Source organism: Chiloscyllium plagiosum, unplaced genomic scaffold, assembly GCF_037043375.1.
Source record: "Chiloscyllium plagiosum isolate Xiang-an unplaced genomic scaffold, Cpla_swu_hap1 HiC_scaffold_24, whole genome shotgun sequence".
Classification (NCBI taxonomy): Eukaryota; Metazoa; Chordata; class Chondrichthyes; order Orectolobiformes; family Hemiscylliidae; genus Chiloscyllium; species Chiloscyllium plagiosum.
Genome location: NW_028270162.1, coordinates 9822922 through 9967100, shown reverse-complemented (window position 1 = coordinate 9967100; position 144179 = coordinate 9822922). Strand labels below are relative to the sequence as shown.

At 42.0% G+C, this 144179-nt stretch overlaps 2 protein-coding genes and 2 long non-coding RNA genes across 17 annotated transcripts; 2 read left to right on the top strand and 2 right to left on the bottom strand.

Moving 5' to 3' along the window:
* Positions 1 to 23645: 23645 nt before the first annotated feature.
* tbx1 (T-box transcription factor 1) lies at positions 23646 to 52617 on the top strand. Of its 10 annotated transcripts, XM_087999888.1 has the most exons (10): positions 23646 to 23823; positions 24271 to 24345; positions 36689 to 36805; positions 37875 to 38223; positions 42735 to 42836; positions 45284 to 45455; positions 45562 to 45717; positions 47750 to 47817; positions 48004 to 48119; positions 51272 to 52617. In XM_087999888.1, the coding sequence occupies exons 3-10, from the start codon at positions 36772 to 36774 to the stop codon at positions 51634 to 51636; spliced, it is 1362 nt and encodes a 453-aa protein (XP_087856014.1). In that variant the 5' UTR covers positions 23646 to 23823; positions 24271 to 24345; positions 36689 to 36771; the 3' UTR covers positions 51637 to 52617. The 10 variants fall into 10 exon arrangements, with proteins under 10 accessions (XP_087856014.1, XP_087856017.1, XP_087856013.1 ...); XM_087999891.1 differs by lacking the exons at positions 23646 to 23823; positions 24271 to 24345 and adding an exon at positions 29671 to 29689; XM_087999887.1 differs by lacking the exons at positions 23646 to 23823; positions 24271 to 24345 and adding an exon at positions 31206 to 31352.
* Positions 52618 to 56778: 4161 nt separating this feature from the next.
* Positions 56779 to 87198, bottom strand: LOC148145355 (uncharacterized). The gene is made up of 4 exons (XR_015761234.1): positions 86737 to 87198; positions 72792 to 72898; positions 60725 to 61714; positions 56779 to 57230 (listed from the first exon to the last, which is right to left on the bottom strand). It is a non-coding gene; the product is annotated as an uncharacterized LOC148145355 (long non-coding RNA).
* On the top strand, positions 77378 to 143864 carry LOC148145354 (uncharacterized). The gene is made up of 4 exons (XR_015761235.1): positions 77378 to 77784; positions 85150 to 85264; positions 87142 to 87205; positions 142581 to 143864. It is a non-coding gene; the product is annotated as an uncharacterized LOC148145354 (long non-coding RNA).
* Positions 87665 to 131921, bottom strand: gnb1l (guanine nucleotide binding protein (G protein), beta polypeptide 1-like). Of its 5 annotated transcripts, none has more exons than XM_043715391.2 (7): positions 129838 to 130412; positions 120094 to 120226; positions 112562 to 112687; positions 102271 to 102433; positions 100773 to 100871; positions 98602 to 98817; positions 87670 to 92890 (listed from the first exon to the last, which is right to left on the bottom strand). In XM_043715391.2, exons 1-7 carry the CDS (start codon positions 129842 to 129844, stop codon positions 92624 to 92626), a joined length of 1011 nt encoding a protein of 336 aa, XP_043571326.1. In that variant the 5' UTR covers positions 129845 to 130412; the 3' UTR covers positions 87670 to 92623. The 5 variants fall into 5 exon arrangements, with proteins under 5 accessions (XP_043571331.1, XP_043571326.1, XP_087856019.1 ...); XM_087999893.1 differs by lacking the exon at positions 129838 to 130412 and adding an exon at positions 129519 to 129659; XM_043715394.2 differs by lacking the exon at positions 129838 to 130412 and adding an exon at positions 130425 to 130535 and having other exon boundaries at positions 87671 to 92890.
* Positions 143865 to 144179: the final 315 nt, after the last annotated feature.

Below are 144179 nucleotides of genomic sequence, written 5' to 3'. Positions count from 1 at the left end.
AGAGTGATATGGGCCAAGTGTTGGCAAATGGGATTAGATTAATTTAGGATTTCTGGTTGGCATAGATGAGTTGGGCTGAAGGGTTTGTTTCTGAGCTGTACATCTCTATGACTCTATGACTTTGACCAAGTAGCAGTTGAATTCAAGAAAGAAACTTATTCACAAATTATCCAAAATTAAACATCTTATTCATTTTAACAAAAGCAAAGTTTTGTGGATGTTGGAAATCTGAAACAAACACAGAAAATGCTGAAGAAATTTAGTTCTGAAGATAAGTCATACTGGATTCAATACATTAACTCTTTTTCTCTCTCCATAGATGCTGCCAGACCTGCTGAGTTCCTCTAACAATATTTTTCTTTGTTTTATTTATTTTGCATGATTACTATTTTTAAGCAACTGTTATGATCACCATTAGAATTTATTAATGGACAAGTCAGATCTCAGATTGAAATTGGATTGATAAATCATTTTTTGTGATAATGAGTTAGTCTTTCACTGAAACACAATGATGCAGATTCAAGCTTAATAATAATAACATTTTATTACATGAAAGAAATGAAGATAAAAGTGAATAAATCAAAGATTTCAAGATGTGCAGTAAAAATGCAATCCAATTAATGTCAAAAACACTCCTTTGCATACACACTCCAAGGGTATTTTCCTTCTCTTTCACATCTATGAAACTTACTTTAACCGTGGCATCAATTCCCTATCTTGAGGGTTTGATAACCTCTTCCTGAAAATTTCATATGACTGACCTCAGACTTTCTCAGCTTCAAATAACTTCTTCAGGGTTGTCAGCAAACACATCTAATCTGGAACTTTTAAAATAAACTCTTCTCATTGCAGGAGCCTAATTCTTAATAGTCCTAAACTAGCTCTCTTTCTCTGGGACAACTGTTTTAAATGTCCAAATTCAGCCAAGACTTCTACAAATTGTCCAAATTGAAAGTAAAAGGTGTTGCTTTTCCAAGTTATGACCAATCCCAAAAAAATTTCCAAAACTTCTGTTTGAAAATCTAATGCTTTACCTTGTTTATTGTTTTTCTTTTTCTTTGTAAATTCTCCCAATATTAACAAATTCCCAGTAGCCTCCACCAATTATCTCTTTCAGACATTTTCAAAGAAATCACCATGGATACAGAATACTTAAAAGTTAATGAGTAAAACTGCTTCAGACGCACAGAATACCTACATGCCACTAGTCCAAAATTCAAGAAGTTAAACTTAAGTGATATGTATAAATATCACACACTTTGCATCACACACCAAGCATCTTGTCCTGTTGTGTGCAATTGCAGAGTATTAAACCCTGCTTTGACGTTGTATTTACTGAATCATTTCGATAATTATTTTTATCTTTTCGTGGTTAGTTTTCTCTGTATGAGATAGTGATGAGTCCAGACTTTTGAGGGAGAAAATAAGGCAGCAATGTTTGGACAGTGAAGCCTGAGGAGCAGTTTCAATGCTTTCATGCCCATCTTTAGCCTTGCTGCGAAATAGGATGACAAGGATAAAGGCGGGCGGTGACCACACTGAGAAAGATCGTTCTAAGGGTTTGCCAATTCTTTCGTTCCTGTGTGAAATATGAAATATTAAGCTATTGCGGTAGCGTTGACAACAACAGAAAATGGGCTCTCTTTGAAAGCAGTATCGGTGACTGGCTTTCGAATTAAAGTTGGGTGTTCATGGAAACACCTCCTATACACTGTGCTAATCCAAGAAGCTTCCTGACAATGTTTGCCTTTTTTTAAAATGCAGACACTATTTTCGTTGAGATTTGGCCTTCAAACGGGTATAGCAGATTCTTCTAAGTCCAGTTAGACACTTGCTAAGCGCTTTGTGTCATCCTGCATCTTTGCATTCAGCAGCGAGTGAGATACTGTATACACATATTGTTCTGCTCAGTCCAGCATGATCGCAGCTGTGAGCTCTCAAGCACTTGAGGCTGGGCCAGTGGAAAATGTGAAAACTGAGATTGATAGATTTACCCGAGGCAAAACTATGAAGGGCAATGGAATCAAAACAACCAGACGAAGATAAGGGACAGGTCATCAATGATCCAACTGTACTGTTGGAGGGCTGTATGGTCTCCCTTTGTTCCGGAAGTAAACCTTTGTTGAGCCAACGCGTCTCCCAAAAACAAGTCAGCAGGATGAGCTGCGATTTTCCTTTCCCAATAAATGGTGAAGTCAATGGAATGCGTGTCAGCAAATATGTGACACAAACTGAAATGTATATCAGCCGCATCGAATGGTCTATTCCTGCTCCTATTTTCTGTCTTAAAGATACCCTTTAATATAGCATACATCCATATAGTGGAGGTGGTACTGGATTTGGATTGGGTTTGGGCGAAGTCAGAAGTCACACGACGCCAGGTTATAGTCCAACAGATTTATTTGTGATTTCAAATAAATCTGTTGGACTAATACCTCCTGATGAAAGGCTTATGCCTGAAACGTCGACTCTCCTGTTCCTCGGATGCTGCCTGACCTGCTTTGCTTTCCCAGCACCACGCTCTCGACTCTGATCTCCGGCATCTGCAGCCCTCACTTTCTCCTATAACCTGGTATTGTGTGCTACTGACTACATTCATAGTCGCAGTGATGGGTAAATCAAATAGAAAGAAGTGTCATAAAAGGTAAAACTAAGAGATGAGAATAAGATATTTTGACGTGCTGGAATCGATGTTTTTCACTTGTCAATGGATGACTCGGCAACTTACATCCAAATGAACGAAATTAATAATATTCCACGAGCAGAGGCAGAGATGTTATTTTCAGCCCATATTGGGATTGAAAGCTGTGCCTTCTCTCTCCATGCCATACCTTCCCCACAGCATGGCCCAGAGCTGCCTCTGCGGGAGACCAGGCACTTTTCCGTCGTTACAGCCTCCGTGAAGCGATCAGCTGAAATTGGACATTGTGTGGGTGGGAGCCGGTGAGTGACTGATCCATAATGGAGGCCAGAGACACATTGTTGTTCAACCTCCGAGCTGAGATCTTCATGGAACCATGACCGAGTTTCTTGTTTATATTATAGACGCTCATTTCATTGCGTTTATCGACGCTTTTGCATGAAGTTCATTAAGATTTCTCGATTTTCTTTCAGTGTTACTTTAGGGTAAACCTTGAGCATGAATTGGTTCCGGCGGCTGATATAGGAGACAGGACGAAGACAGCTGGAAAGTCTCAGTAATGGCTCAATGAGCTGCATGCATACCTCTGAGTTAGTAATTTACCAGTTCGAGTGTCTCTCGCGGGTCCTCAGTGCATAGTTAAAACTGAAATACGACGCTGGAGTAACTGACCTGACAGAATCTATGGAGATAGTACCAGGTTTTGGTTTAATCATTGGTGGGATGTGCGGACCGCTGGCTGAGTCAGTATTTATTGTCCATCTCTTATTTGTCCAGGAGGCAGCTGAGAGTCAACCTCAATGCTATGGGTCTGGAGTCACATGCAGACCACACCAGACCAGGTATGGATGTCAGATTTCCTTCCCTAAAGGGCATTAGAGAACCAAATAGGCTTTAATAATAAAAAAACAAAGAATGCTGGAAGAATCTGTGAAATCACTTTTCGAGAGTCACACTGGATTCGAAACGTTGACTCGGCTTTTCCTTTCTACAGATGGTGCCAAACCTGCTGGATCTCCCCAGTACTTATTTCTTTCAGATTTCCAGTGTTTTTCATCGACTTTCCCAACTGGCGGTAACTACATAGTCACCGCGCGGCTTTTATTTAGAGAAACTGCATTTCTAATACCATGGCGGAATTTGAACTCACGCCCCCAGAATATTACCGAGGGTTTAGTAGCCTACAGATATTATCACGATGCCCCCACCAACTCTAATGACTGAAGAAATCGTATCGGGTTCGAAAGGCGTAGCTCTGTCTCTCTCTCTCTCTCTCTTTCCACACACCTAACATGTTACTCCAATATTCTCTGTTTTGATTTCAGGTTGCCAGTGTCCGCAGTATTTTGTTTTCAATGTAAACTGACATTTCAATCCCAGTGCAGCCTGGGGGAGTGTTGTTCCATCACAGCTAAAGTCTGCTCGCTCACATGCAGGTTAAATTATTCGATATAATTATTTCAAAGCGATGCAAGTCAAGTTTTGTTTCCATCAAGCAATGTCGCTATAGCAGGTTATCTTTGCCTCCGTGGAGTCTTGCTGCGCACAGATTTATTTTTTGCAGAATTTCCCACTTGAGATCAGCAACTGCACTTCAGAAATACTTAATTTTGTCTAAAGGAGTTGGGCTGTTCTGAGCTGTGAAAAACCTGAAGAAATGCCTTAGTTTAGAGACAAAGACTTGCAGCAGTTTAACTTGAATGGTTCCCGAGAGGTCCTGCTCGATGTATCACCAGCTAATCGCAACTCAACTCCTCGGGCAGCCAGCCTCATTGGCTCCGGTCTGTGTTCTGTTGCCCGAGGTGGCTTTAGGTGATATTTTTTGTCTGGAAGAATCCTGAAATCAGAGGGATTCCTCTCATTTGGGATACAGACCTCGTGCTATTGAAAATAGGCTGAAAAATGTGCGGTAAGCATGGAAATCTATAATACCCTAATTGGAAGAGCTTAAATTATAGCAATAGCTATTCAAACTTCAACTCATCCTCCTTTAAAAAAAATGTTATAATTCTGGACGGGTATATGAATAGGAAGGGTTTAGAGGGATATGGGCCAGGTGCTGGCAGGTGGGATTAGATTGGGTTGGGATATCTGGTCGGCACGGACGAGTTGGACCGAAGGGTCTGTTTCCATTCTGTTCATCTCTATGACCCTATGACTCTAATTGCAGATATTTGCGGACAGTTGAAAACGTCGATCTGAAAACCTATGAGCTCTGAGGATTTAATGGTCTTTTGTACAATGGGACGTGTTGGGATTTTCTGCAGCGAGTTCCTATCCCTGAGGACATGGACCACAATCTGCTCGACAGTTACAATGAAGGATGGAGGACTGGCGCGGCCTCAGACATTTCTTCTCGGCTCATCAGTATAATGTTGGTCTCAGTTAAGCCAATGGCGTACAATCTGTGCCTGATGAGATCCAATGGGAAAGTACCTTTTAGATCGATGAAAGGACACAGGTTGAAATCTTTGATAATGGAAGGTAGGAAGCAGTCCCAGATAGGGTGAGGAAACTGATAGGGGTGAAGGAAATCTTCAAAAACGTCATATCGGGGAAAACGTACTCTCCAATTTCCAGATCAGCGACAGAATACAACATATGAATTGAAGGCGGCGAAGTATAGCACTTGGGGCGAATGGGATCAAAGGCTATGGGGAGAAAGCAGGATTAGGCTGTTGGGTTGGACATAGTTCAGCCATGATCGTGATGAATGGCGGAACAGACTCGAGGGGCCGAATGGCCTCCTATTGATCCTGTCTTCTATGTTTCTCCGTGAGGTTTGATGATCCATACCTTGTTGCAAATGTTCATTAACCTGTACATTGGCGACGTGGGCATGATATTGGCTCACTTTTCAGTTCAAAGCTCAACTCATTTTGAAAGCAAGCGGCTGCAGAGCATGCGTTCCCTGTTTCACGCCAGCGCACTGGGAGTCAATCGCCATCACTTTACACTCTGGAGGTTTAGATGCCCCGTGCCCTGTTCCGCTCCCTGTTTAATATCCTGCGCTCATGTCGCACGTGAGCTATTCCCATGAGGGTCATTGTCTCTTACACAAAATGTTGCCCAATTCACAGAATTGGTACGGTGCATTCGGCCCATCGTTACTGCGCCGAGGTGACTCCCATCATGAGGCTCCCCGTGTCATATTTATTTCCAGCCTTGTCACACTCTCCCTGTTACATCACACTGAGCTGTTAAATCCCTGAGGGCTGCTCTGATTTTAGAGGGAAAGAGAGATCACTGGTGGTTGTTTAACCTGAGGGTCACCCTGCCTCAGCCAAGGGGCCAGCGAGAGGAGAAATCCTTCATGATAACCTCAGAGGTTACTCTGCTATTAAGGCACCTATGTTAAAAGTTACAGATGTTGTGGTGCAATGGTAGGATCCTAATTATTGACCAGGGTTCCCAGCTTCTCAAATCCCACCTGCTCCAGAGGTGTGGAATATTATCTCTGTACAGGTTGAACGATATTTCGATTGAGGGACCAGGATTTTGTTAAAAGTTATAAATGTGTAGCTGGGAACACAACTGCAGTAAACAGCCTGAAGGTTAGAAACAAAACCAGAAATTGCTGGAAAAGCTCTGCAGGTCTGGCAGCATCTGTGGAGAGAAATCAGAGTTAACATTCCTGAGGAATGGTCACTAGAACGGAAAGGATACCTCTGAATTCTGTTTGTGTTTCTGATTTACAGCATCCGCAGTTTCTTGCAGTTTTTGCTTAGCCAAAGGTTAGTCTGTGATAATAATCGAGACGCAGGAACGGTATTTTATTGTGAATATTAATTAATAACTGCAATAGATTGCCGTTTTCCTGAGGGACAGTCTCCTTCCTTTGTTTCTGAACTTTAGTCTGTTTTGGTATTAGGTTATGACCTTTCTGACAATGTGGTTGTTATTGGGAAACGAGTATTCTCTCAATGTGACCCCGTGCTAACGGCTCTCAAGCTCCAAGCTGAGCTGCTGCTCTGCTAATACCTTCACGTTGGAGTTTATCTGGATCAGACTGGGAAAGGCTGCCATCTAATGAACGGCCCCGTCTGATTTTACACAGGTAATCAACCCGCTGGATGTTCAGAATCAGACTGGGGGAAGGGCAGGGAAATCTCTCGCTTTGGTCATTCACAATCTGAGCTATTGGGAAGTTGCATGCTCAGTGCACTCGAGTGCAAATCCATACTAATGTCACTGTCTCCCAGTAAGAACCGTGACTAGGGTCGATTGTGGGACTGAGACCAAAAACCTGGGAAAGTCTTGATTGAAAGCAAGTCGCTCACCTCAGCGAGTATGGGAAAGTAACTCTCTGGGCAGGGTACAGGGGAAAGAAACGTTTTCCCCTTGGTGGAAGGATTAATGACCAGAGGGAATAGATTTAAGACTAGGGGTAGGGGGATTGGAGGTGATGCAAGGAATTTTGAATTCACCCAGATGTTATAGTGGGCATTTGGAACTCGCTGCTTCTAAAGGTGATACATGCCTCATAACATTGAGGATACATTTAGATGTGCATTCGCTATGCAAAGGCAAACAAAGCAGTGGGCCAAATTCTGGAACATGCAATTACAATAGTTAGGTGCTTGTTTTGACTGGTGCCGGCTCGGTGGACAGAAGGGCCATTTTTTTCTGTGTTGTAGACCTCTGCGATTATATAGAGTTTTTCTTGTATGTGTTCAAGTCCCGTGCGTGGGCAGTGGGTGTGAAAGCAGCACAATTCTAACATAAAATATAAAAGCAGATAAAGTCGATCGGGACAATATGGGGATTATCCTAGGTAATTCTTATGTTGCAGACTTGCAAATGGCATTGATGGAGGCTTAGATATTAGATAGACCACGACGTGACAATCAAACCAAAACATAGAAACTTCTAAAAATAAGCATTACATTTCACCTTCCGACGGAAGATTTCGGGAGATTTCATTATCAGAACCCACTGTAAGTTACACATTGCCTGAGTCTTTTGATATTTAGCGGAATTTTAATGGTTTGTCTCAAGTGGATCTGTACCTTGTGTAAACAAAGTATAAATCGATCTTGAGAAGCACAAATTCACACTCAACTCCTTCAGACTCGGCTGCCTCAGATCTCGGTGTCACAAATCTGGAAGATTATCAACAACTCCCTAAGAACCGCTGACAACTTTACAGAATGTCAGAACTGGAAACCTTCCCAGGTGTTTGTGTCCAACCGCCCAACTCACAGCGCCCCCAATAATATTCGAACTATTTCTGTAATGGAATTTTCCCCAGAAATGTGTCAGAATTGTACAATTCCCTTTACGAAAACACTTATGATCTCCGTTTGATTGTACAGAATGTGAGAATTACTGAGAAAAGATACGCTGTATTTTGTCAAAGTCCTGTGCCTTGTACCTTGCTCTCATTAGGAAAATTTACAAGAAATACCAAAGTAGAGGGAAAATAAAATCTATACTATTTGAGGGGAGAATGCTAATGGTTGGCAAGTGGAACGTGATTGATCGAGACTTTTCTATGGGGAATGCACCAGTTTGATAACGACTGACAGCTAACTGCCAAGCTTTGTTTAAATTAAAAATGAAATCAAGCTGTCAGTCATCATTATCCTGGTAGATTCTCCTGGACAATGCTGCTAACAATCAGGGTCCATTTGGCACTTCCCTCACATATTATGAACATTGTTTACCCCTTTATATGGGTCCCACAAACTGCCCTATTGAGAACAAAACGTTGACAAAAAGTGCTTGTTTTCAGTAATGTTTGTAAAATACAAGTGCACTATCCATCTTAAAAACAAAAATTGCTGGAAAGCTCAGCAGGTCTAGCAGCATCTATAGAGAGCAATCAGAGTTAACGTCTGGGGCCTCGTGACCCTTCTTTGGAATTCAGAACCACTTCTTAATATCAAGGTATGAAAAGTTACCAGTGATAGTACAGCCCAAGGTGTCCTCAGTGTCAAAAAACACAACCACCTGATGAAGAGGCAGCACCTCTTGGCAGTGCTTCCAAATAAACCTGTTGGACTATAACCTGGTGTTGTGTGATTTTTCGCCAAAGAGAAGGAAGCCTCGAGTCTGATCAGCGATAACGGTGAGTGAGGGCCGAACTGGCAAAGGGGTCTCAGTCAATAAGGTTCAACACACAAAGTGCAATCTGACCAGCCACCTTCCGGGATTGTGCGGGCAATTGATGGTCCAAGAAAATCAAGTGTAAACTTCTATCAGAATCCAATCACCGAGTCCTCTACTGACTGAGTGTCCTCTATAAACCTGTATATCTCCACACAGGCAACCGTTGCATTGGAGGTCACTGGTCACTTGTGTTGGGATATGGGTTTCTTTGGGCAGAAAGTCTGTAATGAACAGTCCTCTTCAGTATACTCTCCGCTCACTCCACTCCGGGAAAAAAACCAGAAAACAGTAACTTCAAGGTACTGTCACATTCTCCGAGGATTGTCAGTTTCATGGTCAAAGAGAAAAAATATATTTTGCAACTTGGAATGTTAGAACATGCGCCCATAGTCTCAAGAGTGGCGGCCTAGGAGGAGGAACTGCACTGTTATAATGCTACCTGCCAAGACTCCAAATTGACGTCGCTACAACCACGTGATGAAGAAGCAACGCTCCGAAATCTAGTGCCTCCAAATAAACCTGTTGGACTATAACCTGTTGGTGCTATGTGGTTTTTAACTTTGTACACCCCAGTGCAACACCGACTGCTCCGCAACATGGCTACCATCCGACCCATCTTCCTGAGGAGAGACTGTTGAAGGAAAATGCTGGTGATGACTGACATTGACCGTTGTGTCCACGTGTTTTTTTTGTTCAACCAACGTAGGATCTTGATGCGCTGCCAGAACACTTCAAATACACAACGAAAGATTTATGATAGTTTCACACAAGCTTCTGTGCGTGAACCCTGGGGACATCAAGGATAATGTCTGTTCTGACATCGATGAAAGCCTCACTGCTAAACCAAACGAAGTCCCTCTTCTGAGGGACTTCAGTGCCAGAATTGGCCCTGACTCCTAACAAATGGAGTGTGGCCATTGGGAAAACAGGATGGGAGAAGTAGTTTCGGGCCCAATGACTTCTTCAGAACCGGTTCTGAACTGAACTCTGTTTCTCTCTCCACGGATGACACTAGACCTGCTGAGTTTCTCCAGCAATTTCCGTTTGTGTTTCAGATTTCCAGCATCTATAGTTCTTTGTTTTATTGATATGATGGAGGGTTAGTTTATGTAAAGTGCCCTATATTTGTCGTCTTTCTGCATACTTGTTTCTGAACACGCCTGCTAAACATCATTCTACAGCTGTATCCAGAACAGAATTTATATCGCAGATCTAGACACTGTATATCCTGAAAGCTGAAACACAAATGTCCTTTAAGTTCGCCACCACACAGAGAGGATCATGGGGGCTTGAACCCGACCCATAGTTTCTCACCGTTTACAGGCCATAAGTAAAACCTAATCATTCATTTTTCCTCTTAAAGCAATAAGCATATGCGCGTGCAAATGTGGTAGTAAAATATAAGCGATTGTTATCGGATAAAGTCCTGGAAATTCGGCAAACGTTTTAACAAGTTCAAGGGACAATGTATCTGACTGCATCGAGTTGTTTGGAGGTTTTACCAAGCCGCTATCTGCCTCCGTAACTGTAAGGATTTTATTTCCTAGTAACTTATATTTGTGTATTATATATATATATATATATTTCTGTTTTGTGATTTAAAATAAAATGTTCTCAGGTCTGTGTAAACCTGTGATATGCTGAATAATGGGTGTGATTTTTGCTGAGAATTTGGGAGGCTTTTGGATCGTGTAACCCTTTCTCCCAACTCCACAGTAAATGCTGGATAGTAATCCGGTAGTAAGAATCACAAATCACACGGTACCAGGTTATAGTCCAACAGGTTTATTTGAAATCACAAGCTTTCTGGCGCGAAAGCTCTGATTTCAAATATATCTGTTGGACTTTAAGCTGGTGTGATGTGACTTTGTCTACCCGAGTCCAACACCTGCACCTCCACATCCGGGCTGCTGTTGTGAGAAAACTACTAAAAATGGTGAGTGGGGTTGGTTGGCAGATTACAAATGATGGGGCTGTTGTTATTTTAATCTGAAATAATTGGATATTTTCTTGAATCTGTAATCGTTCAACTATGAAAGACTGCATAAGTGAGATAATAAACACTGCTCATATGACCCGATCAACTGTGTACGTTCACAAAGTATCATGAGTGAAAGTCGATGATGGAAATTGAATATTATTTGAATCAATTATTCCAAAACCGATTAAAGACTGTAAAACTGAAGGTTAAATGTGCGAATTTTACGATAAGTGTCGAGGCAATAATATTGACTGGTTTTAAACTATGTTCCTGAAAGATGACAGAGAGTTGAATTCAATGTGCAGTTTATTTTCCTACAGTAAAGTCACACTCTCTGGGGTCCTGGAATTATAGCCGTCCCTGAACCTGTGCAGTGAGAAATGTTTGGCGAATTCCAGAAACACTCGGGCAGAATGTGTCGAAGGGTCAGGAAGGACTTTTGCTCATGTCTGCGATTTTAGGTTGGTCCTTGAGTACACGAGGCAGTATCTCCCGTCCTATCAGCGCGTAACTTTATTTTCGGTTAGTTTATGGCAGTGTTCGAGCTGCAGCGGGGAATAGAGAAGGAAGGAGACATCAAAACTAATTCGATTCAGTTTGAGATTGTGCCTGCAATTATGATTTGGAGATGTTGGTGTTGGACTGGGGTGTACAAAGTTTAAAATCACACAAAACCAAGTTATAATCCAACAGGTTTAGTTGGAAGCACTAGCTTCCAATTTGCAATTAAATTGGGGAACAGGAGGAGACGCGTGTACTGAAAATGTCAATGTCAGTAGCGCAGATATAAACTTCAATCCACGATGAATCATTATTGAAACTAAAATCAGACTTAATGTTTGCAGTTCAGTACTCTCTGATTTTTCCTCTCCAGAAATGCCGCCAGACCTGCTGAGTTTCTCCAGCAATTTCTGTTTTCGCTTCAGATTTCCAGCATCCGTTTTGCACTAATAATGACTGAGTTTGTTTCTATTTGCTGCTACACTTGTTGAGAATTTCTCCCAACATCTAAGTGTCCTGGTTATTTCCTCGCCAAAAGAACGAAACGGAATTGTGATCACTTCCAGGAAGAAGTTTTAAATAGTTACTTATTTCGGACAGACTTCACTGCACCCTCTAAGTGCATCTGAGTTGGCTTAATTCCGCGCTGTTCGCTGCTGTTTCAGAGTCTACAGCACAGTCCTGTCACAACGGATGACCCCACGGGGAACAATCTTTTCCATTGTCCCCGCATCCCGACATGTTCTTCAAATGATGGCACATAGTATTTCACAGTGACTGAATAAAAACGATGCCATCTTAACCGGTGCCTCCGGTTAATGGGGATTCATCGAATGGGCCCGATTTTGACTCAGCCTCGGTAAAGCACTATACCGAGTGAGTTCAATATGGGGCCTATTTAAATGAATTCTATCAGCGGGAGATGGGATTACAGCATCGCTTGGGCATTCCCGCACCCCCGTGTTAACTTCTGGATTCCGATATTCCGTCCATTTTCCGTGAAAGTTGACCATCCATTGGACAAGGCCGCATGATGTAACTCCAACTGGATTGGGGAATAGTGAGCACCGGGGCAAAACAAAAACCCACAAAGATCCCAGATGTCATAGGATGAGGCTAATTGTGTCAATGATAAATCGTCAATCACAACTATCTGATCACTGAATCAAGACCCCCTGATGTGGTGGCTTCCGGGTCCTCTAGAGAGAACTCCCAATCCCTCTGCTGCTAACATTCCAAACTTCAAGATGTGCATGTTTGGAACATGGAGGTTAAAAGCTAAATATTCTACGGGGAGGGGCAGATTGTTATTCAATTTGGGGAAACTCTGTGGTAGGTATTTGGTGCGGGCCAGTGATAGTGTGAACTCCGCAACTCCGAGTTGAAGTCATCCCCTGCCTCAGAGGTGTGTCTGAACAAGTTTCTTGAAGAAACCTCAGAGCGGACTGCAGACGTTAGCTCTGCTTCTCTCTCCGCAGATGCTGCCAGACCTGCTGAGTTTCATCAGCAACATCTTCTGCGTTTGATAATTGCACTGTGCGAATCGAGTTCCAGTCTTACAGTTCTGAGGAAGGGTCGCCGGACCGGAAATGTTAAGTTTGATTTCTCTCCACAGATGCTGCCAGATCTACTGAGCTTTTGGACCAATTCCTGTTTTTGTTTCCAGTGTCACAGGCTGTTTTCTAATTGTATAGCTGTGTGCCCTTTGTTTAGTGACAGCCAAAGGGACAATGCCCCATCAGTTTTCTAAAGGCCACAATTCTAGTCTAGCTAATTGTTCGCACCCTGATATTCAATGAGATACAGAATCTCTACAATAAGGTTAACGTGCCGCTAGCTTTTAAAAAATATTTGAAACGCTTAGACCTCCAAACCATTGGTGCCGCACAGCGTGACATGAGGACTTTCGTCCCATCGCGCCTGTGCCTAAGAGTTTTCATACGTGTGCCACTCCCCTGATGTTTCCCCATTGCCCCGTAAACTCATCGGGTTGAAAATCGCCATTGGAGCTGGGAGCAGAGAGCTGAAGACCATGCAGTTAAAGGAACGCATTGTTTCTTTTGAAAACTATCACATGGGAATCCTGGCAGCTTCGACTAAAAACGAGGAAGCAGCAATTCACTGCCTTGTTCTCCTACAAAATGCACCCATCGTTTTAAGGTCGTTTTAATCCTGTTATTTACATTAAGCCGTCGTTACACCCATCCATAACAGCTACAATATTGAGCCACCTTGTTACTGAACTGTTTTTGAACACGAGATCAATTCAGCCAAATATCCTGTCCTATTATACAGCGGGACAATCCGTTGTCTCCTCAGTGAGGCGGGTGAGAGAGGGAAGGGGAAGTTATCACTCAGACCTCCTTTGTTAACAAGCCCTGCCTGCTCCAGCATGTCACTTTAAAAGACTACAACCCGATGAGTGTTAAGAAAGGGGGTGTTTTGGATGTTCACGTTAGATTTTTGCTTTTTTTTGCAACCTGTATACAAATTGACCGTCACAAAGCAGCGGTTATTTTGTGTTTAATAAACTCTGGCCTGTTTATTTGGCACTTACCAGGAAAAAACTGCTTTACTGTCACAATGGGGCTGTGTGTGTGTGTGTGAGAGAGAGGATGTGATTGTGGGTGTGAGGGTGTGCGTGTAATTGCGGGTGGGAGGGTGTGTGAGAGAGAGAAAAATCGTGTGTGTGCCCGTGAATGTGTGTGTGTGTTTCTGTGTCTGTGTGTGTGTGTGCCCGTGAGTGTGTGTGTGTGTTTCTGTGTCCGTGGTGTGTATGTGCGCCCGTGAGTGTGTGTGTGTGTATGTGTGTGTGTTTCTGTGTCAGTGTGTGTGTGTCCGTGTATGTGTGCCCGTGAGTGTGTGTGTGTGCCCGTGAGTGTGTGTGTTTCCGTGTCCGTGGTGTGTGTGTCCGTGTATGTGTGCCCGTGAGTGTGTGTGTGTGTGTGTGTGTTTCTGTGCCCGTGTGTGTACAGGGGTCGGGGGTAGAGGTTGGGTGGACTGGGGGAAGGGGAGACCTGTCCCCTCAATGTGGAGGGAAAGGGACCAAACCAAAACGGCGTTGCTGGTAAGCGGCTTGTGTTTGTTTTTAATAAAGCAGGGGATGGAGAGGTCGAAAGATTGCGTTGAATCTGAAAGAAACAGTCAGTTACACGGGACTTCCAAGGTCAATCAGAGATCGTATTATTTTGAAAAAGAAGCTAAAATACGGGCAATCAGATTTTGTTTTCATTGCTGGAAAAGATTCGGGAGAACGAGATTCCACTGTCCATTCGCTAATGTGACTAGTACTAAATTTAAGGAGCACAGCGGGTCTCTGGGCATGTGTAATATTCCGTTTTCTTTAGAATGGTGAAAAATAAATAAACTTTCAGTCCATGCAGGGTTAGGTAACTTGATATATGTAGAGAGAATCCAGCTGCACTCGGCTGGTTGTGTAATCGATCCTTTGAGGAACAACACATTAGACTAACCATGAAGTCTATGCTATACTTGCTGTCAATGGAAGAAATTGAAACAATGAAAAATATATAAGGAAGGGCCTTTTTTATTGATTACACATTTACCTATACTGATAGCATAACTCGGCTTAATGAACCCCTTTAGAGAGAAGGAGTCGATTGTAGGCAATGATGACTGCGCATTACTACAAAGCATCAAACCTGGATGTAGAAAGAGAAGTCTTTTTCTTAGAGTTAATGTTCCTGAACTCTGGTAACCGACAGGAGCTCCTTAGAACTATGGACTCTTAAATTCATACACTTGCGAGGCTTTCAAAAGACGCAAAACAAAACTTTACATTCCGCACGTACACGTTGTGATCTGTGCACTTTGAAGATGAAGGTTATTTGTGAAGGAACACCTGAGTTTCACTGATAAGCCGCGTTTGAACTTTCAGCCGGACTGAATACCGAGACATGCAATTCCCCCTGTCTACACGCAATTAGGAGCGTTACTGTAAATCTACTGAGGGGCACCATTATCCTTCTCTATCACAGCCTGCTCGAGAGCAGCTTCCCATTAGAATCTGGTGAGCTGCTTCAATTTCACTGTCTTTTAAATCCAAAAAAAAATTGTCTATTTGCTCCAAATAAATTCCATTTCCCTTCAGCCTTCTAAATGACTTAAGTAAATCACAGGGCTAATGTTAAAAAAAACAGACACAGTATTCCAATTCTGGGAATGATCGATTGCAAGGTTTTTGTTTAACCGCGCTTATTGTGACTGGTAAGTTCGTATCCTTTCAGATATTCTCACTGAAATGAAACGCAGAACTATGAATGCTGAAGTTTTGAAGCAATAAGAGAAATTGCTGGCAAAACTCTGCAGGTCTGGTGGCATCTATGGAGCGAAAGCACGGTTAACGTTTCCGGTCTCGTGACTCATATTCTCACCTCGTTTCTCTATCTATCGGGATCTTTGCCCCTTCAAGTGTTTATCTAATTCCTCTTCAATGACCGATTACTCGGCGTCAATAGCCAATTGGGTTAATACATTCCCAATCCATATGCACGGGGAACATGCCTCTTTCCAACATATTAAAGGGGGAGACGACAGTTTCAGTGCTCAGGAGCTGGACTCAAGATATTTCTGCAATCAGTCCAGTATTTGCCTGTGCTTTGTATGGACGTATGAAATAGTATTGAGGCATTTCAGAATGCTGTACAGAGGGATATTTAATTTGTTGCAGTCTCTGTAATATTCCATTTCAAATGGTTTGTCCTTTGTACGGTTGCCATGAAAAAAATATTATCAATATTAATACTATATTGTGGCATCTAAGAATGGAGCATGTGAGACAAATTGAATTTTATTGCACTTTCTGTAAATTTCAAGTCAAAATATTTTGTAACCTACAAATTATAGGGATAACGGATTTTTCGAGAAGGGAAGGCAAATGCTGTACATATACACTCATTAGTAACAAGGTACACTCTCATCATTCATCAGTTACCGTAATCAAATTTGCATTTTTGTTCTAAATATTTGAATTCAGGGGCAAACAATGTGTGGGAAATTAACCCTCTCAGTAAAGGGATGACATTGGTGAGGGTGTGACGATTACTTCTGAGTAACAAATGCAACAGTTGAAATTAATTTGTGGAAACTTACTCCTCGTTAAAAGCACAAGATATGAAACTGACGAAAACTTCGCAGCCTATCAGTTAATTTTATTGACATGTACAACTCACATTGCAACGCAACTAATTGGGATTGTTTTAACTGCTTTAATTATTTTAATTCGGGGGAAATGGACGGTCAAATTCAGGCCACAAGAAGAGGCATTATGTCCTTGCAGGAGCAAGCCACCTGGTTTAATCCCTTTCCAGGGAGGCAATAAGGGATGGGTAATAAACTAGCTAACTGTGTGCAACATCTTATAAGTGAATGAAGAGGCAGGCAAGCAGGGATATCGGTCTCTTTCTCCAAGAGGAGAATGGGTCCGGGATTCTGAATCTTTTTTGTAGACGGTGTTTGTACTTTCTGAGCAGCCGCTTACTCTAAAGTTTCTCTCTATCACAATGTTGGGGAAGCAGTCACGACCTCAAACAAATTAGCTATTTGGGTATTTCATCCAAAAACACCTATCCTTAGATTAGGCTCGTTGGTTACAATTTTTTAAACATCTATAACATGTAAACTGAAATATTTCTAGGACTACAAAACTCAATGTCCACCAGTTAGTTTCCACACACAAAAGAACCCTCTTAATTTGATTTATGATATAATTACACTCCTGTGTCATTCTCTGTTTTAATCTTTTTTTTATTTTTGTGAGTATTGGTTCATTGTGAAAGTATTCGGTAAACATTCAGGATGAGAACCAACTGGGAGGGGACATCCTCGAATTATTGTGTGCAGCTCAGACAGGACTCTCTCAGTGATGATAGAGTTCATGCTAAAACTCTATAAATAAAATGGGGACATTATGCGCAGCTGAGACACTCCCGTCTCTCATAGAAATCCTGAGCCAGACACAAACTCAGCTTCACCGGGGCTGGGGAAGGGGGGGGGGGGGGGGGGTCTTATTTTGGGCGTGAGAGCGTTCAGTTGCCCCAATTCTCACCGCTGTACTTTGGGGATTTTTTTCCAGGAGTGTGTCTATTATAGACAGATAGAGAGAGGGAGGGAGAGAAAAATATTGGAATATGCCTTTATTTTTCCAAGTCTTATTTCTATTTGCATCTCATGTTTCTCTTTCGGTCTTTGATAAGATGGGTTGCAGTTGTTTTTGCTGATGTCCTTTTGGAAGTTAGGCCTCACAAGATATTGCACAGGATGTTAAACAATTAAGGAATTGAGTTGTAGACGCTATTACGGCCAAGAAGCTTTTAAAACTGATTTCATAAATAAGTGTTATTGTCTAATATAATGTAAAGCTGTTTGGGACGCCCTGGTTCATGTAAGGTGCTATATATTGTAAATGTAGTTTCTTCAAATGTTATCTATATTCCAAGGGCTGCGCCCATTTCCGTGGTTTTAACGGACTATTTCTCACGAAATAATTGAGATGCCAGTCCCATGGGGACTGATTGACGTAAAAATCTACATCATTCTCTGCAAGAGGGGTGAGTGTCTGGATGCGTCTGGGGAGGGCTGAAGGTCTGATTCTGTAACTGGACATCACCAGCTAGGATGTTGGAGTCGCAGTGTATGGGAGATCACAGGGTGTGGGGGTCACAGGATCTGGGGTCACAGGTTCTGGGGTCACAGGGTGTGGGGGTCAAGGTGTGGGGGTCACAGAGTGTGGGAATCAAGGAGTGGGGGTCGCAGAGTCTGGGGCTCAAGGAGTGGGAGTCGCAGGGTGTGAGGATCACAGGGTGTAGGGTAACAGGTTGTCAGGGTCAGAGGGTGTAGGGGACACTGAGTGTGGAGTCACAGAATGTGGGGATCAAGGTGTGGGGGTCACAGGGTGCGGGGTCACAGGGTGTGGGGTCATGGAGGGTGTTGGTTACAGGGTGTGGGGTCACGGAAGGTGTTGGTCACAGGGTGTGGGGTCACAGGGGGTGTTGGTCAAGGTGTAGGGTCACAAAGTTTGGTGCTCACAGGTGTGGGGCCAAAGTGTGGGGATCACAGGATGTGGAGTCACAGGAGGTGAGGGTCATAGGGTATGTGGTTCAAGGTGTGGGGATCTCAGGATGTGAGGGTCACAGGTTGTTGGTACATTCTCAAATATCAACGTTCCTCCAATCAACACTCCAATATTTGGCGCTAGTATTAAGTTTAGTGCTTTGTTGCACTCGCCCCGTTGAATCTCTCCACTTTATTCCAGAATCCCGTGCAGAGGACGGGATCCGGGAAAACAGAACCGTGAGTCTGCTCGCATGGCCAGAGATTCAGATACTTTCGATGAAACTGTGAGAAGATTCCAAATCATGAAACATGCCCACCTCCCTCCCCGCGCAGAAGGAAAATATCAGCCTTTTTTTTGTCAATTCCAGTTGTAATGGGGTATGCTATCAAGTATTTCTACCGACAGACTGAAACCATGTTGATTCCTGCAGTAATGTCAACCTCTTGCAGGAATAAATTGGGACCAGGGATTTTAAAAAAATTGAGAATCTGGTTCATCATCATCGGTCAATGAAAAATGAAGAAGTGTTGGTAAAGGGATGTGGCTTTGTATTTACACGGCCATTATTCTAATCACTCTTGCACTTTAGAAAATGAGGCAGTCAAATTGTGCACAGCAAGCTACCACAGACAACCCCGTTACAAGCACTGCTCAGTTTAGTCTTCCAATTGATTCAATTGAATATTTTATGTTCACTTGAAAATATACAAAAGGTTTAAATATATAATTTCCACCTGAAGACTGCCTTGAACAGTGCTGCAGCAGCCCCTCACGACTGCAGCTGAGTGTTAGCCTGGAAAATCTCTAATACTGGAGATCACAGCCGGTCAGGTAGCATCCATAGAGAGAGAACAAGCTAATGTTTCAAGTTTGGATGACTTCATTAGTGCTGCCGTGACGTGTGGAGGGGGAAATGTTATACTTGGTGGGGGTGGAGTGCTGGGGGAGAAAGGGTGCAGATGGTGCAGATTAAGTGATAGGAATGTGAAACTGGCAGGACAGTGCTGTGTCTAACTGGCAGACTGGGAAGAACAGACCGCTTCTGTTTTGTTTTCCTCTCTCTTTCGTGGGATTTAAAATGGACTCAGAAAATTCAGGGGAAAACAAATCTCCATTGCTCAGAATTTGGAACTTGGAAGCGCAATTCCTCTCTTTTCGCGGAGTACAAATCCCCTCCCCCCGCCTTTTCCCCTCCTCCCAATGCCATACATCAGGAAGAGACCCAGTTCCTCTTTGAACCATCCAATCAAGTCGGTTGTTATTGAAGTTGGGATCAGTTCATTCCGTACATTTGCAAAGCAATGACGAATTCCCCAATATCGTCTCACCCAAACACCCAGAGGCATCTTCTTGTTCCATAACCAGACTTGACAGTTGTTCAAACGTGGGGAATAATGACAGTGTTAATCAGCAAAACGACAGAAAGAGCGAGCCAAGTGACACAAGTGAGCCCTTCCCTCCAAGAACAATTGTAAACTCACAAATCAAAACGTAATACAGCAAGGGCGGGCGCAACCTGTTGTAATTAGAACAATGCTTTAGAAAGTAGGGTACACCCTATAAGACATTGTTATTGTCATGAGATCCACTGTGTATTGATATAGAGATTTCTGCGAAGGGGAATATTTTTTGGCTCCGCATGCAGATATGGGTATAAACTTAATGGTGCCGTTCATATATCTTAATTATCTCCAATCTTTGATTTTCTTTCTGTTTGTTGATCAAATTTGCTTCCTCGGAAATTCTCCATTTATGCAACTAAGTTTATGAGAGACTTGCTGTATTTCCTCTTGATCAGGAGGGCAATAAAATGGGCATTGGTGCACCCAGTCTATTTGGTTCCCCCAACTTTGCACATGTTGTGTGTCCATAACACATACACACAAACACACACGCACACGCCCGCAAGGCGCTGCTGTACAGTTCGGAAATTGAAAGTTCCCAACATTTGTGCATATCAACTGATACAAACGTGGAAGTTGTGAATTGATCGATGTTTATTATTATCCCGAACGCCGGTTCCCGCTACTGCATCAACAAACCCAGGCGATGAGAGACACAACAGGCGTGGAGTGATCAGTCTGTCAAAGGTTAGCGATCAGTATCCGGGTCCAGTGAATTGTGAAATGTTGATGATTGGAGACTCGAGAGAAGTGATGACAATAACAGCATTTTAATAAGCTGTTCCGTATATTTCTACATTGCTCAAGAAGCGCACGCTGTAGAGAAAGGGACTCGCATTCATTCTTCAAATCCTATTCTTTTGCTTTAGATACCTGGTTTTGACTTGTTTGATCCTTCGTTTTTACTAACGCTTGTAATTTTAAGTATGCATACTTTAGGACATTGATCACAATGAGTGATCCACAGCAACAAATTCCAAATGCATTTATCATCTCTGCAGGCAGTTTGTGTCAGGGGGGCTTCAATGCCCGTCTGATGTACAACGTGGGGTTAATGTCAACCTCTTGCAGGAATAAATTGGGACCAGGGATTTTAAAAAAATTGAGAATCTGGTTCATCATCATCGGTCAATGAAAAATGAAGAAGTGTTGGTAAAGGGATGTGGCTTTGTATTTACACGGCCATTATTCTAATCACTCTTGCACTTTAGAAAATGAGGCAGTCAAATTGTGCACAGCAAGCTACCACAGACAACCCCGTGACAAGCACTGCTCAGTTTAGTCTTCCAATTGATTCAATTGAATATTTTATGTTCACTTGAAAATATACAAAAGGTTTAAATATATAATTTCCACCTGAAGACTGCCTTGAACAGTGCTGCAGCATCCCCTCACGACTGCAGCTGAGTGTTAGCCAGGAAAATCGATGAAATGAGATGAACCCACAAACTTCTGACTCATTGTTGTGATGGTCCGACTTTATTTTTAAACAATTTCAACAATGGGCCAATTAGAATTGTTTTTTTCCTCCCAATTAAGGCAGTGTTTCTTCTATTGGCCTGAGGAGCAGTGCTGATTGTGAGGTAGTGTGGTCTACAAACAGAAACGTTCATTTCAATGTTCCTTCTTCACCCACCTCCCCCTAACCAACACTGAAACCCTGGAAAATCCACGATCAAACATGAGGGGTTGTCATTAATTGGATATTTTCCGTAAATACTTCCCAACAGAAAGCAACGATCATCATATTTTCTTTAAAAAACCTCAAGGCACATACGATCGACCATCTATAAAATTCAAACTAAACTAGCTAGGAGGAGTTGAAGCGTGGAAGGCCGATGTACTCGGTGGACTAAATCAAATCAGCCGTTTACCGTTGGATGTTCCAAGGTCTTTAAGCTTCTAATTCCCCGTTAGTCCTTTGATGACAGTGGTGGAAATAAAAGTTACCCATTGAGCTCGTTTCAATCAAGTCGGAAGGAGAAAAATTGGGATGGGGTTAGGGGCAAGGTCCATTCAACTCCAGATTACTCAACACATCAGTTTGAAACATCTTTACCTTTCTGTTCAAATGATTGGGTAAGGTCTTTTCCCCAGGGCAGGGGAGTCCAAAAGTGGAGAGCATAGGTTTAAGATGAGAGGGGAAAGATTTAAAAGGGACCTAAGGGCAACTTGTTTATGCAGACGGTGGTGCATGTATGGAATGAACTGCCACAGGAAGTGATGGAGACTGGTGCCATTAGATTTAAAAGGCATCTGGATGGGTATGTGAATAGGGCTTAAAGGGATAGGGACCAAATGCTGGCAAATGAGACTAGGTTAATTTAGGATTTCTGGTCGGCATGGGCGAGTTGGACGTGAGTGTCTATTTCCGTTCTGTACATCTCTAATACTCTATGATTCCCATGGTCTTGCTGATCCTCGTGTTGTATCCTCCTGCAGCCTTGCAAATCTCAGGGGTGTCCGTTTGCTCCCGTTCCGAATTCCTTGCTCCTTCCCCGTTTCTCTCACATCTCTGTTGACTGCCGCACGTCTCCAGATTGCTCTTTATAAATATTCCCCCTCTCTCCTACCGTCAGACTAGTCTTAACATCTGAAGAATGATCACTGGACCCGAAATGTTAATTCAGCTTTCTCTGCACAGATGCTGCCAGACCTGCTGAGTTCTTGCAGCGATTTCTGTTTTTGTTTCAGCCTTAAAATCTAGCTCTTGGAGTAACTTTTTAGGCACCTCTCCTAGTGCCTCCTCTGATGATGTACCGTGGGAGGTTGGAATGAGTTAATATTTCTATACATTCAAGGTGTATTTGTCAGTAAAAATGTGCCTATGTATGTTTAAATATATACTAGTGTTTACTGCCACTCTATTAAGCATGCCAAACTCTTGATACATTCCTGTTAGCTCTGTTAGAACGTTAGAAGGAATCTCTTACTCAGAATTGCAATAATAAGCGACTAATTGATACAATTCTTTACAGAAAAGTAAGGAACTGATTAAGATACGTGTGTTCTCTTAAAAGCGGCACAGTGGTTCAGTCGTTAGCACTGCTACCTCACAGCGCCAGGGACCCGTGTTCGATTCCGCCCTCGGGTAACTGTCTGTGTGGAGTTTGCACATTTTCCCTGTGTCTGCGTGGGTTTCCTCCGGGTACCCCTACACCCCCCCCCCCCCCCCGTCCACATTTTTGGACGGGGAGGCGGGTGAATTGCACAGGGTGTTCAGGGATGTGTAGGTTAGGTGCATTAGTCAGGGCTAAATGTGGAGTAATGGGTTTGGGTGGGATGCTCTTCGGAGGGTTCGTATGGCCTTGCTGGCCGTACTGTTTACACACTGTGGTGTCTGTTCAAATGTCCCATGGGCCCTTATTACATAATTAACAAATATGGTTTCAAAAGCATTCCTGCGATTAGTTATTTACTGGTGTTATCTTTTCCAGTTACACAATTCAGGTGGGTCCCGATACTTTCAGTACCTTGGGGCTTAGGACTTCGGTGAATCTGAATTGAATGCAAAGTCAATCAGTGTCTTTCATTCCCGAGTATAGACTGCCATGCAGAACTGGAGATGAGTCGGTTACATTACTGAATGTAACACACGCATCTTTCCCTCTCCTCGCCTCAAATTCAGTAGCGTGAGCGGCTTGGCCGATTTGAATCAGGAGCGTAGCTCGAAATAAGGATGTGTTCTAACATTTACCGCTCATAAATACAGCACATGCAGAAGCGGTTGCGAAATGTCTGAATGCTTTTGAAAGAGTGTCAGTGTATCGAAGTCTGCAAATCCCAGCCAGGATCATCTTTCCTGGTGCCTTCACTCTCCTGGTGCCTAGTCTCTGTGACAGGGAGTCAAACTGAATTATTTAAGGGCGAGGTGGGGTGGTGGTGGGGGTTGCAGAATTTGTAAAACAAATCCAAAGTACTGACCACCTGCCTCCAATCCCATATACAGTATTGAAAGAATAGCCCTCGAAGAGCTCAGAAACAGTTAACATCATGCTGACAAAACGAAAATTACATTAGCAACTGGGGAAAATTGATAGAAGCGAGGCCACTCTAAATATCAATAAAGCGCGTCGATTTTTAACGCAATAATAATTGGACCAACTCACAGGTCAGTAGCAATTCCTTTTATTCGGTTTGGGGGAAAAAAGGTCTCAGGTGTAGCATAATATCCGAACTCATGGTTAAAAAGTTTGAAATGAAATTTTTGTATCGATATTTTAAGAAGTTCAAAACTACATGGTTATTCGAATGTAACCGGCCTCCAACATTCCAATATAACATAGCTGCGTTAGATTTGAATCGAATATGGCAAGCTATTAACGTTTCAGATCCGTTTTACTTAACTGTTGTTGGCTTTATTTAACTAAAATTCCAGTATGGACTGGTGGTTTATTACTTCATGTCATTTCGCTAAATCGGATAAACAGTTACATAATTCGATTTAAATCGATTTTCACTCCAGCCAATTTGTGCGTTCGGTTATATTTTTACACATTGTTAACGGGTATCACCGAAAATAAAAATAAACAGATTCCACTTGATTTTGCTCTTGCAGGGAACCCCGAGAAAGGTTAAATTATCCCGCTGGATTTAATCCCTGCGCTAACATGGGAGCGAGAGGAATTTCAGAGTAAGTGCGCGAACCGCAGTGGAATTTCGTACGGAGAGTGAATGATCGTCCTTGGCTCGCTAACGCTGTGGGTGAAATTGAAATCTAGTGCCTGTAAGGTGTAGTAAGGTATTCAACAAAAATTCTGCGAATTAAAGTCATACAGAGTTGAATCGATCAAGTTACATTCACTCCATCCACCTGATGGATAATAAAGGAGGATAACTATTGTCTCCTAAATACTGTGCATTGGCACATCTGTCTGATAGGTAGGCAGAAATAATATTGGTACACATTTTGGAAAGGTTTCCGCATAGTTGTAGATTGTTTAAGTGAAGTTAAGGTTAGCTCTTCCAACTCTGGGGGGATCTGCAAATTAAGAGCGTAAACAGCGCAAATAAAAGTGGGAATGATCATAAAATGTGACAACAGGGTTGTCACATTTGGTTACCACAGGACAGCGACATAGTGTGCGAATTACCCTATCCATTAAAATATTTATCCGAGAAGTTCTTTAAAACCGTGCAGTTTTAACCCTCTAAAATTATCCCCGGGATAAATGAACCAGACCACTAGGCTTTCTTACTGAACAGGGGCCGTGCCTTCCTCAGAAACATAAATGGCCTTCAACATTCTCTACGGGTTAAATCAGAATCGGCAATAATCAAATGGGACATCGAATCCTTGAGGTTTATTGGAGGCGCAATTTAAGTGTAAGCATAAATCGGCTAAATATTTAGGAAATGCTTTCAAAAAAAAATAACATTGCGCCATGAAATGGTGTTTGAGTACACACCTCTCATCTCGCATACCTTGCCTTTCATTTTTAGCTGGATAAATATGACTCTAATTTAAAACGAAAGGAGAGATACCGAGTCAAGTGTGTGTGCAGAGTCATAGAGATCTACAGCACAAAAAAATACGTTTTTCTACCCATTGAGTACGCGCCGGTCAATAACAATCCGCTAACTATTCTAATCCCATTTTCCAGCACTTGGCCCCATTGATTTTGGAGGAGCCGGTGTTGGACTGAGGTGGACAAAGTTAAAAATGACACAGCACCAGGTTATAGTCCAACAGGTTTATTTGGAAGCACTAGCTTTCGAAGGGCTGCTTATGTGATGTATTTTTTAACATCTATATCTTGGCGTCGCAAGTGCGTATCTAAATACTTCTTCAATGTTATGAGTGTTTCTGCCTTGATCACTCTTACAGGCAGTGACTTCCAAATTTCCACCAGCCTCTGTGTGAAAAAGAATTTCCTCACATCCCCTCTATATCTTCTGCCTCTTAGTTTAAATGTGCGGACGGTCCCTACCTGTTACTGTGTTGTCCTCATTTATGAATGTTACATTTGGGGAGAACCTTCCATTTCACACTATGTATAACTTTTACTGGACTGTAAATTCCCACGGGTTGCGAATAATGGGAAGCTGAGTGCCTTTCTCAAAGTGAATTAAGAGTCTTTCTCATTAGATAAAAGAAATCTGTGTCTGGAAACCGTATGGAGTGTTTGGACCGCTTCAGCGATTGTCTTTATTTTAGAGTGGGAGATGAATTAGGAGACTTTTTTTAAAAAGTTAGAAAGTAGAGAAATTAATTTGATTGGAGTCAAAGTGGCTCGAAGATACACTAAAATTCTGCGATTTTAATAGAAATATTCAAACGGGTACATCTGAGAATACAATTTTGTTTTCACCAATCATGTTCATGGTTATTACTTGTAATTTTGTGCAGAATTAAGTCTCCCCATCTTATCTGCATGCGTTCGCAAAATCAAAATGCAAAGTTATTTCGTGAACTCTATGGTTAAAACTCGACATATTTTAGAATTGCAACCTGTTTATTCCAAGGTAACTAATCAATGTTTACAAAATGTCAACAACCATTGTTGCTCTGGAGTATTCTAGTAAAATATATGTCATCAACATCATATTCACAAGCTTACAATACTTATACATGACTGTCCGTTCAGGTCTATTCTCATCGATAGCTTTCATAGAAAATAATGATCATTAATCTATCATATTCATGTTTGGTATTATATGTTACACTCTTTGCAAAGGAAGTGAACATCAACTATAATCAGAGTTGTGGGCCATTGGAGTTTGGTCATATTTGGCCCATTTATGGTCCATACTAGGACCATTTCGTCATATTTAGCAGTTGGATAAGGGCAAAGGTGCCCAACGCAATATAGTATCAGTAAATATGGCAATACTCCTTAAACGGACTCCTTAAAATATATAGCAGAGAATGTAACAACGTCGGTTTGGAAACGGGGAGATATTTACTGCTTTGGGCTTGTGTTCTCTTGATTTATAAATAAGTACTTGCTGACAGATAACACATTCCATATTGGGGGTGATGGGGTATGTTCCAACAGCCATTTGTCTCAAGTGTGCTTAAGGAAGCTACTGGAAATCCTAAACTCTAAACGACCACCAATAATCTTTTTCTAGTGGTCGTTTAAATATCCAGGTGACTTGATGCTGAAAGACACTTTGAACAGCCTTCAAGGTTCCCCCACTTCCCCCAGAAGTTCACTCACAAAGAGTCCGCCACTCTTTTGTCTTCTGAAAACATCCTAAAGCGGGTCCGTGAGACAGGGTAACTCCGGGCGAGGAAAGATTTATCTCAGGAACGATTCCCCCCACCCTATTGTCTGCATGGTGCTGCTTTACCCACGGTGTTGCCTTTGGAAAGCCACCATTGCTCTCTGAGTTAATGCGATTGGGTTAAATTTTAAACAAAAACAGAAATTTAACCGAAGGCATAAATTGCTGGCGAATCTCCGGCAACACCTGTGGGGAGAGGCACCAGCTCACTGCTTCAGAACTCTGAGAGTAACCGGATCTGAAATGTTAACTCTGCTTTCTCTCCTCAGACCTGTTGAGTTGTTCCAGTAATTTGTTATTCGTTTCAGAAATCCAGCATCCGACCTTCTTCGATTCATTTTGGAATTAAACTTTACTCCGTTTCACCTCTTTGTCCACTGTCTCCCCTCTCTCCCCCCGTTCAAAATATCGTGTCGACAAAGCAGTACTAAGCAATTCGCTGACTTTATTCACCTGTCTCATTCATCTTCCCAGCACCCAACTCTCTGATTTATCTTCCTTATATCAAACATGGAGTTAAATTGAGTTTATTTTGGGTCAGGCGGCCTTTCAGGTAATGCTCTTTATCTGGTTAAACTATCAGTATCCTCAGGAAACCCGAGGGGTCATGCATCATTCTTGATAGTGGACACGTGAATGGCTAAAGAACAGTTTGAAGTGGTGCTGTTGATTAGCCTATTAAAATGTTAAGGCACAACAAACACTTAATAAAAGGCACATTAACTGCAGCAAATCGCGTGTATCTACACACCTGCTTCACGAGGAAGTGCAGCTCCCCGGCACAAAAAAAGGATATTTTTTTAACCCTGGCATCTCTAACAGACACACAATGGGAGGGAAAACAAAGGTGGAGCGGGGTGCCTCGGTTGATTTTCTCAAGAAATTCCTAACAAGGAATTATTGTGTCCCTTACAGGTTATCTCCTCTGATTCTCATGTCCTGACGGCGAAAAAGGTATATCAAATCCTATCAAACGGTTTTAATCTATGATTTGCAAAGCACTGAGCTCAGCGAATCTGTAGTTGGCACTAGGCTATAGCATACTTAATGTTAATAGAATTATTGTATGATAGACAAAATGGTCCCGGGGGGATGTATTCTATTGTTATAGTCGTGCAAGTAATATATAAATACTCAACAGGAGTTCCCACATTTTGTGATAATATTTCAGCCCCCCGGGTTTTGACACGTTCTACAGGGAATGCTTTTGTTTACAGGTGCGTCTTGCTGTTTGGCGAATGCCATGTGTTTTCCTCTTTACGATATTAAAAGGTTCCGAGCCCGAGGTCAAGGCAGAAGCAATTCATAGAATCCCTATAGTGTGGAAGCAGGCCACTCGGCCCATCCCTGTATTTTCCATAGCTAACCCCGGGCATTACAGGTAATCGAGCATGGCCAATCCACCTAACGTGCAAACCTTTGGAATGCGTGAGGAAACCCACCGGGAGAATGTGCACACTCCACGCAGTCACCCGAGGGTGGAATCGAACCCGGCTCCGTGAGGGAGCAGTGCTGTCACCCACTGAGCCGCCCTGCCACCCACTCCCATAGCAGGATTTCCAAATAGACAGCCCTTGGGGCTGCTGTACTGAATTCATCGTTGAATTTACTGAGCCGTAGGCGGCTCCAACTTCAAGATTGCACCTTGAATACCCCAGATCCTGATTTCCAGCCACACTTGCTGACTGAGTGTTGGAATCCACGACTCCTCGTTGTGTGTTCCTGAGGTCTTGCCTAATACAGTCAGCGACTCTTGATACTTTATGGGACCCCCATTTTAGCAGAACACCGGCTTAAAATTGACACCGCATTAACCGACTTCACCGCCGTTTCTGGCGGCGGCTAAACTCAGAAAAATCGACGAGATTTGAGAAAGCAGGCGCGTATCTGGTTCGTTAAGTCAGTTTTGAAATTAAAATGAAACGATAGAGGGGAAAGCCACCGCGTTGAACTGAGCAGTTTATCAGCTCCTTAAGAATGAATTAAAACGAGAACTAAGAAGGAGTGAGGACCCAAACTGGCAATGAAACCTTTTGACCATGTTCTCCCCATTCTCTGGGAGATGACCACAGCAAACCTGCATTTTGCCACTTACTGTTTATACCTTGACTCCCAGACACACAAGCAGAGATCGTGAACTAATCAGAATACAAACTCTGAAGCCTTTCCTTGTTAAATACTTGGTCTAGTTTAATATTCACAGCATTGGGTGCGCTCGAGTTTCCTCACAGCGTCCGCTAAAGGAGGTTTGATGCTAGTGAGGTAAATCAACATTGCGCGCTTCTGATCTCTCCTTTGCCATTCCTAGCTGATGACTTTCATCACAAAAACTCGATCTGTTCTTGTTCGGCTCAGAATTTAACGCCTTCATGAAAAAAGAGCAACATTTTAAAATAAAGATTCCCCTGTTTCTCAGCTATTTTAAAATACCCTATAGCGCCGAGGCCAATAAAGATTTATATGCCCGTTAAATACCTTCGCTTGCAATTGGAGCTGGTCCGATTTCACAGAGCGGTTCATAAAGTGATGTGTAAATGATCTGGTCGAATGATTCGTTTGCATCGATAGGTATTAATGCATCTTGAGGTTTTTTTTTCCTCCCTTAATGGGAGGGAGTCTGCACCTTCCTTTAAAAGGTAAACACGTCAGCTGCAGGAGCTGTCAGCGTTGTCTATCGCGCCGTTCCTCCATGTGTAAGAGGTCGCCGGCGGCCACCTAACATCTGCCGTAATACATTCAACGTCAGGGTAAATGATTTACATTTAGCACCTTGGGACGTTTAACGCTGTTCAATGCGCAATATAAATGCAAGTTGTTGTTGTGTTCTGGTCGGGCTAGAAGTGCATTTCACAAACCGGCCCAAGCGCCTAAACTCAAGTCTCCAGTGTGACGGCGGGCTGTGGTGCGGGGCGGTTAGTGGTATTAGATCCAAAAATCAATGCCATAATATCGGCATGGACCATCTATAGAGGACAATTCGTGACATACCGTGGCGCCGACCAATGCTTTAAAATCCTTTCTGGCTTAAGGTGTATCTGGTACAAACTTTGCCATCTGCAGGATCAGTCGCAATCCGCTGCGTGGACACTATCCATTCATTGTGTAAAAAATGTCAGAAGACGAGGTGTCCCTGGAAAACCTCCTCAGCTCACTTGTAGACCCGGTTTCCCTTATTGGGGCTAGGCTAACTGCAACCCCAGATGGGTAGCGTGTGAATATTTAGACCGACTGCCCAATGTGAGAAGAGATTTGTTTTCTATAGGGGGAGAAAAGCGTGTTGGTATCATTTGACGTTTTATTGTTCATTAAATTTCTTGTTTAAAACAAAAACCCACCTATACAATGGTTTTTCTTCAACTTAAAGAATATGAGTTGGATATGGAAATTTCGCTCTTTCTCTCTCTCTCTCTAAGTATCAGGAGAGGTGGTGTGACTGCGTTCGGACAATCATTGCCACGTTTCTGAGATCTATGTGTGAGCAAAAGCGGGTTAGTGCCGTTAATCTCATCTCTGTTCTCCTTTATACACGCGTCTCTAAAAACAAAGCAAAATATGTAGGCGGTCTCGCCTTTTGCTGCTTCTTTGACAGAAGTAAAAACGCGGAATTTGTAGTTTTCAATACTTGTCAGGACGATTCATATTTCACCCCTGTCAGTTCTCGCCTATTTCAACATTTAAAAAGAGAGAACGAGCCTGGGTGGGGGTGGGGTCGGACTGGGGTGGGGTTAGAAATAACAATTAAAGCCTAAAATGTTACAGAGATTGGACCCAACCTGAGTGATGAACACATGGAGTCAAAGCAAGGAAGAGAGAGAGAGAGAAAGAGCGACTGGGACCATATTTATCTTTATAAATGCTTAACATGTGCTCCACTGCTAAGGGATTCAACAATGTATAATTCTCAGTGACCAGGGCAAAACGGAGATTGCAAGTTACAATTCCTTCTAGGTCAGCGATCAATGATGTCATTCCTTTCGGAGAAAACCGAGTAAGTAATATTGATTCAACTTTAGATGAGAATTCTGAGCTCCCTCTGCACACGGTCGTGAATTGCAAGTGTGAGTGGGTGGAAGTAAGGGGGAGGGAGGGGGGTGGAGGAGGTGGAGGAGGAGGTTACGAGGGGGGAGATTGGTCCAGTCGAGTTCTGAAAGTTCAGCTGTAAGACCTTCAACGGGGAGAATGGAAGTTTGCGCTGGATCGGAAAATTGATGAAAGAAAATTGAAGCGGCGCGGCGCAGGAGAGAGAGAAAGAGAGAGAGGCAGAGAGAGAGAGACTGTGGCCGAGAGACAGAGAGAGAGAGAGAGAGAGACATGGAGCATCTGTCAGCTCCGCGCTGAAGGGGCAAGGTAAAGGATTCCATCGCAAAACTTACAGAAAGGACGCGGTTCCTTCAAAGATTTAACCCCGACGTAAGTGCCACCATTCTCGCAAACTGCACCCCTTCCTTATTTGCTAAGGCTGTGGCGAATTTTCGAAGCATTGGGGACGCTTTGAAGTTGCTTGAATCGGTTACTTGGGAAATCGCGGGCTGTTTGCGATGCGGGACGGTGACAATCTGAAGTGGGCACTGTTAGGGTGGGAAAGATTAGGGTGGGGGGGGGGGTAGGGAAGGGGGAGCTGGGAAAAGACGATTCGAATGGTGCTCCACACCGGCTAAGAATTCCCCCCGGTTTTCCAGTTGCTTCTGTTTAAGACGAAGTCAGAAGTCAGCCAACATCAGGTTATAGTCCAACAGATTTGTTTCAAATAACCTGATGCCGTCTGACTTCTGACCTTGTCCACCCAGCCCAACACCAGCACCTCCACACCATGTTTAAAACGAAAGCCAGGGGTTAGTTCCGAATGTAATTCATTCTCTGGTTAAGCTGTATGTTTCGCTGGGCTCTGCAGCTTGTTGCCGGAGCTGCATGTACAGCCCTGAGAGGTGCCTATGCACATTCGCGAGGAACAGGCAGAATCGGAGAGTTCGGCATGTTGTGCAGAGACTTGTCTGAGAGTTTGCAAACCTTTCTTTTAATTTAAAAAAAAATCCCTGCTCGTCCTTCCGCAACGTCAGCGAAGTACAGTGGAGCCCAGAAATGTGGGCTGTCAGTAAGTTGACGGTTTTGATGGAACTCGTTTAAAAAGCCGATGTAAAACCAGACCAGTCGAATCCCTGGTTTTTCTAGTTTTAACACAGCTCCTGCCTAAGGAAGAGAAGTCGAGGCTATGACTGAGAGCACGAACGTTCTGCATTTATAAATCTGAGTAGGTAATAGATAGGATGCTAGTGTCCATATTATAACCCCCCCCCCCCCCCCCCCCCCCCCGCCACCTCCTTCCCTCCCTTCCCCCCTCTCTGCAAAGCCCTGCTGTTCTACTTTCTGATCAATGAATGTTACAGAGGCCTGTTCACGTTTAAACCAATGTTTGGAGGGTTCCCAGTTTCAAAATGACAGTAAAACAAAAACACAGGCTCATTCATCAATCTCAGTTTTCAGGTGTAACATTTATTTCTAAAGATCCAGAGTCAACCCACGCGCGTTTCTAACCCGCGCGTGCTTTTGTGTACAGCTAAGGGTTTACCTTTAGACAAACTGAGACTGATCGTGTGCATGCACCAAAGGGCGTTTAGGAAATCTGGACCGTTTACAAGGGACAGGAATACTGAGTTTAATTATCCTACCTTAAATTTATGCGTGAACACAGATAGTGAATCTACGAAATCGTTAATTGCAGCTTTTTTTAAAAGCACGTTAGTGTCTGGTTACATTGTGGAAGGCCTTAAGATTTAATTTGCTCAGCGACTGAACAGGCTAGAATGGTGTAAGACTAAAGTATAATGCACAAAGCGTGCAAAACAATTCAACTGATCGTTAATGAGTCGAATAAAACTTTATGGTTAAAGTAACTTTGATGCGTCATTGAGGGAGACCAGAGGCACACGTGCAGCCAATAGCAAGGACGACCAAAAAAAAGCATTAAAAGGACATTCTTGAGCAGAGACCTTGGGGAGTTTCAAGAGAGGTTGGCAAAGAATCTGTACGGAAAGCAATGTTTGTTTATCACCAACTGCAATGTAAGTATTGCCTTATTCCGAACAGTAATGTCAACTGATTCTAAATTAAGGAACAATTTCATGAATCATTTCTGACAATGTCTGAATTAAGTGAGCTTGATTGAGGGTGACAACAGGCAACAACCTTGAGAGTTGAGTTTACTTATTTAAATGTAATTTTCTTTTTCAACAAAATCTCTTGGCATTGTAAGTGGTCTTTGAGTGTTCTTCAATGTTGCGCTGGCCCAGTTAACCTTGGGTGTAGGGCAGGTGTGGTGTTGGTCTAAACGAAAGCAATGAGGCAGTCCCAACGAGATATGATCATCTGCTCTAACTAATAGCTCGTTTTAAAAAAAAAGTTCTAATTTAAACAAAAGAAGTGAGTTTCTGTGTCGAATCCCTCCATCTCTGGGCAGTTGTCGGTGGACGGGGCTATTGTCCCGGTTTATAGCGGGGCAGTCCTGGGCTGCTTGGTCTCTAGGGACTCCCGCAGAAAAGAAACCCTCAGCTTCAGCTGTTCCTGTACCCGGGTAATGCATTGTATCTTTTAACGCCTACAGAGTGAAAAAAAGACACTTCCGACGTGGCAATGATTAAAAGCGTCGGATTTGGCTCGTACATTACACAGACAGAACATGAATCACCTTGTCTTTCTTATCTGTAGAGATTTGCTTTCAGCTACTTAAAGAAGTAAATACTTCAGTCAACTCTCGTACAGGTTTCATGGCCTTTTCTTAAAATCTGAATAAATCTCGATGGAGGGATTGGGGCAAGCAAAGGCCACGATGAATCTCTGGCGATTGATGGCCAAAATACATAAGACCCTTTCACAAGGTGGTCTTCAAATATGTCCCTCTGTATTTTGGGAGGGGGTTATTGGCGTTCAGAAGGATTGCTGCTAAACGGGGAGGGGGAGAAGCCCCATGCACTGAGGATTTCCGGCCATTGACGGCAGTCCCATCTTGTCGTTTTAAACCCCAGCAACAATGCAGCAGCGTGAATGTCCCGCAGCATGACAGGACGTCAGAAACAAAAGCAGAAATTGCTGGAAAAGCTCAGCAGGTCTGGCAGTCTCTGTGGAGAAAAATCAGAGTTAACGTTTCGGGTCCAGTGACCCTTCTCAGAACTGGAAGGACACCAAGTAGCTCGCGTTAACAACGCCGGCATGGAGTTAGCGAATGTATTCATGAAGAACCTGGGTAATCTGTTTTGTTTTAAACAATGGTTTACAATATAACGTGTCTGTAATAAAACATTATAAGAACACCAGATCACATAAATGCATATATGTATGTGTGCGCATGTGTATGTATAATATATATTTTATATATACACGTGTAGGTATGTATATTTGCTCAGGTATATATATATATACATCTTATATATTTTATGTATATATATATATTTACATAAAAGATCCGGTGTGTTTATGGTGTTATATGTGTGCGCATATGTATAATTTATCTTGACACCGACAGAAAAGATGCCTAATTTCAGCATGACATGGGAATACACTGCACACGTCCAGAAGGTCCATGCCGCCTAAATACTGCAGGCCAGGAACTTGAAAGGGCCCTGTGTTGTTCAACAATGTTAGCTCAGACTTGATTCTAGTCACTGAAATTATGCATTTGGAGCAATTTGATGTAATATATAGACGCTTCACCGTTTAGCCTGTCAGCTAGAACATAGCTAGTGGGATCTGTAGCCCCCTCAATTCTTCCAGCCCAACTTCTAGGAGAGGGCAATGGGCTAAAATATCTTTCAATCGGAAAATAGATCCGCAGCGGATTCGGGGAGGCCAGTTTCCTCTGGGGCAGATCCGAAGTGTGTTATTTCGCCGTCACTGGTTGAAACCGGGCCCAACTCTGACAACCGACTACGAAAGCAAAACAAAAACACAACCCTCACAGCTTACAGCTCCTTTGCCTCCGTGTTAATTTGGTAATGAAACACGTATAAATGGTTCGAAATTAAATTTGAAGATGTACACTGCCAACATCATGTTCAGGGTGCTGGGAGATCACACAACCGCCTCCGCTATTTGAAGTAAATATAATTTGATGAAACATTGTTGGAGGTAATAGGAGATTATTTACTGACTTTAATACAAGGTCGTGACGCTGTGTGCACTGACTGTTACTTTAAATGTGTTCAGTGGTGCCAAAACCCACCCTCAATACTGATATGAATTAGAAAGTACTGTAGGTATTTGGTTGTGAAGTCAGAGAGAGAGAGATGCATGCGAGCGGGAAGGGGACCTGAGGCAGTTTGAGTAGAGTCCTGACGTACAGCCTCCTCCGTAGCTGCTTGCATACCCTGCCGGACTGACTGGTACAATCCAACGCGCAACTGAAGTCTCTATCAACCAGCCAGAGAATCGGAATCTTGATGTGAGCTGTGCAAAAAATCAACCCTGCCACACATTCCGCCTGAAAAATGTTGGATTTCGGTACTTTATTAACGTCGATTATATTCAAACATTGGGGTAGCTGGAGCCGCGGAGAGGGAGCAGCAGTGAATAGGGTTCTCACTGGCAAATGCACCAGAATCACATTCAGGCTAATAGTTTATAACTGGACAGCTGTCCATCCTGTAATCATCTCCAGTGGACAGGGCCCACACCCGGCCGCAGATGAAGGGAGAATGTCGTTTATTTTTCGTTCGCTAGTTGCTCTCCCTATTGATAGCCTGTGTGTCTCTGTCACGAAGGCAAAGTGAGCGCGCACCTTTATAGCCTGAAACCATTGCAAACTGTTCAGGTTTAGTGTTTAATTCAGCACAGCAGCTGAATCCTGCTGGGCGGAGATCTGAAATGGCCTGAGTTCATTCTTTCCCCTCACCCCCCCCCCCCCCTCCACTAACCTCGCCGTCTTTCGGGCTGCTTTTCAGATGATTGACAGAAACCTCTTCGAATAAAACAGCACATGGGTAGCACATTGCTGGCGGTGCGCGGGGTGCGGCAGGGATTGGGGGCGGAGGACAGTGGCGGGGGTGGGGGAAAGGGAAGGGGAGGGTTGGTGGGTGCTGAGAGAGGCTGAGGTGCTGTTGTTGGGGGGGGGGGGGGGTGAGTAGGCGGCGGGGTGAGGGGGAGGGATCAGCCACATTTGGCGTTCGCCTTTCCCGCTGCCGTTTCATTTAGGTGGACCTGCCCCGTGAATTAGTCAGGCGGCTGTGAATGAGAGTTGTGGGGTCAGCTCAGAAGCGCAGATCTTGGGAAAGGAGGGGGGGGGGGAGGCGGTGCGGGGTGAGGGATAAATCCGTGCGCAATGGAGCAGCTTCGACAGTTACAAACCCCCTTTGCCCCCGCCCCATCTCACCCCCTCCCGATAAATCGACCGACCTAATCGAGGTAATAACGGAGCTTTTTTGTTTTGTTTATCAAACACCAAACAGGAGGCCGACTCGGAAAATGCAACAAAATGTGAACCTCGGGAAGACCCATCCCATGTAACTCCCCTCTCCCTTTAGGTCTGGGAAAGGGGAAAGACAATAAAAAAAAGGTTTTCTTTTTAAATTCAGGGAGATCCGTGTCTAATCGGAAAAAAAAACCAAACTGAAGCTCGGGTGTCTCGCTCTGTTTTTTAAAGGGGAGGACAGAAGCAAAGAGAGGGAGTTATCGAGTGTTTTTAGCACCGTCTCCTATGGACGAGAACAGTCCTCTCTCTCCCAAGGCGAATGCTTTCAGTATTGCCTCTCTGATTACAGCGGCCCAGCAACCAGGAAACGAAGCGATTCTGCGAAGTCCTGTCCTCGGCAAACACGTCGATGCCAGCCAGACTTACAGTAGGATGCATTTTAGCACCGTGACAAGAGACATGGAAGGTGGGTGAGCGACCGGGAGGCACGTGGGTTTTGCGGAGCGCGTGGGCGCTAGATTGAAAGAGAATCGCTGGTTTCGGGTGAAATTCCGCCCCCTACCCCTCTCTCTCTCTACCCCCCCCCCTCCCCCCCCCCGATCACGAAGGAAGGTGCTCAATGCGAACACTAGGGGCCCCAAACCACCGCGCAGTCTGCCGCCAGTACAGCCGTGTGTCAGCGAGCAGCGCAAATGAAAATACGATCTGGTGTGTGTCATTTCCCACCCCTACCCCCCGCCCCCCCCCCCCCCCCCCCAACCTCTAGTGTTCGGTGAGCGAAATGTGTCGGGAACGTCCTCTCCTCCCCTACACCACCCCCACCCCTTAAAAAAAAACTTGAGTCCAATTTTCAGGCTGGGCTGGGAGGGGGAGGGGGCTGGTTGGAGAGGAGGGGAAAGGGTTTGGTTTTGGAATTAATTTGACAATCGGCCTTCTTTACTGTTTTGTTGTGGTTTGAAAGGGGTTCTCAATGCCAGTGTGGATCCCCACTGTTTAACTGGGACTGGGGTCTCTCTCCTTCCTCCCCCACCACCAACATCAACTGGGGTGTTGGAAAGTGCATGTTTTTTTTTAAGAAAAAGGGGGGCACTCTCCTGTCAATCAGAAGCATCAAAGTTCCATTGCAAGGCAGCGAAATCCGCATTACCCATGTAAGTGTTTATCTAAATAAGAGAGAGAGAGAGAAAGGAACCGGTTTCATAGCGATGGGAGGCCCTCCAGTCAAGATAAGAGCTCTGAACAAGTTTTGTGCCGCAGTACTATAACAGTGCGGAGATCATTACCACTCAGGTCAGTCCAGGAGAGCTAGACAGTACAGAAGAGGCAGAGAACGCAACAGAGACAGATCAAAGGGCAGGAAGCAGCTAAAGGAGGTCTGAACTGGAAAATATTTAAATCGTTTGGTTTTAATAGAAAGAGAAGGAAAATATTTCTATCCTTTTTTTCGGAAAGACCGCCTGGAGTCAGTTGAGCGATGATCTCGGCCATTTCCAGCCCCTGGTTAACCCAGCTCTCTCATTTCTGCGATGTTGCAGCGTTTACTGCCAACAGTATTAGCAGCCTGAACTCGTCTGGAGCTTATCACCTCGCGCCTTCTCCCGGGGAGCCGGGTCCTTACAACCACGAAAGCCATTACGAAGCGTGTCCGGGCGCTCAGCACAGCGGCTACGGCAGCGGCTTCGGCGGCGGCGGCAGCGGCTCAGTGCCGGCCTCGGAGAGCGGCGGTGACCCTTCCAACTGCTCCTCGATCACCGCGAGCAGTAGCAAAACGCCAGTGAAGAAGAACCCGAAAGTGGCGAACATTACAGTGCAACTGGAAATGAAAGCCCTGTGGGACGAGTTTAACCAACTCGGCACAGAGATGATAGTCACCAAAGCCGGGAGGTAAGGAGCGGGTAAAACACACAGCCGCCGCCATATTCTCACAATTGTCTGTGTTTTTATTTAATCGCTCTCTCTCTCTCTCTCTCTCTCTCTCACCCCCCACCTCTCATTGCAAACCTGTTGCTTACTCAAGATTCAACTTTCAGTAACAAAATCTCCCTTTGTTAGGAAAACTTTTTTTTAGTTTGGCCGAACCTCCAACACAGTTGACAGGCTGACGCAAGACGAAAGTTCACGATTTTCATCTGGGCAATTCTAGTCAAATCAAAACCCCATCCAGTTAAAAGTCAACCCGGCTCCAAGGCATTTACTTAAACTGTTTAAAACAGCGGGGATATTCAAACTTTCACCATTTAATTCCTGGGGTCACCGACTCAGTTCCCATTCCCCCCAACTCCCAATTAGATTTAGGGAGCGCAAGAATCCAAGGTTAGAGTAATTCCCAAAATTCGGAATTAATCGCCGCTGTCCCTCTTTCTCTGGGCGCAAGTGAGATCCTCATAGAACGCAGCAAGTGACCCAAATCAAACTTAACATGCCGAGACTTCGCTCGCTGCAATACAGGCTGACACCTCAGATACTTTCTTAATGATATATAATGTTAGTACTGTATATAAACTGCAGAATAGTGCTGAGGGGCTGGTGTGAGGAGGATGGGGTGAAAGCTACTGCCTGGAAGCGCTAGATGTGGAGATAGTGAACACACTGCATTACCCCGCGATGAACTCAGGATTCTGAGGCTAGGTCTCCCGGCAGTGAATCCGATAGATTTCTGTTTTTTTTCCTCTGTCCCATTCGCATCTTTTTCTCCTCGAGAGAGAGAGAGGGGGGGGATGTCGCACGAGCGAGAGCTCGACCTGGGAGATTGTGAAAACAGATAAAAACGGAGCATTGTCTCCCTCTGTCTCTGACTTGCAGCTTCTATTATCAGAGCGCTTTGTGAGCACTCGGCCTCAGTATTCCGAGATAATAACACAGCCCGCGATTTGCCCCATTCAGTCCGTGCCCCACTCCCATCCCCTGGGCAGCTGGAGACCTACAGGGTGTTCATAATGCGGCGGCAGCACAGAGTCTCAATGCATTGAAATATTTGTGATTTGGAGGAGCCGCTGTTGGACTGGGGAGGACAAAGTTAAAAATCACACAACACCAGGTTATAGTCCAACAGGTTTCATTGGAAGCACACTAGCTTTCGGAGCGTCCTGATGAAGGAGCGTCGCTCCGAAAGCTAGTGTGCTTCCAATTAAACCTGTTGGACTATAACCTGGTGTTGTGTGATTTTTAACTTTGAAATATTTGGATTTACAAATGAGCGAAACGGTTGAGAGTCTGCAAAAAAAAACACTTGCAACAAACTAAAATCTGTTTCATTGCTGATTGCTGACCACAGTCTGTGGGTCTTTTGTCTTTAAGAGTATGCCAAGTCTGGAATTGTTCATTCTTTTTCGAACTGTGAATATTCCCCGCATTTAGGTAAAGGAATCGAAAGTTTAATGTTTACATTTTACAAAAGCCAATTCATTTAAAATTGATTTGGAGTCCATTTAAAACTTGACTGAAACTCTGGACAAAATGATAAACTCTGACTCCCCCACCCGAACCTCCTCACACCAGCCCCTCAGCGCCATTCTGCAGTTTATATATATATTACCAATATAACGTATAAGACAGTATCTGAGTTGTCACTCTGTATTGCAGAATGATAAAACAAATGTTACACAAACGTTGTACAATTCCTAACCTTGAGATTTTCTGATACTTTTAAAAACCAAACTATTCCACTTTGGCCTCAATTTAGAAAATCGAAATACTTTAATATCTCAATTTAACCGGCCATGTTTTTTCTATAAAAATAACTTGCATAACATTGTACGAGGTGGAAGCAGTGTTTTTAAAACGCGAATGTGTGGGATCAATGCCAGATATTTTAAAAGAACATAAATTACCAAAGAAATGCTAAATTTTCAGCGTTATAAAAAAAAGCAGGACATTTAGACAGCGCCTGATTTTAACAGCGACATCATTTGCTTTGCTTCCCGTGTCTTCAGGGGTTGTGTGCAATATATTTTCTAGTTGCTGTCCTGTTAGCAAACGGCGGGAGCACAGTGCTGGGGGTCAGCCGCACTGATATTGGAATAGGCACCCGTTCAAACTCTGCAGAACCCTAAGGCTTTTTATTTTTTCTTAAAGTATCAGTTAAGCTGATGTTCTGACGTAGCCAGTTCTCTTCGTTTCCTCAGCAAAAGTTTTAGTAATTCTGACTATGTATTACATTAGGTTTGTCTTTCATTTTCTTTGGGTTATGTTTGCCGTAACTCGTCATCAGAATTATGGCACTCTCTCAAAAAATTCTGATTCCTTCATTTTTCCTCTCTCCCTCTCTGTATTAATACCTTGGCATAACATCAAACTAATCCGTTTAACAAGTGCCAAATATACTTGTAGTTTTTTTGGACCAGACCCCGTAGAATCTTGTAGATCACCGGGACTTTGTGTAGTGTAATTGCACAGCCCGTCGTGATTCATGCTGTTTAGTTTTTTTTAATGCAGATTTTTTTTTATTTACTAAAAAATGACTGGAGAATCCTTCCAAACGGGTCAGCGAGAAATGATGTTAAACTGAAAGCTATTGTCCCGGAGCATGAAAGATTATACACCCCTGACTCGATAGTTTCCGAAAGTGAGTCAAAATTTAAAGCAGTGTTCCTCCATCACAACTAAATGATACGCCATATTTTAGTGAACGATTTTAATCAGTTCAGTTCCCATGGGCCCCACACAATGCAAGAGAGGATCGCTCAGACACAATATAGTTCCAAGAAAACTTATTTAGGGGGAATGCTCTTAATGTAGCAACAAGTGACTACGACAGGATAATGTAACCTTTAATACAATGCCTCAAAACATGCCCTTCTTTGTAAGTTGTGCCGACAAATAAGGACCAAGAACAAACATTCAAACCTTATCAGAATGCTAGGGTGTACGGCCAAAGAGTTAGGGCATTCGGCCATGGATTGTGCACACGTGTCCAATCCCACTCTCCTGATTCACAGTCTCCACTCCCCATTTGATATTAACAGCAACTTTTATGACAAAGTGCTTTTCACTTTCTTCAATATAAACGGGAGGATAAGGCCGATAAACCTGCAGACTACAATATACTCAAGATTTCACTGTGACAAGGTTGGCTGTGGTTTGAATTCGGCCGGTTTCTTCACTAGAGAAATAAACGTTTGTAAGATTCTCTTATTCAAAATTCGTGTTTTAATTTATGTTGAATTTTAAGAAAATAATTTTAATAATTCTTGAGCTCTTGTATACGAATTCTTTTATTTAAACTCACATCTCAAATACATGTACACATATGCACACACCCTTACACACACTTATAGATACGCAACTGCACATCCTTACACGCACATACATACATACATGCACACAACAATCCTAGAACACTTCCATTCTGCATGTGCCTACTTTAGGATTAGATGGAGTGCAATGAAACATGAAAAGTACGTAAAATAAACTCGCATAAACCACACTGTAACATATGGCAATCATTCGTGTGTGTGTGTATTTTCTTTCAAATACATTTTATTTGAATCTAACGCACAGACCAAAATAGAAAATCCTTAAATAATAACTGAACTTTGATGGGAGGATAGCTGTCTGAACTCTTGTATGGAGATAGGCGCATACATAATTCAGTCAATATTATGTTGCAGTAAGCTAGTTTTTCCACCTTAATTTCAATTATTCACCTGTTGTGATCCTTTTATGTCTTTTTAAAATTCTTTTATTTGGCATTTAAATTTTTTTTTTATCGGATAGTCACGACCAGATGTCTTGATTAAGCTTTCTCAAACGCATAACACTGCTGATGTTGGGAATTTGGAACAAGAACAGGTAATGCTGGAAGCAGCAGACTCTGTGAAGAGAGTTAATGTTTCAATTTCAGTTTTGTTTCACATTGGAATCTGATAGCGTTTCCATCCCAAAATTATATCTTAACTTGCTAGATATTGGGTTTCTTTTTTTAAAATAAAAAAGACATCAGTAGTAGAATCATTATAACGATCTCTAACTTTGAAGAGAAGGATAAGACTCTAGGCCTCTTAGTTTTATAACTAGATAGATAGATCCAATTAGCACGATTTTGACCTTCTATTGTGGGGGAGGCGTGGATTAAAGGTTTTATAGGACAATAAAGGTCATTGTCGGCTGAGATATATAATTATTTATTAAATACATAGCTACACTTTCTCCAGATGGGAATTGAATATGTAAAAGCACATTCTAATCCTATCACCCTGCACTATGAATTATACTTTTTTTAAGATTAAAAGCAGAGATCTCAGAATAGCATGAAGGAGACTGACTCTCGTTTTTGTAACCGGCGGAATGCCTGAAAGCTGGAAGGAGCCCGCTAGAGTGATCCATCTGTAAAGGCTCCTTGCCAATCAGTGGCGGCACAGTTTAATCGCCTCTCTCATTTCTCTTCCCATCCTCAGGAGAATGTTTCCTACATTTCAAGTGAAGATTTTCGGCATGGATCCGATGGCTGACTACATGTTGCTCATGGATTTTGTACCGGTCGACGACAAAAGATACCGGCAAGTAAAATAAAACTTTGCACCATTTCCTTAGAGAGAGAGAGAGAGAGAAATCAGAATGTCAGCTGCTGCTAGCATAGGCGCTGGGGCGGGTTCAATCAGCCATCTCTCCAAAAGGCAGAGATAAAGTCCAAATTAACAAAACAAAGTCTGCATCGCTCCAGGAAAACATACAATGCCAAAACAAAACTCTTCATTGTTGCTTTATTTTATACCAATGCATTTATAAAACAACCACCCTTGATGAACACCAAGAACACATTGAAAGATGCAACTTTTTACACATTAGAAGTGATTTAATTTGTTATAATCCAGTTCAGGGGAGGGTAAATCAGTATTAACTTGGAAATAAAAACAGTCCTTTGCAATTTGCTGTTTAAGTTTGGGGGGGGGGGGAGAGGGGGGAGGGAAGTAGCAAATAAATTTTCGCTCTGACTTGTTTGTTTAAGTTTCTGTAGCGTTCCGAGGAATAGAGGTGCATATATTTGATAGTCTTTTATCGCGGTATTTTGCTGCACTATTTTCTCTCACTGCGAACACTTCTTTCCTCTAAATCTAAACCCACAACTGCTTCTCGCTCGCTGTATCATGGAAACTAAACTGAATCAATGTGTTACATTGTGGTGGGATTGTTGCAGTAAATATTGACTCAGTAAACAGGCTTCGTTTCAATTTACAGAAATGGATGATTTGGGCGGATTGAACAATGTGTATTGTGAATCGCGTGCTGATGCCTAAAGGAATATTTAAATGTTTGAGGATGGTAGAGGGAAGGAAACGGAACAGCTCAGTTGCCTAGAGGCCGATGCACAATAAACTGGGTTCACCCCCTGTACTGACCGCGGTAATTCACAGAGATCTTGCCTCCCCACCTTAGCCAATGCTGATGGAGTGGTTACCTTCGAGCTCTACATAACCAGTTGTCTGTCCCTCTCTCATGGAGAGTGATGCTGGCTCCGGACCACTTAAATGCAGGCAAAACTCATCATACAAGAACGGCCGGCAAACAGGCCTGCAATACGTTTCAGTTGCTATGAATGTAATGGTCAGAGATGAGGAAGGCTGAAGCCGCCTCATGGGAAATTGTAGAAAGTGCAAAGGCTACTTCTTGCTTTACCCTTAATGAAAGCATGCGTTGGAAAAGCAATATAATTAGCGACCTCTGTCACTTTCCCGGTGTTGAAATGAAATTCTTTGCTATATCAACCTTCTGTTAAATACTGAAAACAGCAAACTACCAGACCAGGGACAACTGTAGCCGACTTTTAAAATGCAAAATTCTGGAAAGGAAGGGAAGTGGTCCGTAATAACTCCTCAATGTCGTATACTAACCCCTAGCCAACCGTGTTCACCAGGCGCTTTCCTGCTGGATTTTTGCGATTTAAGGCAGATTTCTTTCAAGGAACAACAGGAGCTGACAACCGCTTGGGGCAATTCTAAAATAAAAGTTCCAGGCTGGGACACATACAGATAATTATGTCTATGATTACAACCAATTTTACGGTTTTTTTTTAAAATACAGAAGTCCAACGGGTAACCGCCAGAAAATGGAGTTAGAATAGTTAAAGTGCTTTCTGTTGTCCAGGGCGGATTCAATGGGCCGAAGAGCCTTTTTAGGTGCTGTAGATCTCTACCCATTATGTTCCCGAGTACATGCGCGTGGAATGCGATTCTGCTCAATGATCAGATACAGGTCGGGCCGAGGGGACATGGGGCATTTCACTGACCTGCACTTTAAACACAAACGTTATTTTCTTTTTTTAAAAAAAAGGAGCATTAAGATGCACATTGTGTCAGCATGATGGAATTCTAAATTGGATTACTTATTGAAGAAGCGTGAAGTGGAAAGGCCTGTGGTGATGTGCATTCTCCAGGGGACTCTGTTTCCAGATATTTGCAATCAGATCCAGTTAAATGCGTTCAGTTTAGATATATTCTAATCAACCAGGGGAGAGAGATGTTACTGAACACCACTGGAGCGGATGGGACGTGAATGCATGCTTCCTCGCTCAGAGATAGGAGCATTACCACCGCGCCACTGGAGTCCTATTATTTCCAGCATGCTTAATTTGCTAATGAGCTGGTTTTGGCTTCCCATACGATTTAACTTTACCCAGTCTGTCCATGCAAGGTACTATCAGCATTGGCACTGCAAACACGGAGTAGTTCAGTTTTCACGAGAAACCCTTTAATCCTGGCGCCTGCAACACCCAGCAGGGATCAGGAAAAGCCACAATAATTATGCTTCGTTTATTCACAAGCCAAGTTAACCTGCCTCCTCAAACAAGTGCGGCATAAATTCTGCTTTGCTCCTAAAATTGAAAGCTGGCCCAGCCCCGTACATCAAACTGGTTTATTGATTGCGATTTCCCAACTTTATGAATGAATTGGCCGTATTTACTTATTCGGTGAATAGCAGCATTTATTTATTTGTCCTTTCCTTTCAGATACGCTTTTCATAGTTCCTCCTGGCTTGTGGCCGGGAAAGCAGATCCAGCTACCCCAGGTAGGGTACATTATCACCCGGATTCCCCAGCCAAAGGCGCTCAGTGGATGAAGCAAATCGTCTCTTTCGACAAGCTAAAACTAACCAATAATTTATTGGACGATAACGGTCATGTAAGTAGGCTGAAGATTTACGTCCCTCTTTTGTTTTTCCAGGCTTGGGTGTCAGGCTGAGAAGCGGTGAATTTTGAAATTGTCTGCTTTTTTTTTCCCAACGCAGATTATATTAAACTCCATGCACAGATACCAGCCACGGTTCCACGTCGTGTATGTCGATCCCAGGAAGGACAGTGAAAAATATGCCGAGGAAAACTTTAAAACATTTCTATTCGAGGAGACGAGATTTACAGCGGTCACGGCTTATCAGAACCATCGGGTATGTGTGTGCGAGTGTGTCTGATGATTATTAGTCATTATTGGAATCATCCTCTGCCCTCACAGTGATGCGGTTGCCGGATTTCGGAGATATTCATTCATCAAAGTTGTTAATGATGGATGGCGACCTGGAAGGATTTTCTTTTAAAATCCAGAAACCATCATTAATTTCCAGCAGTTAAAGGCCGCATTAAAGGGCACAGCTAACTTGAATTTGAACATTGATGAAAAGCTTGGGGTCTCTTGAGTCACGATTAGTTTTCGTGAACTGTGGACTTTCATTGAAGTTAGTTTTAATGGACTCGAAACCGGGGGAGGGGGAATGCAATAGTGACCAATCGATGAATGTTTATCGACGTTTGGTACGGGTTTGCCGCAATTGGCATGATATATTCCACACAACAACTGAAAATAAACCGCGAACCTTAAACAAACAGAGTCCATGCGCCGTTTGTAGTGAACTGTGAGGGAGAGATTTGTATTTGCCTTATTTGCAATTCTTATAGGGCACACAGGCAAGCCATTCCCTTCCAGGTGTCAAATTTGGAGAGAGGCAATTTAAATTTGGACTGTCCTTTAAATAATTATACAGGGGAGCCGAAACAGCTATAAAACTTTAAACCTCAAAAGTAAGATTGAAATGCTCCGTCTCGCTTGCATTTGCCGTGCATATAAAATTGAAGCACGGCTATGTGTCACCAGTGTCATGCCTGCGGATCTTTGCTCTATCATCTGTTGTACATCTCGGCTTGGCATGCATGAACCCTGATTACAGAAAGCTTGGAGCATGAAGCAGATCTTTTTTTTCAAAAAAAAGAAAAGAGCCAGATTTGATTTGGCAGTTCCCGGTTGCCGTTTGAGAGTTGAAGTCTGTTTTGGAGAGTATCTGGGGAAAAGTGTACCCTCATTCCAGTGCATCTGTTCAACTCATTCCTGAAACTTCTGTGCGGAACTCGATAGCTGAGGGAGTTCAGCTCCAAATCCATAATGTTGCACATTCAGCCAACCCCAAAGGGCTCCGGACCTGCAATTATGTCTATAGAAAACTTCCTAAAACCCATTGGGACGCAATTATCTGTGTACATTCAAGGCCTCGGCTGCATTTTTTTTCTCGGCAAGCAACTCAGCAAGAATTGTCAGTCAAAGGCAGCGTGACTCAGTTACACAGAGACACACTGGGTTGCACTGCATTTATTCTTTTTTCACTTTTGCCAGACTCCTGAAATATTAATCTGCAAGAAGTAAGATATGAAGTGATGTCTCAATACTGTTTGAGGCTGTAAATCTGTTTCTTTTTTTTAAGAACTGAAATACCGATGTGTAAGGCTGTTGGCATAGCCCTGATGTCTGTGAGCAGCTGGTCCCGGTCTGACTGCCATACCTCCTGCTTCCCATCAGTTAACCTTTCCGTCTGCAACTGTCAATAACGGATTAAAGTTTGTTTTACAGCCATTCCGGACATTTACAGGGGCATATTTTAACCATGAATTAATAACAATATAACATTTCGCGCCTGATCATTTCTGCATGTGACCACACTGTGTGTGCGAGAAATTATTATTTAATAATTCGATACGTTTGCAAGTTGTTCAATACAACGGTGTCTGTAGTTGAAATGTGACTCCTCTGTGCATTGAAATCAGGGATAAGGTAGCATTGGGCCATTATAAGTGACCAATTATTAGCAGCATCCATTTTATTGACTGTGGTAAACAGCCTGATTTAGAAAGGTTAAATCTGCTGTGGATGTGCATACATCACCAATTCAAAATATCCATTTATTCGTACTTTTTAAAAATCCCCTTATTTGGAAATAATTTTAAACCTTTTTTTTAAACGTTCAAAGTCAAAACGGAGGTCACTTCGGCAGCACCTGCATCTCCCATGTCACAAGGCGTATTTCACTGTTTAAAGTGAAGCATATGTTTATTCTGTACACAAATAAATGTGTCATTTTAAAAGTTGTACATATTTACTTTCACTGTTGTCTCAAGCCCTAACTGCAAGTAAATATTTATTGTTAATCCCCTCAGATCACACAACTAAAGATCGCCAGCAATCCTTTTGCGAAAGGATTCAGAGATTGCGATCCTGATGATTGGTAAGTTTGTGTTTTTGACTCTCCGCTCGAGATGAACTGTATTTGTTCACGTGATTACGGTTTTTAACCTTTGTTTAAAACATGTAATTCAAAAGAAATAATTGTTGCCTGCATTGTCGACTTCTTAAGTAAAACAAAACATACAAACAATACCTGGAATTGATATGAATGTTCTCAAATGAACAGTTTTGTACCATATTTTAGGCCGAGGAATCACAGGCCTGGGTCATTACAGTTAATCAGTGCTTTCGCCAGAAACAGGAACGCAGTGTCTTCACCACAACAGAACGGCAGTGAGAAAGGTACGTCCTTGCATTTCTCTCTGACTAAGCCCAGTCAAACACCCCGTTTCTTTCAGACAAACTAACTCTGGACGTCTTTATCATTGTTTCATATTAGAAAGGCATGAAATAGCTATCCCAAAGTTAAAAATCACACAACACCAGGTCATAGTCCAACAGGTTTATTTGGAAGCACTAGCTTTCGGAGCGCTGCTCCTTCATCGTCAGCTTCCAAATAAACCTGTTGGACTATACCTTGGTGTTGTGTGATGTTTAACTTTCTACACCCCAGTCCAACAGCGGCACTTCCAAATCACCAAGACATGTCACAGGGACTCACTCAGCTAATGATTTACTTTTTGAAGTGCAGTTATGCCGGTAAACCTTAGAGACCAGTTTGCACACAGCAAGATACCCATAAACCACAAAATACTTTTTTTTTCTGTTGTGTACAGTTGGTCAGGGGATGGAATACCAGGGCACAGGGAGCATTTCCTGTCCTTCTCACATCGTTGATGTTTAATAGGTATTAACTGTAAAGTTTCCCTTTGATTTTGAAGACACCTTAGCTCCCTCAATTAGATTGATATGTGTAAATTTAGAATTAGACTGCACCTAGAACATATGATTGATCATTTTACTGTGGATCTAAGGATTGAAGAGTGGATTTCTAGTCTTCAGAGATAACGAAATAACTTCAGCAACTCTGATGATTCTGAATACAAGTGTGTAGCACATGTCAAATTGAAACCGAGAAGTGCCAGGGTTTGTGGACGTTTCTGTGGCCACGCCATAGCAACCATCTACTATTGAACAAGAATGAGAACATGCTGGTCTCTAAGTCAGCACGTCGTAAGTTCAAGTCCCACTCCAACGATTCGTGGACATATTGTAGGCTGCTATTTGAATGCCGTACAAAGGGGATGCCTCAGTATCTGAGGTGCATCTTTGAACTGAGACCACTGCCAAAGGAGCTTATCTGATCACTGCCCTTTCTCTGAGTGGGGCCGTGTGTGTTCAAATAGACTTCCCTGTTTTCTACATTGCAACGGTGACTAACTTTCAAATGTATTTTATTTACTGGAAATTGCTTTGGGACGTCATGTTATGGCAAAGCAATAACTGAAACAATGAAGCGTCCTCAAGTGTTACTAGGGAGCATCAGTGAACCAGCTCCCAGGCCCCAGAGAGATATAAGGTCAGATGTCCAAAACGTTGGTCCAGGAAACAGGTTTTGAAGTGTCCAAAAGTATAAGAAAGAGATGGAGAGATTCTGGCTTTAGTGGCGGGAAACTGAAAAATAGTTAAACATACCTTTCCTTGCGTTTTTAAAAAATAATTGGACAGAGTCGTTCAAGCAAATTCCACATATTTTCATTTTCATGGGGATAACGCTGACAACAGTCTCTCTCCTTGCTTTTTATCCTTCAACTCTCTGCACCTACTTCAAAACAATGTCTTACCTAATCTCGAGTTTCAAAAGAAAGACGCTTTTCGCCAGAACACTACCTTCAGGAAAATAATTTACAGCCTTTTTTTGCCTAAATGTTCCCCAAACCCACCACCTCTTTCTTGCAAGGCGCTTTGAGACGAGTAAACCTGAATTACTTTAACCGAAATCATTTTCTTTGCGGCCTTTCATTATATTTCGCCGCGGGGAGAGCTGTTTTCCTTTTTGCTCTCCACCCTCTATTTGTGATGTAACAAAGCAAAAGTGGTGCCAGGGTACAGCTCGCCTGCTTACTCCCAGAACCCAATTTCTGCGTTTCTGTTGTAATTCATCCAAGAATGGGTAAGGGGTTGGGTTTATCAGAATCTTAATCCTACTCAACCACCCAGCTACTCCAACCTATCCCATCTTCAAGTAATTTCACTTTCGAAAAAAATTACTCTATCAGTTACGCAGTATAACGTAATTTTGTTTTTTATTTAGATTCCCGTACAGTGTGGAAACAGGCCCTTCGGCCCAACCAGTCCACACCGACCCTCCGAAGAGTAACCCACCCAGACCCATTTCCCTCTGACTAATGCACCTAACACTATGGGCAATTTACCATGGTCAATTCACCTGACCTGCACATCTTTGTGACTGTGGGAGGAAACCGGAGCACCCGGAGGAAACCCTCGCAGACACGGGGAGAACGTGCAAACTCCACACAGTCACCCGAGGCCACCGTGCCGCCCCTTCTTAGCTGCAATCACAGACACTCTGGTTGCAATAATAACGATACAGTGTTCATATTCCAAAACTAGTTGAATTGAATTCACTTTCCTTCACCTGGAATCCTGAACATAATTTTGCATTTCCTATAATTTTATTTTAAGGGACAGTGGGAGAAAAAATATACAATTATATGTCTTGTGAAATCGTTCAGAAGAGGGACGGGGTGGATAAACTTACAATTTACAGCGGGTCGGTCTAGTCACAGGGATTTTACAGGAAGGAAAAAGGCCCTTCGGCCCATCTCGTCCGCGCCAGTGGTCAAACATCCATCTCTTCTAATGCTATTTCCCAGCATTTGGCCTTGTATGTTATGGCGTTTCAAGCATTTATCGAAATAGTTCTTCAATGTAATCAGAGTTTCTGCGTCTTGCAGGCAGTGAGTTCCAGCTTCCCACCCTCCTCTGGGGAAAACGTTTTTGTCATCAAATTCCCTCTAAGCCTCTTCCTCCATAAAGCTATGCCCCGAGGTTATTCACCCATCAACTAAGAAGGAATGTTGCTCCTTACCTACCCTGTCTATGCCCATCAGAACATTTTACACCTCAATCGGATTCCATCCCAGTCTCCCCTGCCATAAGGAAAACAACCCCAGTCCCAAGTGTTTAACTTGCACATGAACATCTTCCTATCTCCATTTTAACCCATTACCATAGCCTTCTGTCCCCTCGTTTCCCCTCTGTATGTTTAAAGAGTTTCTCTTTTCAATGTTAATCGCTTCAGTCACCCCCTGAGATGGCGAACACCGCATTCTTACCGTTCCCTGGTTAAAGAAATTGCTCCTGAACTCTCTATTGAATTCCGACTTTGGCCCAACGAGCGGATACACCAAGTCTATCTAAAGCAAGCACATTTTCATAATTTGACAATTCAATATGTCACAGATTGATGTTACTGTGAGCCGGGACATTCGGTGTATGCGTTTCTAAACCTTGGCACGTTATTTTGGTAGATGCGGATGCCAGAGGTGACTATGACCGGGATCCCAACCGGACGGCCATGCACCCGGATCACCCCCATCAGCAGCAGCTCATGTCGCGAGTGCTGAGCCCGGCTCTCCCAGGCGGACTGCACCCGCTCACCCGGCCAAGCCCGCCACACGAACTGCGGCTGGAGCCTCACCCTCAGCCTCCGGACAGCCTCCACCACACCTACAAATACCGTTCTTACCACGACGCTTACATCGGTGCCAAAGCCAGGCCTACTCCCTATCCGCTCTCTGGCATAGCGAGCCACGGCTACCATCACATGAACCCGACTGCAAATATGTACCCTGCCAGTGCAGCGCCTACCAATTATGACTATGGGCACAGATAACGTCAAGGACGAGAATGGGCTAGGTACTTTGTAACTTTTTAAGGAAAGGAACTACTCATGCTGCAAACTAAAGAAGATGCACAAATCAAAGGGGGGATAACCTGTCTCTTTGTTTTAATGGAACTGTTTCCACCATTTGCAGCTCAAGGCAGCTTCAAGTTGCTGAAACTCAATATTTCACTTGAAGGGGTCAGTGACTGAGCGGCAGCTGATTTGATAGCCCACTGACCAATCGCATTGCAGCTGGCTGAAGGGCTTCAGCCATGATTGGTCAGAAATCAGGGCAACTGCAATGACCGTGTTTGTGACTGGTAACTTCCTTTATAGATTGACGTGCGCTTCGCCAATCGGCCGCCGCAGGCCGGTAGATTCTGACCAATTGGGGAAAGGCGTGGGTGGGTGCTCCCAGGCGGTGCTGTCCCACGTGGTCGGATGGAGGGTCGGGGCGTGACTGGCTGCACTGAGGACAGTGAATAGGAACCTTACACTGCAACTGGAGTTTTTATTGTATTGTTCTTAGACGGCAAAAAAAGAGGGGGCTAGTTGCAATTTCAGCTTTGAGAGAAGCCATATGTTGTTTGCGACGGGGGTCGATGGCGAAAAATTCACAAGAGCAAATAACCACGCAGCTAAAGGCTTAACCCGTTCCTGTGTTATAAAAGAGTGTGCTTTGATTGTATCAACGGTGCCGACTATCATCCAGGCTATAACGACATTTATTTGATTGCGTGTTACTACCGGTGGCCTGGTAGATAAATAAAGTAGACATCACATTCCCGCTGCATTAAGTATTATGTTTTTAAACGAAAGCAAGAAATCATTTCAGAACTCACCATGAATTATCGTTGATAAGTTATGCAATGCAAGTTTAAAGCTACCTACTGATCCAAGCATTTGTAATATTTTAATTTAATATATATATGTATTTCTCTCGTTTTTGTGTGCAGATTGCATCTAAATATATTTGGGAAATGGATGTGAGGATGTATTTTACATTTATTCCAGTGCTAATGTTAAAATACAGGCACCCGCCATTAGACAGTCAGCCCAATCCAGACACTTCAGGCCGGTAGTTCGATGACCGGAATTTAAATCACTCGCATTTCTTGTCCGTTCTGATGTCTAGCAAAGAATGCCCTAATTTCTGCATGTATCCTGAAACAGGAAGAGAGATGCAAAACCTAATCGCCGACTAGTCGTTTGCTATTTGTAATATGTTGAAATGTATCCACACACACACACACACACACATCCACAGGGGTATTACCTGTTCAAATTATAGTGCCAAAATTTGGTTATTGCTGAACTGATCGCGGAATGAAGTTGTTGATATTTATTATTCCTTGCAATGTGGATGATTCAAATAATTATATTAATAACAGAGAGAATGCATAGTGGAGTGACAGTAACCTAAAGGATGGCATCTGTAACGGCGGGCTAGTGTAGATAAGTGTAGATACTAAACATGTAGATACTGTATATTCAGATAGCGACCCTTACTTTTTAGTGGCTGATGTTGTTCTAACGTGGAAACGATGTTTGTTGTAAAATGGCTTTCATATTTTTAAGTGAACTAGCGTGTTGTGATTTTCTATATAAACTGATAAAATTAAAGAAAAAGACTAAACGTTCATTTTCTTTTTCTCCTGGGAATAGATTGCATTATTAATATTTTGAAAATAATTCCGACTGTCTTTGTACATCAATTGCCTTGAGAGTTTATAAAGACCCTGTGAAAAGTTGTTCCTGAATGTAGGATTCATGGGGCTTGCTGTAACTATGGCAACACTGCATTTGGCAATCGTTGGGTGGACTAAAAAAAATGGATGAGTTCAGTTTTGGAAGCGAATTGAGGCGTTTGGTAGCAGCACCTCACGCTTTAACACAGTGTCCATAGGGAAAGGTAACCGCCATAATAAAGGAGACGTTGTGGAAACTGATCCTGTTAAGCTTGAACCTTTTCTGTACGCTTAGTGCAACAACAACATAAGTAGCACACACCTCCCCTTGTCTCTCGCTTTATCCACAGCTGCACTATGTTAGATGCCGTTATCTTTCGCCAGGACACATCTGCTTTGAACGCTACGCTTATGAGATAACGTCCAGGAGATCCGACATTAGAAACACAACCCAGAAAAATTCCTAGGGTTAAAGTTGGAAGTAGTGAATTGAACCCATTGCCAACTGGTTGTTATAGAAGCAGAGTACTAGGATATCTGTAGCAGAGCTCTGACTGGGAAATGTTTGAGAATACAGTGCAGCTATATTCATAACTAACTTTCATTGTAAAACAAAAAAAACTTATTTTAACTTAAACTTGAAACCTTGCCCGTTAATGACGTATAGAAACAAAAAAATACAGAGTTGGATATGTGTGTCGCTGGCTGGGCCAACAGTTATTTTCCATTTCTAATTTGCTCAGGAGGCAGTTAAGAGTCAACCGCAAATCAAAAAGGTCAAAGAAGATGCTAGAAATCAGAAATTGTCGGGGAAAACTCAGTAGGTCTGACAGACCGTTGTGAAGAGGAGTCACTGGGTCCGAAAAGTTAACTCTGATTTCTCTCTCCACAGATGCTGTCAGACCTGCTGAGCTTTTCCAGCAATTTCTGTTTTTAAGAGTCAACCGCATTGCAATGGAGTCACATGTAGGATAGATCAGGTAAGGATGGCAGCTTTCTATCCCTAAAGGACATTCATGAACCAGATAGGACGGATTGTCATAATCATCATTAGACGCTTTACTCCGGGCATTTATTTACTTTAATTTTCACCGTCTACTTAGCGAGATTCGAAGCCGCATCTCAAAAAGTTACCTGGGTCTCTCTCCGGATTAATAGTCAAACAGTGATATCAAGAATAAAAAAAACAAAAAAATGGATTCATGACCAAGTGTGCACTGAAATTAACTTAATTAAATTGCGCATTCAGATAAAAGCAATTCCGGTTAATATTTAATGACAAAGAATCGTTCTAATTAAATTTTAATTGTAGGCCATTATTATCTTACAAAATAAATATTAGTTTTATAATTTGTGCAGTGGACAAAATGGAGCTTTGGAGTTTGAGCTGGTCGGATTTTCGCTCGAAATGTGGAGCAAAATCGGATCAATGGCGTTGAGAAACAGATCGTTCCAACTGAGCAGGACAGCACGCAGGAGGGGCTGAATGGCCTCCTATTCCTAATGTTCTTTAGAATTCACTGAAGCTTAAACAGCATCTAGACGGCTGGACGAAAGTTTAAAATACGCTTTAGAAAACACCCGGTTCTAATGATCATGTTAGTTTCGGTTCTTTCATGTGTATATCCCAGAATTTTTTTAGTTACATTCTAAAGATCCATTAATTTAATATCCGCGTGTTCTCTACCAGAAACATAAATAGCTGCCAAGTTTCAGGCTCAAGTTCAAAAATATATGCTCTACATACCTCTTGGAGCAGGCGGGGCTTGCGCCCAGGGCTCAAGACCAAGAGGTAGGGACACTACCACCGTGTCGTAAGAGCCCTCTGAAGCTAATGTCGCAACAGAGGAACGTATTCCGTCTCATTGCACTTCGACAGCTTCGAAAGCGAAGCAAAACTGCGCAATGTTTCCAGTTAATTCGGCACAAGATTAAAACTGCGGTCCTGCGGAGAAAGGGAGCGAAGGAAATTGAACACCCCACTTTCTCGGTGGTTGGTCACTAACACGCGGGTCTCTGTGGGGTCTCAAACCAATGGTAAAACAAAACGGTCATTCATAGCATCAACCTTTAATTTAGATAGCAGGTAAAAACAATGACTGCAGATGCTGGAAACCAGATTCTGGAGCTGCCAGGTTGGGTCTCGGTCATTTTCAATGCACCTGGAATTGTTCGGGCTTTTTGAGACGATTCTGAGGAGGCGCTATCTAAATTAAATTCTGGAGTAGAGTGGTGCTGGAAAAGCACAGCAGTTCAGGCAGCATCCGAGGAGCAGGAGCCTGAACTGCTGTGCTTTTCCAGGTTGAATTTTGCAAGTGAAATAGATTGTTAATGTTTTGAACAAACGCTGCTGTTCAAACCGGCACTTTAAGATAATCACCTGTACAGACTGAAAGTAAATATCGGGAAAATCTGAGCTGTTTCACACACCCTCCCCGCACTCTCACCCATTCCCACATACCCATACACACGGTTAGCTCAGTTGGCTGGATGGCTGGTTTATGGTACAGAGCATGGTTTCAAATGCCTGAGGATACCATAGAGGATTCTCCTGCTCAAACTCTCCCCTCAACTGAGGCGTGGTCTGGTAGGGCTTTACCTTTACATATACACTTTGGCATTGAATGTGAAGCATTGATGTCAAGCCCGGCGCTGATTTCTTTGTAACGTTACACGTTCTTGTCGTAAATTAACTCGTTAATTTCAGGCATTTGTCGATTGGAAAATTACCATTAAAGAGACTGGGCGGCCCTGCTCAATCCAGTAGAGCCGATTCCCCCTGCGTCCATTCACATTCTTGATCCAAGCATGCACACAACAGAGGCAGTTGTGTAGCTAAGCACAGGACCCAATCCCGACTCTCAGAGGCTGGGATCACTGACGTCTGGCTGCAATCGGCAGTTCTTAGGAGTTTCAGCGGATTCCAGTCTGTGTCCCTGCACCTCGTGCTGGGCTTGAACCCGGAGAATCCTGCTTTTTCTTTGTTTGAACTCGCTCCCCGTTTAAACGAGTGGCCGGGGGAATTTCCTCTGGTGTGGATCAAGTCAACCCCCACAGCACGGGCTTCGATTCATCACCGCCCCTCTAACACCTCAACCCGGGTTAAAAGCCGCACCTTTAACCGAATACACGCCAAGGATCTGCCTTTCGTCAGAAGATCGCTTTAGAAAAGTTTAAAAATCACACAACACCAGGTTATAGTCCAACATGTTTATTTGGAAGCACTAGCTTTCGTAGCGCCGCTCCTTCGTCTGGTGGTTGTGGAGCAGTATCACATCACAGAATTGATTGCAACAGGATTGCAGTGCATTGGAATGTAATATTAAACAAATTTAGCTTAAGTGTTTTGCCTTTTAGAACAGTCATGTTAGTTTCGGTTCTTTCATATGTATATCCCAGAACTTTTTTTAAAGTTACATTCTCAAGATAGCTTTTAGCAATAGGTGCCATCTCAGCTCATTGAAGGTGTAAAGTTAAAATCTGTCTGTGTCCCAATGTTAGGTCAGACTGTTTCTAACGTGGGAGTTACAGAATTTTACATGGATGGAGGTTAAAGAGCTAGGACGCGTTGGTGAAACTAAGATCCCAAATAGGCCCAGATCCAGCTTGGATAGCAGTAGAGTTTGAAGGGGATGAATAGCCACCCCCTCGCTTACTCAAATTCCTCGCAAAGATGCGATGCAAATGCCTCTAGAATAGACCTGCACAAAGGCGTGAGGCGAATTTTAACAGGAGTTTCTCCAGCTTGATTGTTACATGGCGGGGAGGCTGTCCTGAACAATGAAGTTAAAAATCACAGGACACCAGGTTATGGTCCAACAGGTTTGTTTGAAAGTAGAAACTTTAGGAGCGCTGCTCCTTCGTCAGGTAACTGCCACCTCAGTCCAACTCCGGCACCTCCACGTCATGGGTGAACTATGAAGAAAATGTCTGAACGTTGGTCAAACACTGAGTAGGATTTAAAAATTACTTTTCATTTTTTATGTCCAGAAGTGCTGTTACAACTCAACGTTTTCTCTTCTTCATCATCAAATCACCTGTGATATATTTTCATCCATTAGCCACCACCAGTAAATCACTCGTGTCTTTTAATTGATGAGTTTACCTGCAAAGCTCATTAAGGAAAATGCAAACTATCAAAAGTGAGTGAGAGAGAACGGGGGGGTGGGGGGGGGGGGAAGAGGGGAAATCAAAATGGAGTTGAAAAGGTGGGATATAGTCCATAGTGTGAGGGGGAGGCACGTTATCATTTAACATAAAAGCGACTAATGGTTTATTGGGAGAAGAGGCAGCTCCACTGACCCCGATATCTCCCTCCCCCAATAGACAATTTGTAAAATAATAATCCTACATGGACCGTGTTATCCTTTGAAACATAGTTTTGTAACAATTATAAGGAGTAGATTATAACTATGTCCTCCATCTCTAGTAAACGTTGCCAAAGAATGTTGGTTAGGGACACTGTTAAAAATCATCTAGAAATTGATTAATACATGACTAACCCCATCACACTGTCCGAGTTTAAAACAAAACAAAATAATTATATAAAATGGACAACTATAATTACTCTATTTTCAGTGTACTACAGAAGCGCGTTTGACAGTCAACTAGATGTCAATCGTTAATAGCCTTGGGCTCTTGTGACACAATGGTAGTGTCCCTGCCTCTGAGTCAGGACGCCCAGGTTAAAGTCCCACCTGTTTCACAGCTGTCATAATATATTTGAACCGGTTGATGAAAAATATCTGAAAGTTGCATTGCTGTAATAAAAAGTATCTACTACATTTAGGGGCCTTGTGGCACAGTGGTGGTGTTCCTACCTCTGTGCCGAGAGGCCCGGGTTCAAGTCCCACCCGTTCCAAAGGCGGGTATTAAGATCTCTGCGCAGGTTGACTAGGAAACATCGGTTTTGGCGATGGCGTCCTGCAGCCACTCGGGAGTCGTGAAGAGGACAAAAGATGAACTTTGTCTCAATTATCTCTTTTTATAATTTCTGTAATTAAAATGGCGCCGAATTATGGCATTCATACACAGTTCACTGTATTTTCATAGATGCACATGACCAAAGAAGTGTTATTCTATTTTTTTTTCCTGAGCTGTGCTGGGGTTTCTCGGCGAATTACACAGAAGCCTGGCATATTCTGTCTCCCCCTATGAAGCCAACCTCATGCGTTGCTCGGGCGAGTAGTGGACAGTCTGGAGGAGGCAGTTGTAAAGAATTGATGTAGTTAATGGAAGAGACACCGGTGCCGAAAACACACATGGATCAGGCGGCATTTATTCCAATTTGATGAAATCCGTTCTGGGGGAGGTTGCTTTCTGCTCCCCTTCTCTGGTCGTATAACTGCTCTTGGTACTAATGGGTCTGTTAAACAGGTCTCAACACACCATGATGAATAAATTACACACCGGGTCTTGTACCTGCAGTTGAAGTGAGACTGTTATGTCGTTATATCCTGCCTTGTTTCATTTCTTGATACATTAGTAATCTCCCACTGAAATCTTCAAAGGTTAAATAGTTATACCAATTCCTACATAAATATATATTTAAATATGAAAACAATTCGACTACATTGAGTTGCTGATCTTTCTTCAGCTCCGTCCAGATGTGCCTTGCTACATTGGCTTGATTTATGTCCAGTTTTACTTGGAGGGAGTGATCTCGATATTAAAAGTGGACTGAATTCTACCCCTCTCGCACCTAAAACCTTGATATCAAGGATTTGTAGTCACTTTGCAGGAAACGGTATCCTACACGGAGAATTGCGGTACCATTAGCAGAATGGTCTCTGTAAGATAAATTCAGTGTGAATATGTTTTCATACATCTAAATTTAATTTATATTAAACATATCAATGATTGAACGCTTACACTTAAAATATCATCCCGTATTTCTTTTAAATTATTCACATAATATTCCACATCCAGATCTGCCCAGGTTGGTACAGGACTCCCATGTCCTCTTGATTAAATTTCGGGTTTGAAGATATCAATATGAAAACTCGCCTCACTCCTTCGATTCTAATGTATGTGGTGCCATGGCCGTCACTAATTAATTTTTCTTTGTTGTTTAAACATTTCGTTTCTTTCGAAAGTCACTGACTCCGGCTTCAAAAGTGAGCCTGAACCCGCGCCAACTGCGCCCTGTTTGCAACCGAACTTACAATGTGAGACAGAGGGAGCAGCGGCCTCTGTGGTTTTAAATCGAGAATCTACTCGATGTTAAACCGGTTGAAAGCTCAACACCTCGAACAAAATGCAGGCTCGGCCTTAGTGAAGAAACATGAATGAGGATGAACTGAATACAACATTCGATCAGAGGGTCAGGTGGTTGTTCAAAGACTGGATTCGAAGTTTATAGACGGTGGGCCATTCTGAAGGGAGAAATTGAACTTGACTGTAAATATAAACACAATGGTATTTTCCCTCCTGTCTGCCTGAGGTTTGGTTTGCCGGTACACCTGCAATTTTCACCCCCTACCTTTTAAAAATGAAGTTCCCAGTGGCCAACAAATAAGAAAGAAAAACACGGACAAATAGATACATAAAGGGACGACGGTAGTGTCCCTGTCTCTGAGCCAGGAGGCCGGTTTCAAATGTGTTATGACATCTCTGAATCAGGTTGGTTAGGAAACTATAGAGAAAGAGAGCACAACAGTCAATGACACTGCAAGACAGTGGAATACAGAGGGAGGTTGCAGGGGTCACGGTAGGGAATGGGAAGGATATAGCGAGGCCGAGGGATTCGGACACATGGGATCTTTGTGTAGACTGGCTAAGTATATTTGGTAAAGGTAGTGATGAAGGATGAGTGTCTCCAGAGAGCTCTCTGGGAACGACTGAACCTCCATATTGAGCCTGAAAGCTGCATGCACCAGTCCCACATAAGAAGCTTAACGTGGAACAGAACCAGTTGTACAGATTCGAGGGGAGAGCTGGGTTGGGTACATTGTGTAAAATGATTTAGAAAGTATGCATAAACAGTGGGAAATTTGAAAAGAAACAATTTAAAAATCTGCAACAAAAAAACATTTAATTTAAAAATAAACTCAAGATCCGCTCCTGCCTCACTCTGGGGCTATGAAATTTAAAAAGGGTTATAATGTTTCAAAGAATGGCAATGAGTATGTTCTAGAAACCAGCGAGAGGTTGACGAAGAGACACCTATTAAATGGTTCTTGAGTTGCAGACTCTTACATAAAATATCAGTTTCTCCTGCAAGTTATTTTTTTAAAGCAGGTAGACGCGCCGTCTCTCTCAGTAGATCGCTTTGTGTACACCTGCGGCTCCCTTTCACTTTGAGACACCGCCGCTCCGTCATTAAGACTTTCAGCTGAGATCCGGCTATTCGTCCGGGATTCTCTCCCTGCTCCTACCCTCCTGATAATGAACAGTCGATGCCCCCGTACCTGTCAGCTCCATCCTGGGAGAGGGGGCATCCTTCGCGTGAGCTGCTGTCGTTTTCAGTCGCCCACCAATCGGGAGGGGGTTACTCTCCAGAAGGACAGAGCGTTCCGTTGCTCGGGCCCTGCTCTGCTTGTCTGAGCCGAACCGGCTCTAAATGCCACCTCGAAAAGGGACTGCAACATGTTGACCAACTCCGACCGACAGATAGCTGTGTGCTTTAAACAAATCACTGAAATGCCGAATTTTAATCAATTACACCTTCCAGTTTAGGTGTTAAGGAATGTGCGTATGTGAAGAAGGGTGTTTGTGTGTGTTGTTGAAGTGAGGGAATTTATCTTTAGTAATTCAAACGATAACGTGTTCTGTCAATGTCATGGACAACAGCTCTATTTGTCTCAATCACCCATTTATTCTCAGTTTCCATGAAGACACAAATCCTGCTTTGAATCCCAGTCACAATGCAGAGAAGGTTAGGGAAGAATTTAACTGTAACATAAAAAAACTACACCCCAGACAAAGAAAATCAGTCCCAGGAAACTCTGAATGCAGACAACTTGAAATTTATGAATAATAATATTCGAAAGAAAATCCGATCATTGATTCCCAAAACACATTTAATGCAAACTTAAATGTGTTATAATAATTTGTACCGTCGACTTTTACAATTAGATGTGAAAGCCAATATATTAATTTAATTAGATTTATACTTCATTACTTCATGAAATCATGTCAGACTCTATAAAACATTTTATTCTCTACAGTTTAGAAGAATTACATAAATTAACTCTCTCTACAGATGCTGCCAGACCTGCTGAGTTTCTCCAGTATTCTCTGTTTGGATTCACAGGTCTGCTGTCTCCGCAGTATTTTAATTGTGTTTACAAAATTCTTTCCCAGTGAACAAATGATGACAGCCGCTCCCGTATAAAATCGTTTTCCAACTGCACCCGCTCGCCGATCATGTTGCTCACGTGACTGTTCCCAGCTATGAACTAGAAGTAATTAAAATAGGCAAGAACTCAGTAAATTCAACGAAAGTGGCAGATTTATTGCCTGAGGCGCGGCCGCGAACTTTCGTGAAAAATGAAAGAAGATTACATTTTTAAAAATTGCAGCTGTAATTGTGCTCGACGAGGAAGCTTCTAAATTACCTTCAGCTTTAATGTGGCTGTTTGGAACCATTCAGATTACATCTTTCTTTTCAAAGGGAGGAACCTTCCAGATTTTGCCCTTTTATATTTATTTGCATCGCTGTACCCCCTGTTGACTCTTTGACCGTACTTTTTTTTAATAAATGTAATTCAGTTGCAATTATTAAGCCCCAAGTGTTATGACGTGAGTCATATTCATCATGCGTTAGGTTGATCCCATTGTTCTCTGTTTGAGGGTCACCTGACCCAGGCGATATCTTTCCAGGTCAGGATGGTGAGTGACTTGGAGGGGAACTTGCAGCAAGTGGTATTCCCATGTATCTGCTGCCCTTGTCCTTCTAGATGGAAGTGGTCGTGGGTTTGGAAGGTGCTGCGGGAGGGTTAGTTACAGAATTGACGAGTTGCAACAGTGGCATCCTGTAGATGGTATACACTGCTGCCACTGTGTGTTTGTGGCAAAGGGAGTGAATATTGAGGCTGGTGGATATGGTGCCAATCAAAACGGGTTGCTTTGTCCTGGGTGGTGTCGAGGTTCTGGGGTGTTGTTGGAGCTGCCCCCATCCAGACAAGTGGGGAGTACTCCATCACACTCTTGCTTTGTGGACAGGCTTTGTGGCGCCAGGAGGGCTGAGTCACCTCGCTACAAAATTCTCTGCCTTGAAACCACAGCGTGTGTAGTTGCCAGTAAACTGTGATTTGTCAGGTGGTATGGGTAACACTTACATAAATGCAACGTCTAAAGAAAGGTGGCCTGTCTACCCAGGCCAACACATTGGCATAGACAGCCTTTCCACTCAGTACAATCGACAACACGGACCTACTATCCATGCCTTCTGGTAGTCCCTGAAATCAGTTTGAAAATCATTTATAATCAACTAGTTCAGGCACTCCTTTAGGGCCGATGGATCTTGAACCCTGACTTCCTAGGTCCTAAACACTGCCGCGAAACCCCCGTGAATTCGGGCTTTAGATATTTCCTAAACAACATGTGCAGAGACCTTATCACACAACCCTGGAGCAGGTGGGATTTGAACTAAGGCCCACCTGGCTCAGAGATAGGGACACTAGCACTGCATCACCAGAGCCCTTCAGGCTTGTAATTTCACTGTGAATGGTCAATGTTTCTGACAGATCGTTGACCTCTTCGAGAAGTGTTAGTTCATGAGACCAACAATTCACCTCAATAGGCCGTGGCTCTCATTGGGACGAGCTTCCTGCTTTGAATCTGAAGGTTATACTTAAGTCTTCCTTCAGCACCAAAATCCAAACTAACTCCAGGGAATGGTCCTGCCTTACCTACCAACACTGTTAATTAGAGAATGATCTGGGCGCTACCCTAGCGGCTCATCGAGAATGTTTATGTGATGGCTGCCGTCAGTACATACCGAAAAGAGCAGACCGGTGATGACGAGTGTGAAAGGCGTTGTGGGAATGTAAATAATGCTCTCAAACCTCCAGTTTAGCGATTGGCGCCATAACAGGATAGTGCATTAACAAAACATGAATAATTAGAACATTGGAAATCACTGGGTCACGTACGTTTTGGTCTGCAGTGAGTAATTAAACAGAGTCTGAAAGAGGTCTAGGGGAAACAGACCAGCCGAAAATGAGCATAGAGAGAGAAAAAGAGAGGCCAGTTGCCAGAAATCTAATATGGGACGTCAATACATTAAATCCATTAACATCCAGTGCGACCAACAATTATCAATTCCTGCGGGATCATGTTCATATTTTGTTTATTTTTTCAAAACAGTGAAAGGTAAAAGAACATTTAGCATAGAGGGCAGGCTAGAAAAAAAGGGTGGGTTACAAATTGTCCGGTGTGAGATTCGGACACTATTACATTTTAATCAGTTACTTTCCTCACACCAACATCCTTGCCTTTTGTACATACTAAAAAAAAACTCAAAAAATGCCAATATTTTCTGCATGGCAAATACTGAAAGTCGGATGTTAAGTACAGAGTTTAGATTTAATTTTGAAAGCTCCGAGATAAACGAGTGCGCCAGCTGCTGAGTTCATCCCAAACTATGGCGCAGTCCATTTAAGAACAAATCGAATTCAAATCCTTTCACAAAACATCTCATTGTTTCACTGAAGCTAACTTCGGGTTGAATCCAATCTCGGGCTAAAATAAAGACAATGTTTGGGAACAAATCTATACATTATTTAAACAACATTGTGCTCAGATTAATAATAGCAGCGACAATTCTTTGAATGTTCAGAATGTTCAGAAAGCCTAATTGTATTTAAATTGTTATTTCTCCTTGGCTTAGCCGAAGTGAAATAATTTTTAAAACCTGTAGAGATTCACGCTCTAAACTCATAAAATTACTAACGCTTGCCATCTAGCGGCAAGTTAGGTTACTGTCAGGGGTAATATCAAACAAATCTCAAATAAGCATCAAAGCTCCACTGAAGTACAAAGGTAAAGTCTTACCATAGTCTTACTTTGTTATTAGATGGAGAGATGATTGGTGGCAGTTTAGGATGAAAGATCACCACTTCTCAGGTGACGGGAGAGGTTGAGAAGGAGATGTCCTTTATAGTAACCTCAGCCAGTGCAGGAATTAAACCCACGCCATTGCCTTCACTCTGCATTGCAAACCAGCCATCAAGCCAACTGAGCTGACTGACCCTCAAATTGTAGTCACTGTTGTTGGAAATGTGGCAGCCAATTTGTGCACAGTAATTTCCCACAGACAACAATGTGTTAATAATTGGATAATTTCTTTGTGGTATTGATTGCAGGTCAAATATTGACCAAGACACTAGGGAGATCTTGAATGTTTCTCTTCAAAATAGTGTCCATTCACCTGTGGAAGCAGATGGAGACTCAGTTCAAGGTCTTAACTGAAAAAATGGGACCTATGACATTGCAGCACTCCACTGGGGTTTAGCCTCCTTTTTTTAAATGCAAAGGTTCTGGAACAGGATCTGAACCCACAGTCATCTGTCTCAAAGGCAAGATTGCTACAATCTTTTCTCTTCCTGACCCACATTTCCATTGTCATGAAGCACCTTAGCTATCTTTTAAGTTTAAATCTGTTTACCAATAAATTGCATGTATATTAACTACAAATGTTCAAATCTTTGTAGCAATGAGGGCACTGTGACTAAAAACAGCTTTTCCTCAACCACCAGGTCAAAAACTGCAGGTTATAATTTCGAGCACAAAATTGTGCCTTTGTGATTGGGTTACTAAAGTTTGTAGATTGGAATCAACAGATTGGAATCAATTAAAATCTTCAGGAGGCAGAGTCATTTTCTTGTAATCAAGGTGATTGGAAATGGTTTCACACCCAAATAACAGACCATTGATCTCACAAATAAACATGGTTTTCTGCAGTTCTCAGCAATGTTAGGTGCATCTTTCTAATATTTTGTTTCTCACACATTTTGAAATTATAATATTTCAAATTGATAAAACCAAGAAGAAAGGTTAGGGTTGGAAGAGCCAGTGTTAATTTGCTCACCTCACTTCAGTTGAGGAAGTGCAAATGCACAATAATATTATACCCATCATGTTGTAAGGAAGACTGGTTTTTGCTTGTAATTTTTCTCCAAACTCACACCATTTCTTTGATGATAATTGTACCCCACAATATCAACTTCATTCACACTGCGTACAAACCATATTCAAGATTCTGGCAAGACATGGTACATACAAACACACATAAAAGCTTGCATTTAATATGTCTATGGCTCTGAAAGTGTCCACCTTCATATAAAATACTAAATTGTAAGCATAAAACCTCTCTTTGCTAATCAGAAGCAACAAAAATGTTATTTCCAGTTGATTTTTTCTGATCTCTTGGAGGAAAGAGGCCAAGCAGCTTCCAATTTAGAGAAATGTTTGACAGAAAGAGCAATTAGCCACTAATTGATCTTGGCCTGTGCCTGTGACAGAAAGGAAGCATCCTGTCAATTTTACCACCCTAATTCTTTCCTCCATTCTGTTCTAGTGCAAAGTGAGTGGACAAAAAACATATTCATTTAAAGAAAAGTTACAAACTTATTTTGATGGTCGCAGAATATGTACATGATACCATTGTTAGATATCCAAAGGAACAACCAAGCCATTCAATTCAAATACTAGCAGTATGCAGGTTTTGTTTGTTTGTGAATGTGTGCATATTATCTATGTTGTGCTTGGTTGATAATTCCATTAAAAGAAAGCATTTAAAATTCATTTTACCCAGTAAAAATTAAAATCAAAGTATTTAGAATCAGACAGATTTATAGGACTGAATGAATCCATTGGGCTCATTATGCCTGTGTAAACTCTTTGAAAGAAATGTCTAATTTATTCCCAATGTCTTCGCTGTAGCCCTGCAACTTAGTCCTTTTCAAGTACATATCCAATTTCCTTTTGAAAATTCATCTGGGAATCTATCCCTCCAGTATTTCGAATCATGCATTCATGAGGTTGGCCAATTGTGCGATCAAAAGTGTCCCCCTTTCACCCCCTCCTTCTCTGGCCATTCTTTACCAACCCACTTCCCAGATCTTTGATCCAACTGATTAGTCTACCTGCAGTCATACAGTCAAATAGCATTGAAACAGACTTTTCAATCCAACTAGTCCATGACAACCATGTTCCCAAACTAAACTAGTCCCACTTGCCTGCATTTGGCCCATATCTCTCCAAACCTTTCCTATTTATGTACATATTTAAATGTCTTTTCAACATTGTAACTGCACTGCTACCACCACTTCCTCTGGCAATTGATTCCACACACAAACCATCTTTGTATAAAAAACATTGCCCCCATGTCCTTTTTAAATTTTTCTCCTTTAATTTTAAAAATATTCCCCCTAGTTTTGAACTCCACCACCTTAGGGAAAAGACTTTTGTTATTCAACTGATCTACGTCTCTCCTGATTTTAGAAATCTCTATAAGATCACCCTTCAACTTCCCACGTTCCAGAGGTAAAGGTCCCAGCCTATGCAGCCTATTTTTATAACTTACACCCTTTATTCCCAGCAACATTCTGGTAAATCTTTTCTGAACCTTCTCCAGTCTAATAATATTCTTTCGAAAATAGGGTGACAAGAACTGCACACAGTGCTCCAGAAGAGCCACGTCCTGTACAACCTCAACATGACATCCCAACTCCTATACTCAAAGGTCGTCAGGGAGAAATTGAATATGGAGACTCTTTGCTGACCATTGTCAATCTCCTTTCCCCTATCTTCTTCAACTTGATTTAGGACAAAATCCATTTAGTATGTCATTCAGTGTGTGGCTGGTTCAATTAGTGTATATTAAGGTCTAAGCTGGCCCTTTCCTTCAATTTTAAACTGGCTTAAGTAGAAGTAATGATGCATTTCTTCACTTTCCTACTTGGTACATGTAGCACACTGGTGTAAACTAGTGTAAGTAGCAAAGTAAATAGGCTGGTTTGGGGTCGTGGGTAAATATTTTTTTTTCATTCAGGAACAGAGATAGAAGTCAACATCTATTCGCAAACCCAGATCCATCATGACCAGAATCTGAAAACCTTATGTGTATCATATGTGAGGCAGACTGTTTTGCATGACTGACAATTACATTTATTTTTGAGCTTGTCAAGCAGCGGTGATCATGTAGCTAACTCATTACAAAATGGTGGAAAATATGCTGTTTGAACATATAAATCAAGTTAAAACTTATGACCAGATATTTTTACAAAATAAACAATTATATGGAAGAACATTCTGATCAAATAATCAGCAACATAATATATCCCAAAATTGATAAAAATCACCAAAAGCATAATATTCATTCCAGAATCTTGAACTTCACTCTGCAAATAATTTAATGTCAGTATTTCAAATATGTGAAACTTGTCTACTGTTGTAATATAAATACTACTTGTCAAACAGGCAATGAGAGAGAAACCAGCATGTACATTATTAGAAGAGTGGAGTAACACCTCAAATCAAAGTAGGTCTTTGGCCTTCAATTTGGTTATTAATTCAATAATTTGTTTAGATGGCAGCCACCTGGTAACTTTGAGTAGGTTATAGAGTCATAGAGATGTTCAGCATGGAAACAGACCCTTCGGTCCAACCCGTCCATGCCAACCAGATATCCCAACCCAATCTTGTCCCACCTGCCAGCACCCGGCCCATATCCCTCCAAACCCTTCCTATTCATATACCCATCCAAATGTCTCTTAAATGTTGCAATTGTACCAGCCTCCACCATATCCTCTGAAAGTCAAAACAACAGCAGTTTAAAAGGGAGAAGAGCAGACAAAGGAAGCACATGGTGAGGACAGTGCAGGAGAGAGAGAGAGAAAATCTGCACAGTTACCGCCTTTGCTGTTTGAATTCGCTGGACATCGGAGTGCATCTGGGAAAATTAACGAACAGTGAAATTCACAACTAATCTTGGAGGAACTGTTGGGCGAAGTTCACAGCACAGAATCAGATAAGTTAATTGTTGTTTTAAGTCTGTCCAAGAGAAAGGCTGCAGTAGTGGGTACAATGGATTCTTTCTTGATTATATGTTTTTGGAGATAAGTCTCTTGGTTAAATTTAAAATATAAGCCATAGCTATTAATTTAACCTGGGGCAGTGTTTGTAGAGGAATAAGACGGTGTTATTTTCTGGGTCTGCAGATTGTGAAGGAGCAAAAGTGGCCTTTGCAGTGATATGTACTTCTTGTCAGATGTGGGAGTTTAAAGAGAGTTTAAGGGTTACTGCGGATTATATCTGCCATAAATGCTGTTGATTGTGAATCTTATCAGATTGAGTGGATCGGTTGGAAAGACAAATAGAAGCGATGAGGAATTTGCAACAGCAACAGTATGTGATGGATGGCAGTTATAGGAAGAGGGGAAAGTCTCAGATACAGTCACATGGATGGGTTAACTCCAGGAAGGGTAAGAGAGGTAGGCAGCTAGAGCAGGAGTCTTTTGTGGATATACCCATTTCAAACAGGTATGCTGTTTTGGAAAATGTAGGGGGTGATGGATTCTCAGGGGAACGTAGCACAAACAACCAAGTTTCTGGTATTGAGACTGGCTCTAATGCAACAAGGGGTACATCGGCTTCCAAGAGATCAATTGTGTTAGGGGATTCTGTAGTCAGAGGTACAGACAGACATTTCTGTGGCCAGCAGAGAAAAAGCAGAATGGTGTGTTGTTTCCCTGGTGCCAGGATCAAGGATGTCTCAGAGAGGGTGCAGAATGTTCTCACGGTGGAGAGGGGCCAGCAGGAGGTCATTGTCCACATTGGAACCAACGACATTGGAAGGGAAAAGGTTGAAACTCTGAAGGGAGATTACAGAGAGTTAGGTAGAAATTTAAAAAGGAGGTCCTCAAGGGTAGTAATATCTGGATTACTCCCAGTGCTACGAGCTGGTGAGGGCAAGAATAGGAGGACAGAGCAGATGAATGCATGGCTGAGGACCATGGGAGAAGGAGTCACATTTTTGGATAATTGGAATTTCTTTTGGGGTAGAAGTGACCTGTACAAGAAGGACGGATTGCACCTAAATTGGAAGGGGACTAATATACTGGCAGGGAAATTTGCTAGAACTGCTTGGGAGGATTTAAACCAGTAAGGTGGGGGGGGCAGGGGTGGGACCCAGGGAGATAGTGAGGAAAGAGATCGATCTGAGACGGGTACAGCTGAGAACAGAAGTGAGTCAAACAGTCAGGGCAGGCAGGGACAAGGTAGGACTAATAAATTAAACTGCATTTATTTCAATGCAAGGGGCCTAACAGGGAAGGCAGATGAACTCAGGGCATGGTTAGAAACATGGGACTGGAATATCACAGCAATTACAGAAACATGGCTCACGGATGGGCAGGACTGGCAGCTGAATGTTCCAGGATACAAATGCTACAGGAAGGATAGAAAGGGAGGCAAAAGAGGAGGGGGAGTGGCATTTTTGATAAGGGATAGCATTACAGCTGTGCTGAGGGAGGACATTCCTGGAAATACATCCAGGGAAGTTATTTGGGTGTAACTGAGAAATAAGAAATGGATGATCACCTTATTGGGATTGTATTATAGACCCCCCAATAGTCAGAGGGAAATTGAGAAACAAACTTGTAAGGAGATCTCAGCTATCTGTAAGAATAATATGGTGGTTATGGTAGGGGATTTTAACTTTCCAAACATCGACTGGGACTGCCATAGTGTTAAAGGTTTAGATGGAGAGGAATTTCTTAAGTGTGTACAAGACAATTTTCTGATTTAGTATGTGGATGTACCTACTAGAGAAGGTGCATAACTTGACATACTCTTGGGAAATAAGGCAGGGCAGGTGACTGAGGGGTCAGTGGGGGAGCACTTTGGGGCCAGCGACCATAAGTCTATTCGTTTTAAAATAGTGATGGAAAAGGATAGACCAGATCTAAAAGTTGAAGTTCTACATTAGAGAAAGGGTCATTCTGACAGTATTAGGAAAGAACTTTTAAAAGCTGATTGGAGGCAGATGTTTGCAGATAAAGAGACTGCTGGAAAATGGGAAGTCTTCAGAAATGAGATAACAAGAATCCAGAGAAAGTATATTCCTGTCAGGGTGAAAGGGAAGGCTGGTAGCTGTAGAGAATGCTGGATGACTAAAGAAATTGAGGGTTTGGTTAAGAAAAAGAAGGAAGCATATGTCAGGTATAGACAGGATAGATCGCGTGAATCCTTAGAAGAGTATAAAGAAAGTAGGAGTATACTTAAGAGGGAAATCAGAAGGGCAAAAGGGGGACATGAGATAGCTTTGGCAAATAGAATTAAGGAGAATCCAAAGGGATTTTACAAATATATTAAGGACAAAAGGGTAACTAGGGAGAGAATAGGGCCCCTCAAAGATCAGCAAGGCGGCCTTTGTGTGGAGCCACAGAAAATGGGGGAGATACTAAATGAATATTTTGCATCAATATTTACTGTGGAAAGGATATGGAAGATATAGACTGTAGGGAAATAAATGGTGACATCTTGCAAAATGTCCAGATTACAGAGGAGGAAGTGCTGGATGTCTTGAAAACGGTTAAAGGTGGATAAATCGCCAGGACCTGATCAGGTGTACCCGAGAACTCTGTGGGAAGCTAGAGAAGTGATTGCTGGGCCTCTTGCTGAGATATTTGTACCATCAATAGTCACAGGTGAGGTCCAGAAGACTGGAGATTGGCAAACGTGGTGCCACTGTTTCAGAAGGGTAGTAAGGACAAGCCAACTAACTATAGGCCATGAGCCTGACGTCAGTGGTGGGCAAGTTGTTGGAGGGAATCCTGAGGGACAGGATGTACATGTATTTGGAAAGGCAAGGACTGATTTGGGATAGTCAACATGACTTTGTGCGTGGGAAATCATGTCTCACAAACTTGATTGAGTTTTTTGATGAAGTAATAAAGAAGATTGATAAGGGCAGAGCAGTAGATGTGATCTATATGGACTTCAGTAAGGCGTTCGACAAGGTTCCCCATGGGAGACTGATTAGCAAGGTTAGATCTCATGGAATACAGGGAGAACTAGCCATTTGGATACAGAACTGGCTCAAAGGTGGAAGACTGAGGGTGGTGGTGGAGGGTTGTTTTTCAGACTGGAGGCCTGTGACCAATAGAGTGCCATAAGGATCGGTGCTGGGCCCTCTACTTTTTGTCATTTACATAAATGATTTGGATGCGAGCATAAGACGTACAGTTAGTAAGTTTGCAGATGGCACCAAAATTGAAGGTGTAGTGGACAGCGAAGAGGGTTACCTCAGATTACAACAGGATCCGGACCAGATGGGCCAATGGGCTGAGAAGTGGCAGGTGGAGTTTAATTCAGATAAATGCGAGGTGCTGCATTTTGGGAAAGCAAATCTTAGCAGGACTTATACACTTAATAGTAAGGTCCTAGGGAGTGTTGCTGAACAATGAGACCTTGGAGTGCAGGTTCATAGCTACTTGAAAGTGGAGTCGCAGGTAGATAGGATAGTGAAGAAGGCGTTTGGTATGCTTTCCTTTATTGGTCAGAGTATTGTGTACAGGAGTTGGGAGGTCACGTTGCGGCTTTACAGGACATTGGTTAGGCCACTGATGGAATATTGCATGTAATTCTGGTCTCCTTCCTATTGGAAAGATGTTGTGAAACTTGAAAGGGTTCAGAAAAGATTTACAAGGATGTTGCCAGGGTTGGAGGATCTGAGCTACAGGGAGAGGCTGAACAGGCTGGGGCTGTTTTCCCTGGAGCGTCGCAGGCTGAGGGGTGACCTTAAAGAGGTTTACAAAATTATGAGGGGCATGGATAGGATAAATAGGCAAATCTTTTCCCTGGGGTTGGGGAGTCCAGAACTAGAGGGCATAGGTTTAGGGTGAGAGGGGAAAGATATAAAAGAGACCTAAGGGGCAACCTTTTCACGCAGAGGGTGGTACGTGTTTGGAATGGTTATATGTATTTAGCACTTCAAAAAATTTGGAGCCATTGATCTGTGAGCATGTGTAATAGTTTAGTAAGAGTATAGAACAACAAAGCATTTCGCTCCTCAAATCTGTTGTCCATTCGATTAGATCAAGGCTGATTTGCCTTATTTCAAGAGATTCCCTACAGTGTTGGAGCAGGCCATTGGGCCCATCAAGTCCACAGTGATCCTCCAAAGCTCATCCCACTTGGACCCACACCCCTACCCTAACCCTGTAACCTTGCATTTCCTGTAGCTATTCTATCCAGTCAGCATATCGCTGGATACTATGAGCAATTTTGTATACCCAATCCACGTACCATGCACATCTTTGGGCTGTGTGAGGAAACTGGAACCCACAAAGACATGGGAAGAATGTGCAAACCCCAGAGACAGTCATCCAAGAGTGGAATCAAACCCAAGTCCCTGGCGCTGTGAGATGGCAATGCTAACCACTGAGCCACTGTGTCGCTCTTAGCCCTTATTTACCAGTCTTATTTTCATATCCTCTGAAACACTAACTTAACACAACATCTCACCTTGAAAGTTCCAATTGACCCCAGCAGCCATTTCCTTTGAGCCACTACATTTGATGTTGAAAAATTGTCTTCTGGTTTCAACTCATTTGGTTCTTCTCATCTGTGATCTATTTTAACAGCAATATGTAATCCTGGTTTCATTACGTGAAATCATTACAATTAATCTCACAATTTATAGAATCATAAAATTTTACAATGGAGAAGGCCATTTGACCCATCATGTCCACTGATTCCTGAAAGAGCTGCCCAGCTAGTCCAGTCTCCAGCCCTTTCTCCGTAGCTCTCCAAATTAATTACTTTCAAATATATATCCAGCTCCCTTTTGAAACGGTTGTATTGATACTGTGTTGGCTACTCTCTGAAGAAGTGCATTTCAAATCCTAACAGCTCTCAGAGAGAAGAATTTCTCCCCATCTCAGTATTAGCTCTCTTGCTGACAGTTGTGAAATTGGGACCCCTAGTTACTAACATACCAACTAGCGAAAACAGAATACCCTTCCTTACCCTGTCAAAATTGTTCATAATTTTGAACATCTTAATAATGTTACCTATTAATCTTCTCTGTTCCAAAGAGAATAAGTTCAGTTTCCCTAATCTTGTATCTAAAATCCCTCATTCCTGATGTAATTCTAGTAAATGTCCTTTGCACTCTCCCCAGGGCTTTAGCATCCTTCCTTAAATAGGCTGCCTAGAACTGAACACAATATTCCAAATGTGGCCTGACCAATGACTTGTAGAGGTGTGGCATCACTTTCTTGTTTTTGTACTCTATATCTCTATTTGTAAACCCAAGCTCCAATAAGTTTCTGTAACAATCATTTCAACTTTCCTGGTCACCTTCAAAGAATTATGCACTTGAACGCCAAGGTCCCTCTGCTCCTGCACCCCCTCCAAGTTGTATCTTTGAGCCTGTATTTCATGGTTTGCAATATGATTTCTTGACTTCATACAAAAAACAATTCCCATAAACCAAGCGGATGCTTTCTAATAACTGGAAGTTGACACAAAAATATCTGGGATTAATTTACTGTTCCTTGATGATAGTAAAATGTAGGGTATGGGTATGAAGGTGAGTTTGAGATCTGAAGGGCCTGTTGTGCTGTATTGTTCTATATTCTATGTTCTATATGATTTCAACTTCATAAGACATTTAATGTGAGCTACTTCTATAATACACTAAATTGTCAAACAGGATTCTTTCATAGATCATCATATGCAGAGCAAACAGTAACAATGTATTGTTAAAGTTACCTCAATTAAGACAACTTTGAACAAGTTCACAAAATGTTTAAATAAGCAAACCTTCCAGTACAGTTCCTCTGACTGGCTTTTTCAAACTTTCCTGAATTTTGTCTTGGCTAACCAAACTACCAGTCAAAACTTTAGTCAAAATTACATCAGCAGTTATATCCACAAAGCTGACTTTTACCTACATCCACTCTGGACATGTAATAATCAGGTATATTAAATGCCCGTGTTCACAAAGTTCTTTGAAATACAATATTGGTTCCGCAATGTCACTACTGAGACAATAGATTCATGTAGAACTCGGAGCTCAAAAACTGCATGAATTTATGTAAAACTCTGTTATCTCACTTTTTAGATTGGAATCAATCTAAACATCAGGTCATAGACAGAGAACACAGGGGGCTAACACCTTCAACATATTGTCTAGCTATCACCATTGTTAACAGCTAACCCGAGAATGCAACTTTTAAAAAAAGGGTTTTGTGATTTACACATGAAAGAAGTGAAACTATCACTGTATTCTAACAGATGAAAGGCTTAACAGACAATCAATTCTTCAATGTATAATTTCAGTTACATCACACTGCAAATTTTTGCTATAAATTCTGTGTTACAATCGAGCCCTCCACATTCACCTGATGAAGGAGCATCGTTCCGAAAGCTAGTGTGCTTCCAATTAAACCTGTTGGACTATAACCTGGTGTTGTGTGATTTTTAACTTTGAGACAATAGAACACATCTTTTAAACAATGCATGCAGAACATATACAGTGTAATATATACAGAAGAGCATGCCATCAGATACCTCAGATGTTTATTGTTGTTAGTAATCAGGGTGTGTATTGGCAACCACTGTGTAATCCAATGTGAGTCAGGATTTAAGGCAGGGACGAGTATGTCTATTTATTGAGGGCAGTGTGTATTTAACCAACTCAATAAACAGACTACAGATATTTTTCTTAGAGTCAAAATATTGATTCCCGGGTGAATAATTAATATTAATTTAACATGCGAATCATGGAAGGAGTTTTTTTAACCACAGTTATAATGGTTAGCAGGTCTGACTTCTGCGATTTTTTGATGCCGAGTTACCGGACTCAAAACATTAATTCTGTTTGCTTCCCAAAGATGCTGTCAGGCCAACTGAGTTTCTCCAGCAATTTCTGTTTTTATCTCAGTTCTTAAAAATCTGTTTTTCACATTCTCTACCTTTTTTTTACTATTCCGTTTTTGTTTCAGATCTCCAACATCCGCAAATCTTTGTTTTGTTCTAGGACCCCTGATTGAGTGAAGTGAGACTTGCCAAAGTCTGCTCTCTGCTTAAACATAGAAGACTGGTGACAAGTTAAGCCAGAGAGGACCACACCCCAGGAAAGGTTGAGAACACAGCTCTTGGCATGGGGCATGGTAACTTCAGCCAGTCGAGAAATTGAAGAGGAATTGAACTCACCCTGTTGGCATCACCCGGCATCACAAACCAGACATCCAGTCAACTGAGCTAACCAATGCCCAATAGAGTGGAGAATGTGGGCAGTGATACCAGCACCTGTCACTACCTCCCTCTACCAGAAACAAGAGGTCATAATTCTCAAGCTAGCCGTAGAATATTTTTCACTAGACAGAGAGGCCTACGTCTTTTCTAATAGAATTAATTAATTAATTAAAAATATTAAGGGTGCAAGACTTCAATCAAGAAGATCTTCCCACTAATTTCTATGGGGAAGTGGGTGATAAGTACAATACTAGGCATCATAAATATAACAGTTATTAATCACAGAATCCCGACAGTGTGAAAGCAGGCCATTCAGCCCACTGAGGCCGGATTAACCCTCCAAACGGCATCCCACCCAGACCTACCACCCTAACCTGTCCCTGTAACCCTGCATTTTCCATGGCCAATCCACTTGACCTGCACATCTTTGGACTGTGGAGAAAAACCCACACAGGCACAGGGACAATGTTCAAACTCTACACAGACAGTGACCCGAGGCTAGAATTGAATCTGGTCCCCGGTGCTGTGTGACAGCAGTGCTAACCACTGAGCCATCCCAGATTGGACTCCTCCATCGTCAGACCACAACAAAACGACGGTTGGAGGAAGAACGCCTCATCTTCCGCCTAGGAACCCTCCAACCACAAGGGATGAACTCGGATTTCACCAGTTTCCTCATTTCCCCTCCCCCCACCCTGTCTCAGTCAAATCCATCGAATTCAGCACCGCCTTCCTAACCTGCAATCTTCTTCCCGACCTCTCTGCCCCCACTCCAGTCTGACCTATCACCCTCACCTTGACCTCTTTCCACCTATCACATTTCCGACGCCCCTCCCCCAAGTCCCTCCTCCCTACCTTTTATCTTAGCCTGCTGGACAAACTTTCCCCATTCCTAAAGAAGGGCTTATGCCCGAAACGTCGATTCTCCTGTTCCCTGGATGCTGCCTGACCTGCTGCGCTTTTCCAGCAACACATTTCCAGCTCTGATCTCCAGCATCTGCAGACCTCACTTTCTCCATCCCAGATTAATCCAACCTCCCCTAAAATGAATTAATATCATTGTGAGATGGTTTGAGAAGAGCAAAACCAGAGCCATTGGGTCAACTGGTAAATGTTGTATAATCTGTGCAATGTAATATCCAATCACACCTTTAGAATGAATGCAAACTGAGACTGGAGCGTCAAAGCTCTTCCTTGCTGGGGAGTGAGATTAGATTAGATTCCCTCCAGTGTGGAAACAGGTCCTTCAGCCCAACCAGTCCACACGGACCCTTCGAAGAGTAACCCAACCAGACCCATTTCCCTGACTAACGCATTGTTGGACTGTGGGAGGAAACCCATGCAGAGAATGTGCAAACTCCACACAGACAGTCGCCTGAGGCTAGAATCGAACCCAGCACTCTGGCGCTGTGAGCCACTGTGCCGCCCCAAAGTATTAGTGGTACTGGTGTTTCACCCAGGGATCTGGTCAAGAGCTTCAGCCTGCACTTACACATAAGGGCTGCAGCAATGCCCAAATCTCAACAGTTTCACACCAAGAAGTGCAAACGCAGCTCAAAATGAACTCCAACAATAAATCATTGTTGACACGCACCTGGGCCTAGACTCAATAGCTCAAATTTTTATCAAAGAATTACCAGTTCTACCCTCGCTTCCCTTTATTGACTTCCCAATTTACCTCAAATGAATCTCACCACTTCCTCGCTCATTATGTTTTCGTAAATCTCTGCCCACATCTGTTTGTAATATTAAAAGCATTCGATTTATCACAGAATAGGCGGAAACCCCATTAAACGTCTGTTCTATAGCACTGGGCCTGACTCAGGGATGGGAAGCTGTCAGGGAATCTCAAGGTCGAAGCAGTAGAGCCGGGTAACTTTTATGATTTTTCCACGGCTGGCCCGCTCCGAATTTCCAACAACAAAAAAAGTATTTTGTAGCCCATCAGTCGCGCCTTTGATTTCCTTTACTTTCCTGTGCTTTGCCAATTACTGTGCAACAGATGCAACTGGGAGAGGGGAGACGGACAGACATATGGCTGAAAGCACGCAAGTCAACAGGACAACAAAGGACACCAGGCATCCCAGTAATATTCATCTGGGAGACAAGATTGGTGCTGAAACAATAACCAGTCCGGTAACTGTTAGCCTGCTCCACACGAGCATGAAAGTCGCCTAACTTCAAAGTGATTCACTGCGCGCGAGCCTCCAGAGGGATCTGATGGAACAGCGTCTCAAGACAACTCTCTCTCCTGGTCAGTAAATACAACAGCAACGTGCTCCCGCTTACTATCAAACCAGAAAAACTTGTTACGTACTGGCTGTCTGTGACATTTTATGCAAATACTGTTGATATTCTGATTTATTTACACCATGTGTTTCGTGCAGATCGGTTTTTTTTAAAACAATATATTCACCAGATAGACAAATATTTAGAATGAGCCAGATGGCCTATTTTTCCATCTGATTTGTCCACAGGTTTCTGGTCACGGGTAATTAGTGCGCAGGAGGCTTTAATGTAAAACTTCAGCACCCCACGTCCAATTGGAGGCCGAGCTTCACGAGTATGAGGCCATTCTGCCCATCGTGCTTGTTCTGGCTTTTTGAAAGAGACTGTTCACGGCTCTGCAAATTTGTACCGCTTTATAGCTTACGCTACCACGTTCAGTTTTAAGCAAGAGGAGGTAGGCGGGTGGCACTGAGAACACAGAGGGTCATGAAATTAGAGAGGGAACAATAATCTCTCAATTCAGAGCCCTGGTTGCCCCGTGATAGCGTCCCCACCTCTGGACAAAGATTCCTGTGTTCGAGTTTCAGAGACGTGAGAACATCTATGAACAGATTGATTAGGAAATGTGTAAACTCTCCATTCAAAGGGGTATTGGTAGATACTTTCAGAAGAATGCATCAGGTAACAAGGTGGGGGGGGGGGGGGAGAAGGGGGGGAACATTTGATGTACGTAGGAATACAGTTATTAGGAGTTTGTGTCGAAATGGAATGGATGGCCATGCCCATTGTACAATCTGTCACTGGTCAGATAGTTCAAATAGAACATCCCCAGTCTGCATTCCATTGAATAGATTCACCTTATGTATACAACATAGAATGAGAGGATGTTTCTCCTCCCCACCACCCCCCCCCCCCCCCATCACCCATAGAAGAGTCTAGGATCAGAGAGAGTCTCAGAATAAAGGAGTGTCAAATTCAGACTGAGATGAGGAGGAATTCCTTGCCACAAAGTGCTGTGGGGGCAGAGTCCTTCTGTATATTTATAGTTAAAATAGATTCTTGATCACTTGGGAAATTAAGGATTGTGAGAAAAGGACAGGAAAGTAGACATGAGGAATATTGGATCAGCCATGATCCTATTGAAATGTGAAACAAGGTCAAGGGGCTGAATGGCCTATTCCTATTCCTGTTTCTTATGGCTGTCATGAGGCCTTTCATCCAGTTCAGCCAGTGCCAGCTCTCTGCAAGAGTAAGGTAGCTCAATATTTGCTCTTTCCCCTTAAGCCTTAATTAAAATTCTATTCAAGTGCCTAAAGGTCATTGACCTGAAACATTAACTTTGTTTCTCTCTCCAAATGCTGCCAGACCTGCTGAATATTTCAGCATCAGACAAAAGATGGAAAATTATAGGCCAATTAGCCTAACCTCGTTGTTGGTAAAATTCTAGAATCCATCATGAAGGATGAGATTTTGAAATTCTTGGAAATGCAGGGTCGGATTATAGAAAGTCTTCATGGATTTGGTAAGGGGAGGTCGTGCATGACAATCCTGTTAGAATTCTTTGAAGAGGTGGCAAGTAGGTTAGACCAGTGAAACCCAGTGGATGTTATCTATCTAGACTTCCAAAAGACCTTCAATAAGGTGCCTCATGGGAAGCTGCAGAGGCCATTGTGTTCAAAGTGAGCTACTGGCATGGATTTGGGAGTGGCTGTCTGACAGAAGGCAGAGAGTTAGGATAAAAGGTTCTTTTTTGGAATGGCAACCGGTGACAAGTGGTGTCCCATCGGGTTCAGTGTTGGGGCTGCAGCTGTTCACTTTATATATTAATGATCTGGATGAAGGGACTGGGGGCATTCTGGTGAAGTTCGCTGATGATATGAAGTTAGGCGGACTGAGGAGGTGGGGAGGCTGCAGAAAGATTTAGGACAGTTCAGGAGAGTGGTCCAGGAAATGGCTGATGAAATTCAATGTGAGCAAATGTAAGGTCTTGCACTTTAGAGAAAATAATACTGGACTATTTTCTAAATGTTGAGAAAATTCTTAAAACCGAAGTACAAAGGGATCTGGAAGTGCTAGTCCAGGATTCTCTAAAGGTTGATTTGCAGGTTGAGTCCGTGATTAAGAAAGCAAATGTAATGTTGTCATTTATCTCAAGAGGGTTGGAATATAAAAGCAATGATGTGCTTCTGAGACTTTATAAAGCTCTAGTTAGGCCCCATTTAGAATACTATGTCCAATTTTGGGCCCCCACACCTCAGGAAAGACATACTGGAGTGTGTCCAGCAGAAATTCACATGGATGATCCCTGGAATGGTAGGCCTAACATATGATGAATGGCTGAGGATCCTGGGATTGTATTCATTAGAGTTTAGAAGGTTGAAGGGAAATCTAATAGAAACTTACAATAAAATGCATGGCTTAGAAAGGGTGGACACTGGGAAGTTGTTTCTGTTAGGCAGAGAGACTAGGACCTGTGGGGACAGCCTTAGAATTAGACGGGTCAATTTTGGATGGAAATGAGGAGGCATTTCTTTAGCCAGAGAGTGGTGGGTCTGTGGATTTCATTGCCATGGAGCACAGTTGAGGCCGGGAAATCAAGGCAGAGATTGATAAATTCTTGATCTCAGAAGGAATTAAGGGCTACGGGGAGAGTGCGGGTAAGTGGAGTTGAAATGCCCATCAGCCATGATTAAATGGTGGAGTGGACTTGAGGCGAATGGCCTTACGTCCATACCTATGTCTTATGATCTTATCTTCAGTTTTCAATTCCACTTCATCTCCATTGTGTGGTGTCTGAAAGAATCCAATTCTGCTTTCACATCTACTTTACTACCTAATCAGTCTTCAACTTTAAACAATACTAGTTTGACATATTGTGCAACCACCTCTGAAGTATTGAGAGTAAATGTTCCAAAATTAGGTATAACCCACTAAATAATCACCTTCATTTTTAAAAAATTCATTCTCATGATGAGGGCATCACTGGCCAGGCAAACATTTATTGTTCATCCCAGAGGGCCTGGAGTCACATATAGGCCAGATCAGGTAATTTCCTTCTCTAAACCAGATGAGTTTTCCTGACAATCAGCAATGGAATCATAATCACCACTGAATACAAATCCCACTATCTGCAATGGTAGGATTTGAACCTAGGCCCCCAGAACATTACCTGGATCTCAGGATTAACAGTCCGGTGATAACACCACTAGGCCATCACCTCCCCATAGCACTTTTCATGTTATTTATGAAATGTAGCAACCAATGTTTGTACAGCAAGTTCGATAAAGAGCAATGTGTCAATGATCAGATAAACCTGTTTTGTGATAGTGCCTGAGAGATAAATATCAACCACCTCATCTGGGAAAACTCAAAGCTTTTTTTGGAAGATTCCTTTTGGATCTTTTACAATCCAAGAGGATAAAGTAACCCTTGGTTAAACATATCATCTGAGGGATAGCATGCCAACACTCTCTCTATGTTGACATTGGCCCACAATTTGTGTTTGTGTCGAAAATCATACTTGAACCCACAAGCTGAGGCAACAATTGCTACTCACTGAGCCAGAATAACACTATGCATAGCTCATGATTTAATACACAACTACAAATTGGACTCAATGAGTGTCTTGACAATTTCAGAATTGATTGTGATTAATAATCTTGCTGAATTTATTTTTTTATTGGGATCTAAGACTGCAGAAAATTGCAGAACTGTGGATATAAACTATCTGATTGCAACTTATGTATGCTGTTTCTTCGGAATAAGGCAATGGTCTCTCTAAAATAAAGAAAGTAACTCAGATTGACATAAAACTAAACTACAAAAAGCAAACACTGCAGTTCTGGAAACCTGCATAAATATGATCTCCATTCAATATCAATATTACAGAATAAGCTTCTCCCGACTGTGCGAGCAGAATTGGGATACCCGGTGCAAAGTAGAATCTCACTAAAGCAGATCTAATGAAATATGTTTACAACTGGAGAACTTACATAATTTTAAATAAATCATTGAAAGCAACATTTTTATTTTAAGTTGGGAAAATATATTCCAAACACAGTTCAAAATACTTATTTTGCTGTAAAGTACTTTAGAACAACTTGAGGTCTTGAAAAAGGTGGCAAATCAGACATTGTGTTTTGCATTCGCTAATGGGTGAACAAACATGTTCTCCAATGGAATACATCATATATGCATTGCCATGGCTGCTGAGATGGCTCTATGCATGTACAGTGGTTCGTGCCTGCACGCAGTGACTTATAACTTCATCCCAAAGCATTCCAGGTGGAAAATTAGCAGTGATAATTTGCACAACATCATTATGCACAGACTGAAATGAGATGGAAGGTATCAATGTGTCCAGGGATTGTTAGAGGGTATCACTGTCTGGTCTTGGGGATTGGTACAGGATTTCACTATCTGGTTTAAGGGAATGATGGAGGTATAGAATCCTGAGGCCTGCGAGGAGGGGGTGGAAGGGTATGAGCTAAGGTAGAGGGTACAGTTTGGCTTCCTTCCTAACCTGGATCCCAGTTCTCCTCAATACATTACCCCACTACCTATCCTTTCCTTACCCAGGTATGTTAGCCAGCTGGCTCTGCTACACTCCAGCATAACTGCAATCTTTTAATCCAATGAATGCAACAAGAAGAAGAGTGAGCCTGCCATGCTGACTGATCTCTCCCATGACCTCAGCTCCAGCAAGTATTTGTTATGACTAGGACACATTCACGTTCAGCTAGTTGTTTGTAGAAATTGCCATTAACTAACTGAGATCACTTTGGAGTTTATTTGCGTTTCTTGACTGTGAACAATTGAAGCAGCCCCATCTTTCTTGTTAGCAGCTGCCTGACTTGTCACTGGGAGAAATGCGAGGAAACGTGTAGCATTTTTGAATATTCATGCTAGCAGCTTAGCAATTGTGTTGTGTTAGCACCAGATAAGGTTAATTAAATGTTGGAAACACGAAAATTTAGTTAGTGCAGTAGTTCAACAGTTAGCACTGCTGCCTTACAGGAGCTGGGACCCAGGTTCAATTCCACCCTCAGGTGACTGTCTATGTGCAGACTTATATATCCTCTCCATGTCTGTGTGGGTTTCCTCCAGTGGTCCAAAGATGTGCAGGTTAGATGGATTGACCATGGTGATTTGCCCATAGTGATTTGCCCATAGTGTCCAGAAATGTGCAGGCTAGGTGGATTAACCATGGGAAGTGCAGGGTTGGAGGGATGGGGTGGGTCTGGGTGAGATGCTCTTCAAAGGGTTGATGTGGACTCAATGGGATGAATAATCTGCTTCTGCATTGTAGGCATTCTAAGATCATGGTTTGCATTCCTGCAAGATTGCAAGAGCCTTTCTAGATATATGAAAGGTAAGAATGGACATTGGATCACTGGAAAATTGGGCTGGACAAGTACTACTGGGGAAGGAAGAAATGGTGGAGGAACTGAATAGACATTTTGCACGAGTTTTCACAATGGAAGACACCAGCAACATACCAGAGCTTCAAGAGAGTCGGGGGCAGAAGCGACTGTCGTGACCATCACTAAGGACAAAGTCATGGGGAAGCCAAAAGGTCCAAAGGTGGATGAATCACCCAGACCAGATGGTCTACACCCTAAAGTTCTGAAGAAGACGGCTAAGGAGATTGTAGAGACATTAGGAGTGATCTTTCAGAAATCACTGGAGTCAGAGAGGGTCTCAGAAGGCTCAGAAGGATGTAACACCCTTGTTTAAGAACGGAAGAAGGCCAAAGACAGAAAACTGGAGGCCAGTTAGCCTGACCTCAGTCATTGGCAAGCTTTTAGAGTCCATTATTAAGAATGAGATTGCAGAATACTAGGAAGTACATGGTAAAATAGGGTTGGGTCAGCATGTCTTCGTCAAGGGAGGTCATGCCTGACAAATGTTTTAGAATTCTTTGACAAGGTAATGAGCAAGCTAGACAAAGGAAAGCCAGTGGATTTCCAGAAGGACTTTGCTACACAGGAAGGTGTTAAATAAGATTGGATCCCATAGTATTAGGGGTAAGGTACAGGCATGGACAGAGGATTGGCTGAATGACACATTGGCAGAAGGCAGGGAGTAGAGACAAATGGTTCTTTTTCAGGATGGCACCTGGTGACTAGTGGAGTTCCACAGGGGTCTGAGTTGGGACCACAACGTTATACATTAACTATTTGGACGAAGGAGCTGAGAGCATTGTTGCTAAGTTTGCAGATGACACAATGATAGATGGAGGTACAAGTAGTGTTAAGGAAGCAGCAAAGCTGCAGAAGGACTTGGTACAGACTAGGAGAGTGAGCAAATGAGTGGCAGATGGAATACAATGTTGGGAAGTGTGAGGTAGTGCACTTAGGTAGGAAGAATAGAAGCATAGACCATTTTCTAAATGGGGAAAGGCTTTTGAAATCTGAAGCACAAGGGGACTTGGAGTCTGAGTTCAGGTTTCTCTTAATGTTAACATGCAGGTTCAGGTGGCAATTGGAAAGTCAAATGCAATGCTTGCATTCATTTCAAGAGGGCTAGAATACAAGAGCAGATATGCACTACTGAGGCTGTTTAAGACTCTGGTCAGACTGTATTTGGAGTATTTTGAGCCGTTTTGGGTCCCTTGTCTGAGGATGGATGTGCTTGTACTGGAGGGGATCCAGGCGAGGTTTATAAAGAATGATCCGGGGATGAAGTGCTTGTTGTATGAGAAGTAGTTGAGGACTCGATAGAGGTTAGAAAGATGATAGGGTATCTGAATGAAATTTACAGAACACTGAGGGGCCTGGATACGGTGGACATAGAGAAAATATATCAGCTAGTAGAGGTGACTGGGACTTGAGTGCACAGAACGCACTCAACCTCGGAGTGAAGGGACAGCCTTTTAGAACTAAGATAAGGAGGAATTTCTTCAGCCAGAGGGTGGTTAATCTGTGGAATTCATTGCTGCAGCAGGCTGTGGCGGCCAAGCCATTGAGTGCATTTAAACAGGTTCTTGATTGGTAAGGATTACAGGGAGAAGGCAGAAGAATGGGGTTGAGAAACATATCGGCCATGATCAAATGGTGGAGCAGACACAATGAACCATGTGGTCTGACGGTCTACAAATTTTATTCCTGGTCACCATTCCATCTCTCTCCCTGCCAAATGACCATTCACAATATTTAGTTTCTATTTGATCTCAGGTTATGCTTCTTACCCTACATTCACAACCATAGGCAGCTCACCAGCACCTTTTCAAGGGGAATTGGGGATGGGCAATAAATGCTTGTGAGCCAGTGATGCCCACATCCCACAAAGTTAATTTTTTAAAAAATTCACAGCTATCAATATATCTGCCTAACACTACTCAATACATTTTCCTGGTTGAAATGCTCATCCATGCCTTTATTATCTGTAGGTTTGGAGATAGTGAGGACTGCAGATGCTGGGGAGTCAGAGAGGATAAAGCATAGAGCTGGAAAAAGCACAGCAGGTCACACTGCATCAGAGGAGAAGGAGAGTCGACATTTCAGGTCGGAACCTTTCATCAGGACTTGGGGAAGGGGGCTGAGAAATAAATGGAGGCGGGGTGGGGGCCAGGGGAAAGGTGGGTGGGATGGCAATAGGTGGATCCAGGTAGGAGGTGGCTGCGATTGGTTAGTGGGAAGGGGTGGAGCGGATAAGTGGGAAGTGAGATGGACAGGTTTGGTCAGGTTAAGGAGGCAGGGCAGAGAGGGAGGGCTGGACCTGGGATGAGATGCGGTGGGGAGATTTGGAAGTTCGTGAATTCTATGTTAAGGCCATATGGTTGTAAGCTCCCAAGGCAGAAGATGAGGTGTTCTTTCTCCAGTTTTCATGTAGCCTTGTTATCTCTAGGTTTTACTATTGCAATGCTGTTCTGCCAGACTCCCACATTCTAATCCCTACAAATCTGAGGTTATTCAAAGTTCTGCTGCCTGTTTCCTGCTTATGTCAGGAGTCTTTCACCTAGCATCCCCATGTTCACTAACCTACGCTGGCTCGTATTTAATTACTTTGATTTTAAAATTGACCACTTTTGCCAAACGTTTGGTCACCTGAATAAACATTTCCTTCGATAGTTCAATGTCATAATTTGTTTAATATATAGGTCTGATTCAAAGTATCTTTGGACATTTTATTATTTTAAAAAGCACCAAATCGATACAAGTAGTTGTTGTACATAAATGGAAGACTTATTTAAAAACAGAAGTTGATTCTAGATATTTCACGAAGAACCATGTACACTGTACGTTGTTAAGATATGACTCTCAAAGCAAATGCACAGTATTATTAGATAGAGCTTTTTGCCCTGGTCTTTTTTATCCCCTGACAGTGGGGAGGGGCTTGGGAGGCTTGGGAGGGTTGGAGGGGGGGGGGGGGGGTCCGGTGAGGTTGGTGAGAGTGGGAACGGGGTTGGGGAGAATGAGGATGGGATTGGGTAGAGTGGGAGGGGTTGAAGTGATTAGAGAGGGGGTGGGGGAGAGTGGGGAGGGAATTTGATGAGAATGGAGAGGGAATTGGGGAGAGTGGGAAGGATTGACAAGAGTGGGGATTGGGTTTGGTGAGAGTGGGGTGGAGGTTGGGGAGAGGGTTGGGAGACAGTTGGGGAGAGTTGGAGGGGTTGAAGAGTGTGGGGAATAGGTTTAGCGAGAATGGGGAGGGGGTTTGTGAGAGTGGGGAGGGTTTGGGAAGAGTGGGAGGGGCTGAAGAGAATAGGGAAGGGATGTGGTGAATGAGGGAGGATTTGAGGAGATTGAGGAGGGGACTGGGGAGAGTGAGGAGAGGGTTAATGAGTGAGGTGAGATAGGATGGAGATTTGTCGTCTCTTCTCAATGATGACTTTTCTAAAAAGCGTCCATTCAAATATTCTCGATGCTGATCTTATTTGTCCTTTTCACAACCCAAGAGAAACCAGAGACAATTCAGTTTGCTGAACTGAATATTTATATCTGAACAGCGTCGGTCTTTACGGAGATAAACTTACCCTGAAAATAGTTGGTTCAGGTGAGGGGAGACGGTGAACGTCACAGAATCTTCGCTTGCTCGGTTTCGAAGGCGAATTTTAAGACCAGATTGAGCTTTTACACCAGTCCTAATAAAGGAAGATTGCTAACGTGGACATTAGAATTTAACATAGGCTTGCAAAAAAAAAATTCGGAAAGAATTAGAGGAACCGTGTGTACCAGTGACTCATTCCCTGCTGAGCCCTTTTAATAAACAGGATGATCGCAATTTTCACCGGCCAGCCTATTGCTTTGATAATAAGGGGGATGTGAATTAAAACCAGCCCCGATCCACAATCTGTCTGGATAAACATTTCCCCGTTTAAAATGCTCAAATGACTTGCATACGAAATGGTTAATCGATTGGCTGCTATTTCACTTTGCAGACTGGATTCCACTCCTGACTTGTTGTGCTGCCGGGTGCTAGGTAACCGCTTCATACAAATACAGGTGTGTAAAACAACCCAATGTAACTCACTATCAATCATTCGTCAGAGTCACAATCTGTCAGACAGGTATTTCAAACGGCGGCTCATACAGCGAGCAGCCAATCCCTTAGAAATGTATTATACTGTAAGTGCGTTTCATTCAATTGTTCTCACCTTCACTAACTCAGTTTTTAATCCTTTCCGAGTAATAAATAATCTTTTAGGAAAAATCTGGTTGCATTTTCACACCATCAGGTGAGTAGTTAGGATGTGGAACTCACTGGCAGAGAGTGTGGTGGAGGCTTGTTCAATCGAGAGTTTTAGAAGGGGATTCGACTGTTATTTTAAAAAGGAATAATGTGCAGGCTTACCAGAGAATGGCAGCAGTGCATCTTGTAGATGTGTAACTACTGTCGCAGTGCCAGTCGTGAAGGGTGTGAATTTTGAAGTCGGAATGGGTGCCACTCAGGCAGTCTGGCATTGAACCGATTGAGTGCTGTTGGAGTTGTTACTCCATCCAGGCAGTTGGAGAGTATTCCAACAAACTCGCTGAGAGATGAGTTATTCATCTTAGAATTGATGGCACTGATCTGCTTAATTCAAGGGTCTGTGCAGAGTGGATGGGTGATTGGTCTCTTTCTTCACTGTCACAGTTCTTTGGATATATCATTACCAAATGTTGTGGAACCTAACATAAATCATAGACACATCTATAAAAGTTGAGGTATTGATGATTAAATCACAGAAAATAAATAATAGATTCCATGTCTTTACAATTTTAACAAGAAATGGGCTTAATTTAAAGCTTTTTGAAGGGTTGGCCAGTTATGTGCAATTCTGGTCTCCCTCCTAAAGGATGTTGTGAAACTTGAAAGGGTTCAGAAAATATTTACAAGGGAGGGAGGGAGAAGAGGACAGAGAGAGAGAAATGACTGGTGGTGTTCCATATTGAGGATCACCACCCTTCGGGCCAGAGAAAAGGTTGAGAAGGAGAGTTCTTCATAGTAATCTCAGGCAGTGTGGAATTGAACTGCTGGGGTTATTCTGCATTGCAAACCAGACATCCAGTCAACTGACCTAACTGGCTCCCATAGGATACTATAATGTATTCTTAGATATGCAGAAATCTCCATATCTGGGACAATTGGTGATTGTTGGGCACCATGTCAAAACTGACTGTGTATTGGCAAAAGATACCTAGGGAGGTGCAGAGTTTTATTTAGGAACAGGAAACAAATAGTATACAAGAAAATACTGTCAAGTTTAAAAGATAAAATTCACAGTTTAAAAATGGAGATTAAGCTTTGAAGATACTATTCACATTACATTTACTGCATTTTCTTTTAAAATGTTTATTTTTTAACCCTGTGTGAAGTTACTAATACATTCTTTGACTCTTGGCCTTCCTCCATTTATGTTTCAAGCTACCATTCTGTTCGCTAAATGGCCATTCCATCAGTTGTCCTGATCTCTTGTCACTGCATAAGAATACAGGCTTTATCTGCAAGGTTAACTGATGCCAGTCAGAAGAAAACCCTGGAAGATATTTTCCTCTTCTTTATCACTAGGGCACAGAGATTTTGTAACTAAATATAAAATCTTTTTGCTTTGCAAGATTCAGTAAAGCGAGCACCAAGCAGCAACTTTAAACAGTAAGCTGTTCGACATTGTAATGTTCAGCACTCAATGCACTGTGGGATAGCCTAATATCTAGGCAAGGTGCTTGATAAATACAAGTCTTTTTCTCCTTATAACCACGCTAATCCTGTTTTGCTAATACCATTCCCTCAGAAGCAACTTTACAATTATTTTTACCCACACTATTTCCCATGATAATTTTCAAAGTTAGAATACTTGCTGTTTATTGTTTTAGTTACCTTTAAACCAGAATATTTCAGGCAAAAGCCCAGATGTGGAAAACCGACTAGTGACATCAATCACTGGTGATCCCCAGTTGGGCTTGCAAACAAGAATTCTTGTGAATGAACCCCAAAAAATGTAAAAAGAGTAAAGATCTCCATGGTGTTTGAAAGATTAATAATGTACTAGCATATCTGTAACTATTAACATTAATAATTTTTCAAAAATTGATTTGAAAGCTAGGCTCGGTAATGGTGACCATGAAACTGTAATCGATTGTCCTGAAAATATATCGAGTTCATAATGTCCTTCACAGAAGGAAATCTGCCTTAGGAATCATTACTTGGTCTGCTCTTTGAATGACTCCAAACCAAGAGCAATACAGCTGATTTGACTCTGAAATGGGCAAGCAAGTACATATAACACAAATAAGAAGGGAGGAAAGATTCAAAGACAAATGGAGAACAGATGAAATGCAGTCAGTTTCTGAAGTTATTGAATTCAATGTTGAGATCTTGAGGTAGTAATGTGCCTAAACTGAAAAATGAAATGTTGCTCCTCGAGCTTGTATTTTGCTTTGTTAGAACATTATAACAGGCCCAGGGCAAAAATGTTTGCATGGGTGGTTTGTTGAATGGAAAGTCTGTATCTTTGTATTCTTTGCACTTGGTAGAGAGGACCAATTCTCTCCCTTTCACACTCATTTTATGTCTTTTCTTTCTTACTCCAGCATTAATAACGCTTTATCTTTTGCACTGGGCCTTCTCCCCTATCAAAAGTATATTAAAAATGTCCATTTACCAACAACTTTTTAGTTCTAAAGTCATACTGGACTCAAAATGTTAACTGTTTCTCTCTCCACAGATGCTGCCCGACCTGCTGAGTTTCTCCAGCATTCACTGTGTTTGTTTCAGATTTCCAGCATCCAGAGTATTTTGTTTTACATGAAAGTTTCACGTGTGTACACAAAATTCATGTAAATATCATAATTCTACATACAAACAAAAACAAATTCAATCGTGCACTTATGTGCCACTAAGATGCAAAATTAAAGCAACAGTTAATTAATAGACAAATCGACAAAAATAATAGACAAAAGAAAACCACATTCTAAGCTCCAGGAAAAACAGTAAAGCACCAAATGCAAGCCTGTGATAAAAGAGGTGGGGAAGTTAGCATAAAATTTGAAACTTAAAGCTCAGAAAGGAGCCTCTCAATCCATTGTGCCTATGCCATGTCTTTGAAATATCTTGGTTGCAAAAGATAATGATGGTTATATTAATGGCTAGTCAATTTCTTTTAAAAAAAAGTTCTAATTTAGAGCTAGAAAACTAAAATGTAATTGGAACAGACTATAATCAGCTGAGTTGATAAATAGTCTCAAAAAGACGAATGATTTTCTACGATGTGTTGGTTCTTTTGTGAAACAGCACTTTGAGATATTGTAACGTGTATGAGAATTTACAACACACCAACAGGTCAACATTCTAACTATAATAAAACCAGAAAGTGTTGGAGACACTCAGCAGATCTGTCAGCATCTGTGGAGAGACAAACAGTTGAAATATATGTTGCCAGATCTGTTGAGTTTTCCAGGACTTTGTTTTTATTTCAGATTTCCAGGACTTTTCTTTTATTATTCTAATTAGCCTGTACTGGTGCTTGTACTCCATGCATTATTTGATTCCAAAGTTATTTGAAGCAAAGCTAGAAAATCAAGTTTACTTCATTGATGAAAATTTATTATGGTACTTTTTTTAAAAAAAGAATTGGTTCAATTTGAATGAATATGAAGTTTTAGCTGATCCATATACATTGTGTCCACAACCCTTCACATACTTTCCCACACTGGGAAGATTTGATTGACACAATCAAAATGATGACAGGAGGGAGAGAAAGGAGTAGAAATAGATTTTCTAGAGTTGCCAAAAATTCCAGGGGAGTGGCACAGTGGTTAGTACTGCTGCCTCACAGCACCAGAGACCTAGGTTCAATTCCCACCTCAGGCGACTGTGTGGAGTTTGCACATTCTCCCCGTGTCTGCGTGGGTTTTCTCCGGGTGCTCCGGTTTACTCCCCACAGTCCAAAAATGTGCAGGTTAGGTGAATTGGCCACGCTAAATTGCCCGTAGTGTTAGGTGAAGGGGTAAATGTAGGGGAATGGGTCTGGGTGGGTTGCGCTTCGGCGGGTCGGTGTTGACTTTTGGGCCGAAGGACCTGTTTCCACACTGTAAGTAATCTAATCTAATCTGTAAGTAAAAGGCGAGTTGTTGTGATCTGGAATGTGCTACCTAAAAGGAGTTGGAATAATGGAGGGCCAAGCTTTGGGTATCTTTCCTGCTCTTTGACAATTCTCATGCTTCCAATTGAGCAATACGACTTTATTGTTTTTAAAATTTTGGAGGTGTGTTTTACCCTTGTGTGTACATATAGGGAAATGGATTGGAACACCAGCAAGAAATCAAAGAATTACCGGAAAATTGCAGGCAAAACCAAATTTTGTATTGGACAGGAAAAGTCTAATCCGGAAACAGCTCAGTTAGAATAATAAAAGGGTGGGAGCGAATTCAGATGCCAAACAATTAGAAAAATAAACGGTTTACAAACATTAAGATGTTACCTTAAAGGTTTGGTCCAAGAAATAAAGGGAAATTAATAAGGACTTTAGATTAAAAGCAGAACTTATACCACTTTTTTTAAGAATAGGTTGGTAAAAGACTAATTAAAATTATGACCCATGTACAATTTCTGATGAGACCAATCACAGACGAATCAACAATAATAACCAAAGCCCAACATGATTGGGCTTGGCTTACGTGTCTTCATTGTCCATTTCCTTGCTGCTGAAGACAATGGAATATGCAAAGAGTGAAATGAAGGAGCATTGCAAATATATTTTAAAAAAAAAATTAAAACTGACATTTAGATTAAGCATGGGTTTAATGTTGAAAAAAATCAACACTGTTTCTGCCTCCCTCGCACGGGAAGTACTGTGTTTAACACAATGAAGTCTCATGAGGTCTTACAGTTAAATTAGTCCTTAAAACTTGCCTCATGCCAACAAGTTACTGTGGAATTTAGAGTTGTGGCAATGGGTTGCAAATAGCTAATATGTTACAGAATTGTATTATTTCTGGTTTTAATTTTAAAATTACTCTCATGGCACCATTCAATGTATTGCTGGCATTTCTTATGATGTTCTAACTAAAGTTTATTCCTCCTTTGCACTCCATCAAAGGATTACTCATCTCATTGCTATCTGTGGAAAATTGCTGTCCAGAAATTAACTGCTGTACTTGCCTACAAACCAACAGCAATTTTAATTTAAAAGTAAATATTTCCAGGATGTCATGAGAATATGAAAGCTGCTATATAAACATAAGCTCTTTCTTTTATTTTCTTTAAATATCAATTCAATAAGAGACAGCTCATGAAGAAAATAATAAGATTACAACCATAACAAAAATTCAGTACAAAATGCACACAAGCTGACTCAGATCATCCATCATCAATCAAGCAATATGGCTCAGTCTTCAGCTTAGTCAGAATATGAATGAAACTTCTGTACAAAATTAACTCTGTCATGGCTTGTTGTAGACAGACCATAAACTTATGCGCTGGTCTTTAGATCCTGCAGCCATTAATCTTTCACATGGAACAACATGGTCTGAGAATGTCACACAGTGTACACTGGCTATGTGGTACTGTAGAACCGCCAGGGGTTTCAGCTTCTTCCAGCCAAAGATACGGATCCGATGATCCCAACCTGCTGTAGCTAATATCTTCTTGTCTTGGCGAATGCAGGTATCAGCTATTCCAGCATTTACCAATGTTACAGCATTCTGCAACTAACAATTAAAGGTTGGAAATAATAATTACATTTTGCAAAATATTCAACATCTACTTTCTACCAAATGATTTCCATTTTGTTCCCCCTTTAAGACACTAAACAACTTTTATGACAGATTTTAAAATAAAATTTTAATTGCAGTGGCTAGAAATTTCAGTATCTTTGCTAATCTTGATATGTGCATAGTTTTAGTTTCCATATCTAAGGAAGGATATAAGAACATAAGAATCAGGAGCAAGAGTAGGCCATCTGGTCCTCCGAGCCTGCTCCGCCACTCAATAAGGTCATGGCTGATTGTTTTTGTGGCCCCAGATCCACGTACCCACCTTCTCACCATAACCTTTAATTCCTTTACTGTTCAAAAAATTATTTATCTTAGTGTTAAAAACCTTCAATGAGGAAGCCTCAACTACTTCATAGTGAACAGGGAATTCCAAAAATTCACAACCTTTGGGTGAAGAAACTCCTTCTCAATTCAGTCCTAAATCCATGCCCCTAATTTTGAGGCTATGCCCTCTTGTTTAGTTTCACCTACCAGTGGAAACTATTTCCCTGCTTCTATCTTATCTATTCCCTTCAAAATATGTTTTTATAAGATCTATCTTCATTCTTTTAATTTCCAATGAATATAATCCCAGTCTATTCAGAATCTCCTCAAACCAACTCTCTCAACTCCGGGAATCAACCTAGTGAATCTCTTTTGCACCCCCTCCAGTGCCAGTACATCCATTCTCAAGTAAGGAGACCAAAACTGGATGCAGTACTCCAGGTGTGGTCTCAACAGCACCCGATACAGCTGCAACATAACATCCCTGCTATTAAACTCAATCCCTCTAGCAATGAATGAGAAAATTCCATTTGCCTTCTTAATTACCTGTTGCACCTGCAAACCAACCCTCTATAATTCATGCACAAGGATATTCAGGTCCCTCTATACAGCAGCATGCTGCAAATTTTTTACTGTTCAAATAATAGTCCTTTTTACTGATATTCCTACCAAAATGGATGCCTTCACATTTATCAACATTGTATCCATCTGCCAGATTTTTGCCCACTCACTTAAATTATCTATATCCCTTTGCAAACTTTCAAAGTCCTCTGAACATTGCTTTACCACTCTTCTTAGTGTCATCCGCAAACCTTGACACATTACACGTGGTCTCCAACTCCAAATCATCTATTTTAATTGTAAACAATTGTAGTCCCAACACTGATCCCTGAGGCACACCACTAATCACTGACTGCCAACCAGAAAAATATTCATTTATCCCCACTCTTTGTTTCCTGGTAATTAACCAATCCTCTATCCATGCTAATATATTGTCGATAACACCGTGCACCTTTATCTTATGCAGCAACCTCTTGTGCGGCACCCTGTTGAATGGATTTTGGAAATCCAGATACACCACATCTACTGGGTGGCCATTGTTTACCGTGCTCGTAATATTTTCATAGAATTTCAGTAAATTAGCTAAGCATGACTGTCTTTTATGAACCCATGCTGCATCTGCTCGATGGGACAATTTCTATCTATATGTCTTGCAATTTCTTCCTTGATAATAGATTCTAGCAATTTCCACTCTACAGAAGTTAAGTTAACTGCTCTGTAATTCCCCATGTTGTGTCTACCTTTTTTAAACAGTGGCACCGCATTTGCTTCCTTCCAATCTGCTGGAACTGCCCCAGAGTGCAGTGTATTTTGCAAAATTACCGTAAGCGCATTTGCTTTTTCTCCTGCCATTTCTTTTAGTACCCTGGGATGGATTCCATCAGGGCGAGGAGACTTGTCTACCTTTAGCCCCATTAGCTTGCCCAACTTTACTTCATTCGTGATAACTATAGTTTCTAAGAACTCACCTACCTTAGTCTCCTTGTCATCAATTACCAGTATATTATTTGCGTCCTCCACTATGAAGACCACCGCAAAATCCCTGTTCAATGCCTCGGCTATTTCCTCATTTCTCAATAATAAATCCCCTTTCTCATCCTCCAAATATCAATGTTTACCTTAGTCACTCTGTCTAGAAGATATAATGCAATACAATATAGCACAGGAACAGGCTCTTTGGCCCACTGAGCCTGTGCCAATTCCTATTCCTTACTTAGACCTACTACTTATTGCCCATGTGCAGTATCTATCCCTCTGTTCACCTCATATTCATGGGTCGAGCAACATTTAAGGCATATCTTGATGATGTTCCTGTTTCCATCACCTCCACTGGCAGTGCCTTTCAGGCACCACAACATTCTGTGTGAATCATGTTCCCTGCATTTCTCCCCAAAACTTTCCCTCTTTCACCTTGAACCCGTGCGTTCTCTTAGTTGACCTTTCCACCCCAGGAAAAAGTCTCTGACTACCTACCCTATACATGCCTCTCAATTCTGTAGACTTCCATCAGGTCCCCCCCTCAGCCTCTGTCTTTCCCGTGAAAAGGATCTAAGTTTCATCAAACCCCACCTCAAAACTAAAACCCTCCAGATATGCAACATCATGGCAAACCTTCGCACCCTCTCCAAAGCATCCATGCCCTTCTGATATTGTGGCGACAGACTGCATGCAATATTCCAAATGTGGCCTAACTAAAGTTTTATACAGCTGTAACATAACTTGCCAACCTTGCCAACATTGCCAACTTGCCAACATTGGCCCTGGCCAATGAAACCAAACATGCTGTATGCCTTCTTGACCATCTTGTCCACCTGTTGCCACTTTCTGGAATCTGTGGACCTGTGCACCCAGATTGTGGACAGTGTCGAAGGATGTTGCAGGGTACAGAGGGACATAGATAAGCTGCAGAGTTGGACTGAGACGGGGCAAATGGAGCTTAATGTGGAAAAGTGAGAGATGATTCACTTTGAAAGGAGTAACAAGAATCCCCTGTATAGAGTACTGGGCAAATGATAAGATTCTTGGTAGTGTGGATGAGTAGAGAGGTCTCAGTGTGCATGTATATCGATCCCTGAAAGTTGCCACCCAGGTTGATATGGTGGTTAAGGAGGCATACGGTGTGTTAGCTTTCATTGGTAAAGGAACTGGGTTTCAGAGGCATGAGGTCATGTTACAGCTGTACAAAATTCTAGTGCGGCCACACTTGGAGTACTGCATACAATTCTGGTCGCCATGTAACAGGAAGGATGTGGAAACATTGAAAAGGGTGCAGAGGAGACTTATCAGGATGTTGCCTAGTATGGAGGGAAGGTCTTATGAGGAAAGGCTGAGGGACTTGAGGCTGTTTTTGTTAGAGAAAAGAAGGTTGAGAGGTGACTTAATGGAGACATATAAGATAATCAGAGGATTAGATAGAGTGGACAGTGAGAGCCTTTTTCCTTGGATAGTGATGGCTAGCACAAGGGGACATAGTTTTAAACTGAGGTGTGACATAGAACAGATGTCAGAGGTAGTTTCTTTACTCAGGGAGTAGTAAGGGCATGAAATGTCCTGCCTGTAACAGTAGTAGACTCGCCAACTTTAAGGGCATTTCAATGGTCATTGGATAATTATATGGGCAATAATGGAATAGTGTAGGTTAGGTGGGCTTCAGATTGGTTTCACAGGTCGGTGCAACACTGAAGGCCGAACGGCTGTAATATTCTATGTTCTATTCCTCTGTGTGTCAATGCTGCTAAGGGATTCTCCCATTTATTATATAATTCCCACCTGGATTTGATCTTTCAAAATGCTTCACCTTGCATTTTTCTGGATTACACTCCATCTGTCAATACTCTGCAATCTATCAATATCCCACTGTATCTTTTGACAATCCTCCTCATTAGATGCAATTCACCAATTTTTGTGTCATCAACAAATTTACTAACCAGACTGCCTACATTTTCCTGCAGATCATTTTTACATAATACAAACAACAAAGGTCCCAGCACTTATCCCATGTGGAACACCACTAGTTACTGATCTCCATTCCGAAAAGCACCCTTCCAACTCTACTGTCTGTTTTCTATGACCAAGCCAGTTTTGTATCCATCTAGGCAGCTCACCCCAGATCCCCTGAGACTCAACCTTCTCTACCAGCCTGCCATGAGGTACCTTATCAAATACCTTACTAAGAGAAAGAGATGGTACAAACAAAAAGTCACAAAACTGGAATGAGAGGATTTGTCCTATGATCAGAGGCTGAGTAATTTGGGCTTATACTTTCTATAGTTTAAAGGAATTTGAAGTGACTTAATTCAAATATACAAAACACTGAGGGGCTCGACAGTCCAGATATTGAGGTTATTTCCTCTTCATGGAGAATCTAGAACGTGGGCACAATATCATGATAAGGGGTCAATCATTAAGAAATCTTTTTTTCTCTAGAGTGTTGTGAATCTTTGGATTCTCTGCCTCCAAAGGATCATAGACACTTCGTTGTTGAAAAGAGGCAAAATGCTTGATCTCTCAGAATCAAGGGATATAGTGGGCAGGTAAAAAAGTGGAGTTAAGGTAGAAGGCCAGCCACAATGTGAGATGTGCAGAAATGTGGTCAGCCTGTGGAATTCTCTGCCTCAAAATGCAGCTCAGGCCAAAACATTGAATGTTTTCAAGAGGAGGTAGATATAGTTCTTGGGGCTAAAAGGGATCAAAACATATGGGGAGAAAGCAGAAACAGGGTATTGAGTTGGATGAATAGAGGAGCAGGCCTGAAAGGCCCACTCCTGCTCCTAGGAGGAGAAAGTGAGGTCTGCAGACGCTGGAGATCAAAGCTGAAACTTTATTGCTGGAACAGCACAGCAGGTCAGACAGCATCTAGGGAAAAGGAGATTCGACGTTTCGGGCACATGCCCTTCCTCAGCCCACTCCTGCTCCTAATTTCTATGCATCCACTGAAGCAGACACAAGGGGACATATGGTGCAATTTTGTTTCTATTTCTAATGTTCTTCTGATATGTACAATACGCTTGAATAATAACTAAAATAATAACAATAACAGTAAATAAATAATTTGGTGCAAAAAGCATATTTCAAACTATGATAATAACTGCGGTTATGACTCTAAGTTTTGAGCTATTGTTCACTGAAGTACAATGAACAGATATTACAGGTACAGCCAGATCATTTAACCTTGGGGAAATAAAATAATTCTCAGCATGAATGCACACTCTCATATCTTCAGAAATGCAACATTAAAAATCTTAGAATTGATAATATTTAACAATAAACACATCAACATCATGACATTCTAATGGTTTTTTAATTACAAAGATGGTGAAGCAGATTTTTAAATATGTTATTGGTTTTGTGATTGCCAGCTTGTTTGTTATTGGGTCTGCCTGAAAATCAGAATATGTGGATGAACTCAGGCCAACATACAAAATGCTAGCAAGAGGCAATCCACAACTTTAGCCTTCTTTTGAATCTTTAGCAGATGGAGCCTGCTATGCAACTTGCATACATATTTTCTGGCAACAAAAACAAAGTGGAATACGCAAAGATTTATAAAAGATTAATTTTTCAACCCTAAAACGAACATTTAATATTGCAATAACTTAGAATAGTAACTTCAAAAAGGCAGAGCATAAACAAAAATCATTAATTTCAATGCCTGATAAGATGACAATATAGATAACATACTCTGCACTCATATTGTAACTGGTAAATGATTAATTAGCTTGGGTTCTGCAAAAACTCCCCTTCGTGACTAAATATTTTTTCAGCATATCAGAATGTTGGTGTAACACTGAATAAATGACACACAGGTCATTGTTGCTAACCTTAAGATTCTGTTGGTTGTCAAGTCCCCAGGAACTGAGAAGCTTTTCTGAGGAGCCAGAGATACCCTTGGCCCTCTCTGGGTCGAAGTCAAGACACATGATTGGTTCATTGTGGCAGGCAAGATGGCTCAACATTTTCTTTTCTGATAGGTCCCAGAGGGTCAAAGACCCATTCTCATATCCAACCAGTAACAAAGGCCGAGAACCGGAAGGAGGCTAGTCAGAAAGACAAAGAAAGGGATAGTAATGTAGCATGAAATTCAGGTCGCTGCTAAAAATCAGATTTAATGCAACTCTTTTTGATAGCAATTAAAGATTTTTTAAAAAACTTATATTTATCACAATGTTGCTACAGAAAATGTATCAGTAAAAAATAAAATCTTATCCAGAAAAGTGCTGCAGAATTTCCAACATATTGGAACAGGCTCAATGGGCTAAGTGGCCCACTCCTTTCGCAATGTCCCGGTTAACTCAAATTTCAGTAGGTGAGAAAGCATTAGTCCTCCATTATCATTAGTGCTGTGTTATACGGATTAACTGATTTTCTTACAGGCCCAGCTCTTAACAGTTCAGAAAACCAATTTTATTCTCCTTTTCCTTTCAGTTTCTCACCTATTTCATTTTTATTCTTTAATTCCTCATACCCATCTGTAACACTTCTTTTAATGCATTTCATTTCTTCCTCATCTTGGTCATTCCTGGGCTATTTACATTACGTTTGTTTTGCTTTTGTCTATTAATTTTGCCCAATATCACTGCACCCTTTTATAATGCTTTCCTGCACAGGTCACAATCCTGATTCTGTTGATAAAACAGAAGTTATTTATGCATTGCAGTTATTCACTGATTTGCAGTACGATTTGAATTGTTTAGCTTGTATTCCAAAAAAACTGTGCAAAATCCTTGGCAAAGTTTGTAAACCCTCCCAACAGCCTCCAAGTGCATCCACATTTTGGATATCAATAAAATTACTAAGCAAAAATAAAGTTAAAAATCACGCAACATCAGGTTATAGTCCAACAGGTTTAATGGGCAGCACTAGCTTTCGGAGCACTGCTCCTTCGTCAGGTGGTTGATGAACCACCTAATGAAGGAGCAGCACTCCGAAAGCTAGAGCTTCCCATTAAACATGTTGGACTTTAACCTGGTGTTGTGTGATTTTTAACTTTGGACACCCCAGTCCAACACCAGCATCTCTAAATCACAAGCAAAAATAAGTTGCCTGCTAAATGCATTTTTTTCGTAGACAAATGTTACCAGGGTCCTCAAGGCAAAGGAAAGTGAATGCTAGATTATTTGTTCATTTAAATCTGAGAAAGATACAATTTTTTGCTGAACAAAAATTTAAGAATTATGGGCCAAAGGCAGATATACAAATGAAAATCCATCATAATAGGTGTGAAGCATTAAAACCAATCCAAAGAGTATGGAAACCAGTTGGGATGGATGGAAAAACATCAAAGACATATCAGGAGGATCAGTGACACTTCATCAAAATCCAATGGACACTGCTTTGAAAAAAAAACTTAATGAGATGTCTACCAATTCTCCATCCTCCTGCTGTGAATAGGTACTTCAATGATTTAACAATAAAGGAAGACAATGCGGGCATTTAATAACCATCAATGTGAATATTTAGCAATGTACAAAGTGTTAAATCAAGGCTGAGTAAAGGTACTAATTTCAGAAATATATATATTTGGCTCCAATATCATTAGACACATACCAAAATTCCACACAAACTTCAGGGCCAGAGCTGCCTAAAAATATTCTCAGTCTTCAGTGAGATATTGAAATGTATTTAAAATTATCACAGAAGGTACATAACCAGTAGCTTTTGTAATCAAGTATCTTTGTTGAAGGAGTGCCTTTTTAATCCCAAAATAGTCTAAAGCCAATATTATCATTTCCTGCTCGTGATATTGACAACATGCCAAACACCGCAGCCAACAACTCAGGCCCCACCCCACACACACGCACGAAATAAACAGTGCCTGCTGCTCAACTGTCTACTAAGTGCATCTGTGCTCTGGAAAATTATAGTTTTCTAGATGAATTGAAGACAAGCTAAACAGAAAACAAAAAGAGCACCTGATCAAAACATGAATCACATGCTGAAGGCAAAATGAGTCAGTGTTCAGGTTTCCGCAACATATTTAGTTATGTGTTACCTGCCACAGTTTCAGACACATAGGCATGCCCAATTTAGCATCTGCTGGCGGCTTTAGCACCCAGACTGGCGTCTTCTTAGGTAAGTCTAAAATCTTTACCTATGTTGCAGAAGGGAAAAAAGTCATCGACTGAGCGCTATGCTAGGCCTAATTTTATTGCATCATACATAAAACGCCATGGGCAATAATTAAGAAAGAACATAGCTGGTCTATGTTATCTTATTGCAAAGCAAAAATGACATTGTTACTAATTAAGAAATGGTTTGTCTCCATCCAAATTATTAGCCTGGTTCAATACATTCATTGTTCTCTGAATGTAAACAATCACACTACTCCTGTGTACTGTTCCAAAAGGGATACCTGGAGGCACTGTTTTAAAAAAGAAGAAATGGGAACCAGAAACGTTGTCTGTCAAAACTGGCAGACATAATACTTGGTGTATAATAACGGAAGATGAAAAATCACAAGAGTTTATTGAAAGCAGAACAATCCGAAAGGTAATAATCTAAAATAAAAAGCTGCCAGTTTGGCAACCTAATAATGCAGAGCTGAAAAATGTGTTGCTGGAAAAGCGCAGTAGGTCAGGCAGCATCCAAGGAGCAGGAGAATCGACGTTTCGGTTCTGAAGAAGGGCTTATGCCCGAAACGTCGATTCTCCTGCTCCTTGGATGCTGCCTGACCTACTGCACTTTTCCAGCAACACATTTTTCAGCTCTGATCTCCAGCATCTGCAGTCCTCACTTTCTCCAACCTAATAATGTAACCTTGCAGAAATAATACTTTCACTGTATGCTTTAATTAATCACTATTTGACTGTCTATTCAAGTTGCCACAGATAATCTTGCAATATAAGTGCTCTATTTAGTTACGATAGATATGCACAAAAAGCTGATTACAGGTAGTTCTTCTGTAACGGGATAGTGCAACCCCGCATTATAGAGAAAAATAAATTGCACTTTAGAAACACCACTTCAAGTGTTGGCAATGTAATCGCATAACAGCCAACACACATTTTAAAAGTTCATGCTTTAGAAACAGTGTCCCCAATTTGTCAATTGCACTACACTGAATTTGTGTTAATGAGATGCACTTTATAGCAGAACGACCTCTACTTTCATTCCAAAAACACAAATAAGATTAAAATTAAATATAATGCCGTATGTATTCGTATTCCATGGTTTACATTAACTTTTTGTATAAATGTTTCATATTGAGAATATTTGTCAAGCAAAACTCAACATTTTGACTATTATTCCTTATCTCTTCTTGTCGAATGGTGATAACACTTCACTCAAGTATGTTCCTGCTTATATGTGATACAACAACTCTTTCCATGGTCCACATGTATGCTAGTAAACAAGGTTGAGACAACGTTAAAAAAAGGACTGAGCACTGAATTATAATATTCATGAGAGCTTATCTGAACAGACCACGAGTGAGGGCAGTTCCTGTCTGTGTACTTTGATTATCACATGCACATGGTAAGTTATATAATTACTTCTGAGGAGGTGCTGCCTGGGGAAGCAAGAAGGTAATGGCCAACACCTTCTTGCATTAGTGAGCACTGGCAGAATCCATAACTATCCAAAGGAATGGAGTCTATCACTGCAGTGCGCCCTTCTGACAGGTCCCAAGTGGAGACTGCTGCATCACGACCTTGACTGTAATGAAAATATGGAACACATCAAAACAAGTAAAATCATGGCTACATTTTCATTAGATTAACAATAATTTGCATTGATTGAATGATTGATTGATTGTCACATGATATTGCCAGAGCGGCAAGGAGAGAAGGAGTGGTAAAGCGAGGGCTTCCGGGAAGGGTGAGTTTTCCCCCATTAAACGGGACTTACCTCAGGAATTGGGCCTCCATTTGCTGAGAGGTGCGAGGGAGGAGCGAAGGACTTCTGGGAAGTCATATATTTGTGTGGTTGCGTTACCCGAAACACTACTCAGGTAGTGTCTCCCACCCATCCTCCTCCTCTAACCAAAAAAAAGGTTCTGTGCTCCAGAGTTGTAAGATAACGAGTTTATTTTTTATTCCTTATTTTTCAACAGTCTCTTTGGGAATTTAGAATAGTGAGAATGGAGGTGAGGGCAGTTGAACGTTCCTCCTGCAGAATGTGGGAGGTAAGGGTCACCACTAGTGTCCCTGCTAACTACATCTGCGGAAGGTGCACCCAACTCCAGCTCCTTGAAAACCGTGTTAGGGAACTGGAGCTGGAGCTGGATGAACTTCGGATCATTCAGGGGATCATTCAATAACCCCAGAGGGGGTTATTGAGAGGATTTACAGAGAGGTAGTCACTCCTCAGGTACAAGAAAAAGACAGATGGGTTACAGTCAGGGGACGGAAAGGGAACCGGCAGGCAGTGCAGGGACCCCCTGTGGCCATTCCCCTCAACAATAAGTATACCATTTTGGATACTGTTGGGGGGGGGGGGGGGGGGGGGAGGGGGACTTACCAGAGCAAAGCAGTGGGGCACAGGGCTCTGGCACAGAGTCTGTCTCTGCTGCTCAGAAGGGAAGGGGGAAGAGGAGCAGAGCAGTAGTCATTGGGGACTCCATAGTTAGGGGGACAGATAGGAGGTTCTGTGGGGATGAGAGAGACTCACGGTTGGTATGTTGTCTCCCAGGTGCCAGGGTTCGTGATGTCTCTGAGCATGTTTTTGGGATCCTTAAGGGGGAGGGGGAGCAGCCCCAAATCGTGGTCCACATAGGCACCAACAACATAGGTAGGAAGAGAGATGGGGACTTAAGGCAGAAATTCAGGGAGCTAGGAAGGAAGCTTAGAGCTAGGGCGAACAGAGTTGTTGTCTCTGGTTTGTTGCCCATGCCACGTGCTAGTGAGGCGAGGAATAGGGAGAGAGAGGAGTTGAACACGTGGCTACAGGGATGGTGCAGGAGGGAGGGTTTTGGATTCTTGGGGCTCTTTCTGAGGTAGGTGGGACCTCTACAAGCAGGATGGTCTTCATCTGAACCAGAGGGGTACCAATATCCTGGGGGGGGAATTCGCTAAGGCTATTGGGGTGGGTTTAAACTAATCGAGCAGGGGGATGGGAACCAAAATTGTAGTTCGAGTATAGAAAAGGTTGAGAGTAGGGAGGTCGAAAATCAAGTTTCAGGGATGCAAGATGGCACCGGCAAGCAAGAAGTTGGTTTGAAGTGTGTCTACGTCAATGCCAGGAGCATCCGGAATAAGGTGGATGAACTTGCAGCATGGGTTGGTACCTGGGACTTCGATGCTGTGGCCATTTCGGAGACATGGATAGAGCAGGGACAGGAATGGTTGTTGCAGGTTCCAGGATTTACATGTTTCAGTCAGAACAGAGAAGATGGTAAAAGAGGGGGAGATGTGGCATTGTTGATCAAGGATAGTATTGCAGTTGCAGAAAGGATGTTAGGGGACTCATCAACTGAGGTAGTATGGGCTGAGGTTAGAAACAGGAAAGGAGAGGTCACCCTGTTGGGAGTTTTCTATAGGCCTCCGAATTGTTTCAGAGATGTAGAGGAAAGGATAGCAAAGATGATTCTCGATAGGAGTGAGAGAGACAGGGTAGTTGTCGTGGGGGACTTCAACTTTCCAAATATTGACTGGGAACACTATAGTACGAGTACTATAGATGGGTCAGTTTTTGTCCAGTGTGTGCAGGAGGGCTTCCTGACACAGTATGTAGACAGGCCAACAAGGGGCAAAGCCACATTAGATTTAGTACTGTGTAACAAGCCCGGCCAGGTGTTAGACTTGGAAGGAGGTGAACACTTTGGTGATAGCAATCACAATTCTGTTATGTTTACTTTAGTGATAGAAAGGGATAGGTGTATACCACTGGGCAAGAGTTACAGCTGGGGGAAAGGCAATTATGATGTGATTAGGCAAAATTTCGGAAGCATAGGATGGGGAAGGAAACTGCAGGGGATGGGCACATTAGAAATGTGGAGCTTATTCAAGGAAAGGCTCCTGAGTGTCCTAGATATGTATGTACCTGTCAGGCAGGGAGGAAGCTGTAGAGTACGGGAGCCGTGGTTTATGAAGGAAGTGGAATCTCTGGTCAAGGGGAAGAAGAAGGCTTATGTTAGGATGAGATGTGGAAGGCTCAGTTAGGGCGCTTGAGGATTACAAGGTAGCCAGGAAAGACCTAAAGAGAGAGCTCAGAAGAGCCAGGAGGAGACATGAGAAGTTGTTGGTGGATAGGATCAGGGTAAACCCTAAGGCTTTCTATAGGTATTTAAGGAATAAAAGAATGATGAGAGTAAGATTAGGGCAAATCAAGGATAGTAGTGGGAAGTTGTGTGTGGAGTCAGAGGAGATAGGGGAAGCACTAAATGAATACTTTTCAACAGTATTCACTCTAGAAAACGACAATGTTGTCGAGGAGAATACTGAGATACAGGCTACTAGACTAGGTGGGATTGAGGTTCACAAGGAAGAAGTATTAGAATTCCTGCAGAGTGTGAAAATAGATAATTCCCCTGGGCCGGAAGGGATTTATCCTAGGATCCTCTGGGAAGCCAGGGAGGAGATTGCCGAGCCTTTGACATTGATCTTTAAATCATCATTGTCTACAGGAATAGTGCCAGAAGACTGGAGGATAGCAAATGTGGTTCTCCTGTTCAAGAAGGGGAGTAGAGACAACCCTGGTAATTATAGACCAGTGAGCCTTACTTCAGTTGTTAGTAAAGTGTTGGAAAAGGTTATAAGAGATAGGATTTATAATCATCTAGAAAAGAATAATTTGATTAGGGATAGTCAGCATGGTTTTGTGAAGGGTAGGTCGTGCCTCACAAACCTTATTGAGTTCTTTGAGAAGGTGACCAAACAGGTAGATGAGAGTAAACCGATTGATGTGGTGTTTATGGATTTCAGCAAAGCGTTCGATAAGGTTCCCCACAGTAGGCTATTGTACAAAATGTGGAGGAATGGGATTGTGGGAGATATAGCAGTTTGGATCAGTAATTGGCTTGCTGAAAGAAGACAGAGGGCGGTGGTTGATGGGAAATGTTCATCCTGGAGTCCAGTTACTAGTGGTGTACCACAAGGGTCGGTGTTGGGTCCATTGCTGTTCATCATTTTTATAAATGACCTGGATGAGGGCGTAGAAGGGTGGTTTAGTAAATTCGCAGACGACACTAAGGTCGGTGGAGTTGTGGATAGTGACGAAGGATGTTGTAGGTTACAGAGAGACATAGATAAGCTGCAGAGCTGGGCTGAGAGATGGCGAATGGAGTTTAATGTGGACAAGTGTGAGGTGATTCACTTTGGTCGGAGTAACCGGAATGCAAAGTACTGGGCTAATGGTAAGATTCTTGGTAGTGTAGATGATCAGAGAGAGATCTCAGTGTCCAGGTACACAGATCCTTGAAAGTTGCCACTCAGGTTGACAGAGTTGTTGTGAAGGCATTCAGTGTTTTAGCTTGTATTAATAGAGGGATCGAGTTCCGGAACCATGAGGTTATGCTACAGCTGTACAAAACTCTGGTGCGACCACACTTGGAGTATTGTGTACAGTTCTGGTCACCACATTATAAGAAGGATGTGGAAGCTTTGGAAAGGGTGCAGAAGAGATTTACTAGGATGTTGTCTGGTATGGAGGGGAGGTCTTACGAGGAAAGGTTGAGGGACTGGAGGCTGTTTTCGTTGGAGAGAAGAAGGTTGAGAGGTGACTTAATAGAGATATATAAGATAATCAAAGGGTTAGATAGGGTTGTTGTGGTTCTGTTCGCCGAGCTGGAAATTTTTGTTGCAAATGTTTCGTCCCCTGTCTAGGTGACATCCTCAGTGCTTGGGAGCCTCCTGTGAAGCGCTTCTGTGGTGTTTCCTCTGGCATTTATAGTGGCCTGTCCCTGCCGCTTCCAGTTGTCAGTTTCAGCTGTCCGCTGTAGTGGTCGGTATATTGGGTCCAGGTCGATGTGTTTGTTGATGGAGTTTGTGGATGAGTGCCATGCTTCTAGGAATTCCCTGGCTGTTCTCTGTTTGGCTTGCCCTATAATGGTAGTGTTGTCCCAGTCGAATTCATGTTGCTTGTCGTCTGCGTGTGTGGCTACAAAGGATAGCTGGTGGTGGCGTTTCATGGCTAGTTGATGTTCATGGATGCGGATCGTTAGCTGTCTTCCTGTTTGTCCTATATAGTGTTTTGTGCAGTCCTTGCATGGGATTTTGTACACTACATTAGTTTTGCTCATGCTGGGTATCGGGTCCTTCGTTCTGGTGAGTTGTTGTCTGAGGGTGGCAGTTGGTTTGTGTGCTGTTATAAGTCCTAGTGGTCGCAGTAGTCTGGCTGTCATTTCTGAAATGCTCCTGATGTATGGTAGTATGGCTAGTCCTTTGGGTTGCGGCATGTCCTCATTCCGTTGTCTTTCTCTTAGGCATCTGTTGATGAAATTGCGCGGGTATCCGTTTTTGGCGAATACCTTGTATAGGTGTTTCTCTTCCTGTTTTTGCAGTTCTGGTGTGCTGCAGTGTGTTGTGGCCCTTTTGAATAGTGTCTTGATGCAACTTCGTTTGTGTGTTGGGGTGGTTGCTTTCATAGTTTAGGATTTGGTCTGTGTGTGTGGCTTTCCTGTATACCTTTGTGGTGAATTCTCCGTTCGGTGTTCTCTGTACCATCACGTCTAGGAATGGGAGTTGGTTATCCTTTTCTTCTTCTCTCGTGAATCGGATTCCTGTGAGTGTGGCGTCGATGGTCCGGTATGTTTTCTCTATTTCTGTGTTTTTAATGATTACAAAGGTGTCATCAACATATCTGACCCAGAGTTTGGGTTGAATTTGTGGTAAGACTGTTTGTTCCAATCTTTGCATTACTGCTTCTGCTATGAGTCCAGAGATCGGTGAGCCCATGGGTGATCTGTTGATTAGATGGATAGGGTGGACAGGGAGAGCCTTTTTCCAAGTATGGTGACGGCAAGCACGAAGGGGCATAGCTTTAAATTGAGGGGTGATAGATATAGGACAGATGTCAGAGGCAGTTTATTTACTCGGAGAGTAGTAAGGGTATGGAATGCTTTGCCTGCAATGGTAGTAGATTCGCCAACTTTAAGTGCATTTAAGTCGTCATTGGACAAACATATGGATGTACATGGAATAGTGCAGGTTAGATGGGCTTTAGATTGGTATGACAGGTTGGCGCAACATTGAGGGCCGAAGGGCCTGTACTGTGCTGTGATGTTCTATGTTCTATGTACTGAAGTACAGCGAAATACTTTGTTTATGAACAGTACAGGCAGATCGTAGTAAGCAAGGATGTACAGATCAGAGGTTGTAAATAGACTTAGAGGCATACAGGTTACGTTACACAGGGCATGCACTCGGTAAGATGTTAGCAATAAAGCTTTCTTTGTTTGCAATGATTTTAACATTCAAGCATTTAAGTGATAATGATTTAAATGTTTGAGAATTTTCTTTTAAACAACTCTAACTCATCAAAGTATCCAATGGCTTGGAATAACATTTGTCCCTTCTCTCCAAAACTAATGATTCAAGCTGTGTTGATTCCATGGGTGCCAGTGGTTCTCGAGTGTTCCAAGAAAACATTTTCCATGCGTAAACGTAAACCCCAAGTGTGTATTAATCAAGAGTCACAGTGCAAGTTTTACTCTACAGCCACTTTCAAGGATGCTGTGGACACAAAGCATCAAAGTGGAGTGGCACCAAGACCTACATCTGCAATTCCTTATTCAGTGCAAGCTTCTGATTTCGGTCATGGGTAGTTCTCAAGCATATGCTGAACATTTCTCCAAAGGAAGAGGGACAAATACCATAAGATCCAAAAGCTTTACGTTGGACAGTATGAATAGCACAGAGAACAGTAGTCAATCAGAGGTTGGTCAGTATGCCAAAGCTAAGCAGAGGTGAATAAAGGACTCAGGCAGTTGGAGTATTATTAAGAGCATCAGCAAAATACTTGCTCAATACAACTGAACCTAATCCTACCCCTTAACATGTGTACACCTTCTACAGTACAAATACACACACTTCTGGCAGGAGTTGACAGTGAAATAGAACAGAAATATCATTACATATTTTTCCTGCTTAATCAAGAGACAATAAGTTGTATAACAATGCTTATTCTATAACAGGAGATCAGTTGTCTTAGCATGAGCCACAGAACTACCTGGTTCTATAAAAGACAATCTACAATGGATATCTGAGATATCTTATGTCATTTAGTTTATAATGTAAAGGTAAAACTTTGTTAGATTTAGAGATTTTCACCAAATCTCTATAACAAAGCAACGTAATAAAACATTAAAAGCTTTTATCCCTCACTTACCTAATTTAGCTCTCTTAAATTAATTTCTTTTCTTCTGTTAATCTTTTAAAATTCTAACAGGGATTCAAGCATCACTGACAAGACCAGCATTTGTTTTCTATCACAATCTGCCCTTGAACAGAATGACTAACTTGACCATTCATAATGTTGTTAAGCTTAAAGTGTATTGCTGTGTATTGGAGTCACATGTAGGCAGATCTGATAAGGATGGCAGATTTCCTTCCTTAAAGGACATTGATGAATCAGATGGGTTTTTACAGCAATCATTAATAGTTAGGACAATCACAATCACTATCAAACTACAATTAATTTGAAGCTGTTGAAGTGAGGTTCAAACCCATATTCCCTAAGCATTAGCCTGTGCCTCTGGTTAACCAGCCCAATGAAATGACCTCTATCTCTAAGTGTTGCAAATGGTCCTATGGCAGCTCAGTGAGTTTATCAATTATGCCAGGTAGATCCCAAATTTGATTCCATGCTTTACTGAGTTGGCTTATCTCAGAGCATCAACAGAAACTTAGTCCACCTCAACATGCTCTGAATAATAGTGTTATTTTGAGTGAACCTTAGAGCCATAGGATCTGGTTCCATGCTGGACAGCCCTTCAGTCCAATTCAGCCATGTCGACCAGATATCCTAAATTAATTTAGTCCTGATTTTTGAGAAGATTTGTAACTCAGGTTGAGGTTGAGGTTGTAAGTTTGCTTGCTGAGCTGGAAGATTTGTTTTCAGACGTTTTGTCACCATACTGCGTAACATCATCAGTGAGCCTCTGGTGAAGTGCTGGTGTTATGTTCCACTTTCTATTTATGTGTCTTGGTTTCTTAAGGTGGGTGATATCATTTCCAGTTCTTTTTCTCAGCAGATGGTAAATGGGATCCAAATCAATGTGTTTAATGATGGAGTTCCATTTAGAATGTCAGGCCTCTAGGAATTCCTGTGCATGTTGTTTAGCTTGTCCGACGATGGATGTATTGTCTTAGTCAAAGTGGTGTCCTTACACGTCTGTTACATAACGATACCAGTGATAGTAGGTCATGTCTTTTGGTGGCTGGTCATTGTTCATGTATCCTGGTGGCTAGTTTTCTGCCTTTTGATTGATGTAGTGTTTGTTACAGTCCTTGCATGGTATTTTGTAAATGACAATCGTTTTGCTGGTTGTTTGTAGAGAGTCATTTAAGTTCATTAGCCACTGTTTAAGTGTGTTGGTAGGTTTATGGGCTACCATGATGCCAAGGGGTCTGAGTAGCGTAGAAGTCATTTCAGAGCTGTCTTTGGTGTAAGGTAATGTGGCTAGAGTTTGTGTGTGCATTGTGTCTAATTGCTGGTGTTTGTTGTTGAGAAATTGGTGGACTGTGTTTATTGGATACCCGTTCTTCCTGAAACACCGTATGAGCATGTTTCTCTGGCTGTTTGTAATTCCTGGGTGCTGCAGTGACTTGTGGCTCATTGAAATAATATCCTCATGCAGCTCCATTTGTGAGTGTTGGGATGATTGTTTCTGTAGTTAAGTATTTGGTCTGTGTGTGTTGTTTTTCTGTAGATGCTAGTTTGAAGTTCTCCATTAACTGTTGATCTACTGCGACATCTAGGAATGGGAGTCTTGTCGTTCTCCTCCTTTTCTGTGAATTTTATGCCAGTAAGGATATTGTTGACGGTGTTGTAGGTTTCCTTTAACTTGTTCTGTTTTGTAAACATGAAGGTGTCATCCATGCAGAGGATCCAAAGTTTGGGTTGGATAGTTGGGAGGGCTGTTTGTTCGAGTCTCTGAACTACTGCTTCTGCTAGGGACTCTGATATTGGTGATCCCATAGGTGTTCCATTGATTTATTTATGTGTCTCTGCTTTTGAATATGAAGTTCAATAACATTCAAAAACAAGACCTTCAAACAAATCAATAGAACACCCATGGGATCACCAACCTCAGGGCTCCTAGCAGAAGCAGTAGTGCAGAGACTCAAACAATAGCCCTCCCAACTATCCAACCCAAACTTTGGGTCCACTACTTGGATGACACCTTCATGTTTACAAAACGGAACAAATTGGAGAAAACCTACAATACCATCAACAATATCTTTACTGGCATAACATTCACAAAAGAGGAGAACAACAATAACAACAGACTCCAATTCTTAGGTGTCACAATAGAACAAATAGTTAATGGAGAACGTCAAACCACCATCTCCAGAAAAACAACACACACATACCAAATACTTAACTACAGAAACAATCATCCCAACACCCACAAATGGAGCTGCATCAGGACATTATTTCAATGAGCCACAACACACTGCAGCACCCAGGAACTACAAACAGCCGAAGAAAAGTGTATTCAGGAAGAACAGGTACCCAATTAATCTCAACAACAAACCCAAACAAACAGACACAAGGTGCCCAGAAACTCCAGCCACATTACCTTACATCAAAGGCATCTCTGGAATGACTTCCAGACTACTCAGACCCCTTAGCATCATGGTAGCTCACAAACCTACCAACACACTTAAACAGTGGCTAATGAACCTAAAGGACCCTATACAAACAACCAGCAAAATGACTGTCATTTACAAAATACCATGTAAGGACTGTAACAAACCCTACATCGATCAAACAGGCAGAAAACTAGCCACCTGGACAAACAGGCAGAAAACTAGTCACTACGATACAGGAATACCAACCAGCCACCAAATGACATGACCCACTGTCACTAGTACCCTTACATACAGACGAAGAAGGATGCTACTTTGACTGGGACAACACATTCAGAATAGGACAAGCTAAATAGACAACATGCACGGGAATTCCTAGAGGCCTGGCATTATAACTGGAACTCTATCATTAAACACATCGATACGGACCCCATTTATCATCCCCTGAGAAAAGAACCAGAAATGATATCATCCACCATAAAAACCAAGACACACAAATAGAAATTGGGACATAACACCAGCACGTAACTGGAGGCTGACTGATGATTTTACCTAAGTATGGTGATGAAACACCTGAAACCTTCTAGCTCAGTGAGCAAACTTAAAATCTTAATTTAGTCCCATTTATCAGAATTTGGCCCATATCCCTCCAAGTTCTTCCTATTCATGCACCCATCCAGATGCCTTTAAAATACTGTAATTGGACCAGCCTCCACCACTTTCTCTGGCAGCTCATTTTATACATGCACCACTCAGTGTGTGAAAAAGTTGCTCTTAGGTCCCTTTTAAATCTTTCCCCTCTCACCTTAAACCTATGCCCTCTAGCTTTAGACTCCCACACCTCAGGGAAAAGACCTTGGCTATTCGCACTATCCATGCCCCTCATGATTTTATAAACCTCTATAAGGTCACCCCTCAGCCTCCGTCACTCCAGGGAAATAGCCCATCCTATTCAGTCTTGATCAAACTCACTCTGCCTTACAGGATGCATAGCTTCTGGTTCTCAGGAATTTCAACCACCCTATCTAGCTTATTTCTACATTTATACACCTGTTTTCTACTGAGAAGGATCAGTTTCTAGTACAGAAATTACCTGATGAGACCATTCCTCCCTTGCAAAGTATGAATCCATAAAACAGACTGTTTGTTGTGGCTTTCCAACACTTTATCTGCTCTGTGGGTCTTTAAGTTCCAAATATGTATTTGTCCATTGGCTGAGCTGTTTTAAAAAAATGAATAAGTTCAATATAAGGTTATGAATCTCATTATAAAGGCTTATTCATAATTTATTTAATTCTGCAAAAAAAAGCTCAGTAATATTTGGTGACAGCAACTCTGTTCATTTACAGCAAACGTTGACTCTAACATGTACAATAACTGCATACATTGTTAAGGTAAATTTCCAGGAGCCAGTTTGTGCTCTATTCTGATGAATGCTCACCAAAATTCAGCATCGACACTGCATGACAAAGCATAACAGTGACAGGGTAAGCTCACACCCATGATCTCTCATTGGTAAAGCTCCTAATTTCAACTTTGCTGAGGAGAAGTATTGAATTTATGTCAACTATACACCACAAAAGGGCAGAAACAAGATTTAGAAGCTACCTTAGATCAATGACATGACACTTGAGTGTACTTGCAGAGACTTTTGGGTAGAAAGACCAAAGATTTGCATGCAAGAAATCCAAGAAACTGGAAGTATTTTCAAGTGCTTTATTTACCCAGAAGAACAAGGGCAGTAGATGCAAGCTATATATCATCCTGGCTTGGAACTATACTGCCATTCTTTTCTGGATCAAAATTTCTGGAACTCCCTTCCATAAATGCATTGTTACTACCTGTTCCCATGGTCTGCAACAGTTCAAGAATCTAACTCACAACCACTTTTCCAAGGTGCAATTGTGGATGGATAATAAATACCCTAGTCTGTGACATTCATATTCTCTGAAAGAATACAAAAAAAGATTTTGATGCATAATAAAGGGATTGGAAACTATATTTTGCGATTCAGTAGGTAATAGAGTATTAAAACACTACACTTCTGTAATATTTTGTTTCCGCATTCCGACTATTCCAATCATGTGACATTCCCTTTCTTCCCTATCAACCCCTGAGCTCTCTAAGTTATGGGCTTCTTCATTTTATAGTTATCATCAGTATTTTCATTTTAAACAGTCCTGCTGAGCCTCTGTAGTGTGCAACTGATTCCAAAATACTCTCAATCCAATTCAGGAATTTTTAAAACTAAACTGGTCTTCAAGCTTGATCTGAAGGTTAGTCATAGAGTCATAAAGTCACCAGATATAAGGAACAACTTTGTTTTTTTTACAGTACCACATCTCAAGTGATTATCTAATCAAATAGTGGCATTCATAACCATCTGGGGTTTTCATCTCTTTATTTAAAGGATGGACCAACACAAAAAAACTACATTACTTTTTACAGGATGAAGTAAGGAGGTTGTCAATCTGGAAGTAAAGGTCAAAAAGTAATTTATGGGTAATGAAAGTGAATGAATCTCATCAACCTTGATTGCATCTTCATTTGTTCCCCAATCTAAATGCTAAGTGGATTTTTTTTAAAAAGCTATTAAATTACAACACATACTGTAAAATGACTATGAATACCAGTCCTCCATTAGGAAACAACTTTGCACTTGTAGAAAAAGTCACATAAGGAGGCAGCCATGTTTTCACAGTCTGCTTAAAGAGAACAACTAGAAGCTGTTTGCAGTTAGAAACACCAAAACTGTCAATTAAAACAGTCTGGAAATCAGACTTAGAAGCAAGCTGTGAGACATGAAGCAGACACAGTACATAGCCTGTCTAGTTAAGTTCACTTAAGAATTAACTTCATGGAAATTCAGCTGCAAGAATCTGCACAGCCTACTGAGAATCCTTTGTTTTATAAGACCCTCACTTTGACTTTAGATAGTAAAAATCAATTCAAGAAAACCAGGCCTGCCACATGGCAGACCATAAGTCATAACAAGACTCAGATAATTACATTCTGTAAAAATGCATTATCTTTGTCTATTCTTTGTATGTGAGAGAATGTCACATTTAAATTCTGGGAAAGTGTGTGAGAATATGTGACTTCTTAAAAAAAACTTGCACAGGCCTACTGTTAAATATGCAAATTGGGATCTACATTCAAAAGATAAGATCCACTTCTTACATACAAAACATGATGGTCATGGGCAGTAATGGGAACAAATACATTCTGTCCTGACAAACACAAGTCATTTTAACAAAAACATCAAAAGAAACATTTTAAAAACAAAATTATTTTTGACATCAAGTTACAAAAGGAGTTTATTTAGATAAGTATTCCAAAGATACCAAGGTGTGTGCATCTGAAACCTTGCAGGACTGCTTGACACCCAAGACACAAGTATGCTTTATCAACTATTTCTTCTAAATCAGTACTCATAAAACAGAATGTTAAAACAAACAATTTAAAACTGGCAAGTAGAATAACATACGGTCAAACCCAAACAAAATGATTTTTAAAAATTCTGTGCACTGTTAAGAGTTCAAAGTTTGTGAGAAGATTTGTAGCTCGGGTGCTCAGCCGATACTCAGCATGAGCAAAACTAATGTAGTGTACAAAATCCAATGCAAGGACTGCACAAAACACTTTATAGGACAAACAGGAAGACAGCTAACGATCCGCATCCATGAACATCAACTAGCCACGAAACGCCACCACCAGCTATCCTTAGTAGCCACACACGCAGACGACAAGCAACATGAATTCGACTGGGACAACACTACCATTATAGGGCAAGCCAAACAAAGAACAACCAGGGAATTCCTAGAAGCATGGCACTCATCCACAAACTCCATCAACAAACACATCGACCTGGACCCAATATACCAACCACTACAGCGGACAGCTGAAACTGACAACCGGAAGTGGCAGGGACAGGCCACTATAAATGCCGGAGGAAACACCACAGAAGTGGTTCACAGGAGGCTCCCAAGCACTGAGGATGTCACCTAGACAGGGGACAAAACGTTTGCAACAAAAATTTCCAGCTCGGCGAACAGAACCACAACAACTGTTAGAGTTCCAAATATCCCTGCAGAAACTGTAATAACTAACAAATGTAGCTATTGCTAAACATCTTAAAAATGTAAAAAAGTTGGAAATTTGGAACAAAAAAAAATTTTCAGATTCAAATTTTTTAAAAATTCAGCAAATGTTGAAGTCAAGAACAAATCTGACCACATCTTTCCCTTTCGACTAATAGATGATAAGCAATTTGGAAAAATTCCAAATGACCTGTTTTCTAGTTTCAAAATATAACCTTGTAAATAATGGTGTGAAGCAACACTGGAAATCACCTGAGACCTAGCGTGCTCAAACCCAATAGTTGTTGAAGAGCTCCATTAGTCCAAGTTTACATCAATCTCAATACCCTGTCAAAATACCAGACAGTAGCAATTATAAATTTAGTTTGTTTAGTAGCAATTATTTTTAGTTATCGCTTTGGAGCCAAAAGATCACAAGGAATTATTCTTTGGGGCACTTGCACAAAAGGTCAATTACAATAAAGTGAAATTATGCAGTAATTTGCAATCAGCTCAACCCTCAAAACAATTTGATGATTGCTTTGTCCTAGCATGCATTGAGGCAAAACATGTAATTTGATGTTAAGTTCATGACTGCATCTACAGGAGTTGGAGGCTCAGTAAAATCGCATTTGGATTTTTCTTTATTGATCATTTTGGGTTTGGCATTCAGACCCATTTTGGATGTTCAAATCAGTTCTAGTCACGAGCTGGAATGAAATTTGTTTTCAATTCCAACTTGCCTTTATTATATCTAAACACTTGAAAGAAGAAAATGCATACAACAGCCAGTACTGGTTCAGAAGAACGTGAGAAATAAAGAGTAGATAAGCCCCTACAGGCTATTCAATGTAATTACAGCTGATTCTCAGCCTCAAACCACTTTCCTGTGGCTTTCCATATCCTCGAATTCCCAAGAGATACCAAAAGCCTGTTTATATCATGGCCTTAAATATATTCAATGTTGGAGCATTTACAAACCTCTAATGTGGATAATTCTAATGACTCACAACCCTGAGTGAAGAAATATTTCCCCTTAGTCTGAAGTGATTGGTTCTGTACCCCAAGACTCTGCAGGTGGAAATAATTTCTCAGTGGCTACCTTGTCAAGTCACTTTGGGATCCTGTATGTTTCTGGAACACTTTTCTAAGTTTCAGAGTATAGGCCCAATCTACTCAGTCTCAAAAAGTAGAACAACCCTCTCACAACAAGAACCAATCTAGTAAATATTCGCTATACTGCCTTCAATGCAAAACACAGCAATTATTCATTAAGCATTCCAGACAAAAATCTCAAGGAAACAATACAGGTGATGGTGTAACTTCCCATTTCTTGATAAAAAATGATATTTCATAATATATATCTCTCACTCAACTTTAGGAGTGTGATTACTGTATGCATGGGTTTTTCCCCTATCTTTTTAATGTGGTAAACTTCCAGATCAGCCAAACCTCCTTGTGGAGCTTCTCTTTGTTCTAACAAAGACTATATTAGTATAAGAACCAGGACTATTGATATAACATAATGTAAATGTAATTGTTTAGATCTTACTGTACCTTTCTGACAGTCACTGGATTATGTCTTAAAGCCTCTTCCAATAAAAACAATGATAGGAGTGAGAACTCTAATTCCATCCCTTGAACCTGTTATGTCACTTATTAGATTGTGGCTAATTTCCTTCCATTTACCTAGCTTGGATTACAGAACAAATAACTAATCAATGCAAAGTACTTACTACTATAATAAAATTAAACTTGCACAAGCCTTACAAGTTAATATTTGATTTTAATTGGGAAGATCTACTAGAAAGACAGTTGCATCTAATTTTTCTGCAAAAGTTAATTCCTTCAGTGCTTTTCTGTGCTTTCAATATTCTCCACTGAGCAGTTATTACAACTTATGGTGCCTACTGTTTATGACAGGTTTTGTTCCCAGAATTTTCTTTTGACAGTATATTATACAATACTTAAGGCCTCTTTGAAGTATTAATGCTTCTCATGAAGCTATCATCTGCCCTCCTTCAATTAAACATGCTAGTCATCCAAACTCATTTTCACCTAGAGTTGAAGTGACCAGAATGCAAAAAATGCTACACAGTCCAGCATGTGTGCAATGGACTGAATGGCCTCCTTTTGTGCAGTAGATCTATATTCACAGATTCGAAGACATTGCCAGTATTTGTTCATTTACTTACAATGGGCCGGGAGTTGGAAGAACAGAACACTGACAACCTAGCCAAAATTACTGACAGGAACATATCTATCTTGACCAATTATCTAGATAAGGCTAAGAAGCACTGTAAGCAGCATCTCTGTCGGGCACTGATCAAATGAGATTCCAATATTTCCAGGGATCCTTGAAATGACCATAGCCAAGCTTCAGATTCCTAGATGTCATGCGAATAAGCCTAAGTGTACTTTTAAATCCATAGTGTCAGCAGATCCTCAAAAGGCACACAATTAAATACCTGCATTTTAGCATCTCACCGCATATGGTTTCTTTGATATCACCCACTTCCCAAGGATCCAGGCCACTTGAACAGCTCATGACAAATCATAATGCACAAACATTGAAAAATGATATTATACAGTCAATGGGAAGGGAGTGTCAAGCTCAACATCTTCCAGATATCTTGGAATTTAAAATGGAAAACTTTAATGACATTCCAAAGTTTGTTTCAAAGAAATTGCAAGCTGGACAGGCTTGGAATTTCCTCCTTTACTCTTGACTCAGGATAGTTCTCACTATGGCAGTAGGATTGACATTTCGAAAACAAATTATCTAAAGTGAACAATTAGACCACATTTGCTATTAGTATTGCCGGCCTCTAGATACACTTCAGCCCAACGTTAAACCATAGGCAGTCGTACCTTCTTTGCGTGAAACTTCTGGAGCTCCCTACCTAACATTACTATGGGAGCAACCTTCACTATATGAACTGCAGCTATTTAAGAAGCAGACCCATCACCAAGTTCTCAAGGACAACAATAATGCCCAAGAAATTCTGGCCTCATTCCATGATCAAGTAAATGGATGATTTAAAAATGGCTAAATGCTGCCAGATAAAGAAGGCCTCGTGTCTATGTACACAAACAGTTCTTTTAATGGCCTTGGCTGTACTGAAGCTTACTAATTTGACATTCAGTTGGAGGTGACCCAGCAAATATATAAAAACATATTTATTCTGTGATATAAACAGGGACAGCAGCATCAATGAGAGCTGCTGCAGTATCACTAATTGGAGGACAGTCTTGAGGAGCTACTAGACTACTCTGGTTCCTATGCTCCTGCAAACACCACAGCTAATACAAGAACTGTAATCTTTTTAATCAAAAGGTTTGGAGCTTACAGCACTTACTGACAACTTTCTGCCTTATTAAACAGCAGCATTAAGAATTAAAATACTGACCAGGAGAGGGCAGGCCAATCATCAAGGACATGTCAGTGGCCAGTAAGTACATGTCTTATTTGCAACACTACTGTCAAATAGACTGAAAAGCCCGCACCATGTTTTTCCTTCATAGTGAACTGATGTTGTACTTGAAAATGGTACCTCTTTCTTCCTTCCTACCAAATAATATCCTTTTAGAAAATTATTTACACACTGGCATACCCAACATCTGTTTGCCACTATATTCTGCATATATTCATGTAAAAGTCTAATGTATGAGACTAATCTTTACTGGCCGGAGTCACGAGATTGACTTTTACACCAGTGATGTTTTTGAGAGGTACCAAATGAAATCTAAAATAGACTGTCACAATGGAATAAAGCACAAACCAACAATAAAGAATTCATATTAAGCTATCTAACATTTGTTTAATTATGAAAGATTATAAACAATGGACAACACAATCATATTAAACATGTAGCATCTATTCACTTATTTACTGGAACTTCTTTACAGTAATACTTACGTAGTTACAACAAAATCTAATCAGTAACATCCCCAGGATTATATTTTTGATCTTGATCCCTTAAAAATTAGATTGAATATTACATGGAAAAATATTATAATGAAAAAATTATTATTGTCAAGACCACAGTGTTGACTTTTACGTAAGTATACACAGTACATTGTAAATTTTAAAATGATCAAGAATGCTACAAAAAAAAAGCTGTTGCCTAATGGCATTGTTGCAATGGAATGTTCTGGAAATATCATAATAAAGAGTTGTTATATGTTTGTTCAAAGATCTTCCTGCATATGGCAGCACACCACAGGGTTCCAGCACAGTTCAAGAATAGTTTCATTTTTAATACAATGGAAAATAGACCATTGTATTAGTTACACATGCAAGTGCTGCTTTCATATTAAACAGGAAAGTTGCCATAGTCCCACGACAATAGGGCTACTCTCTCACTAGAGAGAGATCATGGTGCCGGTTTGACTGGAGGATCACCACACCTCAGGTGAGGGGTAAGGTTGAGAAGGAGAGTCCATCATAGTAACTTCAGCCAGTGTGGGAATTTAAATCACACTCTTGGCTTCACTCTGCATTACAAACCAGACTACTCTGTACAGCACAATAACTGTTTCTCACCCTGAGAAGAGGATTGGATTCCAGTCCTCCTGATCACTGCAGCAGAAATGCAGAGTATTTATTGAGGCTCCAGTCCCGCGAAGCACAAACTTTGGATCAGGGGGTGGTATGGCCATAGAGTTATCACAGAAATCTGCAGAGAGAACATGCAATGAGCAATGAAACAATGGTTTTAAAATGGATCCAGTATTTCTTAATACAAAAGAATTAGCTATGTCAATTCCTGCACAAGAGCACATTCTTGAATCTTTGTGGATTTAATGAAATAGCATGCAATCCACATGGGACCACAAGAGAACAGCAGAAATGCATTCAATCAGCTGGCATCTGGGAATTATTCACTTTCGGATTCCCTACAGACTGCACCCCATCTACAAGGCATAAGTCTGGAATATAATAGAATACTCTCCATTTCCATTGACTTATACAGCTCAAAACATAAGAAACTCAACATCATCCAGGACAAAGCACCAACTTCAACTTTTACTCCCTTCATCACTGGTGCTCAGAAGGACAAAGGCAGCAGATGCATGGGAGTACAAAATGCTGCAAGTTCCCCTCCAAGACACACACTATTCTGACTTGGAAATATATCACTGTTTCTTCACTGATACTGAGTGAAAATACTGGAATGTGGCCCTAACAGCACTGTATGTGGCCCAACATCCAAAGGACTGCAGCAGTTCACAAAGGCAGCTCATTAGCACCTTTTCCAGGACAATTGGGGAACAGCAGATAACACTGGTCTAACAATGTCCATATCCCATGAACAGAGCAGATTCTGTTGGGATAACATACATTTAATTATCTGTTACATCACCCTCTAGTCCTGTGCACATGGGCAATTTTTCATTTTGTGAACTTCTGAATTTCACCATGAAATTAAGGAGAATTGCCAAAAGAAGGCAAGACTCTTTCCTTTCGTGGTTGCATTGGAGGAGGAATGTATTCTCATATTGGTTCAAGATGAACATGCACAGAATGGGATACATCCTATCCTTGAAAGCTACACTTCTCATTTTTCCATATTAAATTTTATCAAATACACATTTTACCTGTAAACACTCTCCAAAAGTAATCTGCACTCATGTTTCACCAGTGACCATGTCTCAGATTTTTGGTTATTTTGCTAGTTTTGAGACTATATTCCATCACACACATTTAAGAATTTAAGTGGCACATGTTCTCAGATTTCCATTGGATACATTTGTAGATCATATGACTAATATGATGTGTTATGTGCAATCTATCAAAAATCAAACATTACATTATAGCCCAAACAGTACCTTTAAATAAATCTCACTGGGGAAAAATGGTAAGATATGTCATTTTTACCTGAAAAATGGTCACCGTAAACAAAAGTGATAACTGCAGACACAGCCAATAATGCAAATTGGGAATGTTTAAAGTAAAACACAAAGTGTATATCTCAGAAGGGAAGAATGAACAACAGCACGGTGGGTGGTACGGTGGCACAGTGGTTAGCACTGCTGCCTCACAGCGCCTGAGACCCGGGTTCAATTCCCGCCTCAGGCGACTGACTGTGTGGAGTTTGCGTGGGTTTCCTCCGGGTGCTCCGGTTTCCTCCCACAGTCCAAAGATGTGCAGGTCAGGTGAATTGGCCATGCTAAATTGCCCGTAGTGTTAGGTATGGGGTAAATGTAGGGGTATGGGTGGGTTTCGCTTTGGCGGGTCGGTGTGGACTTGTTGGGCCGAAGGGCCTGTTTCCACACTGTAATGTAATCTAATCTAATCTAAGCAATTTAAAATACCTACAAGACATCAGTGGCCTAACAATGGCATAAAATTCTCCGTTATCCAAAGAAGTGCAACTTGTTATAGGAAAGATGTTGTTAAACATATAAGGGTTCAGAAACATTTACAAGGATGTTACCAGGGTTGGGGGGTTTGAGCTATAGAGAGAGGCTGGAGAGGCTGCAGCTACTTTCCCTGGAGCATCACTGGCTGAGGGGTGACCTTATAGAAATTTATAAAATCATGAGGGGAATGGATTGTGTGAACAGTCAAAGTCTTTTCTCCAGGAGAGGGAAGTCCAAAACTAGAAAGCATAGGTTTAAGGTGAGAGGGGAAAGACTTAAAAGGGTTCTAAGGGGCAACATTTGCATGCTGAGGGTGATGCATGTATGGAATGAACTGCCACAGGAAGTGGTGGAGGCTGGTGCAATTGCAACATTTAAAAGGCATTTGGATAGGTACATAATAGGAAGGGTTTGGAGGGATATGGGCCAAATGCTGGCAAATGGGACTATATGACTCTATGACTCTTATTAACTTAGGATATCTGGTGGGCATTGATGAGATGACCCAAAAGGTCTGTTTCCGTGGTGGACATTTTTATGACTCTGACTTTACAGGAATATACTCCCTCAGCTCTAGGTAAATCTTTATCCAAACTCCCACTTCCCTATAATGCTGAGCAAATCATAGAATCATACTGAAGAGGCCTTTTGGCCCGTGAAGTCTGCATCGACAATTCTAAATCTATACTTGTCCCACTTTATAGCCCTTAGCCCATAACCTTCAACGTTATGACATTCCGAGTGCTCATCCAAGTGCTTTTTAAAGTTTGTGAAGTTTCCAACCTCAACCACCCTCCCAGTCATAGCATTCCAGATTCCCACTACTCACTGGGTGAAATCCCCTCCAAACCTTCGGTTTTTCACCTTAAAATGACACCTCCTTGTTATTGATCCTTTAGCTAAGGGAAACAACTGCTATCTATTCATCCTGTCCATGCCCCTCATAATTCTACACACCTCAATCAGGTCTCCTTTCAGTCTTCTATGTTCTAACGAAAACAACCCAACCTTATCCAGCCCCCTTTCACAGCTAATATGCTTCAAATATTTGGCAGCTGGCCTCCTCAGCCATTACTTACTTCAATCAAGCTGTTCAGGCATGTTCTGACACACCTGCATGGTGGGTATCACTTAAATCTGATCTCCTGGCCCACAGGTAGGGATACTACCACTGTGCCTCAAGACCCCATCCTCCTCAACCCATGCTCTGGCCCCATCTGTATAATTTGATGTCAATGGGTGACTTTTATTCCCTTTTGCTACTTGCTCACTGGTCTGGTATTCAGTTGTGATATCTCCTGATTTTACCAATGACATTTCTGCCAATCAGGTGCACGTGTGGCACATGTTTAGCAACATTACTGCCAGACTGGGGCAACACACATCTATGCACCTATTCACAGTATGCTGTTTGACTATTAATTCAGTTTTGTTTCAAACAAATAACTTGCCGCAGAACAGTACACGATAGCGTCCAGGCCTAACTCCATGCTGTACGAACAGGGAATTTGTAGGGGGAAATTGAGAGACTGGCCTATCCAAGTTTATTCACATTCTCCAGTCTTGAAGATCAGCAAAGCTACGACTGAGTGAAATTTTATTTCTCTTAATTCCATGTTCTTTGCATCTGATATGATTAGTAAAAGGACTCAGAAATTATTTTCCTCTTAATTCAGAGTTTGGCCATTTTGACAGCAAAACAAGCAACAAGTTCCAACTAGTGGCATTGTTTGTGAGTATTCGAGATGCAACTGCATCTACACACACACACACACACACACACACACACATACACACAGATAGATTATGGCGGCCTTTAGTGACTGCAGTGTCCTATTGCCTGTGTTAAGAACACTGATGACTTAGCACATCAAGTCAAACGTGCATGCCACTTGAAAGCCTATCTTCTGGATGGGTTATTTAAACTCTTCAGGCCAAGGGTGTAAAACTGCATATAAACATTTGTTTACTTCTAAACAAGGCATCTCGTGATATTTTTCAAACCTTCATGTGAGTTCACTTCTGTGGGTAATGTCAGCAATGTCTAGAAGAACTGGATATCCTGTCCTGATTAGAAAACTGCTTGGTTAAGGTGCCCTAGCTTAATTGTGCATTGCTAATCTGTCAGCCACACAGATTTGTCAGCCCAGCCTCCCTAATTAAGGCCAGCGCCATGGAATGCTTCCTAAGTAAATGTTGAGCGATTAAGATAGCTGTTCTCACAGCCATTCACTCTTAAATGTTAGGAAGTATATCTTGGGCTAGTTTACTTCTCCTTTGAGGAGAGTTTTTGTTAAAAGGCTTTTACTTATCAACATTTGTCTAACACAAAAAATACTATTTTAGTGTTACACAAAGCAATTAATTTCATTTGCTGACATGGTTAAAGAGTCAGTGCCATAAAAATGATTCATGTTATATTATTAGAAGCTAGGGACTTTTAATATACATTGCACCTATATTTACATATAAAATTGAAACTTATCGCATTGTTTGACATTCAAATGTTTGAACTTTGTATACTGTGCTAGTACAGGACACAGACTGTATACAGAAATTGGACTGCAATATATTGTCTTAATTTGAAAATAAAAACATTAACTTTTTATCTCAGTGGTGAAGACTGAAGTCAGTTAGAACACAGTGCCAGTATTTTTTGTAACTTCTATTGAGGGCCTACAGGTTGCAAAAAGGCAAGGAAAGCGGATTCTTAAAAAAACAAATGAAAACAACAAAGTCCACTATATTCACATAAGACAATAAGTAGCTTCAGACTAAATGAGTAATCAGTTGAGCACAGGTTCTTATTCATTGCATTTCCTAGGCTGAAATCAGATCACCTCAGTACTTTAAACTTTAAGACAGTGATAACTTAAAATGGGGGAGGGGTGAGATGGGGAAGAGAAGAGGAAGAAGAATTAATTTAGTTGGAATGAATAAAAGAGATTTTCTTTTTCAATATTCTCATCCCAATCCTATATATTATGGGATCCCATTCCTCTTTGAAGAAGTAACCAAGAGTCAGACTTGTAGTCAGCAGAAGCAGATAACACAGGAACTGTAATCTGACTCTAAGCCTCGGATAAAGAAAGTTTGTTTCTTTGTGACCATATGATGGCTTGTCCATCAACACATTCTCACTAATTAGGCCTAATTATCAGCCAAAGCTCGTTTCCCCTTTATGTTATTAAATCAGAAATAATCACATGCTCAGGCTTCTGTCAGCACCTGAGAGACTGGAGACCCCAATTCAATTGAAACCACTATCAAGCCCAGTCTTTGGAAGAGCTTGCTTGGCAATTTTTCCAGGCTTCAAAGATCCAGGTCCCATAGCCGCATGCCAGCGATGCGTTCTTGGGAGTGGATGCAACCCTATGACTGACAGTGACTTCTGTGACCCCTGCATTATTTCACAAATTACCACTCTAGAAGGATACTGATTAGCTATTGTACGTTAAAATTGAGTAAATGGCACACCAAACCTTTAAAACACATTCATAACAAAACATGGCACAAGGACAGAGCAAAAGAAAACGGATCACTGTCAGGAGAATGGACTCTGTGCAAGTCCCACGTTTTGATAAAGGTAGGATAGATGGATTAGAATCAAAAAGCTACAATTGTGTTATGCACAAGCACTTATAGAGGAATCTGCAATCTGCTGATTTACATGAAGTTTGAAAACAGAGATTCAGGTGAAATTTGATGAAGTTTTTGAAGTTAACACAAACATTTTGCCAATTATACTTCCCATTCATATAGTTTTTGTCAAGAAATGATGTGATTTTCAAATACTGCCACTTTTATTTTAATTACCCAATTGCTAATGGCTAATTTACAGGAAGCTTCATTACTCTAATCTATAAACTTTGACAACCAGTAGTGACTGAGACAATAGTACACAAGTTACAAAACCCATAGGAAGTAACGAACACACTTGAAACCTGAAAAATCGCTAACCTCAGATTGGATTATCTCCCAGTAATCAATTAACCATCATCACAGTCAAAACCTCTAGCGAACAGGTCACAATCATTAATCCCTCACCACATACTCTGAGACCACAAGCTGTAAACCAGTGGTAGCATTGAATTGAGAGCATAAATTGGCCAAAAACAAAAGAATGTAAAACACACTTGTGTACTCAACCTGGAAGGCAGACCTGAAAACATATCCATTCCACCAATGTTTAGTAATGCTCAAATTACTTGTCAATCTCATTAGAATACGGTCACACTTGCTCACAAAGCAACTGTATTTCAGATAAACCAGGTCCAAGGGAAGCATAAAATTCACAACTATATTCCTTGAAAATACAAGTTTCAACTCCGTCAACAGTTTTTCATGCACAGCAAAAATATCATTTAGACACTGAAATAACATTGTTATCAGACAAAGTGATATCAAGTAGAATTAGACTCAGATCTGATTTCTAGGTACCTCACTAGTTAGAAGAGAAAAAAAACACCAGCAGTGGAATTCTCTAAACTGCTTCTGTGTGCCTCCTGTCTATAGTTCGAGTGGTGCGATCAGAAATCCTGCATTAGCTAGCTCACATGCATCTGGCTGAATCATGGGGAATGGACAAAGGGAAGAGTAAAAGTTTCTCCCCAAATAAAATAAAATAAATTCCTTCAAAAAGTTTTCCAAAATCCCTTCTCAGATGTCTTATAATGGTGCACTGCAAATTGTAGTAACTTGCCATGTGTGTTACATAGGTTCCTGAAGAAGGGCTTATGCCCGAAACGTCGATTCTCCTGTTCCCTGGATGCTGCCTGACCTGCTGCGCTTTTCCAGCAACACATTTCCAGCATGTGTGTTACATAGTCAAGCATCCACAAAATCTTTTTTTACAGAAAGGTAATACCTCATGTAAAAGGCAATATGGTGTCAAAAAAAAGCAATGCAACTTCTTCCTCCATCTATCATTAGAAATTTTTTGTGAACCAAGTTGAGGTCAAAGCATTTCAAACCAAGCACAGCAATAGCCTGTCATACACACGGGGGCCTTAAAGAGTGAAACTACAGTTACAGTTCTATCAGCCCATTCACATTAAATACAGCTTCACCTGTTGAAAAATGAAATTTTAAAAATAAACTGACATATTGGTATTGCAATATCGGTAAATTTACTGTTGACAACATGAAATTAAAGTGCGTCACTGTAGTAAAGAAAAAGTCTCACTGTCTAATGCCCAAAGGCAACAAAATGCAACTTAGATCTGCATTTCACCTGCAGTCTCTGGTACCACAAGCAGCTGAGTTGAAGAACTGCACAGTTAGTTCAAAGACAAAATGCCACAAGGTTATCAAAGATTAATGGGATTGTTACAGGTCAGTTGAACACCAAACATATTTTCAGGTGTCCAATGTAGGGAACACTTTCAAAGTGAAGATTGAACATCCTGTGAACTGGGGATGGCTTTTTACAATCATATCTTTCTCACAAATGACATACTGCAATTGACAGAGATCAAGAGTTTACTTATCATGCTGACTTCTGAGTGATAGACAAACTCTTTCAAATTGTTTATGCCAGGACAAAATGACAAGTTCGTTTTATAATCAATAAAATTAAAAGAAGTTAAATGCAGCATTGTTCAAATAACTTCAAATAAGTTCCAATAAAGCTGTTCAAGGTCTTCTCAGCTCAGATCAGCATGAGGACAAGCTTATACGTGAAATAAAATAGTGATAGAATTTTCTATTATTTCTAGCTCACAACTGTTAAGTCAAGTAAATAGTCTCTAAAAGCTCTTTGACATGGGATCATAATTATATTCTCTCTTTAACTTAATGTTCAAATATTGAAATGTAGCCCTTTACAATATACCAGTCAAATATTAGCTTTATTTAATAACGTGAGAGTTAACTTTGTGCTGATAGTAGTCTACCTACCTAACAAATGCTTGCACTTCAAAAGTAATTTATGAGGATGTGATAGTTAAACACAAATATCATAGCATTACAGCTTCATAACTATGCTCTTGATTCAAATCAGGCAACAATTACTACATAAAATACACTGCTCCTTTAAGTAAAACATCTCCATTAACTCAGTTATTCATACCTAAATAATACCTAAAAGGTTAGTTATGCTTATATGTGATATTCAATTATGATGTGGAAAAACGTGCATCTTTAAAATTCCAAGAAAAAAATAAAGGCTTCAGTTAGCTATCTATACCAACTGGTACAGACATTCAACAGTAAAATGCAACTTTATCAAGTTCATGCAATTCATTAATCAGATGTGGGCTGGGCCCTCATCCTTAATTGCTGTTGGGAAGGTGGTGATGAGCTGCCTTCTTGATCTGCTCAGTCCATGCATTGTATGTAGAATCACAATGCAGTTAAGGAGTGAGTTTCAGGATTGCGAACCAGCAACACTGAAAAACTGTGACATTTACCCAAGTAAAAGTGATGGATGGCTTGGAGGGTGAATTACAGGCACCTGGTCATATTATCATTATACAACTATTCCAGAAACTCAGCTAAAGTTCTGGGAACCTTGGTTCAAATCCCGCCATAGCAGATGGTGGAGTTTGAATTCAATAAAGAATCTCGAATTAAAGGTCTAACGATGACCATGAAACCATTGCCAATTGTCAGAAAAACCTATCTGGTTCACTACTGTCCTTTAGGGATGGAAATCCGTCATCCTTATTTGGTCTGGCCTACACAGTGACACCATAGTCCCACAGCGACGTTGCAAAAGCTTAAACACATATACCAACAGGTTCAAGAGTAGCTTCTTCCCCACTGTTATTAGACTTCAGAATGGACCTCTCAATCTAATGTTGATCTTGCTTCTTTGCAGCTGTAACTTTGTATTCCTTGCTCTGTTCAATCATTGCATGAACTTTGCATGTTATGGTCTGCCTGTAGTAGACAAAGTTTTTCACTGTACCTAGGTACATGTGACAATAATAAATCAAATCAAAATGTTAAAATAACTCTGTGCTAAATTGATAAATTGTTCAGGAGATCACTTCAGCACTTTTGTAAACATGTCTTACATGACAGCAGTTAAATTCAACAGTTGCAGCATCCAGGTAGTGGCATGACAGTACATTGCTAAAAGCTCACTGATCATCAGCTACAGTAAGATTTGATTCCTGGGTCACACTGTCACTTTTGCATCAATGGACACCCAAAAACACCCCACAGTGGCATAGAATTATCTGTGTAACTGTAGTCTTGATTTCACAGAGCAAGGTGAAAAGCTATACTTTACCATAGATACTCTGTGAATCACAGTCAAGAGTGAAATTTGGAGAAACAACAAATGGTAGCAGAAGTTTGGAATGCTGTTGTGTAAAGGATAACTCATGAAAATATCAAATGTCATTTTAAATCTGTAGTTTACTGATATTTTTTGATTAATGTCAGATATATGGTTTTAAATAGTAATCCGGCCATACTCTTACTGAAAGGCGGACAGATTTGAGGGACTAAATGACTATACATATTTGTAATTAGGATCTGCAACCAAAGTTACTTGATTCAAATATAATTTGTTTAGTATTTATAAAGTTAGGGAGCCATTTCAGTCATCATTTGCACATTGTGGAGATCAATTAAATGAAGGTATCGTGCCCACACCTCAGGAAGACCTTCACTGTACGGTGAGGAGCTCCTGTTGACATCCCTAGAACACTCCAGTAGAGAAAAGCTACCTTACCCCAAAACCACCCTACTCAGTGAAGGAACTCCCCATACCTCCCCCGATGAAGGCACGTGTGCCAAGGACCTTCTTCACCATCCTGTCTGCCTGTGCCACTTTCAAAGAACTATGTACCCGTACTTCTAGGTCTCTGTGTTTGACAACACTACCCAGGGCCCTACCATTAATTGTGTAAGTCCTGCCCTGATTTGTCTTATTGAAATGCAACATCTCACATTTATTTGAATTAAACTCCACCTGACATTGCTCGATCCACTTGATCAAGTTGACTCAGAGATAACCTTCTTCGTTGTCTACTATAACAGCAGTTTTGGAGTAATCTACAAACTTATTAACGATTTTTATCCAAATTGTTTATATAAATAACGAACAACAGTGGACCCAACAGCCATCCTTGTGGCAGACTGATGGTCACAGCCCTCCAGTCTAAAAAACCCTCTACCACCACCATCTTACTCCTACCATCAGGACAATTTTGTATCCAATTGGCTAAGCTCCTTGGATGCTGCCTGAACTGCTGTGCTCTTCCAGCACCACTAAACCAGAATCTGGTTTCCAGCATCTGCAGTCATTGTTTTAACCTTACTAACTAGTCTACCATGAAGTCCTTTGTCAAACGCCTTGTTAAAGTCCATGCAGACAACATTTACTGTACTACCCTCATCTGACTTCTTTATCGCCTCTTCAAAAAGTTAATCAGATTTGAGAGACACGATTTCTCATGCACAAAGCCATGCTGACTATCCCTAATCGGCCTTTGCTGTTCCAAATGCACGTAGATCCTGGCTTTCAGACTGCCCTCTAAGAACTTATCCACCCCTTACGTTAGGCTCAATGGTCTTTGGTTCCTGGTTTTTGCTTGCAGCCTTTCTTAAATAATGGCACAAAATTAACAGACCTCCAGTCTTCACTTCTCGCTCCTCCAGCATCACCCCATACCCGGACGCCCCGCTCCTCCAGCACCACCCCATCCCCAGCCGCCCCGCTCCTCCAGCACCACCCCATCCCCAGCCGCCCCGCTCCTCCAGCACCACCCCATCCCCAGCCGCCCCGCTCCTCCAGCACCACCCCATCCCCAGCCGCCCCGCTCCTCCAGCACCACCCCATCCCCAGCCGCCCCGCTCCTCCAGCACCACCCCATCCCCAGCCGCCCCGCTCCTCCAGCACCACCCCATCCCCAGCCGCCCCGCTCCTCCAGCACCACCCCATCCCCAGCCGCCCCGCTCCTCCAGCACCACCCCATCCCCAGCCGCCCCGCTCCTCCAGCACCACCCCATCCCCAGCTGCCCCGCTCCTCCAGCACCACCCCATCTCCAGCCTCCCGATCCTCCAGCACCACCCCATCCCCAGCTGCCCCGCTCCTCCAGCACCACCCCATCACCAGATGCCCCGCTCCTTATGCCTCTCTTCCCCCAGAATCTCTGCACCTCCAGCCTCTCTTTCCCCAGATGCCACGCTTCTCCAGTCTTTCTTCCCCCAAACGCCCCGCTCCACTAGCCTCTCTTCCCTCGGAATCCCTGCTCCTCCAGCCTCTCTTCCCCCAGAATCCCTGCTCCTCCAGCCTCTCTTCCCCCAGAATCCCTGCTCCTCCAGCCTCTCTTCCCCCAGAATCCCTGCTCCTCCAGCCTCTCTTCCCCCAGACGCCCCCCTCCTCCAGCCTCTCTTCCCCCAGACGCCCCCCTCCTCCAGCCTCTCTTCCCCCAGACGCCCCCCTCCTCCAGCCTCTCTTCCCTTAAACACCTCATTGCTCCCTCTTCACCCCATCCCAAGGCTCGCCACTCTTGCAGCCTCTCCCCTCCCCCCAGAGTCACTGCTCCTCTTGCTCTCCTGATTTCTCCCTTCTTTCTTCACATAAACTGCCTGTTCCTTCTCGCAACCCCTCAGCCCCCACCCCATACCAGCCCCCACTGCCCCAGATAAGCCCCCACCTCTCCTACCACCCCCCAAGCCCAGCTCCATCTCTCCCTCCATCCCCAGTCTATGCACCACCACCAGCCCAACCCCCACCTCTCCCTCCCACCGGCCCAGCCCCCAACTCTCCCTCTCCCCCTCCCTCCCCCTCCCATCGGCCCAGCCCCCACGTCTCCCTGCATCCCTCTCCCCTACCCCAGTCCGCTTCTATGATGGGATCCGCCGCCTGCGGCCTACCTTCTGCGCGTTGTCAGGGTAACCGCGGGCCGCGCTCAAGCTCGAGCAGATCCGGATATTTCAGATTTGAGTTTTTAAAAACCTCCAACCGCTTTATCTCAACAGTTCAATGTCGGGAAAGCAAGTAAAGTAAGTGAATGCTGAAGAAATCCCATCAATCGTTTTCAGTTAGCAGCTTCCGGTCGTTGCTGGGTACTCTGGGCAATGTAGTCAGTTTTAATATCTGAATAATTTCATTCCTTTACTTGAGGAAGAATTTAGATGTATAGGAGACAAATCTGAGCAAATTCTCTAAATTAATTCCAGAGATGAAAGGCATGCTTTATGAGGAGAGACTGAGCATTTTAGGTTTATGTTCCCTGCAGTTTAGAAGAATAACAGCAGATCTAATGGAGGTGTGTAAGATGCTAAGGGGGGATTTGACAAAGTAGATGTAAAAAAGAATGTTATCTTATGTGGGGCAATCTAAAACAAGAGTTTTAGGACAGTGGGTAGAAGATTTAAAACAGAGATCAGGAGAAATTACTTCTTTCAAAGTGTCACAAGTCTGTGGAATTCAGTGTCCCAGACTGCGCTGGATCCTGGAACATTGAGTAAATGTAAGGAGGAGATAGATTTTTAAGTAAACATGGGTTGATGAGTTTTGGGAAATGGGCAGAAAAGTGGAGTTGAGGCCAAGATGAGATCAGCCCTGGCCATATCAAATGGTTCCTAGTTCTTATGTTCTTATATGTGCTAAGTCTCTGACCATTCCCTGCAATTTATAGTTCATCTTCAATGTTATATAATAAGGAACCCAAATTTGAACAACTGTGCATTGTCTGACAGCTTTCTACATACTTCAGTCCTTAAGTTAAGAAATGTGATGATCTAGGCATCAAATCTAAGAGTCTTTGCAGGATCTTCTCTCGAATTAACCACCTCACATCAATATAAAGGATTAGTTCATCACAACTACCTGATGAAGGAGCAGCGCTCCAAAAGGCAGGACTTCCAAATAAACCTGTTGGACTATAACCTGGCATTGGGTGACTTTTAACTTATGTGGTGCTGGAAAAACACAGCAGGCCAGGCAGCATCCGAGGAGCAGGAGAATTGACGTTTCGGGCATAAGCCCTTCTTCAGGAATCTGGCTAGGAAAAAAATGTTTGTTCAGTGTATGAATTCTTCTGAGGATGAAGAATAGCAAAGGTCCTTTGCAGGTCTGGGAGAGTGTTGTCCTGAGCTGGGGCAGGGCTGACTGCAGGGAGTGTAGGTAGCGGTGCATGGCTGTGAGCGTGGAGCGTAGGATCCAGAGAGAGGTCTGTTGCTGGAGGCTTCAGATTTGTTGCAGGTACTGGTTGTCCTGGTTGGGTCCAATTGTGTTGGTCTGAATGTAGTCCAAAGTCCATGCGGGGTCAGTCGGTTCCGTAGGCAGGTGCAGAGGAAGGAGATGTGGCTGTGGTAGCGAGTCTGTTTCAGGACGTGGCTGAAGAGCTTCAGGGCAGAGGAGATGACCTGGGGGGTGCAAAGAGAGAGGGACTCACTGAGATCCTACTAGAGGGAGGAGGAGAGCATCTTCAAAGTATGCATCCTTGCAAGAGGATTCACAGTAGGTTAAGGTCAACTAGGAGAAAGTGAGGACTGCAGATGATGGATACCAAGGTGAAAAATGTGGTGCTGGAAAAACACAGCAGGCCAGGCAGCATCTGAGGAGCAGGAGAATCGACGTTTCGGGCATAAGCCCTTCTTCAGGAATCATGCCCGAAACGTCGATTCTCCTACTCCTCGGATGCTGCTTGGCCTGCTGTGTTTTTCCAGCACCACATTTTTCAACTCTGGTCTCCAACACCTGCAGTCCTCACTTCCTCCTAGTTGACTTTTAACTTAGTTCACCATAGATAGCATTGTGTTCAATAAGTAAGAATTTAAATAAGTGATTCTGAAGGGTTCTTGCCTGAATCGAGTTGACAATCTTAACAACTTTCATTATATGAGAAAAGTCCATAACTTTACTCAGTATTGCTTGCTGGTGGATTATACATCAGTAATTGACAAAAGACGGGAAAATAGACATAATTTTTCCAAAATGCACCAAAGCCTGCATTTGTGCTAAGCGTTTCTGGTGCACCAGAAGTTGTGATAGAACTCAAGTTCTTTATTGGAATGTATTTCTTAAACATATACCTTTTGAATCCATTGTAGATATCCTCACCTCTTGTTCTCTCTTTCAAGGGCAAAAGGTTGAAAAGATCCTCTTTAATTGTAATGTCCTTAAACAATGTGCACAAAACTGACCAGCTGGGCTATGCTGGTCATGTCGATTGATTAATTGAAATGCAGTAAGTAGCATTCACAGTTCTTCAGGTCCTGCTGTAATTGCTGAAGGATGTCTTTAAACAAAGATTCCACTATGGTGCAACTGTGGAAGCACCAGGTGACATGCTCTGGATTGCTGTTATTATTTTTTTTTTGTTCGGATGTTCAGTGCAAATGTTTCAATATCCCAAGGACTGTAGCAACTCAAAGAGGCAGGCCACTGCTCATCAACATCTTCTCAAGGATAATAGAGATGAGCAATAATTGTTGGTCTAGCCAGTCACATCTACATCACGTAACAAATAAATAAGATGCTACCAAAATCTTTTAGATATTTTCTGTTTTTATGACAAGAAAGTAGGGTGTGGTTTTCTTTGTAAAAGCAGAAGAAGCTGCTGTGCTGCACCAGTATCAAATCAAAAGTGCCACTTTTTAATTAAAAAATGCCAAACTATAACACAAAGGTAATTTAAATTAAATAACAATATTATTAAATGTATGTATTCTCTACATACTCCTGCCCCATAGACCCCATCAATCATGAAAGATGTCAAACTTGTATTAGATGTGCTGATGGGTGCATGCCCTGTGCAAATTGGATGTCAAATTTCCGAATTTACAATAACTGTATTTCAAATGTATTCTTCAGCTGAAATGTGCTTTGGAATATTCCAAGGTCATGAAGTGTGCCGGGGTATTCTGAAAGTCACTATTATACTTGCGAACCTCTCTTTCTCTTTAAAGGGTTAAATGAATGGAGGAACACTCAACCCACACAACGAATAAAACACGTCAAAACCTGTTGTATTTATTCTGAGTAAACAACTGAAACAATATATGAATCAAAATATTTTGTTATGTACACATGGAACTGCAGAAAAATGATAGAGTATCACTGCCTGCAGCATGCAACTCAAAATACAGGAAAAATCAAAAAGAAGGAATATGTAGCAGCATGTCAGCTGTATTGATGTAAACCCATTTCCTCCCATTTTATGCAGATGAAGGTTAATGTAGTTGATAGTTTTGTCAGTATTTCGTGAGAAACTTCGTTTTATTATTTTCAATTGATAAATTGCAAGGCTTCATTATATACATTATACCTGTATATCAATCTAAAAGCAACTGCTGACTGCATCTCCGGAAGTGCACCCAACTCCAGCTCCTCGAAAACCACGTAAGAGAATTGGAACTGGACCTTGACGAATTTCGGATCATTCAGGAGGCAGAGAGGGTTATTGATACGAGTTACAGGGAGGTAGTCACTCCTCTGGTAAAAGAAGAAGGTAGATGTGTTACTGTTAGGGAATGGAAAGGCAACTGGCAGGCAGTTCCCCTGTGGGGGTTCCTCTCAACAACAAGTATATCATTTTGGATACTGTTTTCGGGGCGGGGGGATCTTACCAGAGGTAAGCAGTGGGGCACAGGTCTCTGGCATAGAGTCTGTCCCTGTTGCTCAGAAGGGAAGGGAGAAGAGGAGCAGAGCATTACTCATTGGGGACTCCATAGTTAGGGGGACAGATAGGAGGTTCTGTGGGAACGAGAGACTCACGGTTGGTATGTTGTCTCTTAGGTGCTAGGGTCTCTGATCGTGTTTTCGGGATCCTTGAGGGGAAGGGGGAGCAGCACCAAGTCGTGGTCCACATAGGCACCAATGACATAGGTAGGAAGGGAGATGGGAATTTAAGGCCGAAATTCAGGGAGCTAGGGTGGAAGCTTAGAGCGAGAATAAACAGAGTTGTTATTTCTGGTTTGTTTCCTGTGCCACGTGCTAGTGAGGCGAGGAATAGGGAGAGGGAGGAGTTGAACACATGGCTACAGGGATGGTGCAGGAGGGAGGGTTTTGGATTATTGGATAATTAGGGCTCTTTCTGGGGTAAGTGGGACCTCTACAAACAGAATAGTCTTCACCTGAATCAGAGGGGTACCAATATCCTGGGGGGGAGGGGGGGGGGGAGTTTGCTAATGCCCCTGCTAGTTCATCGGAGGGATGGGAACCGAAATTGTTGTTCAAGTATACAGGAGGTTGCAAGTAGTGAGGTCAGACTAAGGTTTCAAGTCGCAAGAAGGCATCGGCAAATAAGAAATTGGTTGGAAGTGTTTCTACTTCAACGCCAGGAGCATCCGGAATAAGGTGAGAGAACTTGCAGTATGGGTTGGTATCTGGGATTTTGATGTTGTGGCCATTTCAGAGACAGGGGTAGAGCAGGGACAGGAATGTTTATTGTAGGTTCTGAGATTGAGATTTTTCAGTAAGAACAGGGAAAATGGTAAAAGAGGGGATGGTGTGGCTTTGTTAGTCAAGAACAGTATTATGGTGGCAGAAAGGATGTTTGAGGACTCGTCTACTGATGTAGTATGGGTTGAGGTTAGAAACAGGAAAGGAGAGGTCACCCTATTGGGAGATTCCTATAGGGCTCCAAATAGTTCCAGAGATGTACAGGAAAGGATTGCAAAGATGATCCTCGATAGGAGTGAGAGTGACAGGGTAGATGGGAGACTTTAACTTTCCAAATATTGACTGGGAATACTATAGTCCAAGTACTTTAGATAGATCAGTTTTTGTCCAATGTGTGCAGGAGGGTTTCCTGACACAGTATGTAGACAGGCCAACAAGGAGCGAGGCCACATTTAATTTGGTACTGGGTAATGAACCCAGTCAGGTGTTAGATTTAGAAGTAGATGAGAACTTTGGAGATAATGACCAAAATTTGGTTATGTTTATTTTAGTGATGTAAAGGGATAGCTATATACCGCAGGGCAAGAGTTACGGCTGGGGGAAAGGCAATTACGATGCGATTGGGCAAGATTTAGGATGCATTGGATGACAAAGGAAACTGCAGGGGATGGGCACAATTGAAGCGTGGAGCTTATTCAAGGACCAGCTATTGCAGGTCCTTGATAGGTTTGTCTCAGTCAGGCAAGGAGGAAGTTATTGAGCGCGGGAGCCGTGGTTTACTAAGGAAGTTGAATCTCTTATCAAGAGGAAGAAGAAGGCATATTTTAGGATGAGATGTGATGGCTAATTTAGGGTGCTTGAGAGTTACAAGTTAGCCAGGAAGGACCTAAAGAGAGAGCTAAGAAGAGCTAGGAGGGGGCATGAGAAGTTGTTGGCGGATAGGATCAAGAAAAACCCTGAGGCTTTCTATAGGTATATCAGAGTAAAAGAATGACTAGAGTAAGATTAGGGCCAATCAAGGATAGTAGTGGGAAGTTGTGCATGGAGTCAGAGTAGATAGGGGAAGTGCTAAATAAACACTTTTCATCAGTATTCACACTAGAAAAAGATAATGTGGTTGAGGTGAATACTGAGATACAGGCTACTAGACTGGATGGGATTGAGGTTCACAAGGGGGAGGTGTTTGTAATTCTGGAAAGTGTGAAAATAGTTAAATACCCTGGGCTGGATAGGATTTATCCAAGGATTGTCTGGGAAGGCAGAGAGGAGATTGCCAAGCCTTTGGTGTTGATCTTTATGTCGTCATTGTCTACAGGAATAGTGCCAGAAGACTGGAGGATAGCAAATAGAACAGTACAGCACAGAACAGGCCCTTCAGCCCACGATGTTGTGCCAACTACTGATCCTCATGTGTGCACCCTCAAATTTCTGTGACCATATACATGTCCACTAGTCTCTTAAATGTCCCCAATGACCTTGCTTCCACAACTGCTGCTGGCAACACATGCCATGCTCTCACAACTCTTTGTGTAAAGAACCCGCCTCTGACATCCCCTCTATACTTTCCTCCAACCAGCTTAAAACTCTGACCCCTCGTGTTAGTCATTTCTGCCCTGGGAAATAGTCTCTGGCTATCAACACTATCTATGCCTCTCATTATCTTATATACCTCAATTAGGTCCCCTCTCCTCCTCCTTTTCTCCAATGAAGAAAGTCCGAGCTCAGTCAACCTCTCTTCATAAGATAAGCCCTCCAGTCCAGGCGGCATCCTGGTAAACCTCCTCTGAACCCTCTCCAAAGCATCCACATCTTTTCTATAATAGGGCGACTAGAACTGGACGCAGTATTCCAAGTGCGGTCTAACCAAAGTTTTATAGAGCTGCAACAAGATCTCACGACTCTTAAACTCAATCCCCCTGTTAATGAAAGCCAAAACACCATCTGCTTTCTTAACAACCCTGTCCACTTGGGTGGCCATTTTAAGGGATCTATGTACCTGCACACCAAGATCCCTCTGTTCCTCCACACTGCCAAGAATCCTATCCTTAATGTTGTACTCAGCTTTCAAATTCGACCTTCCAAAATGCATCACCTCGCATTTATCCAGGTTGAACTCCATCTGCCACTTCTCAGCCCATCTCTGCATCCTGTCAATGTCCCACTGTAGCCTACAACAGCCCTCTGTACGGTCAATGACACCTCCAACCTTTGTGTCGTCTGCAAACTTGCTGACCCATCCTTCAATCCCCTCATCCAAGTCATTAATAAAAATTACAAACAGTAGAGGCCCAAGGACAGAGCCCTGTGGAACACTACTCACCACAGAATATTTTCCTTCTACTACCACTCGCTGTCTTCTGTTGGCCAGCCAATTCTGTATCCAGACAGCTAAGTTCCCCTTTATCCCATTCCTCCTGACCTTCTGAATGAGCCTACCATGGGGAACCTGATCAAATGCCTTGCTGAAGTCCATATACACCATATCCACAGCTCGACCCTCATCATCATTTCTAGTCACATCCTCAAAGAACTCGATAAGGTTTGTGAGGCATGACCTGCCCCTCACAGTGCCGTGTTGACTGCACTTAATCAAGCCATGCTCTTCCAGAAGGTCATAAATCCTATCCCTCAGAATCCTTTCTAACACCTTGCAGATGACAGATGTGAGACTGACTGGTCTGTAATTGCCGGGGATTTCCCTATTTCCTTTCTTGAAGAGAGGAATTACATTTGCCCCTCTTCAGTCCTCAGGTACGACTCCAGTGGAGAGCGAGGATGCAAAGATCTTCGCAAGTGGCGAAGCAATTGCATTTCTCATTTCCCAAAGCAGCCGAGGACAAATCTAGTCCGGGCCTGGCGACTTGTCAATCTTAATGTTTGACAAAATTTTCAGCACATCAGCTTCCTCTATCTCTATCCATTCCAGCATGCACACCTGCTCTTCAAAGGTTTCATTCACTACAAAGTTCATTTCTTTCGTAAAGACAGAAGCAAAAAACCCATTTAGGGCTTCCCCTACCTCCTCAGACTTCACACACAAATTCCCTATGCTATCCCTGATCGGCCCTACTCTTTCTTTGACCATTCTCTTATTCCTCACCTAAGTGTAAAATGCCTTTGTGTTCTCCCTAATCCATTCTGCCAAGCCTTTCTCGTGCCCCTTCCTGGCTCTCCTCAGACCATTTTTGAGCTCCTTCCTCGCCTGCCTGTAATCCTCTAGAGCTGAGCTTGACCCTAGCTTCCTCCACCTTAGGTAAGCTACCTTTTTCCTTTTGATGAGAAGCTCCACCGCTCTCATCATCCAAGGTTCCTTTATCTTACCACTTCTTGCCTGTCTCAGAGGGACATATTTATTCATCACTTGCAACAACTGTTCCTTAAACAGTGTCCACATGTCTATAGTGCCTTTACCATGGAACAATTGCTCCCAATCCATGCTTCCTAACTCATGTCTAACCGCATCATAGTTTCCGCTTCCCCAATTAAATATTCTCCCATTTTGCCTAATCATCTCCTTCTCCATAGCTATGTAGAATGTGAGGCAGTTGTGGTCACTATCACCAAAATGCTCTCCCACCACAAGATCTGATACCTGCCCCGGCTCGTTTCCGAGCACCAAGTCTAGAATGACCTCTCCCCTCGTCGGCCTGTCAACGTACTGAGTTAGGAAACCCTCCTGAACACACCTGACAAAAACAGCTCCATTCAAATCTTCTGCTCGAAGAAGGTTCCAATCAATGTTGGGAAAGTTAAAGTCACCCATTACAACAACCCTACTACGTCCACACTTTTCCAAAATCTGCCGACCTATGCTTTCTTCCATCTCCCTGCTGCTATTGGGGGGGCCTGTAGTAAATCCTTAACGAGGTGACTGCTCCCTTGCTGTTCCTAATTTCCACCCATACTGACTCGGTAGGCAGATCTTCCTTGACAATGGAAGCTTCTGTAGCTGTAATACCCTCTCTGATTAGTAGTGCTACACCCTCTCCTCTTTTTGCCCCCTCCCTATTCTTTTTAAATGCTCTAAACCCTGGAACATCCAGCAACCATTCCTGCCCCTGAGAAACCCATGTCTCTGTTATGGCTACAACATCATAGCACCAGATACTGATCCATGCTCGAAGTTCATCACTTTTCTTCCAGATACTCCTTGCGTTAAAGCAAACACACTTTAACTGATCCCTTGGTTCCTTCCCAGGAAAATCCTTCCCACTAGCTGTTGTTCTCATGTTCAAGAAGGAGGGTAAGACAACCCTGAAAAATATAGATCTGCGAGCCTTACTTCGGTGGTGGATAAAATGTTGGAAAGGATTATAAGAGATAGGATTTATAATCATCTAGAAAGGAATAAGTTGATTAGGGATAGTCAACGTGGTTTTGTGAAGGGTAGCTCGTGCCTCACAAGCCTTACTGAGTTCTTTGAGAAGGTGACCAAACAGGTGGATGAGGATAAAACGGTTGATGTGATGTATATGAATTTCAGTAAGGCATTTGATAAGGTTCCCCATGGTAGGCTATTGCAGAAAATATGGAGGCATGGGAATGAGGTTGATTTAGCGGTTTGGATCAGATATTGGCTAGCTGAAAGAAGACAGAGTGTGGTGGTTGATGGGAAATATTCATCCTGAAATTCAGTTGCTAGTGGTGTACCACAAGATCTGTTTTGGGTCCACTGTTGTTTGTCATTTTTATGAATCACCGGATGAAGGCATAGAAGGATGGGTTAGTAAATTTGTGGATGACACTAAGGTCAGTAGAGTTGTAAAGAGTGACAAAGGATGTTGTAGGTTCCAGAGGGACATAGATAAGCTTCAGAGCCGAGCTGAAGGTTGGCAAATGGAGTTTAATGCACAAAAGTGTGAGGTGATTCACTTTGGAAGGAGTAACAGGAATGCAGAGTAATGGACTAATGGTAAGAATTTTGGTAGTGTGGATGAGCAGAGAGATCTTGGTGTCCAGCTACATAGATCCTTGAAAGTTGCCACCCAGGTTGATAGAGTTGTTAAGAGCACATATGGTGTGTTAGCTTTTATTGGTAGAAGGATTGAGTTTCGGAGCCATGAGGTCATATTGCAGCTGTACAAAACTCTGGTGCAGCCACACTTGGAGTATTGTGTATAGTTCTGGTCACCACATTATAGGAAGGATATTGAAGCTTTGGAAAGGTTTCAGAGGAGATTTACTAGGATGTTGTCTGGAATGGAGGGAAGGTCTTATGAGGAATTGGCTGAGGGACTTGAGGCTGTTTTCATTGGAGAGAAGAAGGTTGAAAGGTGACTTAATTGAGAATATAAGATAATCAGAGGGTTAGATAAGATGCACAGGGAGAGCCTTTTTCCTCGGATGGCAATGGCTAGCATGAGGGCACATAGTTTTAAATTGAGGGGTGATAGATATAGGACAGATGTCAGAGGTAATTTCTTTACTCAGAGAGTAGTAGGGCCTTGGAGCACACTTCCTGCAACAGTAGTAGACTCGCCAACTTTATGGGCATTTAAATGGTCATTGGTTAAACAAATGGATGAGAATGGAATCATATAGGCTAGATGGGCTACAGATTGGTTTCACAGGTCGGTGCAACATCGAGGGCCAAAGGGCCTCTGCTGCACTGTGATGTTCTATGTTCCTGTTCAAATTCCCACCATTCCATCTCACAGTAATTGTGCAAATTTTAAACACATTTTATTAATCTCATCAATTAGATAAGTTAGAAGAAATAGAAATGGTGAACATAAGGCATATTATGTTGAAGAGGTGAATTGGAGTATCTTCTAATGCCCTGTTCTTTTGTACTTGGATCTTGCTCTCTTCCTCTGAATGGCTGAGCTAAAAAGCTTGTTATGTGAAAGTGGAAGAAGTATCTACCATTACAATTATATCAGAGAGTGCAGATTTAGGGTGATAGGCAAAAGGAATGTATGCAACTTGAGGAAAAAACATTTTTATGCAACACGTAGGGCTGGGAACTGGAAAAGCCTGCCTGATAACATGGTGAATACAGATTCACTGCTGGGCTTCAGAGGGGATTTTCCTAATACTTGATGAAAAGAAGAATGCAATGTTATGGGGAAAAAAGAATGGAGGAATGGGACTAACAGGATTGCTGTTCTAACTGCTGGCACAAACACCCTGGACTGAATTTCCCTAGCCCCTGAACAATGTGGGCAATAAAGGGATAGTCAGGAAAATATGGTGAGTTTGAAAAAATAAGATTCTTAGTGTTGAGAAAGAAATGGCCCAAATCTGAAACTAGGTTTTGAACAGCAAAATTACAGTATTGCTAGTGAGTAGTGAGACACTGATTTTTATGCATTAGCATGCTATTAATACCTAATTACACTTCATTTATATGCAGTGCCCTATTCTTCAACATGCCAGACGGAGACTAGACAGCAACAATTCCCGACATGAAATTCGGAGTGGATACTTAGTAGCACCAGCTCACCCCTTGCTTCTGTAGGTCACCTTATTGGACAACAGTTCCCAGCACTTCAGGGTATGTTCTATGAGCAATGACCTCCTGAAACCCTCATGAAGACTGGCATCCTTACCATATGCCCATGGCACATCTCCGACTTTCTTAGAATACAGTTCTCCTCTTCAATCCAGAACTTTGGAGCTGTAATGGTGCTGTCAGGAAATTTTGCCTGCAGGGAAAGGCACTCATCACATGAATTGGACCAAAGAGCATCTCAGGAATCCATGCTTGCTCTTTTAACACTTTACACTGACTTGCATGCAAACAGCATCTGTGTAAACGATTATTGATTTATGTCACTTATGGATGCAGTTACAAGAATCAAGTGACAGTAAATTAGACTGTAAAATAACAATAGACTTACAAATGTAAACTTGTATTTACATTGTGGTGTCACCTATGCCACTCCAGTGCCCCAAGAAGATTTCCTTTTACATTCTGCTCCCACGATGTATACTGTGAAGGGCAATTCTAGACTGGCAGCAATTAACCTCATACGCAGCTGGGCTTTAGTTATGGCAGCAGGAATCCTAGGTGATCCTGGCAGTGGTAAGTAATTCTGTCGTTGCTGAGTACAGGCTAGTGTGAGCAAGGTATGTGTTATCTTTCACATAACAAGATGAAATATTCAGGATAAAGATGATGAACCCATACTGTAAACATGCATGGTTCAAGAAAAGTTTGATCAGGATCACTGTCATCGAGTCATAGAGATATACATCACTGAAGCTGGCTCTCTGGGCCAACTCATCTATGCCAACCAGGTTTCCTAAACTGAACTAGTCCCATTTGCCTGCATTTGACCCACATCCCTCTGAACCTTTTCAATGGTACCTGACCAGGGATTCCTGGCAGCAGTAGGCCCAGAGCCTGGACTCTAGATGGTGTGGGCATGGCAATGGCAGCAACAGAGCCAGAATCTCCTGGGGCATTGATATCATCTTTGTTGATCCTGGAGCGTGACTTCTTGAGGAGTGGAACACCTTGCAGAGACCACGCAGAAGCCTGAAACCCTGCTCAAGACCCCAATTTGAACAGAAGATGAACTCTAAGTAATTTCTTTTTATCCTTATTGTACCTCAAAATATTGCCAGATTGTGGCGACAAAACACTTTTCACTGTATGTTCAAGATATATGTGACAATAAATAAATCATTTATACCTGTCCAAATGTCTTTTGAATTTTGCAATTATACCCACCTCTACCAATTCCTCTGGCAGCTCGTGCCATATATGCACCATCCTCTGTGTGAAAAAGTTGGCCCTCAGGTCCCTTTTAAAACTTGCCCCTCTCACTTTAAATCTATACCCTTTTGTTTTGTACCTCCCCACCCTGGGGAAAAGACCTTGGCTTTTCACCTTACTTATGTCCCTCATGATTTTATAAACCTCTATAAGGTCATCCCTCTAGCTTCTTACTCTCCAGAGAATATCATCCCAACCTATTGAGCCCCTCCTATTAACTTAAATATAACT

Bases quoted from the DNA above. Each gene is read 5' to 3' on its own strand.
- tbx1 (XM_087999892.1), top strand. From the start codon at position 33,736: ATGGAGGGATTGGGGCAAGCAAAGGCCACGATGAATCTCTGGCGATTG. The intron at 38,224-42,734 runs GTAAGGAGCGGG...TCCCATCCTCAG, and splicing joins ATAGTCACCAAAGCCGGGAG to GAGAATGTTTCCTACATTTC. The intron at 48,120-51,271 runs GTACGTCCTTGC...TTATTTTGGTAG, and splicing joins ACAGAACGGCAGTGAGAAAG to ATGCGGATGCCAGAGGTGAC.
- gnb1l (XM_043715391.2), bottom strand. The intron at 98,818-100,772 runs GTAACACATAAC...CTTTCTGACTAG, and splicing joins TGTGTCTGAAACTGTGGCAG to CCTCCTTCCGGTTCTCGGCC. The intron at 92,891-98,601 runs GTTAGCAACAAT...TTTAATTGTTAG, and splicing joins ACAACCAACAGAATCTTAAG to TTGCAGAATGCTGTAACATT.